A 144,179-nucleotide genomic window follows, 5' to 3' on the forward strand; every position below is an offset into this window, starting at 1 on the left:
ATGGGTTGTGCCTCCACTGAAATAGTTGTCAGCTTGGCTCAATTGGCACTTTCCCATTTGGGTCAGAAGTTTGTGTGTTCAAGCCTCACATTGGATTGTGGGTTCAACAACAACAAAATTAAATTTATAGAGCGCCTTTCATGTTGGGAGGACGTCCCAAAGCACTGAACAGTCAGGTATCGGGGGCCGAGCATGGGGGAAGGGTGGTGTAGGGGTGAGGGAAGGCAGAGAGGTGGGAGGGAGACCAAAGGCATGATCGAAGAGAAGGATCTTGAGAACGACCTTGAAGGAGGCAAGGGAGGAAGCGAGGGGAAGTGTCCGTGGGATGGAGTTCCAGAGTGTGGGGGCAGAGAGGCTAAAAGCCCTACATTGAGACATTAGTACAGAATCGGGTATAAAACTCCAATACAGTACTAGGGGACTGTTGCATTATCAGAGGAGACATTCTTTGGATGAAATATTAATCTGATGTCCTGCATGCTATTTTTCAAGTAGATGTTTAAGATCACAGGCCACTTTTTGAGAAGTGTGTCCTGGCCAACAATCCTCCAGATAAATTCATTATTTGTCATGTAGCTGTTTATAGGACAATGGTGCTATGTTTATCTGCATGAAACTACTATAATAATAATTAACCTACAGGGCTCTTAGATCTTTCAATATAAGGTGCTATAAAAATGTTCATTTCATACTATTTTTGGCGAGCTTTCATTTCCTATATTTTTGACTTAGAGCTCAATAAATAAAAATAAGAACAACTTGCATGTATGTGATGCCCTTTACTGACAGTAGCTCTCAGAGATGCTATCCATGTTGTTACATAGGATAACTTCTGGGAATGCTTCACAAGGATAGGGTTGGATGTTGTGCAAGGATAAGAGGGCTGTGGCTGTAAGTGATTGAAGAGTTAGATTTTTAGTTTGGATTTAAAGACCGATGGAGAGAACGTGAGACAGAGGGTTAGAGCAGTGGTGGCCAACCCATGACCCACAGGCCGGAAGTGGCCTGACGAACATTCGCACTAGTCTAAGTGAGTCTATTTTGTTTCCAGTAGTTACTGAGTGGCAAAGTTTATGGTGGGGCCAAAATTCAAGAATTATTTAATCACGAATAATTATTTGGTTCGTCACCGCTGGGTTAGAGGGAGGGAGTTCCAGACCTTAGGGGTATAGAGGCTCACGAAGTCTCAAACACCAATGGTGACACAAAGGGCATCGAAAATCAGATAAATCCAAATTCTTCCAAACGTCACATTTACAAGATTCGAAATGTAGACTGTGTTTCTCTTGGTCCATTCAAGTGTCTCAGATGAAATTTGAGTAACCTCTTCAACTGTATTATTTAAACAGTTCAGCTGCTGTGACTCATAGGTGTTCAGCTGTGTTACCATAGCGCTGATAATAAGCGCGTACTAAGTCACCTATGCAAATGTTCATTTATTTATAGTAACACTTAATATTATGCCATCCCTGCTGTACTCCTTACACCAGTTCAGCTTTGTACCAGCAGCATTCAATTTAGCCTCAGGAGCACTCATTGTAATTGAAGTGTCATTAAGCCACCCTGGTAAGTGAAAGCTACACCTCATAAAAAGCCCCTGAAATAACCAGCTAAGTACATGCCGAACTATTTCAGGAAGTTTTGAACATTTGTCCTGATTCAGCTGTTTAGTTGATTCCAGAGGGAGGTTAGAAATGTATCCAAATGATCAATTTAGCACCTGTTTTATAATACTCTATTGATTGCACTATGATAGGTTTTCGAGCGGTGGTGGTGACAGTTGGATATCTCAGTGTTTTTACATGAAAAATCCAATGTTTCCACTGTTTAATTCCTTAGCACTGTTTAATTCCTTAGTGGAGTCCTGCAGCTCAGTGGTTAGAGCACTCGCTTTGCAAGCGAGAGACCTGAGTTCAATTCCAGGCAGGGCGAAACCTTGGGCAAGTTTCCTTACTCCACACAGAGCCTAATAATAATCCCTCCAAAAAAAACAAAAAACAATAATAAATTGGTCATTTTCAATCTACGACTGTTTGTGGGACATTGCTGTGCGCAATTGGCTGCCGCGTTCGCCCACAAATATACAGTCAATTCACTTTACAGTGTGTTCTGTGAAGCGCTTTGGGACGTTCTCCCGACGTGAAAAGCGCTATATCAAATGCAAGGAATATTATTAATATTATTTAGCAAGTGCAGGACCTTTGGAACAATCTTTTCCTCAATTGGCATTGAGAGATAATAACATAGCATTTCTTGCATTTGATATAGCGCCTTATCACGTCATCAAAATTTCTCAATTCACAGTGTGAAGTGTAGTGACTATATACGTACAGGTGAATGTGCCAGCCAATTTGCACACAGCAATATCCCATAAACAGCCATGAAGTGACTGCCCAGTATTATTTGGGGGATTGTTGGCTAGTATACCAGGAGAAACTCCCTTTACTTTCCAAATAGTGCCATGGGGTCTTTAATGTCCACCTGAGCAGACAAATAGGACTTCAGTTTAATATATTATGCAAAAGATGCCACCTCGCACAATGCATTATACCCCCAGCACCACGTTGGAGCATCAGCCTAGACTGAGATACGTCGGAATATCAGGTCGCTTTTCTCTTTGCTTTTTTCTCTAGTTCCTCTATCATTATTTAAGCAATGGTGATCAGAGAGAGAAAAGAATATTTCCAAGGTTCCGTACAATTGAGATTAACATGTCACGTCACATTCCTACCACCACTGAATGATGATCCCACCAGTTGGAAGTGCAGAGCTTCAGCAACAGCTGATCACCTTCTGCAAACCAATCAATGTAGATATCAATCAATGTAAATATCAATCAAGGTAGGTATCACTCGCTGGATGTACAAATGTGCATCATAGCATGTTGAGATGCCACTGATAAACATTTGGTGCCTGGCTCCCATGGTTGAAGACACAGTCTCAACTGCTTTGCAACACACAGCAAGTGGTGTGTTACCTAATACCTTTTCAGTTTTCATTGTAATATTATCTTCACTATATCCAGTTTCATTCAGCATAAGATTAGGTGGTCAATCTTAACTCATGAACAGTGTGTAAAATACTCACAATTCAACTCAGTCCATCACATAGGGAACACTAACAGTCTCCTCTGAATTATCTTGCTGTTTCTGCTGCCACTGATCCTATCGTTTGCTCTAGTTTAAAACATCACTAAGCTCCTAGCTGCTAAAAGAGAAACTATTTTCAGCAAATTTTCTCCTTACAATTATAATATTATTGCCTTATTTTTTTAAAAGGCAGATCCTAATAAACCTGCCCATAATCTGAGTTCGAGATCTGCTTTGGCAGTCACATCACCTCATGAAAATCGATGGTACTGTAAAACCTGGATACTGTACAATCATGTATTTGTGGTTACTATTGTCTGATCATATTTTACACGGCTGCTCAAGGTGAAATTTAAGTCATTTGTCTTTAAGGAAGCGTTGGTTATAGTTCCTCTATAGTAGTTCCTTTGGTTTTAGTATCTGCTGGGGGTTTCAGTAATGAGATTAGAATAATAATCCTCACATTTGAAGAGGCGCCTATAATATCAAAATATCTCAAAATGTTTCACAGCTTTCAAAGTTTACTGATTGTGTTTGTTGGCAGACGCAGCAGTCAATTTGTGTACAGGATTGCCCCACTGAAAATTCCATTGAAATTTGATTCTATGAAAAGTTCCAGAGGGTGGGGGGCAGAGAAGCTGAAGGCACGACTGCTGATGGTGGGGCTGGCCAGGTGGGGGAAGTGGAGCAGACCGGAGCCTATCGAGTGGAGGGAGAGGACAGGTTGATAGGGAGTTAGCAGGTCACAGAGGTAGGAAGAGCAAGACTATGGAGGAACGCTGCACAAGATGTTGCAGGGGCTTGAGGAGACGCTGTTTGTGGAGACAAAGTCAAGACGATGCGAAAGGTATGATTTGAACCGGTCAAGGACCAGTCAAAGGCAGACAATGGATATCATCAGGCAATGTGCTAGTGCTGAGCATGACACCCAAGCCTGAACTTGTCTTTTGCTGTTGTCTACATACATGTACTGTCTAGCAGAAGTCACAGCATAGCAATCAGGGTGTGCTGTGAGCCCTCCCTAGGCCTAATGATTTGAAACACTTGTAATGCTCCAACTATGGCCTTAGCAGAGATCTCTGGTCAAGCTGTCCCTAGAGAACCATGTACAGTTCTACTCACCATGGCATAAGGGGATTGCTGTAGGGATAGTGCAGAGGAGAATAATGAGGATGATCCCCAGCGTTAAAGGAATAACCCATGAACAGTAATTAGACAAGGGAGGGCTCTTCAGTCTTGCAAAGAGATATCTCGAGAGTACGTTCTAGAGGTATATATTATTTGAAATGGGATTGAAAAAGTGACCTAGATCAGGACTCATTCTAGAAAAAACAGCTTGGTGCTGAAATGAGAAAACAGTAGGGTGGATATTCCACCCAATATTCCACTCCAAAAAACAAAACAATACTAAATTTGTCACTTTCAATCCACGACTGTTTGTGGGACACTGCTGTGTGCAATTGGCTGCCGCGTTTCGCCCACAAATATACAGTCAATTCACTTTACAGTATATTCTGTGAAGCACTTTGAGACATCCAGAAGACGTGAAAAGCGCTATACCAAATGCAAGGATTATTATTATTATGGTAGGATGAGCTCAATGGGCCGAAGCACCATTTCCAGCTGAACCATTCTTGTGATTGTGAAGTCCTGTAGTGTATTGGTTAGAACTTGCGTCACAAGCGAAGGGACCCGGGTTTGATTCTCGGCCAGGACAAAATCTTAGGCAAGTTCCCTTTCCCCACACCCCTCTGTTTATCTAGCAGTAAGCAGGAATCCGGTTGTTCCACGATTGGTGGATCGCTTTCCAAGGGGTAATAATACCTTCAAAAAATAAAATAAATAAAAATAATAATTTGGTCACTCAATTCATGACTGTTTGTGCGCATTTGGCTTCTGCGGTTCACGAAAAAAAATACAGTAAATTCACTTTACAGTGGATTCTGTGACGTGCTTTGAGACATGAAAGCCTTCACCAATGCTATATCAAATGCAAGGATTATTATTATTGGGTGATCAGTTACCTGCGCAAACAAGGGATTGAATCTAGGACCTTCCTGACTCGCCTGGTTCAGTTCCACATTGGATCATGCTTTTACCAACTCAGTATTGTAGCAGTGAATGATTCATGAAGCACCTTTTCCTCACTCCAGCAAACAGTGCAAACATTGTTAATCTTTGTTTGGGTTGAAAATGCACCACTTCGCAAAGCCATATGCACTCAAATTAACATTTTAATTTCACTTTGTACAGTTACTGTTTTTATTCTGGAAAACTTAATGCACTTTTGTGGCAAATTTTTCACTTCATAAAATTCGACAGTGTTACTAAGTGACTGAGAACATTGCCAAAAAACCTCCTGAAGTATTTCACAAAATGTACAATTTTAAATTGTTTTTTAATACCAGGTTAATCAGTAATTTAGCAACACAGTGACCATTGAACTTTTTTTACTCTAATCTGACCATCAGTATGGATAATAAGTGAAGCTTTGCAGAGGGAGCCAATGTGTGAGGTATTTTTGGGAACTGTGTTAAGGCCAAGGTCAGAACCAATTAGAAACAAACAAAAACGTGAATAGAGATACGAGGGCGATGGGGACATGATATCCAATACATTAGGGTCATCAACTCTCAGCCCTCAGCTCTTCTTAAAAGAACATTTTTTATAGCAACTTATAATGCCTCCATGTCTCAAGGTGCTTTGGAGTAATTACTCTCAAGCGTGGCGATTGCTTTTGTAAGCAAACACAACAGCCGTTTTGCACAGAGCAAGGTCCCACTGACAGCCATGAGGTGAATGACCAATTTATCTAGGTAATTGTTGGCTAGGACACCAGGCGAAACTCCATTTTCTTTTCTATGGAATAGTTCCAAGGGACATTTAATATTTATCTGCAGAACAGGCATTCACGACCTTGGTTTGATATCTTATGGATGGTTTGGATCTTCATAAATGCACTCTACACTTCACTGAGCCAATACAGAACCTTGGCGTCCTGTTCGACCTTCAACTATCCTTTATCCCCCACATCCGTGCCATGACCTGCTCCACCTTTCTCTACCTCCGCAACATTGCCCGACTCCACCACTGAAACACTGCAGGCCACCGAGATCCTCATCCACGTGTTCATTACATTCAGGCTCGACTATGCAAACTCACTGCTTGTCGGCCTCCTCAACTCCTCCCTCCACAGGCTGCAAATCATCCAGAATTCTGCAGCCCTGTCCTCTCCAGCACCAGGCTCCGTGACCCTATCACCCCCATCCTCAGCCAGCTCCAATGACTCCCCATCACTCAGAGGATACAATTCAAGAACCTGGTCCTCACCTTCAAAGCCCTCCACGACCTTGCTCTTCCCTACCTCTGTGACTTCCTAACCCCCTACCAACCTGCCTGCTCTTTAAGCTCAGCAGGCTCTGGGCTGTTTCACGTCCCTCGCCCTGCCTGCCCCACCATCGGTCAATGGCCCTTCAGCCTCTCTGTCCACGCCCTCTGGAATTCCATCCCACAGCTCCACCCCACCCTTGCCATCTTCAAAACCCATCTCAAGGACCTCCTCTTCGACCGTGCTTTCGGTCACCCTCCTACCCATACCCTCCCCGCCCTCCACCCTCCTGATCCCAATCACCAGCTCGGGTGCGGATCCCTGACTGTCCAGCGCCTTGGGACGTCCGCATGACGTGAAAGGTGCTATTCAAATGTAATTTGTTGTTGTTGTTGTTGAACCTACAACCTTATAAGCCAGTGGTGAGTGTGCAACTAACAAACTGTCGATCCCAACTGTAATGAAAATGCTCGAAGTTACTTGACAATGGATGCAAAGGATACAATTATTTATATTACCACCCATAGGGACAATGCTAACAGCAAATACAGAATACGGATTTTCAGGTAAAATCCCAATTGGTGTTATGCATAGAGACTGGAGATGTGTGATTATAATGGGGGAAACTCCATTAATGGCTAACCTTGTCAATGATGCTATGCATATTGCTGACTGGAATTTCAGTCTGCGTATCCATAACATTTCTGCTACTGGGGAAAAATCTTATCGCCTCTATTAGTGTGAAAAGTTTCCACTTGCACCACTGCTTGATTGACACCTACCTATTACCACTGAGTCACCACATCTGACATTCAATCCTGAGCAAATTGTCATAGCCGCAAGATCATGAGAGAATTACAGAGAATCTAGAGCACAGAAACAAGCCATTTGGCCCAGCTAAACCGTGCCAGTGTTTATCCTCCCCTATCCTAGCTTCCCACTTCTCCATAAACTCTGTTCCTTTCTCCCTCATTTATGCATTGTTTTTTCTTAAAGCATTAATGCTTTCTGATTCAACCACAGCTTCTGACAGTGAGTTCCACAGTATCTGTGTAAAGTTGTTCCTCTTAAATTATCTGTGATATCTGCTGTTGACTACCTTATATTTATTCCCCCTTGTTATGGACTCACCAACAAGTGGAAACAGTCTATTTATGTTCTATAATTGACCCTCTTCAGAATTTTAAACACCTCTGTCAGCTTCCCTCGCAATTGTCTCATTGCCAGGGAAACATTATCACCTGGAGTGATGATGCTAACAGTAAATATAGCATTGAACTTTAGAGGTGAAATTCCAGTTAGTTTTATGTGTAGCAGCTTTGGAGATGTGTGATTATACACACATATAAACGCTTGTATGTATGTGTAAATAGATATAATATTTGTGGTTCATCTGGTAGTACTCTCGCCTCTGAGTCAGAAGGTTGCGGGTTTAAGCCCCACATCATCAGTTTGAATTCACAGTTTAGGCTGACACTCCAGGGCAGTGCTGGGAGGGTGCTGCATTTCTGGCAATTCTGGATCGCTTTTTCAGGGGTAATAATCACTTCAAAATAAATAAATAAAATAGTAATAATTTGGTCTCTCAAATCACGACTGTTTGCTGTGCACAAGTGGCTGTCACATTTCGCCGACAAAATATACAGTCAATTACTATATTTTGTGAAGCATTTTGAGATGCTTTGAAAACGTGATAAGGTACTATCCAATGCAAAAATTATTATTATTATTACTTTCAGAAGTACTGTCCTTTGGATGAAATGTTAGCCTAAGTCTCGATTGCTTGTTCAAGAGAATATTAAAGGTTCCATGGTACTACTCGAAAAGTGAAGAGAGTTTTTCCTGGTGTCATGTCGAACAACCCCTCAAATAAAATTAATCATTCACTTCACGGTGGATTGTGTGACATTGCTGCATGCAAATTGGCTGCCACTTTCACTTACAAAGTACACAGTCACAACACTTAACAGTTAATCCCATGAAGCACTTTGAGATGTCCTCCCAATGTGAAAGCGCTATATCAAATTCAAGGATTATTAAAAAGTCCTAACCTGTACAATCTTTCTTGATAGTTCTATCCCCTCATCCCTGTTAACATCCTAGCAAATCTATATTGTATTCTCTCCATTGCCACAATATCCTTTGTGTAGAATGGTGACCAGAATTGTATACAGTACAGTACATACAGTTCTCCAAATGTGGTCTAACCAAGGCTATTAAACAAATTTAACATTACTTCCCTACTTTTGTATTTTATTCCCCTGGATGTAAAACACAAGACTCCATTTACATTCTTTACAGGCTTATCCACATGAAAGGTTCAGAACATTTGGGATGAAATAAAGTGAGGCCAGCAGGTTCCTCTCTTATCAGATGGTCAGTGCTTAAAAAAAACATGCAAATGATAGTCAGAAGCCCTTGTGGGGGTTATACACCAGACAGCTTGCAGGGAAATTTCACACATACAGGAGACTAATATGAAAATGAACCCTAACCATACAAGGTGGATTCAAGTAGAAGGAAACAAACAACATTTATTATTGATAAGAATGTTTGCTAGAAAACTAATTTTATCGGCCAGAGATTGCAATTATTTGGAGAGAACTTCCACCTGGGTTCAGATTTACTTTATTTATGTGGCATTTTAGAGCACCCAGAATTCGGCAAATTGTTGAATTTAGTCTTAACTTTGTAATCTGTTTGCTGTAGTTCTTAAAAGAAAAACGGCTTGAAAATTAAGGCTGAATTTAAGAATCTGCCAAATTCTTGACACTCTGAAATGTTACAGTAAACTCCTCATAACTCGACCCTATCAATAAAGTCTCAAGCTGTCAATTTCTCAGCCACATTTATTTATGTATTTATACATATTCCTAACTTGCCACTCCGGATAACTCATTATTGAACCCTTTTCCTTTAGAGTGATGAGTTTTAGGAGTTTACTGTATATATACCTAGAGTAAATCTAGATTCAAATTGGGGAATTTCTCCCCAATAATGTATTTCCTGCTGGATATCAGTATCCTTTGGGTTTGTCCTGCATTCTCTCAAATATCTTCGCAAGGTTTTCTCATTGTTCCATTTCTGGACTCCACAGCTCCAGCTTCTTCACTACAGACAGCGTAACTGTCTGGATTGAATTTTTCCGATCTGGATATAAATCTCACCACATATACATGAGCGAGGAGCAAACCTTGAACTCTCAACCTAGGAGCCACTCTGTGAGCTGTTGACTGTCAAACCGCCTCATTTATAAGTTTATTTTATGAATCGCTGTTAAAAAAATGTAATCAGGGAAATTAACCCTTGAAAGGTTATTACTCAGGTTTCTTTAGATGTAGCTATCTGAATGATAACCCACCAATGTTAAGAGTTCTTTCTAATGAAAAATACGTTAAAGTGATTAGACCTGATGTACAGCTATCTTGCAGAACTTTGACAGCTTAATTAAAACAGCATTATCGCTATCTCAACCGTTGTTACTTTATATTCTGTTATGCTGAGATTTGTATCCTTACTAACCACTCCTCAAAGATGAAATATAATTATAATCTTGTCGGACTGTTCCTGATGACAGCAGACTTGTCAGTAAATACTATTAGTAAATACAGCAGATATCCCATTATAATGTGGTGGTTGGAAAGTGGGTGGATGGAGGGTCCATAAAATCCTAAGCAGCCGTGTAAAAGGGCTTAATTGCTGGTCAACACTTCTGTGTTGCCATGTCACTGACCACTTGTCCGCTGACATCAAAGAAAGCTGACTGGCTTCTCATACTGAAAAATGTCCAATATTTGGGTTATCAGGTCACTATCAATGTCACTTTCTGTACACAGCGCTTGTGTAGCAAGCATGCTGGAAGTGACATCGGCGGTAACCTGAGGCCTGGAAGTCAGATATTTTGTCAGCCCATGGGAAGCTGTCTGCAAGTCCATTGGTCACATCTTATAAGCAAATCTGCATTATAACAGGGTTTTACTTTCACCATTGCCCCTATTGCCAGTCTCCCTAGCTCCACCATTCACAAAGTCCCATTGATTCAGAACTCTGCCACTTGTACCTTCACCTTACCAAACTCTGCAACCCATCATCCCAGTGCTTGCCAGGCTCCACTGTCACAGAGCTAATCAAACTAATCAAACTAAGCCATTGTTCAGCGCTCCAAGACAAATATGCAGTCAATTCACTTTACAGTGTGTTCTGTGAATCGCTTTGGGACGTCCTCCCGACGTGAAAAGCGCTATATCAAATGCAAGGATTATTATTATTATTATTATTACCTCACATGAAGGGTATTATGTAAATGCAAGTTGTTCTTTTGTTTACCATACTACTTCTAGTATTTACCAGTCTGGTTCAATTGGCAGCACTCTTGTTCCTGAAGGGTTTTAGACCAACATCTGGAGTTGTCATGGATTTATCCTCATAATCTTCTTCTCTGTAACTCCCTTCAACAGCAGCTCTGAGTTCGGCAATTTGCTTTGCTCATTGGTGTCAGCCTCCCTCAGTTAGTAATGCTTTCACCTTTTAGTGGGTTCATGCTCCCTGTTGTCAATTTGAGTTCAGAGTCCAGGCTGACATGCTTCTGGGGAGCTTTGCATTATCCTTGCTTCAGATGATGGAGATCTTGGTTCATCAGGTACACCATTCTTCCCATCCAAGGAGATCTTTGCAGTGGATGTTTTCAATTGTTTTAAAATGTGGAGTCCTGTAGCTCAGTGGTTAGAGCACTCGCTTTGCAAGCAAGAGACCTGAGTTCAATTCCAGACAGGGCGAAACCTTGGGAAAGTTTCCTTACTCCACATGCCTAATAATAATCCCTCCAAAAACAATAATGAATTGGACATTTTCAATCTACGACTGTTTGTGGGACATTGCTGTGCGCAATTGGCTGCCGCGTTTGCCCACAAATATACAGTCAATTCACTTTACAGTGTGTTCTGTGAAGCGCTTTGGGACGTCCTCCCGACGTGAAAAGCGCTATATCAAAATGCAAGGATTATTATTATTATTATTAAAATTGTTATTTCCCTCTTAACTATTCAGGCTAATATTGGGTATGTCAATTGTTGTAAATTATAAACACAAAATTCCAGTACTTTAATTTCCCTTCCCTTCCAAGACACTCAGTTCCAGACTAAATCAATCAATCATTCATTGATGACAGGGAAAACTCCACCTTTCCTTAATATACAGTATCTCAATATTAAAGGTGAGCTATGCATTTAATAATAATCCTTGCATTCGTTAATTTGGTAAAAATCCTTAAATTTCATATCGGGAGACCATATCAAATCCCTTCACAGGATTTACTCTAAAATGTTGTGACTAAAATGTAGGTGAACTCAGCAGTCAATTTGCACACAGAAACGACCGACAAACAGCCATATATATTAACATTTCTATCTAAAACTTTTTTTGCTATTGACTTTAAGGCACGTTGCCGAATAAATCAGGGAACTTTTTCTCAAAAGTCCTTGTGGTTATGGTTTTTCAAGGCTGCTTATGGCTTCCAATTTTGCAAACCACTCATGTGGAGTTTTTGTTTCAGCAAAGGACTTCTGAGTTGTGACCAATATCTTTCAAAGGCCTTTTGGGGAAATAGGAATGTTTTTTTACCCACAAGTCATGGGATGTTTCAATTCTAAGTCAGTTTTGCTCTTTGTGTTGTGTCATTTAGGAATGAATTAATCAGCAGATCACAGGCTTCTTTCAGTTCCTTCTAAACAGATCGACAAGTGGTGTACAAAAACACAAATGAGAGCGTTTCTACCCAGCTACCAAGGTTTAAGATACATATAAGAGGGGAAAAGGAAGAGACAACAGAGAGAATATAATGAAATTGGAAATATAATCCTTGCATTTGATGTAGTGCAGTTATAGGGGAGGATATCTCAAAGCACTTCACATAATATACTATAGAGTGTAGCGCTTCTGTATTTTGTAGACGAACGCGGCAGCCAATTAGCGCACAACAATGTCCCACAAACAGCTACGAAGTGAGTAACCAATTTTATTTAATATATCATGTTAGGGTGTTGTGCCAGACCAAGGCACAGGGCTTGAAACGGATGTTCTCTTGACAGAGACAAGAGGTGACCTCTGCAAATAGCTGCAAGGGAAACTGGAGAGTTCCACAGCCAGGAGCCACACACTATCTGTAGTAGTCAATCTGCCCTCACATTCTGGCACCCCTCAGATTCCAACTGATGACGCATCTGGAATATATCAGTCTGTATTGGCAGGAGAGCAGCTCATTACATCCGCTTCATCATGTCTCAGGCACAGAAACAGCAGGTCAAAAAAGGTTTTGGGTGTTGGCCAGATTCCCAGTGTCCTGGGAGCCATAGAATAGTCACAGATACATGTTGAAGCAACATCTGAAAACAAGGATTTGGGTTTTTATTTATTTTTATTTATCCAGAGAAGTTGTTTCCTCCTCTACCCTCAACTCCACGACCACCAATGTCCTGACAGCCTGCCTGTCCGACATCGAGTCCTGGATGAGAGACAACTTTCCTCAGCTCAACGTGCGTAAAACTGAGGCCCTCCTGATTGGCTCACGTCAGCGCCTCCGCACCTCAGGCGCTGACACCATCAGCATCCAAGGCTGCACTCTCCACCTCAAAGACAGTCAGGAACCTCGAGGTTCTGTTCGACCCTGAGCTGTCCTTTCTCCCTCATATCTGCGCCACAACTGGCACCGCCTTCCATCACCTCCGGAATATTGCCAGACTACGGCACTACCTCACCCCTCACGCGGCTGAAACTCTGGTCCACGCCTTTATCACCTCAAGGCTGGACTATGGGAACTCTCTCCTCGCCGGCCTTCCCGGCACCTCCCTCCACAAGCTGCAGGTCATTCAGAACTCTGCAGCTCGTGTACTGTCCCGCACCAGACTTCGGGACCACATCACTCCCACCCTCGCTCACCTCCAATGGCTCCCCATCCCCCAGAGGATTGAATTCAAGATCCTCATCCTCACCTACAAGGCCATTCACGGCCTTGCTCCCTCCTACCTCTATGACCTACTATCCCCCTACCTACCTTCCCGTACCCTCCGTTCCTCTGGCTCCGGTCTGCTCCACATCCCCCGCCTCAACCGCCCTACCATCGGCGGCCAGGCCTTCAGCCTCTCAGCCCCGAGGCTCTGGAACTCTATCCCCCAGTGCCTTCGCCGCCTCCTGCCTTTCCTCCTTCAAGGCCGGTCTCAAGACCTTTCTCTTCAACCGTGCCTTCAGCTCCACTCTCGACTCTCTACACCTTCCTCGCCCCCTCCCTTCCCTCCCCTCACCCTGACCATTTCCCCCCTGCTCGGGTCCCGACCCAACTGTCCAGCGCCTTGGGACGTCCTCCCGACGTGAAAGGTGCTCCATAAATGCAATCTTGTTGTTGTTGTTGTTTACAATTTTCAGCCATGTGATGATTATCGCTGATCAAATTTTTACCTCATTGTCAAACCTTCTACATTTTAGTAAATATTGACCCAGGAACATCTTTTTCAGGGAGGACAACAGAAAAAGAAAATTAGCATAGATCAAATACAACACAATATACAGGATTACAGAATATATATTTGAGGACCTATTTTCCAATATACGGACATTAAGACACTTTTGACCGAACATGTCATCGACCTGAAACTTTAACTCACTTTCCTCTCTCCATAGATGCTGCCTTACCTGCTGAGTGTTTCCAGAAACTTCAGTTTTTATTACATTATATACATGTTTGATGAGCCATTTTCTACATTCCTATGCAGGTGATTTGATGGTGATGGTAAGTTACCTTCTCCTCCTGCCATTTGGTTCAGAGGTTGGGGCTTGAGCTCACAAACTAAGCTGAAGGCTGATGTTTCTACCAGTCGATTTAGGGAGTGCTTTATTTCCAGAAGTTCCATACCTTGGATAAAACGCTAAACTGAGGACCCATCTGCTTAATCAGGTGGATGTTAAAGATCACATTGCACTATTCAGAAAGAGATGGGAGTTTCTCCCAGTGCGCTGGCCAACAAGCCTCCAGATAAATTGGTCAAACTGAGTTTCCTCCTTTAGGCACAACAATTTTTTTCTCTCTCAAAGGCTCTTAACTCTGTATAGATCTAAGATCTGAATTCTGATCCCATATCTGAGGAGGTTGAGGACCCTAGTACAGCAGACAAGTAAAGGCTGATGAGCGATCCTTCTCTCACATCTAATCTGCATTCTCTCTATTTCTCTCTCTCGCTGTCTTTCTCTTCTGATCTTCTGAATAGAGTGCTCTGACACATGTTATATTTTCTAGACCACTGGGTTCTCACTTCCTTAAGACTTGTCCATGCTGAGTTTTCCCACTGAGGCATGGTCTCACTGTCAAGGCCACAACACACAACTTATTAAGTTGAAGCAGGTTTGTGTTTGACGTGAGAAAAATGCATCGCAGATTGCCTTGGTTTCATCTTGGAACCTGTTTTCAATCAATGAGAAGTCAATGTTTTAGATTTGTAACTCTGTTCAAAATGAATGTTGGGAACCGAGCAAGTAGAACAAATCAAGCCAGTAATATGTGGTACATTGCCTTTTTAATAAAACCAATATTTAAAAGATATATTGAATTGTATTAGATAGAGGTGAAGTCAAATTCAAGTGAAAATTATAAAAATAGAATAGAAAGAGAAAATAAGGAAGGAAAGAGAATAGGATAAGATAAAGAAAGGGACAAGATAGGAACAGGAGTAGGCCATTCAGCCCTTGAAGTCTGTTCCGCCATTTCATGAGATCATGGCTGATCTGTACCTCAACTAATCCTTTCAATTCCAATTTCCTGCTTTCTTCCCATATCCCTTAATTCCCTGACCTACCAAAAATCTATCAACCTCACTCTTGAAGGTGTGGATGGATCCAGATTCCACAGCCTTTTGGGGGAGAGAATTCCAGATTTCTACCACCCTTTGAGTGAAAAAATGCTTCCTGATTTCACTGTTAAATGGCCTAGTTTTTGTTTACATTTTTTTCTTTACAAGTTTTTGTTTACATTTTTTAATTATTTATTTTATTGTGTGGCATACATGTGGTTAATATTTTCACAGCAGCTACTCATGATATTCACGTGTCTTTTGTTCACATAACGTTAGTATTTGTTTGAGCATCATGGCATGTGAGCTCAGAACATAACGAATCTTAGGAGCTTGGAATTTCCTGGATCAGCCTATCGTCTGAAGATTAAGGCATGATGTAGAAATGAGATTCCTTTGGGTCAAGTGATTGATGAAAACAGAGCATAAGTTTCACTGGTGTCTCACTTGATACCGTTCCTTTAAGATGTTTTTCATACACTCTACGTTGCTCCAAGATCTTAAAACCATATTTAATAATGCATTCATGACTTATAGCAGATTCGTACCAATAATTTGTAAAATTACTGGAGTTAGTCAAACAAATCTCTGTAACAAAACATTGTTACATACTTAAATGTCAATTATAATACCCTGGTTTAGACTCTGGTATATTATCATGGTTTAATATCCTGGTTGTATTATTTTTCTTCCTCAATTTTTATTTTACTCATTGATTGTTGAGCATTGCTGGGCAACTTGGCTGTCACTTTTGCCTACGTTTCTATATTCTATAAAATTGTATTGCTTATTTGCAGATCATTATCCCATTCTTTCATTGTGCTATTTATTTTCGATTCAGTCTACATGGTGATTCAAGTGAACATAAACGGATCAAAGAAATTGCTTGCATTCCTTGCCTCATTATGAAATATACACCAAATTCAAATTAATGGCTACTCTTCTCTGTTAGTTTATGGAAAGTTCTTGGCATAGATTAGCTGCTTTACATAGCAATATCCATTGCTTTGAGATGATTTATTTTTTGCAACAAAGGTGCTGTATAATGCAAGTTGTTGTTGTGCAATGGGTTGCAAATGTAAGGAAAACAGAGGTCTTACAAATTTGACCCAGGTGGTTCTTGGAGAAAGTTTACTGAGCAAGTGCAAATATAGTAATAGTAAAAAATTTCAGGGCAGATCGAACCATTGGTCCTTCCATTGAAACTAGACCATTGGTTTATCCAGCAGGATTCGTCCATCCAGCCTATCTTCAATTTCTTTTGATGCGTCTATCTCTAAATATTTCTGAATCCTTTTAGTTGCCAGGAACATGTGTTCCTTTCTGAAATCCTTTGCGGTTTCTTGTCTCACCATCTGTTCTTGTAGTCTGTTCCAAACGCCTGTGACCCTTTTATTAAAAACGTCTCCCGGCCAGAAAGTTTCTATACTTTAATGCATGATTGCAACCCTGGTTTGTGAACTTAACTTTGCGTGGACAGAGTTCCATTCAAAGTAAAGAATGTTCTGGTAATGACACAATCTGACATGTTCAATGGATCCATTGTCAGCCCAGTTCAGGAATCCTGGACAACAATGGATTGAGGAGGTGTTGGTTAATTGATATGTAGTGTGTAAGTATGGGATTGGAAAGGAAAAACACAGGCAGAGAGTTCTGAATGTTAACCAAAAATTGTGTTTCAGTTTGAGATACCTGGGACTCCACTAGTTGTTGTCCCTGTTGATCATGGTTGAAAATCACCATTAAGAATGAATTTAAGAATTTTCCCAAATTGTGCACAATATTGAGCTTTAATTCTTAAGGTGAAATTTCTTAGCTAGATTCTGGTTCTGCAACTCAGTAACACATTCTGCTCCAAGATTTAATATTCCTCCTCAAATAGTGAGTATGAATGGAAATGAAGTTTTCTCTGATGTGAATTTACTGACAAAGCCAAGAATGAGATAGGCCTCATCTAGCATGGCTCGGACTCAAGTCATATGTACAGAATATTCTCCACAAAATGTAGTGGTTTAAGAGGTAGTTTGGATAACATACCCTTGTTTTCCTGTAGTGACACATACAGAGCAGGTTAAGGCCAGCATTTTGAAGACATTCTAAATCGTGCCGAGCAAACTTGCAAATTCATTGACTTTTTTGGTGCGTGTAAGGTTGATAAAACCCATACGATTACATTTTATGAAGTGTTCTTATTCAGTGATTGTGCCATTCCTCACTATCACAGCATGTGTATATAAGATCTGTAACATCCATCAACAAGACTTCAGTTTTACCAGGCTCTGGTATAATGTATTTTCCTCCTGGAGGGGTAAAAATGGAATATATTACAGTAAAATGGAATGCATTTGTGATCAGGATTCCCGATTTATAATATCAGGCTTTATTACCCAAGGGTTATACTTGATCCCCTGCAGTGTAGATGATTCATGTTGCTGGGTCTATAGATGACAGTGTGGAAGTTTGAAGATAATGAATATTTCCAAGGAACAGACCTGTGTGTTGTTTGGTGATTCTTCACTGACACAGAAAAGATGTTTCCTAGATATTCAGAGAGTCAGTGGAACTCATTCATTCTGATTGACATGATGGTGTGATGTTGTCTAAGATAAGGTGCAGGATTATGAATAATTTCACACCTGGCATCCCTTCTCATGAGCATCAGTTATAACCAATACTTTCTACTTTCTCATTAATTCTTTGCTTGACGTGATGACCAAGAGAAATACACCAAATCCATCATGTAAGAAATGGGTTATTATTTTTCTCTAAGATACATTACAAAAAAAGTTTATATATTTAAATTTTTTTGTTCCACTAAAGCTCCAAATATTTTGTCCTATGCCATTTCTTCCTCCTCACTGTTTCTTACATTCTTTCTCAGGACATCAAAACAATAGGACTACTTTGCTCCCTCGGTTTTAGGTAGTTGAACTCCAGCATTGCCCCATTGCACACTCCAGTGTACCCAAGCCTTGGCTCTTGCTAATCTACACCTTATACTCTTTGGGGAGAGAGGGTGCATTCCATTCCAATACACAGAAATGTGCCTGTATAGATGAGATGCGTGGAATTCTTAGTTTGGTTTGGGTACTTTTAAGCATGGTGATGGGTTTCCGCATTGTGTTAGATACCTGGCAAAATCCCCTCTAAAAAAAATCCCTAGGTATTCTCTTCCTCTCATAATCTATATGATTTTACAATCCAAGCTTGACATAATCTATTCACTACTTGATATATCTCATCTTCTTTTCTGCTTTTTTCATCCCTTGTGTGTCAGCCTTGCTCAGTGGGTAGCAATCTCGACACTGAGTCACAAAGTCGTGAGTTTAAGCCCCACATTGGGACTTAGAACTCAAATTGTCTAAATTGACATTCCATAAAATTGTTCTTTTCTTCTAATTTGACACTGCAGTATTGGTGTGCTGCATTATTGGGAGGTGCCGTCCTTTGGATGAAATGTTCAACCCAGACCTTCAGGTCTGTTCAGGTGGAAGTCAAAGATTCCTTGGTACTATTCGGAAAAGAAAAGAAAATTTCTCGCAGTGCCTTGGCCATCAAAGATAATTAATTTCATGGCTGTTTGTGGGACATTGCTTTCCACAAATTGTCTGCAGCATTTGCCTACAAAACGCAGTCACTCCAGGTTACAGTTTATCCTGTGAAGTGCTTTGAGATGTCCTCCTGACGTGAAAAGCACTATATGAAATTTAATGATTCTTCTTGTATGGTATCCTGCACTCCTGGCTTAGCCCTGCATCTTGGTTTCCCAATTTAAGAAAATGTTATACTGTGTTGATCAGAATAGTTAGCTTAGCTCAGTTGGTAGCATTCTCACCTCTGATTCAGAAGGTTGTGGATTCAAGCTTCAGATTGGGACTGACATTCCAATGAAGTTCTAGGGGAGCCCCTCACAGTATCCTGGCCAGCAATGCCCAAGAATAAAGATAGGTCATTCATGTCATGGCTGTTTGTTGGACATTGCTGTGTGTAAGTTGGCTGCAGCATTCACCTACAAATATACAATTGCAAGAGGTTTGGATGAAGAAGGCCCTTCAGCCATCCTTCCAGTTACTACACTTTACAGAAAAACTCTATCACGCACTTTGACACGTTTCGAAGTGTTAAAGGTTACAACGAATGCAATGATTATAAGAATGATTATTTTTAATATTATGTATAAAAGAGATGCATGTAACCAAACATTTATGTAACCAGAATATCCATTTCAACTCTCCTCAAGTGCCTTTTCAATATTAACTGGGCATTTTTAAAAAAATTGTTGATCTATTTTCCAAGAATAAATAGTGGCCAGGGAAGAGTTATCTAAATCCTGTACCAGGTCATATGGATTTCATTTCCTTCTGATTGGATTTCAGATCCAAGATGATAAGGTACCAACCACATGGGTAATTCTAAGTACTTTATCGGTATTGTGATGGTTTGTACGTGCCTTAAATACACACATCACCCTCAAGGTAAGTAAGATATGAGACCTTATATTGGCTAGATATTTGTGGTAAACGTTCACTGAGTAGAAACTACTGCAATAACCAAAATATATGCTGTGCCACACCCTGTGCCCTGTGCTTAATCATTGATATATTTTTGTTGTGACTATACTATTAAATGCCACCACAGCAGTCCATTGGCTTCATTATTCTGCAAACTTACATGGCGGTTAATCAGTCACTGACTGCTGATCCCAGTAACAACAACAACAAAAATGACTTGCATTATATAGTGCCTCCCACACAGCGTCCCAGAGCAGATAGCTGAATAAAAACGTCTCACTAATGCTAATGAGATACTTATCAGTTTCTCAGGTGGTCAACATTTCTAAAATGTAGCTGAGAGCATTATTACATGTATTAAAATATATCTTGTGCTCTGCTTACTAATGTACATTTGTCTATATTTCTCCAGATTGAATGCTGGGAGAGTCTGGATGGCAATATTTACCACACAAACCAGTCTTTTGAACTCCATACATATTCCTTTATTCTTTGCTAAAAGAATAATAACGGCTTATATATCTAGTGTGATAAGTTTCCAGGTTTGTCATTGGAGATCCACAAATAGCATCCTCCAAACTGTATTGATACCAACACATTTGTTGGCTCAACATGTTTGAATCCAAACATTGTACCATTGGAACATCATGAAGTGGGCTCATAGCTGCCTCTCCAACACACTGAGATCTTGATCTCAACTATGCCAATGTCGAGAGATACCAAATGGAGGTTAGACTCTTTACCACAGGGAAACCAGTCAAGTTCGACCATGCTTCTGCTTCCGAGTGGTCAGTTTCAGGATGATACCAAATGACCTGGGGAGCAGATGCAGCATATCACATATGGTGCACGAAGCAAGGCTGCCAAGAAAGAGAACAAGGGAGCAAAAAAAAGAGACAGATTAATGGTGATTTTGAAAGGTCCGTGCGCAGGGGAGACAGCATCTGGTGCAGCTTGAACTTTTCCACAAACATGGCAGAAATTCAGCAGAAGTTTTGGAGCAGGCCATTCCTGGCTGTTCCAAGAACATAGCCTTCCCTGAAAACATCCAACAGCAAGAAAATTAAGGGCTCTTTACTCAAAGAATTACACTGTTGTGCATTTGTATTTTGATTATTTTTCATTAAGTTGTTGGAAGTTCACACACAAAACAACTGCTTATTTGAAATAGAAAAGAATTAGATATTTTGATTGTTATAATGGCAACAGCCATTGTGTTTTGCAAAATGATCTCAGTGTATGGTTTCTTTCTCATATGTCTGCCAAACATTAACAAAATTGTGAAATATCTAATCATAAGTGTTCATTTACACAGTGTACTTGCACTCTGGACCCGGCATTTCCCAATTTTGGGCTTACATCATTGCATTGTAGGACGAAGTATGGTTGGTTTCCCAAGATCTCGCCACAATCGTGGTTATTGTTTAGAAAGGCGGCCTTTATAACTCAGTCATTTTATCTTTATTGGTGTGTCTGCCCCATAATCTGTGTTTTCTTCTGTTGGCCATGAGACAATGCAACAAAAAAAAATGTCACAAAGATAATGTCAAAATTTAGATGTTCCAAGAATAAGAATCAAATCTATCTCCACCGCACAAAAAGGTTATGCAGGAAAAGAATTGGAAAATGTGTACAAGACAAAGGAAACTTTAGGTATTTTTTTGTAGCACCACTTATTAAAGGTTAAACTTTACACAGCAAGCTCATAAATTCCTTGTAAGCATTGGATAAAAATTCGAGATCAAACTATAATTCTGAGATTTACTTAAGGATATAGATTGTTCCACCCACACACTGAGTGTATGCTGTGTATTTCAGTCTGAGTTTAAATTACTGGCGATTCCACTTGAGTGCTGCTCAGTTGAATTTAAACATTTCTGGGAAACTGCACAATTGTATAAACTTGTAAGATTCGCTTTGAACTTAGATCATGTTATGAAGATTTTTCAGTCCTGCATTCCTAAAAATGCTGAAAAAATAAAGGCAAATATGTTATAAAGTGGGGGTGTAACATGCACTCTTTTTTCTCCTTGTTTGTAAGGAAGCTGCTGGTTTCTCTGCAATGGCACAACTGAGTTTGGAAGCTCAACTTATGAGGCATTTTTACCGTGAATCCATCTCCCTGACACTGCACATTGTATCAAGACAGTGCACTGCCCTGGGATATTGATTAAACTCAACAAAACAAATGAGAGGCTTTCGGCCCAACCATAGAAGAGAAGGTAGGAAGTAGAGGAGGGGAGGGAAGGAGGGAGGAGTCACATCTGTGGACCATTTAAATTAAGACTGACTGGCCACGTTTTTCAAAAATGTGTTGTCTAACCCTTGATGTTAATTGACACATCACTGATTACAACTTGCATCCTGTTCGGATGTTTTTGACTTTGAATTAATGCATCTACAAACTTATGTATGATGTAAACAAACACAGTTTTATATATTGTACTGTCTACACCTTCCTCAACCACTGTAAGCTCAAATTACTGGCATATGGCATCTGCAACTGAATATGGACTAGACAGAAGCCATACTCCTTGGCTCCCTTCAACATCTTCACTCCTGTGGATCTAAACTCCTCAACCTCCCTGGGCTCGCCCTCAGACTCACCAAACCAGCGTGCAATCTAGGCGTCTGGTTCGATCCCCAGCTGTCCTTCCTCCCCCACATCGGGTCCCTGACCAGGACCTCCTTCTTCCACGTCCGCCACATTGCCCGCCTCTGACCGTACCTTACCCCCCAAATGCAACCGAAACCCTCGTGCATGAGTTTGTCACCTCCCGCTTGGATTATTCAAACACACTCCTCACCGGTCTCCCCAGCTTCACCATTCACAAGTTCCAGCTCATTCAAAGCTCTGCTGCCCACATACTGACCTGGACCAAACTCCGTACCCACATCTCACCAGTTCTGGCCAAGCTCCACTGGCTCCCCATCTCCGAACGGATCAACTTCAAGATCCTCACTCTTGTGTTCAAATCAATTCAATCCCTGCCACGTCCCTACCCCTCCATCCTCCTCACTCCCAAATCCATCACCCAGAGCCTCTGCTCGACTGGCACTGGCCGCCTGCTTATCCCTCGCACCCTACACCCCACCATCGGAGGTTGCGCTTTCAGCCACTACGCCCCGAAACTCTGGAACACTCTCCCTCAATCCTTCTGCCTTGCCCCCTCTCTCCCCTTTTTCAAGTCCCACCTGAAAACCTTCCTCCTCGACCGTGCGTACGGCCACCTCCCCACCTCTCACCCACGCTACTGTTAAACACTCTGAAATGCTATCCTGCATAGAGAGCGCTACATAAGTGCAAGTTGTTGTTGTTGTTGTATCTTTAACAGCTCTTGGGTAAACAGGTAAATGGGCTTCTTGCAGTGTTTGTGCCCCTTACTTAATGAACCTGGTTGAGTTGGGTGCATTCTCACTTCTGTGTTAGAAGGATTGAAGCCCCACACCAGGACTTTGAGCTCATAGTCTAGCCAGGGTGGTCCAGTGTTTTGGTTGCTGAAGGCCAGGTGCCCTATTTGAGAAATGTCCGTGGGCCGCAAAGGCAATATTTTGGGTTTCCCTTCCAGAAACACAACATAATGTTTACAGGGAATGGATGAGGCAGATGAAATGGAAGTAGAGGGGCCAGATTAAATCGCATCAGGCCCGTGGGCCGCCAGTTGGACCACCCTAGTCTAGGCTGACATTCCAGTGCGCTGCTAGAGCAGTGCCCTACAATATAAGAGTGTCATCCATTTGGTGGGATATTGAACCAATGTGTCATTTCAGAGCATCCAGAATAGTTAATTACAGCCTCAATTTTGTAGAAAGTTTTCTGTAAATTCTTTTATGATTTACACAAAAGTGACTTCAATATTTAGACTGAATTCAACAATTTATCAAATTCTGGACTCTCTAAAATGTTACATCAATGAAGTCAATCTAGACCCAGGCAAAATTCCTCCCCATAAATTAGCTGAACGGTCATCTGAAATCCAAGCTCTAGAATGGAAAGTTCCACTGAAGCTTGTCAGCCCTATCAGCCAAATCAAGGCCAACGAAAGAAAGTTAACATCTCTTTTAAAAGAAAAGCATCTCTTTCTTTTGATTCCAGAAATACTGGTTTCTCAGATAGAAATTTAAGGCCCAGGAAAGGTAACTTCAAGCCATCTGGCCAGTCCTAAACTTTTAACAAAAATGTTAAGTAATTCCACACTTCTCTGTCTATCTCATTCCCCTCAATTGAATTCTTTGCTAAATAGTTATCTACAACTTCAAAAACAATTTACATTTATAGATCATCTTTCTCATCACTTCACACAGCTGAAAGGGTAACCAAGACCATTAACACAGAGGGAAGAGGAACTTAGATTATCCACAGCCTACTTGAAGAACAAACTGTTTTGGTTGTCCATCTACTTCAACTGCCCCTGACAATAATAATAATAATCCTTGAATTTGATATAGCGCTTTTCAAGTCTTTGAGACGTATCAAAGTGCTTCACAGAATATACTGTAAAGTGAATTGACTGCATTTTTGTGGGCGAAACTGGTGTGATCCATCTCACGTACCACAGTAATGACTCAATAAAGGATTGAAGTCCAATCCTGTAAACTGGTATGTTTACTGCTGCACCATTTCAACTGCTGGCCTGTAATTTGGTTGCCAATATGAATTTGGAGCGAAAGATATTATAGCATTTGCGAACATATAGCATAGATTTAAAAGAATGTTATCATGGATGAGTGGATACATCTCTCAAGAAAGATTGTAGGTGTAGATTTTCTCTGGAGTTAAGATGACTGAGAGGAGATCTGGTACAAATGTTTAAGAGTATGAAAGGATTTGATATTGATAGGCTGTTTCCACTTGTTAGTGAGTTCAAAATTAGTGGGCATAAATATAAGATAGCTAGTAGTATATCTAATAATATCTAGTAGCACCTTTCACATTGGGAAGGATGTTACAAAGAGCTTGACAATGACAGCTGGACACCTGAGCTGGGAGGTCTTGGGGAGTTTAAGAAGAGCTTCTTAATGCAATGGATGGTGAGAATGTGAAAGTCACTGCTAGAAAGTGTAGTTGAAGCAAATAGCATCAATGTTTTTAAGAGAAAGGTTGCGAACATATAGGGGAGGAGAATAGGTGGGGCGGGGGTTGTGTGGAGTTTTAAACTGGCACTGACTAATTGGGCTGAATTGCCTGTTTCTGGGTTGTACTATTATGTAACCATATATCTTGCTCTATTATGAGATTGGCCTTTTTTGGTGTATTTAGTGAGTTGTACAATTGGATTTGTGACTTCCTCAAAGGAAGTAAACACTGGTCCATGATTAATACATGTTTGTTTTCTTATCTCAACAACTACATGGCCCATTCTCTTCCTTACCTTTATCAGAGATGTAGCAGTGGTTCCCATCAAAAGTTCTATTTTCCTTCTGATACATGCCACTGGTTAATAGAAACAGCAATCAAAACTGCAGTTGTTAGGATCAATTTAGTGAGGTATGGCCAGCGCCAGTAGAAAATTGTGGAAATATTTGCCAAAAATTGCAGGATAATTTGACAAATTTTGTGGAAAGTGGTGGTGGGGGGAGGGGGAATATTAATGCTTTCCTTAACAAAAACTGTGTGGTTCACTCGTTGAGTGGTGGGGTGGGGGGACCCCTGTGCAGGCCTGAAGGGCTGAATGGCCCATTCCCGTTCTCAGTATTGCTCGCCAAGTTCACCACTGTCCTGATTGGTCACCAGATCCTGCCTCTTGGGACCCACCACCGCACATAGACACAGAAATCCAGAGAGAGACACGCACACATACACTCACACACACATAGAAGCATACATACACTCACACACACATACTCACGCACATACTCACGCACACAGACACACATAAACTCACACACAGAGACACACTCACACACACACACACAGAAACACATACACTCACACACACATACACAAATATACTCACATATAGAGAGAGACACACACATACTCACAGATACAGAGAAAGAGAGAAGCACACTCACAGAGAGAGAAAGAGAGAGAGAGTTGGGTTCAGGAGGGGTGGAGGGCAGGGGGAGTTGGGAGACTGGCTGAAGGCATGGTCAAAGAGAAAGGTCTTTAGATGGGACTTGAAGGAGGCAAGAGAGGAGGTGAAGCAGAGGCATTGCGGGATAGAGTTCCAGAGTGTGGGGTCAGTGATGCTGAATGCCCGACCCCCAATGGTGGGGCAGGAAGTGTGAGGGACATGAAGCAGGCTGGGGTCCGCCGAGCAGAGGGAGTGGACAGGCTGATATGGGGTTAGGAGGTAGGAGCTGTAGACAGTTGTAGGTGGTAGCGAGGCAGTGGAGGGCTTTGAAGGTGAAAATGAGGGTTTAATACTCGATTCCCTAAAGGATGGGGAGCCAGTAAAGCTGGGCAAAAATGGGAGTGATTGGTTTGTGCAGCCTGGTGTGGGAGAGAGCATGAACTGCAGAGCTCTGAATAATCTGCAGCTTGTGGAGGGAAGATTTAGGAAATCCAGTGAGCGGGCAGTTGGTGTAGTCAAGCCGGGACGTGATGAAAGAATGGATCAGGGTCTCGGCGGTCTGTGGTGAGAGGCAGTGGCGGAGGCGGGCAATGTTGCGGAGGTGGGGATAGGTGAATGTGGGGTGTAAAGGATAGCACAGACAGTGACACACACACTCACAAACACAAACAGACACATTCATACAGAGACACTAATAAACACACACAAACACACACAGATAGAGGAGAGACACAGACACACACACACACATGCATACAGAGGAGAGAGACATACAGACAATCTCAACAGCGGGTCCTTGGGGTGAGCGAAGCCCATTTCACAATCAACGCACGATGCATATGAATCCAGAGCCACTCTGCTCACAGTAGCAACGTCGAGTAAACAACCGAGACCTGGCCAAGCACACTGGGTTTTTACAGGTTTATAGTGGAGGGAGTTGTTTATAGGGCAGGGAGTTGTTTACAGTGGATTTCGAGGAAAAATTGTGGTGGCAGTTTTTTTGTTGGCCCAGGGTGTAGATCATCATTACATTAACACTTGTCTCTTTCTGCATTTATCTCTTTCTATTATTGCACAACTTGCTGTGCAAAAATAATTCTCACGGTTCTCAGACACAGTACAACATAAATCAGCATTAATTAGAAACATGAAATGTTTCATCGATATCATTCAAAAATGTGAGGAAATTTCGATCATCAACTATAACAACAACAACAAAATTACATTTATAGAGCGCCTTTCACGTCGGGAGGACGTCCCAAAGCACTGAACAGTCAGATGTCGGGGCCTGAGCATGGGGGAGGGGTGGTGTAGGGGTGAGGAAAGGCAGAGAGGTGGGAGGGAGACCAAAGGCACGGTCGAAGAGAAGGGTCTTGAGACCGGCCTTGAAGGATGCAAGGGAGGAAGCGAGGCAAAGGGACCATGGGATGGAGTTCCAGAGTTCACCATTGTAACCCAAATCTGTGCCCTCCTGCTATCTCAGTGCATCTGAAAGTGTTGTCCTGGGGTTACGCTCTCATTCCAATTAATGTTTTACCTACCTCTCTCAGTAAGGTCCTATCTGCGGCATCTCTTTTCGAGACTGAAGAGCTCTAGTGTGTCTAATCATCATACATAACTCATCCCTCTAATACTGGGGATCATCCTTGTTGCTCTCCATTGCAGTGCCTCTCGGACCCGAGAGCAGTGGTACACAGTACTCTAGGTGAAGCCTGACCAGAGACTTTACAGCTTCAGTAATGACTTCTGAGGATCTGAACACAATTGATTTGGCATTATAGCCCAGCAACCTGTTTGTCTTATTTATTGCTGCCTCACACTGTTTTGACATGATGACTGATGAGTTAACTAACACCTCGAGATCTCTTTCAGCTTTGCTTTTGGCAAGTTGGCAGATCGATGTCTCTCATTTCTCTTGGAGTCTGTCACTTCAATAATCGTTCCTGGTCACTAAACTGACGGTTTTCCTTTTTAAAAGAACATTTACTGCCCTCTTTATTAGGCAAATATCTGTTCTGTTGAATGGCAGTTAATGCTACAATTCAAAGATTTAGCATGTTTGACTGCATCTGTGGAGATGCCATCTCAAGTAGACAAGTGAGTTCTGCTATTCATTAGTGTCAAATCTCTTCTCTTTTAATCTGCTCAGATGTATCCATATCCATATGTCACCAATTATTATTGAGGTTGTTTATCTCAGTGGTAGCACTCTTGCCTCTGGGTCAGAAAGGTTGTGTGTTCAAGTCCCATTTCGGGACTTTGAACTCATAGTCCAGCTGACATTCCAGTGTAAGACTGGGGAGGTCCTTCAGGTAATATGTTGAAGCCAAGGTCCTTTCTACCTGTTCGGGCAGATATTAAAGACCCCGTGTTAATATTTGAAGAGAGAAGGGAGTTTTTTGCCGTGTACTGGCTAACAATCTTCCAGATAAAATTGGTCATTCACATCATGGCTGTTTGTAAGACATTGCTCTGGGCAAATCTGCTGCTATGTTGGCCTTAATATACACAGGATCACAACATTTTAGAGTAATTTTGTTTGAAGAGCTTTGAGACAATTTAACAGGATAGGTTCTACAGCAAATTCAGAGATTATTATTATTACAAGTATTTCATTAGGATTTTATGGTCAGCCAGGTGTTTGACACGTTTGGAAACCCATCACCACACTTAAGAGTTTGAAACCCAAACTGAGAGACAGACTGTTGGAATGGAATGCACACTCTCTCTGCTTACCTAATTCCAGAAAGTATTAGGCCCAGGCTTGGGTACCCCAGAGTGTGCATTGTGGTATTGTTGGAGTCTAACCAGCTAAAATCGCATAGCTTGCCCTTGATAATTGTCTGGCAAGCTTTCCTGCTGCTTGCCAGCTAGGACGACCTTACGCATAAGGGTTTTGCAGGGTTAACAGGAGTTGAGAGGGATGATTCCCTGCTCCCAGTAACTGGTCTGACCTTCCAAGTCCTGCCAATGAGACAGGCTGGCTGTGCTGTTATCAACAGTGCCTTGGAGTTATGTTAGGTATCATTGTTCTGAATTTTGTTGTGTGTGCTGCAGGCACGTGCATATCTATGTATATATAATATATATATATATATACACACACACACATATACAGAGATGTATACATATTGTGGAGTCCTGTAGCTCAGTGGTTAGAGCACTCGCTTTGCAAGCGAGAGACCTGAGTTCAGTTCCAGGCAGGGCGAAACCTTGGGCAAGTTTCCTTACTCCACACGCCTAATAATAATCCCTCCAAAAAACAAAAACAATAATAAAAATTGGTCATTTTTAATCTACGACTGTTTGTGGGACATTGCTGTGCTCAATTGGCTGCCGCGTTCGCCCAAAAATATACAGTTAATTCACTTTACAGTGTGTTCTGTGAAGCGCTTTGGGTCGTCCTCCGGACATGAAAAGTGCTATATCAAATGCAAGGATAATTATTATTATTATATTTGTTTATATTGGCAAATCAGGTGAAATGCCAAGCCTCACACTGAAGGATAGTGCCTAGCATAAAGAGAATTAGGAGAGGGTGATATGAATAAAGAAGTATGGTTCTGTGATGCAAGCTTGAGTCTTGCATTCCTTGTGCAGTAACGCAAAGTAAAGTACATTTTCTCTATAACAGGATGTAATTATTTTCCCTTGATTTGATTTTTGGAACAAATTCCAAGATCTTCTAGTGTAGTGCTTCAGTGTCCTGCCTGACCTAACATGCTCCCTTAACGCTTACTAGACTGTGGACCATGTTTGTCAAATCTAACCCTTTGCTATTATGCCTGTGTGTAACGTGATGGTTGGGGATTTCAGATATACTAAAGGAGGATCTGATAATTGCTCAGTGGTAAAGTAGAACTGTGTGAGTTTTTGCTCCGAGAACAGAATTCAGTAATAATCATTCAGAGTACTAGTAAATCCATTATATAACTGTCCATCTGTGAATCAAAATCACCCGTATGTCTGGTCTGGAAGCAGATTACAGGCTGATCTAATCTGAGGCCAATTCACCCAAAAAATTATGTCAAAGATAAATTGTGGCCACGCATTATCTGCAAAATTCCAGCTTGGTTTTAGTGGAGCACCAGGAAACGTGGTACGTCCAAGATTCAGTCTTCTACCCATTAAAATGGGTTTTGTGTCAACTTTATTGTAATTGATTTAGGAAAACAAAAGACTCCTTGCCAGCCAGAGAGCGATATAGAATGTGCCAAAATTCAATCTTATTGCAAATGACAGATGATTTAAAAACTGGAAAGCAACATTCAAGAATGTTTTATCTTTATTTTGCTTTATATTATGATCTTTGTAGTCTTCCACACAATGTAGAAGCTCTGAGATTATGAATTAAATGAGAGTCATACAATGGCGTCCCATCTATTTCACTATTCATTTTTATAATAAAGGATCAGAGCTTTAATTAATTTTTAATGCTTCTCAAGATTATACCCTAGAACAATAACAAATTTACAACATAGTAGGAAGGCTATTTTTGTTTGGTCAGCTGCGGTGTCTGATACATGTGGAAAACCATTGCTATCCAGACCAGACTCTTAGTTTAAAATATGCAAAATATCCAATATTTTTTCTATTTAAAATATGGAAATTTCAATGCATGGAAATTTCCTTGTATCTAAAATGGAATGTGCATTCTCCCCTAGATTACCTAATACCAGAAAGTAATAAAAATCGTTGCATTTGATATAGCACTTTTTCATGTCTTTGAGACATCTCAAAGTGCTTCACAGCATATACTGTAAAGTGAATTGACCGTATATTTTGTGGGCGAAATGTGGTAGTCCCACAATCAGCCATAGATTGAGCGACCAATTTATTATTTTTTTTCCCCCCCAAGGGGTTATTACCCACAGAACAGTGATCTGCCCAATGATTTACAACGGGATTCCTACTTACTGTTAGGTAAACAGAGGCACATGGAATAAGGAGTGCTTATGAGGTGAGTGCTCTAACCACTAAGCTACAGAACTCCATGAGGCACAGGTTAGCAAGGATCATCATTTGTGGACCCAGAGTGTGCATTGGGGTACTGCTGGAGGTTAACCAGCTGAAAACACATCGAGAGTACCATCTGCCAAGCTTCCTGCTGCTTGTCCTATTAAGTTTATCAAAACTGTTAGAGCTTTGGCTGGCAGGTTAATAGGAGCAAAGTGGGAAGAATCTATGTTCCTAGTGACTGATCTGCATTTCCAAGTCTTGTTGAAGAGCCAGACTGTCTGATCTATAATCAACAGTGCCTTGGAGTACCGTGACCTTGCTTGGCTCAGGAACCAGACTACTGAGACTGTTACAGAGGGTGATTCAATTTTGACCTTCTATTACTGATCACATCACCTTGGAGCATGTTCAGCTCCTAGGAGACTCAACTTACCTATTGTCTACAACCCCCACCTCCTGGGGGATAGCCACTATTTAGCCATTTAACAGTTGAGAAGTATAGGTTAGAACCTTCAATAGGCAGATAGCTGAACTTTCCTGGTGAACAGCATAACTCAGCACGAGATGCATGAATTCATTGCAAACATCCTTCTGCCCACAATTTGGACCGACATCCCCACCCATTGAGCAATGGATCCACCGTTGAATGTATGGAGCTTCAGCAGCACCTGATTAACTCTCTGTATATCAATTAAGGCGGATTCCAAGTCCTGAGTATAAGTGTGGTCAATAACGTAACCTTCATGTGATACCTGTCAGCAGCTCATCACAAGCCTCAGAGTTTCCTGATCAGCTATTCAACGGACATCTGCCTTCAACATGATGAGAGGATCTGTGCTGGACTACTTGTAGAATCATAGAATTATACAGCACAGAAGGAGGCCATTTGGCCCATCGTATCTTTGCTGGCTCTTCGAAAAGAGCTTTCCAATTCAATCCCACTCACCTGCGCTCTCCCCATAGCTCTGCAAACTTGTCCTCCCCAAATAATTATCTACTTCTTTCTTAAAAGTTGTTATCGAATTGGCTTCCACCATCCTTTCAGGCAATACATTCCAGATCTGAACAACTCGCTGTGTGAAAACATTTCTCCTCACCTCCCCTCTGTTTCTTTTAACAACTATTTTAAATTGGTGTCCTCGGGTTACCGACCCACTCGCCAGTAGAAATAGTTTCTCCTTTTTCACCCTATCAAATCCCCTCATAGTTTTGAAAACTCCTATGAAGTCTCCTCTTAACCTTCTCTGCTCCAAGGAGAATAATCCTAGCTTCTCTAGCCTCTCCTTCCTGGTACGATCCTGGTAAATCTCCTTTGCACTGTCTCCAATGCCTTGACATCCTTCCTAAAGTGTGGTCCTCAGAACTGAACACAGTACTCTAGCTGAGGCCTAACCAGTGTATTATAAAGGTTCATCATAACTTCCTGACTTTTGTATTTTATTCCCCCATTTATAAGCTTAGTATCCCATATGCTTTTTAACAGCTTTATCTACCTGTCCTGCCACCTTCAAAAATGTATTTATATTAACCCCCAAGTCTCTCTGTTCCTTCATCCCCTTTAAGATTGTATCATCAGCTTATATTTTCTCATTCTTCTTTGCAAAATGCATAATTTTTAACCTTATCTGCCACGTGTCTGCCCATTTTACCAGTCTGTCTATGTCTATTTGCAGTCTGCTACTATCCTCCTCACTGTTTACTACTTTTCCTAGCTTAGTATCATCTATATATTTGGAAATTGTGCTCCCTATACCCAAGTCCAGGTCATTTATATAGATCAAAAATAGCAATGGGCCAATATTGACACCACTGCACACATGATGAGTTAGACACGATTTCCCTCTGGGTCCACCCTGGTGTCTTTTGTGAAGACAGATGTAGAGTACTAATTCAATACATCAGCCATGCCATCTGCCTCTTTAGTCCCTAATTGAACCCACCCTATCTTTGACTAACCTTTATTCTTTATATGCTTATAAAATACTTTGTTTCCCTTTTATGTTACCCGCTCTCTTTGCCCCTCTTATTTCCTTTTTCAGCTCTCCTCCTTGTACGTGCCAATTCCAGAGGTCCAAGTCCATTGTCGTGCACCAGGCTTAACAAGCAGCACCAACTGCTTAATCCAGGTCATGCTTTGGCGAATAGATGTGTCTGCCGAGAAGCCAACTCTACCTCCAGGGTGCTGAGCAATAGGTCAGCGATAGGCCAGAGCCCTTCCTCCCTGTAGCTACTTACCCTTTCTACCACAAATCCACCTGATTGATTGGACCTGGACTTTGCAAATGGGCTAAAGGAATCCGGCTTCTCAACGTAGTCCTGAAGGACCTTGTCCAAGAAACATTTGGTATTCACCACAATCCCCAGATCCTGATACAAATCATTCCTCCCAAATGCCCATTAAATATACAAATAAAAAATAACGCACGTATTTCCTTTACACATCCTGGAGTAACATTTGTGAGCTTCCAAATGGAAAGATAGCAAACTAAGAGGTACACCAGGTCAATTATAATAAAATAATAAGAAGAATCCTTGTATGTGATATAGTGCTCAAAGCGCTTCACATAATATATTGTAAAGTGAATTGACCGTATATTTTGTGAGCGAAACGCAGCAGCCAATTGCACACAGCAGTGTCCCACAAACAGTTGTGGGACTAATTATCCTACATATGCTTTTAAAAATAGAATAAAGCACCTTTTTTAAGTTCATTATCCGATTTTTAGCTGTGCAAGAAAATGATTACATCAAACCACAAAACTTCAGCTTTCATTTGCTCCTGGCTAAATTTTATAAACTTAATAATAATAAATTATGCCCCAAATAGTCTGTAGATTATATCTATCAATCAAAATTTGGCAAGATTCAGAACTATTAATGCCATATAGCACAAACCTAGCACTGCAAAAATCCATTCAAATTTTCCATTATCACTGAAAATACAGTTTAAGAACGTTAAGATAAAAGCAATAGTGCAGAGCTTACATCACACTGCTATTTGTGTCACTCACTCGTCTTAACATTGAGTCATCGCAATGCTTTTTTTTTTGCATTTTCCGAAGACACTTGCGGTGATAATTTGATAGTGGACACAATGTCGTCAAACCTCATTTTCTTGTTCTATACAAGATAACAACAATAAAGCTTTTCTGCTGTTAAATGCAGCCAGTGATTACTACACCCTCAGCTTTCTAAAGCTTACCACATGATGGGGGCCAATTTTCCATTAATATGTCTTGTGTGTGTTGTAAATTGTAACATAACTAGAGTTTGAAAATTGCATGACCACATAAATGATGTACAATGGGACACTTAGATTGAAAAATGTATTCTGCCCTTACTCTAGAGTGAAACTGAACCATACGTACCAGGAAAGTCTTGGATTTGATGTTTGGTCTGTGTTGAATAAACTGATCTCAGCTGTGATAATAATGAAAATGATACAATGGGCATTAGCAACTCTGGACTAGAGAGTTCAAATAATCAGTTGGGGTTTCTCACTTCAGAACGTTGTAATTTCAAGTTCCACGTCAGGATTTTTAGTTCAAAGTCTTCTACTCTGAATGTCAATGGTGGCTGGGGGAGCACCACATTGTCGGATGTGCCATCCTTTGGATGAGATGCTACACAGGAGTCCCACATTTAACTGTTCAGCTGAATCCCATTGAAGATCCCGTTGCACTAATTGAAAAGAGGAAAATTTCTCTGGTGTCCTCACCAACAATTCTCCAGAGAAAAAAAAGGCTGTTCACTTGATAACTGTCTACCCACCCACCCCAACATTGGCAAGCAAGTTTTGAACCTTTCTGCCAGGAACGCTATTCTGGAGTTTGACTTACTCCATTTCTAATACAGTGTATTCTGTGAAGCGCTTTGAGATGTCTCGACGTGAAAAGTGCTATATCAAAATGCAATGATTATTATTATTATATCTCAAACTGGTAAAGGGATCCAGTTGAATTTTAAATTGAGAAATTCTATAATATCTGAATTATCTTAATGTGCTGGACATTAAAATGCTCAAATCCCTGGAATACACCTAATCAACATCCTGTAGGAAGAACTAGAGAATGATGTTTCTGTGTTAAGAATATAGGAAATCTGAATTGTTAAAAGTATTATATTCAAACCAGTCAGTGAATATGGGGTAGAGTTTCTAAAAGGGCCCGAAGATTAACATCGTTCCAAACAGTTTTGTCAGTTAACTATTGAGTTTCACAAGATTGTTGTTACCTGATTAATGGTTTTGAACCATTGTTTACTAATAATTATGTGTAGAAATAATATTTTTCTGCAAATATAGCACTGATACCAAGTGCTTAAACCAGCAAATTAGCACTGCATGTAGAGTCTCTTTATTTCCACTGACAGTTCCATTTCTTGCACTTGAAAACTGGGGGATCAAGGCCTCAGCACTCAGAACATTACATGAACTGGAGGTTTGCAGATGTACTCACCATAAATACAGCCACTCGCATCTGTCTGGGACAACTTTTTTCATATTCAGTTTAATAAAATGTTGAAATTGGTATCAGTTAGAACCTGTCCAAACACTTATCTTAAAAGGAGATTGTGATTTCATTTTTTGTTTTAGTTCCCAGACTGTTTTTAGTTTTAATAGTTTCAAGTGTGTGGATTTAGCAAATTGTTGCACCGACTGACCTCATTAGAGTACACATCTTCTGTAAAATAACCTTGTCCTTAATTATGAACGTCTGCAGGAATTATGGTGTATGATTGCATGAAAATGAAACCCAAAATGTCCTGAACTTAACTGCACTACTTCATATCTCAGCCTATTCCTAAATTCCACACACTATTTTTTTTCCAAACAAAAACTTTATTCCTTATGATAGCCAAATACATGAATTATAGCAACTTGAAACAATACAACTTTATCAAACCTAAAGCTTAAGCATAGAGTTTTATGAGGTTGCACTTGACAGTGATGGTGTTGCCTTCAGACAAGCCAGTCCCACTATCCTCCCGATATTTTAAAATAAACCAAAGTAAGCGATAGGCTTTTTAAACAAAGCAATTTTGGCTACTTTACAAACATCATTCAACAAGTGGAGTTCTTGAAATTTCTAAAGATTGAAAAAAATAGCAGCATTTTGGGCAGCAACTGCAGTCTCACGGTGACAAATCACACAATATGAATGACTATCGGTCATTTACATAGCAGGGTGAATTTGTTTAGTTGCATCCAGCATATTGTGGAAAGTAACCTGTCAAATAAAAATGTAAAACTGTAAAAGGACAACTGAATTTTGTCGCATATGAGAAGAACGGGACAAGGAGTAGGAGGAAAGAGGTCTTTAAAACGCCCAACTTCAGCATAATTTCTGCAACTACAATTTATTACTTCAAGAAATGATATGGCTCATTATTAATTACAAATTAACATCCTTTCAGATCAGTCTTGCTAAGTTCTGCATCTCCATATGAAAATGGATCTTTTAGAGATGCAACATTGAACAAAAATGGCACACAATGCATTTTTTTTAAAAAAAGCACACAAAGCACCACAGCAGTAGTACCATTAAAACAAAGAAGCATGACACATTTTAAAGGAGCAAAGCTTCTTCAAGATACAGCTATAGCAATGCAAAATACAGAAGAAACACCATAGACAGACAGAAACAAACGAGTTTCAATACAGAGGGAAAATCTGTGCGCATAACCGGTTTGAACACTAAAACACTGAATAGTTTTTAATTACATCTGTAAAGCCCACTACACATGGTACCTTTGGAAGAGCTTAAATAATGATGCATGCTCGTGGAACCATAATTACTCTGTTGCAGTTTTCTGCATCTAGATTGTTTCACACTACCAACTGCATAAAACATTCTGAAAGTTACAAATATACGGCAAAAAGAGCAACAGGGTTAGTGGTACACACAACAGGAAAATGATACTAAAGCTTCTAAACCCAACTCTAGCTGAAACTTAGTGGAAAGCTCAATACTGTGAATTCAATAACTCCATCCTTATACCGTTGCTAAATTAAGTGACCAGTACCATTTCCCATACCATGCTGATGAAGCCTAAAATTCTTTACTTTTTGGACCATCAAGAAGTTTGTGTATTGTACTTATTTATAAGTGAAAACAACAACTTGCACATATATAGCGCCTTCCACAGAGGGTAGAGTCTGAGCGCTTAACAGTGACGGAGCCTGACTCTGAGGCAGGGGTGGAGGGGAGGTGACTGTAAGCACGGCCGAAAAGGAAGGTTTTCAGTCGGGACTTGAAAAATGGGAGGGTGTTCCACAGTTTTGTGGCTTAGTGGCTGAAAGCGCGACCTCCAATGGTGGAGCGGAGGGTGCAACGGATAAGCAGGAGGCCGATGCCAGTTGAGCGGAGGCGATGGGGGGGGGGGGGAGTGAAGGGGTCAGAGTTAGGGAGGTGCCAGGGAGTGAAGGGATTTGAACACGTGAGGATCTTGAAGTCGATCCATTTGGTGATGGGGAGCCAGTGAAGTCTGGCCAGAACTGGTGAGATGTGGGCATGGAGTTTGGTCCGGGTTAGTATGCCGGCAGCAGAGAATGAGCTGGAATTTTTGAATGGTGGAGCTGGGGAGACCGGCGAGGAGTGCATTTTGAGTAATCCAGGCGAGAGATGTCAAATGCATGCACGAGGGTTTCGGCTGCATTTGAGGTAAGGTATGGTTGGAGGCAGGCAATGTGGTGGAGGTCCAGGAAAGATCCGCAGGAGTGAAAACATTGACGGGAGCCAAAGAGTATGGCTAACGTCTTGTCCACATTCAGCTGCAGGAAGTTTACACTCATCCAGGCCCTGATGTCTACCAGACAAGCTAATAGAACATCGGTGGACCTGGAGTCAATGCTGGAGGAGGCTAAGTAGATTTGTGTGTCATTCGCATACATGTGGACGTTTTCCCGTGTCTGTGGATGACATCCACAAGAAGGAGCATATGGATGAGGAAAAGAATGGAGGATGGATCCAAGGATGGAGCCCTGGGGTACCCTGCAGGTGACTGGGCGGGGCCAGGGGGAGAAACCATTTACCAAGATGAAGTGCAGGCGGTTGGTTAAGTAGGACTCGAACCATGCAAGTGCGATCCCACTAAGGTGGATGAGGGAGGAGAGGCGGTGGAGGAGGATGGCGCGGTCGACTGTGTTGAATGCGGCAGAGAGATCCAGGAGGACGAGAGGGCAGAGGACGAGGAGGAAAAATCCACATTAATGGTGAACAAATCCTCACGATTCTTAAGTTTACTAACAGGACCTTCTTTTTGAAAGTAAGCTATCACTATACTGTACTTTGCAGTTCTGGAGAACCAATAAAGCAATATTACATTTTCACTTGATTGTCCTTTAGCAGGATTCAGACTTGGTCTCTGATGAAGACAACTGAAGTTGCATAGTTTATGAATACTGGTTAGGAAATATACCAATATTGTGAAGATTTCTCAAAAATGATATTTCAAAGTTTACCATGATTATTTACCCCTGTAAATGTTAGCTAGATTTTTTTTACCTTAAAAAAAGTATCAATTAGTTAATTGCCATTCACTATCTCCTACCTTTCTAAATTTTCTACGGAAGTTTCTGCTTTTCATGCAGGCTCCTTTAGTAGAACAATAAGGTTTGGAAGACCCAACTCTATGACTACAGTGAATGCAGCCGTTGTAGCCTCCAGAAGTAGACTTGTAGGTGACAAACCAATTATTTTACAATTTTTACTTCCTCAAAGACGAAGTAAACAACAATATTCGTCTTGCTCCCCAGCCGAATACTTACAAAACTCACTTATAGGTATTGCTGGGTGTACTTGAGCACTGCCAGACCTCAGACGTGAACCTATACCCATCTTTTTTGAGAGGCTGGCATTCCCTTGTGTTAGGAGGTGGCCTCAAGCAGTTCAAACTTAATAAGATAACAAATATAGATATTTTGGCTTTAGTTCAGGAGTTGCAAAATGTGCACGATTTTGGTGTTTATATCACAAAATACCATTTTTTGTTGTTAGTGTGAAACAATGAAGTATATTAAAACAGTGCAATGAGCTCAGTATGTTAAAGAACTATGACTCTGATATCAAGACATGACATTTTCCACTAACACGCGCCAGGCCATTAGGTACTCTTGTTCAACTAAAACCAATCCAGGCCTGAAGTTACACACAGAAAAAAATTACTCCTGAAAAGGTTAAGGCCTGGCATGACTTTTTGATTTTTTTTGTTGTTGACATTTTAGTGTCTTACACATACAAAGCATGGTTGCCTGCTAGTAGAAGGTGGCAATATGGAAATGTTTGAGACATTTAAAAAAGCACCATCAAAGATAGTAATGGGAAGCATGTTGGATGCTTTTTTTTAAAAAAGTTACTTGGCTGACATAACTAAGTGAGCTAATCCAACTGTTAACAAAATTATACAGAATTAACTGTTTCTCATTAACTTTAGAAGCTGCGATCACAGGCACCTTTTGTGTTTTGAAAATACCCAAACTGAACAGCGTTACAATAATATGACAAAACTTATAGGCAACAACAAAAGCTTATATTGTGAGTACTTTTTGAAAATATGCAATATGTAGCCTTGCATAGCCATGTCTGAAAAACATTCTGCATTAAAATAGGAACAAAAAATGCAAAATATGATGTGGTTAGATTGATACCATTTTACTTGATCTAACTCTCCCAGACCGACGTAGCCTATACACATTATGTACAATGATTTTATATACTGTGTGCCACTTTTTTTTTTGAAGTCATCTTCTTCAGGTCTTTAACAGTTTATAAAGCAGGCGTAAAAGGCCTGAATATACAAATCTGGCACTTGGTTTTGAGCGTTCTGTTCCTCCTCCTCTTCCCCCCTCTCCAGAAATATTCCCTTTAGGTTTCTCATCTTGAAACCAGTATAGATTTCCAAAGTGCTTGTTACACATCACAACGTCCTTATTTGTTTTTTTAAACAAGTCATTTATATTTGAACCATTGTCCAGTCTGGATAAAATGGATACACCACCACTGGATAATTCATTTCTTATTTTTTCCTCCAATGTTCTTGCTTCAAATTCTTTTAACATCTCCCTGGATTTGCAGTGTCCGAAGTTCCAGCTGGTAAATTTTCTTGAAGAATGTAAACAAGCACCAATAAAAAAGGCCTCAACATCCCCAAAAGGAGATCATTTTGCAGTCCTCCATTCATTTGTGCTTCCTTAAAAGCACTTTAGGAATTTACATTCACAGCTCCACATGGTTCTCTCCCAGTTAAATCTGTAGAAAGCTCGATTCAGCAATGCACATGAAACTGGTTTGTCACTTCAACAGCAGTCAAGCTGAATCAGAGCAAAGGAGTAGGAGCTGATTTGAAGACCATAGTCCAGCAATCAAAAGCCAGAGTGTTCAGTGTTCATCTTCTCTGATTAGCGTATACTGGATGGGCTAGTGTGACATTGAGGGAGTCATTGTGCTGTACAAGTGACGTATGCTGATAATGCAGCACAAGTTCTCTGAGTGAGTTGTACAAGTTATATGGCTCTGCAAACCCATATCCTGTGGGGGTTTTATTTATAACACAGTGCTTCACATCACCATCGACCCTATAAAAAGACAAAAACTATATTGTTAGAACCAAACCATTAAAAATTGTTAGTAAATTACCTAGAGTTTAACTTTAATTACATCTGATATCATCACTATGCTTTTCAACATGAGCAGCACAGAAGACCATCAGAGGTTCATAGTTTCAAGATGAGAAAAACATTTACAAAGAGTGAAATTATATTACTAATACCACAATGGTAGTGTTATCTGCAAAGGCCAGGCACTTATTTTCGAAAAAAAGCAGAAATGAATAAGGCATATAATAGAAAGCTAATGACAAGAAATTAAGGTTGTTAAATAAAGAAATGGGCTTGGCTAGAGTTTGGCTCAACTGTGACAACCCCCACACAGTTATAGTGCCCAAAAGGTAAAGTAATGCAGATGCTGCAAATCTGGTACAAACACAAATGTCGCTGGGAACATGCAGCATGCCAGGCAGCATCTATGGAGAGGAAAATGAGTTAATGTTTCAGGTCAATGATCTTTTGGTCCTGATTGAGTTCAGACAAAAGATCATCGACCTGAAAAGTTAACTCATTTTCCTGTCTCCATAGATGCTGCCTGATCTGCTGGTGTTCCCAGCGACTTCTGTGTTTATACCTGTTATATTGCGTTAGCTCTCATTGTTTGGGCTCACAGTTGGGTAAATCACCAGTTGTATAGCATTTGTGGAAACATATCCTAAGCATGAATCGCCACTTTCAGGAGAAGAGGCAATAAAGAATTAGACAGCAAGAGCATTCACAGAAATGGTTATGAGGAATTGGAGTAACTGACATTTTGCATAACTAGTATAAAGAAGAAAAATGTACATACACCACTGAACAAGCATAACAGCCCTGCTTGCTGCTCTCTCGAACCAGGAATGTTCCGTCCCGCTTTCCTCTTAGCAGGTTCTCTGCCTGACTCCTGTTAATATTCCCTACATTCCATGTTCGTTCATCCTGATGGGGTAGGTCTTCATCATCATCCACCATGGAGTATTGGCTAAAGGAAATTAACACGTCTTATTGTAAAAACAACAAATTCTAGTATAATTTCTTCTATTTTTGAAAAAAAATTAAACTTACTCTTCAACATTCTCATTCTTGATACCCAACCACTCGTTGATCTTTTTCTGTCGAACACCTTTCTGTGTCAACCACCTTGAAAAATATAAAAGTATGAAAATTAATTGTAGCAAATCTTTTTTTTAAAAAAAGATATAAACCTCTTTTTCACCTCTATGCTTTTCCTCTTTGGCTAAGCTTGTCCAAGGGGACAAACTTCCCATTTGCCAAGTACATTCCAACTAGTTCCGCGTTGGCCAAAAGGGGCTGGTTTAACATGGGAGAGAGGTGGGGGAGAAATTAAACCTCCTGCTTTTTACTTCCTCACCCCTAACCATATAATGCATTCAATTCTGCAATCTAGCTGGAAGTAATTTGTACATAACTAGAATTTTAGTTAGAATTGCAAGATGCCCAAATTTCTCATGTTTGCAGCCTGAAGACCACACATACATAGACAGGAAAAAGTATCAAATCTGCTCCTAGGAAAATTCTCCCCACTCCATCTATACTTTTCATAGTACTGGCCACTCAATCTCCTCTTAGAGGAGGCAAAAAACAGAATATAATAATCCTTGTGTTTGATATAGCACCTTATCATGTCGTTGAGACAGCTAAAAGTGCTTCACAGTGTAGTGACTGTGTATTTTGTGGGCAAAACGAACAGCAACAAAAATGGCCTACTCGGGGAAATAATGGGATACCTGGAAAAATCCTCTCCAACACTTGAAAGCAAGTTCTACAGGAGTGCTGAGCTACTGCCAACATAAGAGCATTGCTCAATATCCCCTTATACCTCATTCCCTGCTATCGATGTCACATGAAAGTTTAGGCTCTCAATTTGCAGTTGCTGATCCCTCTCTTCGTTAACAAAATCTGCCTAGGATGCTTTGAACAAGTGGATGCTATTTGCACAAACAGTATCACACGTGAGCCTGTTCCAGATGTCTACCACACTTCCTCATGTCCAGCCTAAAGTGACGTTTTAAAACCAATCTCTTACAATGCAAGGCCAAGCAGAATTTTGGAACATTTAGTTTCAGTTTACAAGTGTGAAGTCAACTGTAACAAAAATTAAGTTTCCAACCTTCTACAAGACCTTACACTGTAAGACAATGTTCTTTAAAACCACTTTAAATTATTTTTGGGGGATGGAGTATTCCAGCTACAGATTCAAAAGTGTTAAATACTCTACTTACATAAGGTACTGGTCTCTTGTCTTTCTTAATTGAATAAGATCGGGTTTGATGCTGTTCATCCTCTTATCAATTTCCCGATAATCTGCTGCTTGTTTCTTCAAATCTTCTTCTAATCTGCGTTTGCTGTCAACAATTTCACTAATGCGAGATTTCAGCTTCTCATAATTTACCATAATTCTGGAAGGAAGAATTAAAATATTAGTAAGACTATTAAAAAAACACTAGATAACAACATCAATTTGCATTTATATTACGCCCCTCACACAGGGGAACGTCCTAAATAAAAATAAAGGTGTCGATAGCTTTTTGTGATTGGAAAATAATCCTTCCACGACACTTTCTAAAATAAAAATAAAACAAATGCTAGATATTAAAATTTAAAAATTACAGAAACGTGTGAAACATCTAAATAAAAAAAATCAACATTACAACTTTGTCATCAAAATAATGCCCCCTTTCCTAGAACCCGAGGTGTCTACCATTGTTAAATTCATTGAGTGAATGAAAAAAGCTGAATGGCAAACCTCTGGATTTCCTTTTCATTTCCTTCTCGCCTGAATTTTTCAATATACTCCTTGCTGTACCTTTCCTGTGTTTGACACTGTTCTTCAAATATTTTGATTGTTTCATTAAATGCTTCAATAGCTGTCCTTTTCATTTGGATTTCCTAATTTAAAAAGCAAACAACATTTTTAGTACAACCAACAATGCATTAAACACAAAACACTACCTTGTTTTACCACTAGTAATTGTTATTGAATACAGTATTCCCAATACAATGAAATTAGGCCAATCAAACAATCTTTTCAATTCTAGATGAAAGGTACCCTTATGTCTGCAGAATTCTCAATGCAGCACTGACAGAAATGTCTTCTAACTGTATGCCAATGCTGCAATATTCACCTGAGACGTTCTTGTATATTCTTCATAAAGTCGATCATATTCTCGACTTTTTTCCTGGTATTGAGTGTGATATTCGTGCAGTTTCTTCCCTACTGCCTCAATACTGTCTTCTTTTACCACCTGATCCTGTCAAAAATAGAAGACAATATGAAGCAAAACTCTTGTGCAACAAATACAGCTGAATATTGATTAATTTAGATCATAACCTCAAATTAATTAAACTTTCTCCTATTTCTATTAATTTAATGTTACTACTTATTTTAATAAATGTTCTCCTTTAAAACTGTGCCAAGAGCAACAATTTAATTTTATTCAGGCCCTTCACACAGAGATAACATTTTGGATGGAGCCGATTTACAGAGCCGGTGTTGGACGCTGAGCAAGGGAGGAGGTGAACAGTTAACTAAATTCTATGCAGTACTCAGTCTTGGAGCATGAAACTATTTGCAATTAGATTTGCCGAGTTGCCTAATGGAACACAAGCATATTACCTTTCACCTGCTGAAGGAACTGCTTACTAATTCAAATGTAGTGTTGATTCATATTTACAATGCTAGCATATTCTACCTAAATTATCTAGTCTTCATCCATACCTGTTGGAACTTGGAGACTGGGTACAACAGTTTAACATCTAGTTTTGGATTGTACTGTGCCAACGATTCATGCCGATAGTGATTTATGAGCTCCACCACTGAACTGAAGGTTAATGGGTCTGAGAAGCCATATTTGCCATCTCGATGAAAGATTTTGATCAATTTATTGTTGCCACCTTTCCTGCAAAAGTGTCATATATAAAGCAGTATGAGTAGACAAAATTATTTAAGGTTACATTTAATTATAAATATCTTTTCAAAGAATAAACACCTCATGACAAATGTTAGAGGGTTACCTTAGAGTAAGGGTGTAGTCTCCATGCATTTTTGTAGAGGCATCACGTACAAGGAAAGTACCATCAGTGGTGTCTCGCAGCTTTTCATTAACTTCCTCTCTGTGGTGAAGAAATTAAAATTCAATTAGCCTACTGTTCTGATCAGGTCTCTAATATGTATAAAAGTACACTGCCAAACACAGGTAAGAAATTCTAACTAAAGTAATCTAGCAGCGATTATGAAACCCTCCATTGGAAACATCATTGAAATAAAAACATTTGCTAATTTAGGTGTTGGCTAATTTGGGTATCAGATCTTCTCCTCTCCCTCAAGAATAAGTTCAACATATAGTTTATTTGCCAATGGAATTTCTGTATGTGTAGTACCTGTAAACCACACAGCTAATGATTTTGCCAGGTGTATATCAGTCTTGTTCTGCTTTAACATGCTTCCAATAACCATGAAAGAAACCCATTCATCAAGGTAAACCTTGACTTGGTAAACATTTCCCTTTAGGGCAAGTTTAGGACAGAAGGCATTTCTTTATACAGATTAACAGGAAGAATATGTTAGCAAGAAGGATGGTTGATGAAACAGCTCAATACAGTAATAAGAAGACAATAGGGCGAGTATTCTGAAAGAACAAGATCAAATGGACAAAAAGGGTCTTTGCCACCTGAGCCTCCCTTGCAAGCTTGACTTCTAAATCGAGATGAAACTGACTTACCTTGAAATATCTCCCCAGTACCATTCAGCATCCTGTAGAGACATGTTGCTGTTTATTCCGTTATTTATTACAGGTGTTGGTTTTGGCGGTTTTGGTGGCAAGGCTGCATATAAAAAAAAAGGCGAATTCACAATGCTGAACCTTTCAGTGCATTCCACCCAACCACTCCCCCACACACACTAATACAGTATACAGTATTAAGCCTTCTTTATAATGTTTTCTATGGGAGGCATGTGTTGTCGTGATGCATGATTTTACAAAGGGGGTTTTGTATAGTTTCATCATCAATTGAGAAGTCAGAAACAATATAAATTACTTTTATTCTGCAGTTATACTGCGCAGATACAAATCGCATTGCACCTGAAACCATTTCCTCCCAGCGGTGTTAGGAGTGCGGCTCTAGCACAATTTGTGTTGTCTAAAGGCCTTTGTACTGTGCATTCGCCTTTTGCTGCCAAACATTTCAGCACTGACACAACATTAACATATAATCAGCTAGAATGTGTTACAATTGGTAAGCAAACCAAAACAAGTTCTCAGAAAGTAATGCAGTTGAATTAGGCCATGGACTTTGATCAATCAGGTTCATTTTACACCACATCACTGAGAAACATTTTGTGGCTATAGTACATACCACATGTTGTTCGATTCTCAACTACTTTAGCTGGAGGAGAGCTAGTTTAGATTGGTTGAGTTAAACTATTCTAAAATTCAAGCAATTTGTTACTGGACTTATCCTCTTTCAGTCAAGTCTTGCATTTTCAGAAAAAGGTTCTCATATAAGATGAAGAAAATAAACCATCTAGAATCAGGTTCATCATAACCTCTGGCCTTGCTTTAATTTTTGATCGGCCTGGAGAACGTTTCTGCTTTCTAGAAACTGACACACTCCAAAGAGGAAATACAGAGACTGTATCCCCAGAGGTAAATGCATTCATCACCACATACGTATACATTTAGTATGTGCATAATGCTGTCAACAATCACTTCACTAAACACCTGCACATATCTATCCCAAAGTGGTCGTTTCTAGATACCGCAGGATGGAGTTGGGTTCCAAGGGCTAGTCTGAATGCACATCTGCGCGCCAGAGTACAACACCGCAATATTTTGGACTAACTCAGTAGAATAGGAATTTTAAAGTCCTGCCAATACACCAAACCGCTCAAGTACAATCAAAATGTAAAGATTCCGATCTCGCCACCAACGTCTCTTTCCTTTCGTTTATTAAAAAAAAAGTCGAGAACATTTGAGAAAATTAAAGACGCCTCTATTTAAATATCTTTGTCCTAAGGGAAACAAAAATCATTTCAAGACTAGTGGCCAGAAGAGTGTCACCTTTTGAGTTTTGGTCTTTTGAACCACAGCAAGGGACGATTCAAATTTTTGAGAATTCTACAGTGAAATCTCTTCAAACACGGGAATCAAGCATTACAATTCTTCAATGAAATACAAGCACAGTAAATCAACTCAGAGAAAACAGGACATTCAAACAATCTGCTCAGCATCCATTTGAATATTTCTCCAAGAGTTCAAAAGCTTTGGAGGCCATTTCCCCGATCATGTTTATATTTACAAAGATAATTCTGAAATATTATTTTCAAATATTTGATAAAATTCATGCAAGTGGTAGTTGTGATCAAATGTGAACATTTTATAAATATGACAATTTTATGGTTAAATTACTATTCTAAAATCATGTCTTAAAAAGCTTTTTAAATGGAGCATACAAAAACAGATTCTATAGCCAATAAAAACAATACTGCATTTTTTTTTAGCTTCAGTGGCCATTAAACTGTCTAAGAGGTTAGTCATTAACACAGAGACAGTACTAAGCTAGACCTGCTCTTTATGTTTTATTAGCTGAATCTTAAATATGGTCACTGGAAAGTAACTACAGTTGTATGGAGTACCAGTTAATTGCTTTGTATACTGCTTGGTATTCATTTAAATTGCATAATGATGTGTGTTGAACAGATTGTCAAAACATACGCTTTTGAAGAAAAATAAACTTGCGAGCTTTCAGAAGCGAGCTTTCACTGCATCACCTATTTCAGTTCTTATAGAAACCACTTTGGACAAAAGTCTGATATGCATCACAAGATAATGTCCTGAAGTCTCCATCGGAAGGCTAACTCCATAACAGTATTTATTTGTACCATTGGGATTGTTAAAAATCAAAATGAATAGGATTTTTAACGTACATTAAAGTTCCTTATTAAAGGCCTTGTAACATGCATCATATAAAACATCTAACTTTATAGTAAAAATATCAAATATTAAAAGAATCTTACCACAGTACAAGTGAATGGTGAATCTTAAACTGAGGCAACATTTCATCAATTTGGCTAGAAAAATATATTATTGCAATAGTGTTTTGTTTTTACTTGAAAAAAATCTAGCTAGGTAAACCCTTCTGTTCTGTCCGTCTTTCTGAACACACGTAAATGCAAAGTTAAGATATCTTTCTAATAGCGGCAATGAAATCCTGCACCTTGCTCACTAGTTCTTTTCTCATGCTTTCTCCAACACAAGCACAATTTATCGTACAGACATGGTTTCAGTTAAAACCAGTGTGATACTATTCCAGTTGATTCATATAATACGAAGCGTTGGTAACTTTGTAGCCTAGATTTCAGTAGAATGATGCACTTCCCTTACATACAGCTTGTGCTGCCACCTTGCTAGCTTTCTGCAGTCCTTGCAGCAAGGTGGTAAATGAAGAAAATAATTTACAGAAATATTCATTTTAATACTCAAGTTATAGATTACGTTTTTAATTTTGTTGCAGACTTTAAGAAGTCAACATTTCCGATAAGTATGAACAAAGCTTGTGGTATTTGTTTCTTCATTGAGATTACCAGCAACAACTTGAAAAAAGCCCCTGTAGCTCTGTAGCAGTTTCTTTTAATTCTTAATATCTCTAGGGTAGAGGAGAAAAATAAACTATATATTCCTGATAATCAATGTGTTCAGCCCGATTCTCAAAAGGCAAATATAATACATTTGACAACTTTCTGACCAGCTACAATTAACAAACACCCACAGCTGTCTGAACACACACACACACACACACACACACCATACACAGAGCAAAACCAGGGTTTGGATTTTATTGCAGCATTACCTGGTGGATCCATTTCTATGTAAAACATCAAATCTGTAGCACAGTAAGTTTCTGTTTTAGAATAGTCTAGTTCTACTTCTTCCATATTCCAAACTGTCTTGCACATTAAAACCAGGTATCACTGCTCGGGGTCAGTCAAAAGAAGAAATGCAGTCTTTCTATAATGGTGTCTTGGAATTCATTTTAAAACCTATGAAGGGCTGCACTGTAACCTCTTACATCATACTCCACAGCCAATCCAATCAGGATAATGTCACCAGACCACTCCTGTTTCATTTCCTATATTCAGTGGCGTTTCAGTACCACTTTATTTTTATGTATCAATTCCAAACTTCAGTAGATTGACCATAAAATAAAATCACACACAAAAGCACAAATGCACAGCAGATTCAAACACCGCAAACATGAAAGCTCAAGAATTTCCTATTTCATGTCTAATGCTTACAGCTTGGTACGTCCCACTTTGGCAAGCTGACAAAATCTGAACTGCAGCACGTAGGCTATCAATGCATCTGGCATTACAGGCAGCTAGCTCATTCCAAGAAGTGTTAACATTTAGAAGGATTTGCACTGTATTTTAAGTCTATTTAAATCCTAGATAGCAAGCCTAATATCATTAGCAAAAGTAGAACACATTTTAAAAGTGCATCAAGACCACTGTACCAGTGCACTGAAATTTATGATTTCTAAATGTAGATCACTAATATTTCTTGCCGTTTCTTGTATGAAAATGAAACCAAATACATAATTGTCATAATTTACAAAAATTAAATCAAAGATAGGTGGACTTTTTAAAATGACTTTTGATAAATTTCCACAGATTAATTTTAACTTTGCCAAATTTCTAGTCACCACGCTTACAAAAAAAGGAAAAATCAGAACACAAAATTACAAATACATATGGAGGAAACTGAAATCTATGGGGGGGAGAGAAGAGAGAAAGCACTATTTTTTTTAACTAAACGAAAAAATAACTGATACACTTGTTGCTTTCTGAAGAAGCAGCAAATAAACAAGAGGATTCGCATCCATTATACCAATGCATATGACATTTTAAATAGTTAACTGCTAATTTTTTTATTTAATAAAAGCACTGGTAAAATTCAATCAAACGTTCTGGTTTCTGCACAGCATTCTGTTAATCACCACATAGAAAAATTCTTATAGGCTTCTTATTTTGATTTTAAAGTAAATAAACTTTACAGTGTTTGACTACAAATAAAAATCTGGAGTTCTGCAACTAGGGCAGGAAATATTTAATCCCTTCAGGGCTTTACCAAAACAGTCAAACCATGGATGCCTATACTTGTACAATTAGGTTAATGCTCAACTCAAACCAGTCTAGCTTGCTGCGACACCATATGCTAAGCCAGCATAGACAGGACAACTGACGGACAGGTGATTTTCCACTGCCTATGTGTGACGCGCTCGGGTGCCAGCTATTAAAGGGAGGAAGAAAATTAACACTTTATCTTGCATTGCTAAATGAAATAATTTACAGTTATAAAAGTCATACTTGGAATCAAACTTACTTTTTATATTATGCATCTTCAATGTGGCTTTCCTGTTTCGATAGAGCTTTGCTCAACTATTCTAATGCCGTTTTCCTCATCACTTCGTCTACAATAGCATATATAGCTCAGGACAACTGGAAACGAAACAATTGTAAACCGAAGTCTTTTGTCTTTTCCAAGTAATTTCAGAGTACATTTAATGCTGGAGAGGGTAACTTCAGTTTAAACAGACCAGTCGCTGCATCTGAATGCAGGGTTCTTATGATAAGCCAGTCCAAAAACTCATGTGATTAATAAATGAACTCTTTGCAATGAGTGTGCAGATGCCTTTGCAGAGCAAAAAGTTAATGATTAAAAAATGAACTTAAGTTCAGTACTTACAGCACAGTCAGTGGTCTGGAATTAACTAATGATAAAGATCTTTTTTTAAACATTAACCCAGGCAGGCTAAAATATTTGCTGAGTTAGAGATTTCTGCTGGTGGGGAGGGAAGTGAGAGCTGTGCATAAAGAGACCTGGGAAAGCTGTCATGAGAGTACTTTTGATGCAAAACATATTGAGGGACAGGCTTGGTTTACAGGCACCAACGTTCCTAAAATAGTCACTACAACTGAACATTAAAATCACTGAAAGCAAACTACTTCATCTCAAGCAGCCACATGCAGGAAGCAGCTAAGCTGGTTCAACGGAAATAGAAATCAAAGCCTTCCTTATGAGCTGCTTTCCTTTGCTAGTAGTCCAGCTCAGAATCTGACTCCCATCTATCCCCTCAGGTCAGACTACAGGTGCAGAACAAAGACAACTCTGCATTACTTTAAAGGGCTCATATTTCAGTCCCCAAAGTGCATTTCAATAATAAAAATGCCCACGTGGTGAGTTACCCAGAGGTAAAGTTCAACGAGATTGTAAAGCACTTTCCATTCAATAAATAAAACAGATAAACATTTTAAACCTGCAAAACCAATGTGCACTTTTATGTTCTATAAAATTAAAAGCAAGACTAAATTGGACCTGATACCATAAGTGGTTCAGCATTTGATTCTCAACCAAAAAATCATGTGTCTAAGGGCCCTCTGATACTCAAACTCTTTAGTTAGTTCTCTGCCAAGACACTAGATGGAGACAGATTTATGTTCATATTTACCAAGCTCACCAACAATAGTAATAGGATAATGAAAAAGGTGTTGAGAATTAGTTTTAAATCATTTTTAAAAATTAGAATCCACTGGTTTGCTTCAAAATCATTGATACTGTACTGACAGTGATTACTTGTGAAGCACGCAGATATGCTGATGTCACAAGCCATTCATTAAAAGGACATACCTTATCGAGTGAAAAGCACCATAAAAGTGTATGATTCTCTTAATTACTGCACCTCCCACCAGTTTGGGATTGCACCCGACACTAGGTGCTGCGTCAGCCTGGCTCAGTTGATAGTGCTCTCACCTCTGACTCTGAACATTGTGGGTTCAGATCTCCATGTAGCAATTTGAGCTCGCATTTTAGGCTGGGGAAGTGCTGTATTAGTCAGGGTGCTGTCCTTTGGATAAGATGTCAAATCAACATCTCGTTCTGCCTGATGGGTGGACATTATAGATGCCATAACACTATTCGAAAAGGGAAGGCGGTTTCTCCCAATGGCCTGGCCAACAATTCCCAGATAAATTGGGTCATTCATCTCATGACTGTTTGAGGGCCAAATTGGCTACCACGGTCACTTACCAATACACAGTCACTAAACTTTATAGAAAACTCTGTGAAGCACTTTAACGCTTCAATGTGATAAGGCATTATACCAAAACTGCAACAATTAACATATTTCTCTATTAAAACCCTCAATGACTGCAAATATACTGTAGAAAGTACTGAACTGAAAGAGTATGATCCTTCTCTCGGTTTCACACACCACCACAGCTGAGTAGCTTTCCCAAGGCTGAGGACTGCAGCAGTATTTCCATACAGGTCAAAAATAAACTTCCTCCTTTTTCTCCCCTTATCTTCCTTTCCTGAAGGTGGTGATTCAGACTGTGGTGGGGTGACTCATTCCATGATGTGGTTCTACGACTCCCGCCAGCCCTTAGATACCCTAAACAAGTGGCTATCCTTCATTTGCCTAGACATACACCTGATGCTGGGGGGAGAGAAACAACAACGAAAAAAAGGCATCACAACAAGCTTGATGCTGTTTTCATCCAAAGTCCACACATGCATACTTTCCTTTAGTGGTTACTGGGTTGAAATCATAGTGGGCAATTTGTCTGATTTTTAAAAGTATTACTATAAATGAGCCTACTGCTACAGGGTCGTGGACCTGAAACGTTGACTCACTTTCTTTTCTCCATAGATGCTGCCTGACCTGCTGAGTTTTCCCAGCTCGCTGTTTTTGCTACTGCTACATATATGTTTGGCCATCGTATTTTACAATCAGCTGAACAAAACCACATTGACATTAGTGACTTATAGCAAAAGACACTTTATAGAGGTGTAATAATGTGAAAATTAATTAAAAACATGTGTGTGTGTGTGGGGAGGGGGAGAGGGAGGTAGGGTAGAGAGGAAGGAAGTGGAAAAAAGGGGTGAGGCAAAGAATCATCTACAAGGTAAAAAGGTTAATCTTGAAACCCAACATAAACTATTCGCAAACAGTTGATGTTTCCAGCAATTCACTTTACAGTATATACTGTGAAGCTCTTTTGAGACGTCTCGCAGATAGGATAAGGCACTATATCGAATACAAGAATTATTATTTTTTCCACTTAATATTGGGAGCCCTCTTCAGGATAAATACAAAACTGCAGTGTTTTGGGCCCAAAAATTAGACACTGCTCTACAATGGTTCCACAAAATAAAACAATCCTCTACAATGGGTCCACAAAAGAAATGGCAACAAAGGAAATGGTCCAGTTTCTGGGGTTTTAGGTCACAGCTGACATGACTCCACCAGTTTACTGTGGCCCGGCTGGGAAGCACACAGTAAACTGGCAGATCAGCTACGTCTGCTCTTGTGAACACTAATAGCACTGGTAGCTGACCTAGCAAGTTGGAAAGCTACTGTACTTCTGGTAACTGCAGGTCCACAGGAGCAAACTCACACTCTAATGAGGCATCTTATAACAGATACTCATTTTCCAGTTTAGGCAGGTGGTTTAGCTTAAATGCAAAGTGTCCTGATGTTATGTTTTCCAAAACCACATTTGCCAACAAATAAAGTCAATACACTTTACAGTAAATCCTGTGAAGCACTTTGAGATGTCCTCTTGATGTGAAAGGCACTATATCAAATGCGAGGATTATTATTTTATTATTAAGTTATCTATAAAGCTGTATCTACAAAAGTGATTCAGTTTACACATTCCAAAGTACCATCTTCCCACTTCATTACTTACTGATTTTTCCAAATGCTAGGCATTTTAGAATGGGGATGGGGGGAGAGAAGAAAGCGAAAGAAATATTGATCAGGTGATAACAACAATAAAAACAACAAAATTACATTTGTATAGCGCCTTTCACATCGAGAGGACGGCCCAAGGCACTGGACAGACAGAGTTACGGATCCGAGCTGAGGGTCGGGGTGGGGGAGGGCAGGGGGGAGAAGCAGGGAGATCGAAAGCACGGTCGAAGGGAGGGTCTTGAGGTGGTCTTGAAGTTGGCAAGGGAGGGAGCAAGACGGAGGGAGGGAGCAAGACGGAGGGACTGTGGGATGGAGTTCCAGAGGGCGGGGGCAGAGTGGCAGAAAGCCCACCTGTCAATAGTGGGGCAAGCAAGGCGGGGTAAGTGAAGCAGGCTGGAGCCCGCTGAGTGGAGGGAGCAAACAGCATGGCAGGTGGTTAGGAGGTCGGAGAGGTAGGGGGTAGCAAGACCATGGAGGGCTTTGAAGGTAAGGACCAGGATCTTGAACTCTATCCTCTGTGTGATGGGAAGCCAGTGGAGTTAGGCAAGGAAGGGGATGATAGGGTTGTGGCTGTGAGAGAGGACAGAGGCTGCAGAGTTCTGGATGATCTACAGTCTGTGGAGGGAGGAATTGGGGAGGCCGACAAGCACGGAGTTTGCATGGTCAAGCCTCAATATAATGTATGAGAGTTACGGCAGCCTGTGGTGTGAGACAGTTAAGTTAACTGATAAGAGACCCAGGGTCATCACACTGTCTTTACAGGTTCGTAGAGGATGTTTGTAGGAGATGTTTATAGCGGATTCCACGGAAAAATTGCAACCGCATTTTTCTATTGGCCCAGACTATGAGCAACAATTAGACAAGCTACAGCTCTTCAGACTTGAAAGAAGACAATTCAAAGAAAAAGTAAACTTAAGTTTAAGTAACTTAAATAATATCAGTACTTCAAGATGCACAATTTCATTTTACAGTAATCAGTATTTACCCATCATCTTGGGAGAAATCAATGGTCGCTGAGTCGGTAACTTGAGAGTATTAATTTAAGATTAACAGTAGGAGCAGTGATTGAGGCAGAAACCAGATTAGCTTTCAAGACTAGATATATTTAATAGGAGTAATTTGCAGAGGAATGGGGAAAAGGGAAGCAAATGGAAGTGAATGGATTTCTCTTTCAAAAGGCCAGCACATACATGATGGGCTGAATGGTCCTCATCTGTGCTGGAAAGTTCCACACATACAGCATTTAAATAAGGTTCTGTATTTCAGTTTAACTAGGCGATTCTTATAAAATTATTGCTACTTAAAATACATTTGTTCTTCGCCGAGGGTGACTTGTATGGCGAGAGTATCAAAATGGGCCATGGGATACAGATTATGTTTCACAAGTGAAGGCCGGATAACCCTTTGTGACAAGTCATCTTGCAAGTAGAAGTTATACTGAGAAGTAAAAAATGTACATTTCACAGACACCCTTGAAATATCCTCTACTTCAGCTAAAGTGTGATTTTCAGTGATATTTTATGTTTTATAAAATGTCTCTCAATCACTAATAATTGTAGTTGAAGAGGCAGGCACCCTGCTCTCAGGTGCAATTCTAAGTCAGTCACTGGAGACATGCAAAGGTGTGAGGCACCCAATACTCTCTGACACATTCCTACAGCAACATAACAGTCAATGTCTGAGAATTAATCGCCAAAGGGATCAAATCCTAGTTCTTTACTGCTATGACAGTGTGGTGCAAACCCAACACACCGCTTTGCCTTTGAAATCTAAAGTTTGATTCTTAATTTAGTCCATTATCAAAGGCTATAAGGTCATGTGAACTATGTTTCATGAATATTCACAGGTCAGTAGCCACCATATTCACAACATATTGACAGGGCAGACATAAAATATATAAATTTATATTACATGTCAGGATCCAACATGCATTCAATTCCTTATAACTACTGAGGGTGTTTAGAGATAGTGGTCAGAGTTATTTGGGGTTAGCAGAAGCCGTTGTTTGATTACATGAACATCATAAAACAACTATTGCAGGGACATGACTAAATAAATTAGTTGATTAGTCAGTTAATTCTGTGAATTCTGCTTTGCATTATGATATTAAAGTTTACGAAAAGTCAAAAGTCAAAGCACCAAATATGTCCACATACTATATTTCGTAATGACGAAGCATAAAAGCTTACACAAGTCATCTGTAGTGACCTGTACTGAATCCTGAAGTATTGAATTAAAAAAAACTTCTACACAGACTGTACACATTATGAAGCCTGTACTCCACCCAGGAATATGTAATGTAGTATAACCCCCTCATACCACTGTTATACAGAGATAAACTGATCAACTCAGTTACAACAGTTACCCCGAAGTACGCTGGATAATCATGATCCCTGTAAATGCATCTCTACACTAACGGAGATACCAGCATGGCAACTTGATATCACTACCATTGTCCTTGCTTTATGCATGGATTTAAGGAGGGTATAATACCCCTGTCAAAGTAAGCTATGCTGAAGTCACTCCAATTAATGATGTCAAATTAGTGGAGTCCTGTAGCTCAGTGGATAGAGCACTCGCTTTGCAAGCGAGAGACCTGAGTTCAATTCCAGGCAGCGCGAAACCTTGGGCAAGTTTCCTTACTCCACACAGAGCCTAATAATAATCCCTCCAAAAAAACAAAATAATAATAAATTGGTCATTTTCAACCTACGACTGTTTGTGGGACATTGCTGTGCGCAATTGGCTGCTGCGTTCGCCCACAAATATACAGTCAATTCACTTTACAGTGTGTTCTGTGAAGCGCTTTGGGACGTCCTCCCGACGTGAAAAGCGCTATATCAAATGCAAGGATTATTATTATTATTATTATTGTTGGTTTCAATATTTATTATTTGTTTACTATTAAGATCTAGAGCCATAATCTGGATTCAGTGTTAAACACTCTTGCCTCCTGGATTACAAAAATGCATATCCTGCAAAGCATCTCGATCAATCAGGAGGCAAGAAACAAATGCCTGCACATGCAACTAGATTTTTCAACATAGAATGGCGTCACTCTCTCATTTTCCACTGTATTTATACCAAAATAGAAAAAGAAATGAAGCACCAGAAACAACATTTCTGTACACTCAACAAGCATGTATAAGTGCGGATTTTTAATTTTTTTAAAAAAAAGTACAATTTAATTTCACCAAACTCCTGGTATCAGAAAAATAAGGAGGAGAATGAAACACTGGTGGGCAGAGGAGTGGGGATTGTGCAGGAGGTCCACTCAGGACTTTATACTGATGGATTAAATATGCTTGTAAAGAAAGTGAAAAAAAAACTGGATTGCTCAGAAGCCAGAAACTAACATCCATCCAAGGCATGTAACTTAAACCGATCTTACCTGGTGCTGCTGTGGGTACTGGTGCCGTTTGTGTTTCATGCCATTCGCTGGCTATCAGAACCTCTATGATTTTTATATGGTATTCAGGATTTGTGTCCGAGCTAAATAATCACAAAGAAAGAATTCAAATCAAACCATCTTTAGCGGAACTCAATTGAAGCCATGATAGTACCTTAATATATACACTTGTTTTCTTGTTAATACCACAGTGGTACATCTACTTTTAAAATTATTATCACGGAAGTACATTTGAACTATATCATAAAGCAAATTAAGGATTTAGTTAAACAATAATCATCTCATGAGTAAAATATACATACCTTGCTGCCTGTTGTCGAAAAAGCAAGGGACTAAAAATTTCTGCCAATGTTCTCGGACTCAGATTGTTTTTCCCGGAGTTCTGACAAAGCTTACAGAAATGCTTGATCAAATACTGAAGCGTCTGCAAATACTGGTGAGGCACGTTGTGTGACCTAATGGCTCTTCTCAGCAACTGTGCACACTCCTCAGTGTTCAGTACCTCTGTGTTCAAAGAAATAAACTATCAATGCTGGATTCAGTGAAGGCAGAAGACTAATTAATATTTACTAAATTTGATCAAAAACTAAGTCAACAAAAAGTTAAAATATTCAGATCATTGACAGGCTGCACTTAGTATGTAGCAGTGGTAGAAAGAAAAGAAAACCACTCAAGTACTATAGAGAGTGGAAAAGAGCACTTGCGTGACTACACATATTGAAAATATCATACTATAAGGTCTGTGTTCAACTGATACTGCAGTTGATTGGGTAATTTGTAGATGCGGCAGATAAAACTAAGCTGCCTTGTGCTAGTAAAAACGGAATTGTGAGATGAACCACAAATATCTGCAGTGCAATCGTTTGATAGGCTCGCTGCCAAAATTCTTTGCAGAGTAAAAAAAATGTTTTCAAACTTTTGCCTAGCATACACTGGAACAAAGCACTAAGAATTTATAACCGCAAGAATATGTCCTTCAGTACTTGAGCGCCATATCAAAATTGCGTCATAACCTTTTACTGCTACATCACACAGGAAAATTATAACACTTTTACATATACTCACAACTCTTAATGATTACTTAAAGGAGGTAATTCAGAAGGAATAACATTACCAATATGCTAAATAAATCTAGTGACATCAATAGGTTAGATGAATCGCACTTACGGAAATATATGCTTCTTGGATAATCACTTTGAATTTTTACCATTGCTATGCTTACTCTTCTAGTGCATAGCTCAAAATGCATTCTCTAGAGTCACAATCCGAGTTTGGATAGACAAAACTTCTGATGTCACTCCTTTGTTTCATTCACAACTGAAGTGAGTACCGCACACAGCACCATTCTAATGTCAAAAGTCTGCAATAATGTTCTTCCTAATTTCAAACATTTTCTAACTAAAGTGGTTTTGTAGGTTTTGATGGTTTTGTTTGGAGAATTGGTCTCAGTATCAAGGAAACTACCACTCCAAACACAAATAATATCAATCCCCCACCTTCTTACCTTGAGCTGTATAAACCATATCACTGTAAACAGACACTGGAATTACAGGATTTGGCAGGTCTTGAAGGTACCGCTTTAATCCATCAGTCAATGACTGTAGATCAAACTGCTCAATGTCCACTGAAGCAGCATCTAAAAACAATACATATAATACAAAAAATATTTTCAACAAGCTGTATGTCATATGACATCTTCCTGCTTTGAACTCTGGTATATATAGGAAAGTTACACGGTTATAAACATACAGCAATGTTTACAAAAAACATTAGTATTGTTATGGGATGCATCTATAGACAACTTGTCTGACTTTCAGCACAACTGAAATCCATAAATAGAATCCACCAGAGCTCACTTGATGACTTGATCAATATAAATGATGTGGGTGTGAAGCACTAAACAGACAGGAACAATTTGAGGTTGAATCTCTTGTTTGTGCAGTTATATGACTACAGCCAGTCAGGTAGAACGCTACCATTTCTTTAGTGGCCTCCCTTACAAGATTGGTACTCCTAAATAGTGATAATTGCTAATTGGACACAAGTGGATGTTAGGTGAAGTCAGGATTGGGGTTGATTGAATTTGCTGCTGTCATGAAGATTATAGTGCAGCAACCCGATGTATGTTTCTTGTCCTGTGGAAATTCCATTCTATCATAACCTACTTCTGGAGCACATTTCCTGCAGGCCAATGGGAATTCTAATAGGATTCCTTATTAAGGAATGCCATTGTTAAAAAAAATGCAAATTACATCCCACTGATTAGACCATAAGATGAAGGAGCAGGAGTAGGCCATTCGGCCTCTCGAGCCTGCCCCGCTATTTAAAAAGATCATGGTTGATCTTCTTACCTAATTCCATTTACCTGCCCTATCCCCATATCCCTTAATTCCTCTCTCCTTTAGAAATCTATCAACCTCAGTCTTGAATATGTTTAAGGACTGAACATCCACAGCCTTCTGGGGTAGAGAATTCCACAAATTCACTACCCTCGGAGTGAAGAAATGTTTTGTCAACTCAGTTCGAAAAGGCTGACCCATAATCTTGAGACTGTGACACCCTAGTTTTAGATTTTCCAACCAGGGGAAACAGTCTCAATGCATCTACCCTGTCAAGACCCTTAAGAATCTTATAGGTGTATTTGTAACGTATTGTAACCAATACGTTACAAATACACTATAATTACATGCAATGTTTTTAGTTCTCTCAAGCTAGGGTACAAACAGGATTCCATTGCACTTCACTCAAAAGTATTCACAATGTTGTGTGCACAATAGATTTGTTGCAACCAACATTTTTTTGGCTTCTGATATTAAAACGCGTACACACATGTGCATGCGTTAATAAAGCCAGATTATCAGTCGTCTCAATTTTTCCCATTTGAGAATGGAAGGTGGATTTTAGTCTATTGGAGCTGGATAACACTTTCCAAATTCAGACCAACATTTTTCACTAGGCAACTGCTGCTAGTACAATCAGACTCCTGACATCAACATATCAAAGTGCATGAGCTGCTGGAACCTGCCGTTCTAATAGCGTCCTTGCACAAAACAGGTGCTCATCAACCTCTGAAACAATTCGAGAATTACTGGTTTTATATCAGATTTCCAAGATTTGTGCTTTCCTTTTTTAAAAAAAATCCCTTAGTTTGTACAGGTTTTCTTTGATGAATTTTCTTTTGGTTATTATTCAGACAGTTTGCCAAGTCTCAGAAATATGGGCATGTACAATTTCAATTGCTAATTCAAGACTGCCTTGGTTCATCATTATTTTAATATGATATATAATGCAATCCATCAGATTTACCTACATTTGGATGTGAATAAAAAGTTTGGACCATTTGTATTGCAAGTAAAACAAATGTTAAGTAAAGATGGTTTTGAACCATTTTGAAAGTTGGTTACACCAGAATGAATAAAATGAGGGGCACTTCGTAGTGCTCAATTACATTATAGGTCAATAAGTATCACCTTCCCTAACTAGTGAAATTCAGAGCAGTAAGTTTCACTTCCAAAGTATTAAGCACATAAAGATAATTAAGAAGGGAATGAGCACAAGAAATTCTGATACTGATTATTAATGGGACATTGTTCTAGCCAAATCAGATGCCTTTTGGCCTCTTGCCAAACCACTATTTACATTTATAATGGTATGTGCAGACAGTTAAGTTAATTCAACACTGCACACCTTTAGGCAGCCACCTGGTGGCAATCCGATAACCGTGCAGATGAAACAGTACCACAGAAAACCATTTCAAAAATGAAATGCTGAAGTGGTGTGAATTTAAAACCTCAGATAAAAAGCTGCTGTGCAATTTTGAATATAGTTGATAACATTCCCTTCCCTCCCCCTATTGCAAAAACCTATTGAGAGAAAGAAATATAATCAGTTAAATGGAGGACGTACACAGCAAAGGAGAAGTGGCACTTACACAGCAAGTAGCAAGGACACCAGCACATTTTTAGAATGCTTTTTGTGTACGGAGCATAATATTTTCACGTAGGAACACATTCAAGTATGCTTACCATAATCAAACAACTGTCTCAATTCAGCACCGCCACTTGATCCAGTAGTCCGGTATAAATTGGCACACTCTAGACCTATGAAATATAAATCAAAATGCTAGTACCAAGCCAATTAGTTCACAATAATACACTTCGTCACATACAGAGGGGGGAAAGAGGTTAAAGTCGTCATTGAAAACATCATGTTTTGCAACACTAATAGGAAAGTGTAATTTTTTTTTCTGCACTGCTTCAAATGTCACAGCACAGACATGATGGTCTCCTTCCGTGTTGCAATTTTCTATGGCTTTACATCTCCTCAAATTCATGCTATCCCAGTCATAAAACCAACAATGAAGGCAATTCAGTAGTTGTTAAAAATATTTCTATATTGTTAAACAATGGAATTGCTGAGTTTAGACAACTTTGATATTCAAAAGTTAGCCCCATGTATCACAGAGAATTACTCTAAGAGAATTACTCTTACAAAAGCAACTTGCATTTACCCAGGATAGTGTCTTGGAGAGCTGATTACAAACATCCTTGAAAACATTACATTTTTGGGTTGTTGATGTCTGACTCGGATCTCCAACAGGATTGGAGAGAGCAAATTTAAAACTACAGTAGTTTTATTTTTAATGCAACCAATAGTTAACCACAGTTACTGGGAGTATCCATTAAACTTACTTTCAATCCTACTCTGAGGATACCTACTATATAATCAATTGGAAATCCCCTAAGCACAAGCTCAATAAGTATTAATATCAGTTAACTGTTTTTAGTCTGGTTCCACATAAATCAATGTAGCCTAAACAAAATTACACACCCTTGTAAAACAAAGCAATTTTGCTCATCCTTTGAAGAGACAACAGCTTTATACAAACGTACAAAACTACATTTGTATAGCGGCTTTCACATCAGGGCACAAAGGGACATCCCAAGGCACTGGAAGTTATGAATTCAGTTGATCAGTCCTACCTGTTTTTTCAATAGCCGCCACTAACTTCACCAAGATAGCTGGGGCAACTTCAGGCGATGTGAACTGCTCTGTCAAATCTAGGAGGATCGAGCCTGGAGAAGTAAAACATTAGGTTTTAGTTAATGTTTCAAAGAACTAAACATAATAAACCTGCAACATGAGCTTTTAAATTTTAAACCTTAAATAAATGTGCATTATTGACTTACAGCTCTGTGTCAATATTGCAAACGCATCTCCTCTATCAAACTCGCAACAACGTACGGACTGAATTCACGAAGCACTTTATTCTTGTTACCACGTATATCACGAGAAAAACTTTTTGGCACAATGTTTAAATTTTACTTCCAATAGATAAGGGACTTTGAGCGATTTATCACCAGATCAGATGAAGACCTTCAAAGTCCATTCTGATTCGCTGAGCTGGTTACTCCTCCAAAAATTCAACTTTATATACAGTGAACTTCTGATAATAAGACCCTGGCTTTTATCATCATGCTGTCAACATCCCAGCTGCTTCCCATGCAAAATGTGAATAAGGGACTCCTCCCTTTATTTCATCACTTGCTTTTAAAGTTACATTCCATACATCCCAGTAAGTAAAATATTGGATACATCATCAGATAGAACTAACCGACACTGCTCAGCCAGGCGTACCCCAAGCCAGGGCCCCTCAGGGAACTCTTGCGATTTTAAAACGTCGACTATCTGACTCTGACTATCACAGACTATTTTCCCCAAGTAGATTGAAATCATGACAGCATTTTGTGAGCTACTTTATTAATTTCTGATTTGCAGTTGCTTAGTGGCTTTAAGTTGTATTACTCTAATTATAATGCTAGAATGACCGAGTGGCAAAGTGACTAAACTCACCCGGTGAACCTGTGCTCTTGTGTGAATTACAGAACCTTGCAAGTTAGGGAGGGAAAGTACATTTGTAGGGATGACTGTTTGCCATCTTTTGTAATGTTGAAAATAAAATATGGTGTATTTTGTTGTTTGCAAATTGTTTATTACATAAAAATGTTTGGTGTTCACATTTAATCTGGAAAATGTCTTTGTTCTTTAATACACTATAGTACATCTCCTGAGAAGTGAATAATTTCCAATTCAAAAACAGAAATAAGTGATAGGAAACAAAAAAATAAGCACATTTATAGACACACAATGCGGGCACAACGTGTGTTGCTCTAGGTCCTCCAGACCACAGCACCTCCTCGTGCTCCTTGAGGATTCATGCCTATATCGTTACCTTGGATCCAGAGTCACTGAGCCCTTTTCCTTTGGAGTGAACAATATTTCAGGAGTTTACTGTAACTCACCTTATAATTTGAATCTAAATATTACCAAATTATCACCTTTATGAATTAGGAAACTTAATTAGCGGTAAAATTATACATTTTTAGGATTACAAATAATGATTTGGATATTCATGGTCTGGTCGCACATAGCTGAGTGAGCTAAATGTGCTAACTGGCTCATACAAAATTTCTGCATGCTTAAAGCAAGATGATAGGTCTCAATAGGCCCCCGAGAAGCAGTTTGAAGTTGAACTATTTTTCCCTCCAAAAAGTATGGCATTTATGAATAATAATAATAAACTGTATATTTATAAACTGTCATTTATAAACTGCGAAGGTTAAAAAAAAAACACAGCACAAAGTGATGGTAAATACATATCACCAACACCCCTAAATTATTTCTGTTGAAAAGAAATGCAAGGTTTGGTCAGCACGATCGTATTAAGTTGAATGTTGACAAGACAGAGGCTCTCCTGCTTTGCATGTCCTTCCAACATGAAAGGCACTCTATGAATGTAAATTTGTTGCTGGAAGTTGAGCACTTTAGTAAAATGCAACAAGCACAGTTTATGCATTTGCAGGTACGATCTGAAGGTCTAGCTGCAGAATATATATTGGTATATAACATCTAACAAATAGCTTTCTTTAAAATTAATGTACATGTGTACATCAACACAAGAGGGCACTCCATTGCAATCAAATGTAGTAATCTTGATTGCACAAAGAGGAGTTAACAATGTCAATCAACCAGGGTCTACCTTTGGATCACTATTGAACAATACTCTGCTGGATTGGGCACTTACATGGATTCCATCGACATCTTGTCATGACAAAAATTGGGGTCAGCTATAATGCCCTCTCCCACAGTCAAACAGCCTGCTGATACATAGTCTAGGCTCACCTGGATGCAGTATGTGAAGAAAATTGTGTCCAGAAACTAGTCAAAAAGGGCTAAAAATAGAGTTCACATGTAGAAGAGGTATTGGTTTTCAAAATATGAAAGTGTTATTTTAAAAAAAAGCGGTGTATCAGAAATATTTTAATTTTGCTCCCAATTAATTTGCAGTGAATTTGCTAAACAAGTTGTATTAAAATAAACTTTTAATATTAAGAACTCACTACAACACACAGACATCTTTCTCCCCCCAAATAATTCCATTACATTGTTTCAAATCTGGAAATTACATTTAAATTAAGAATTTATTTCCCCAACCTGGAAAAATAAGTGTACATACATAAACATCTCCTTGCTCCATTCTTCCTTTGGATTTGAATCCAAGCAATTTAGTACATTTCCATGCCTATATTATTATACTGTTATATAGTAAACATGTACAAGTCTGATCTGTATAAATTGTATAATCGCCCAAGTCCCATTCAAGAGTTATATTCTATGCAGGTTTGACGTAACTCATACTTTGCACATGATACGACTAATGTGAGGTTTACTATACAGTAGTTACCGTGCTTACCAGATGAGGGCACTGCTACTGCATCTCATCTCTTTTGCAACTAAATGTAGGGCTATATTAAGTGCAGCAGGAGGAACAGTTCATAAACTAACTGGAGTCTTATTGATGTTTAAACAGAAACTGTAACAGGAAACTGAACTGAGGTGGAACTGGAACTTACTGGAATAGCATAAATCACGGTACTGCCCTTTCGGAATACTGTTTTATTGTAAACAGTAGAACAGCTATGGTTGCATAGCACATTCTTTACCACATGCACCTTTTCTATGTACATTACTTTGTACATGGGTCCTTTTTCTAAAGAGTAAAAACATTTAAAGGAGTTTGTGTTTTGATAGAATTTCACTTAGTATTGCCTGTTAGTTTGTTCATTGATTCTTTTACCCTCACGTCTTTAGAAGTTTTAAAGCTGAAAGAACTGCATTCTCCTTTTTCACCCTCCAAAACTGCATTCACTAACTTTAGATGTAAACGTTTTATTACAACTTTTGAATGTTTGATAGTAAAAATAAATTCTGAATCATTAGACATAATTTGTTTATTAATTTGATCTGTAATTAGCTTTTCATAACAATCAAGTAATTCATACCAGCAAATTACAATGCTTTGTAAAATTAGTAAGTGAATGCAGAATCCATCACTAAACAGATATTCAACTAGTAGTTAATGTACTTCTACAGACAAATACAGCCCATTTGTAACACGAGAGGTGAGGTGGATGGAGACAGATAAAAGACTGGGTCTTACATATTTTCCAAAGTAGTATTTCCTTTTAGGAAATGCAACATTTGCTGCTTCAATTTTGAACTTTCATAGAGCTCCATGCTGCCAAGAAGCTTGCTATAAAGCTCTAGTCACTGTAAGTAAGCTTTTCTTTGGAAGCACTGATTGATGCAAGACTTTTATACCGACAAACATTCATTTAAACAGCAATTTTGTAACCAAAAATCATATTTTAAATATCTCAATGTATACTTCCTGAAAGTGACATTTACTTGTCTTTGCCATTAAATGTAACTTTGTGTAGATTAATTATTTAACTTTAGATTTTAATACGACAAAAGTTTGCACGGCAAAGGTACAGTGTACAAACTTCAAACGGTTGTATTCAAATAAGCTGAACTTATTTGGGCATTAAACATCCATATATGACTATCTGCCTTCTTAAAAGGAAATAATATTTCAGATTTGAACCTGCTTTGCATTATTTAAATTTGAACCTGAAGGCAACAGACATATTGGCAGTAATAACACATGCACAGTCACAAGATGCAAGTGTGCAAGAAAGACGATTTAGGTCAATAAATAAATACAATGAAACCTTGATTATCCACAGGCCCTTCATTGAAAAGCAAAATTAATGATGTGTGAAATGCTTGGTGTAATGTAACATGCAAAAGAAAGTAATTTTTGCACCATTTCAAATTAAAAGTGGAAAATACAGTGTAAATTCTCATGAAAAGTCAAAATGAATTATTAAAGACAGATCAAGGTTACACTGTATCTTAGAATTAAATTGCTTAAAACAATTCCATATTTTACCTATAGTTCCTGAACAAAATTGTAAGCAAAGCTAAAAGTTTTAAATCACAATATGTAAGCAATCAAACTGAAATAATTATTTAACCTGCTGCATGCAGGAATAGGTCAAACCAGGATTGAAAACAAATCTACTTTTTCTTTCAAATTTACGCTTTGCGACCATGTGGGTTTCTTTTACTGGGAAGTTATATACGTGAAGAATAAAAGTTATAGTTCTCTCTGTTTCATGGAAAACTATTTCAATGAAGGTTCAAATCTGAAATATTACTGTTCTAGCTAACACTCATAAAATGCGAAAGAACTCAGATTATTCCAATGTCAATATTTCAGGCGTGGATGTACGAATGCGTGTACATGAACTTGGACTCCTAGCAGCTGTCGCAACAGGTATCTGGCAGACATCTGCCTTCAGCAAGCTGGGAGGACCTTTACAGGACAGGCAGCTTGTGATGTGCCAGCCACCTTGGTATTCGGGGTCCAAGTCCAATCTCATGTGCCAGGCTTACTCAGCACCAGCTGCTTAATTGTTTGCATACAATTCTTGTATGCCGCAAGCTTGACCTGCAGTGAGACCTTGCTGTCTCTAAAGAGGGACGAGCATGATCAGAGTGTCTTTTGCACCTTCTCAGTCCTTCAGGACAATGTCCAGGCAAGCGTTAGTGTCTACCACGACCCTGGTACCAATAAGGAATCAACAAGTGGGATTGATCATCTGATTGAGAGAAAGCTTGCAGAAAGGTAAACAGTTGCCGTTTAAACTCCACACCTCCAATTGGTGGAACCATCACTCAATGGAAAGTGGTGTTCCCAAGCGATGGCCAGGAAGATGGTGGAAACGCACTCACACAATTCATGCTGAGCTGTGTGGTCACCACGGAGTTCCTGGTACCTGCCATCCACCTAGTGAAGGCTCAAACCCGCGCTTATTGGATGACAGGTGGGTCCGCAGTATAAGGCATTCCCACTGACAGCATAGCCAGCCTGGGTCATCTGCAGGACTTGGAAGGGCAAAACAATCAGTGGGGGCAGGGTTTCAAGCCAAAGCCCTAATGGGTAGGGTGGTCCTAGCTGGACAAGCAGTGGGAAAACTTGTCAGGCAGTTCTCTCAATGACAAGTTATGTGGTTTTAGCTGGTTAGACTCCAGCAGTGCCCCACCTCACACTCTGGTGTCCCCAAGTCTTGGCTCTTGCCAACCTGCACCTAATACTTTCCAGAATTAGGTAAGCAGGATGTGTCCCTCCAGGGAGAGAGCGTGCATTCCATTCCAACAATTTATCTCTGGAATTTCCATATGTAGGTGGGATGTATGGAATTCTCAGTTTGGGTTGGATTCTCTTAAGCATGTTGACGGGTGTCCGCATATGTCAAAACATCCGGCTGATCAAAAAAAGTCGATATTTACTTTGGTTAGGATACAGAATTTAATTCCTTACGTCCCACCAGGAAGATTTGGGTTAAGGTTTTTTTCAATAAACGGCATTAAGCCCAGATATACTTGAACACAACCAGGACAATTTTTTCCTCATTCGACTGAGCTGATGCTCAGCATGCAACTTTTGCATAATTGCTTATATGATTAAAATTTATAATGGCCCATATAATTTATAAAATATTTGCCTACAAAGTACAGTTACTACCCATTACAGAAAAGTATTAAGACTTTGTCATGATAAGGTGCTATGTTAAATGCAACAATTATAAGTGAACAAGAAACCCAAATCAGTCATACTCAGACAATTACTGCACAAGGTATGTAGCAGGAATAAAATCATTTCCATGGAGACAGACTATATAGCAGGTGCTATTTAGCTACTGTAACAATGTGAGGATATCCTATTTCTGCTTTTTTGCCGTACATTGCTCAATACTTCCGCCTTTTCCGTCTGCAGTATTCCGGACAACTTCCTTCTACATGTGAAGAGTATAAATGCGTAATCGGTTTATTGTTTTACCGTGCATGACACATAAACACATACAACTATGTAGAGAAAAAGACAAACCTTTCCAATACAACAGGACATCTCATTTTCAAGTTTCAATTAACAAAGGTCTCAATAATTGCTCTGGTAATCTCTCTAAAGCCCAAATCAATTACTGCTTCCACTGCAGAAAGTTACTGTAAACACACTTGTCTTAAATGGGTCTAAAACAGTTAAAAATAATGTATAGTGGCCACTAACTAGATTCCTTCAATCTACTTAGCAGTGATCCAATCACAGTAGTTAATCACACGATGCATTCTGGTAATCTAGGTGTGCTAATCCTACAGAATGGAAGTCTTTGTGCATCATCAGAGTGGATTCTTAACTGTCCAAAGAAGCTAATGATAATCATTCCTGACTACTTGCACTCACTCGCACAAGCAGNAAAAAAACACACTGGTGGGAAGCAGGTGCACATACTAAAAATACAATAGAATAAAAATCAAAACTACTTTGCTACTTTGCTTTCCTCACACTAAGGTGTCTAGTACTAACTTCCTCAATCAGTTTATTTGCAATTATTCCAATATGAGGGCGGACAGACACAATATTAAATCTTCATAATTAATCGGAAAACCACCAACAGTTCAATTATTAATTAAATCTATTCTATGAATGACAGTAAACATTAACATTTTGAATTTGTATTGTACAGTATGATGCTTTTTAGCAAGATAAGTTTATGACAAATTGAAATAACTCACATTTTTGAAGCCTGGTTTGTACACTTCAATAAAGGTTATCCTGAACAGAAATTACAGTAATTGTTATTTGGTTGTATTTCTGTGTCGAGTTTGGATTTGCATTGTTGTGTACTGTAACTATGTCGCGGTGCATTGTACTACTATCCCATGGATAATGCTAGAAGTGTACAGAAAACAGCTTAAATCAAATTGTATGAGAAATTTTAGATGATGCCATTCAAGCCTCCCTCTGACAATGGCCTACTTGGTAAATGCAATATCCAGTATAGCACTAAGCCACGTAGACCAGAAGGTTGCATGTTCAATTCCAATCTGTGCTGAGTTAACAGATGTCAGTCGAGGCAGCAGTTTGCTGACAGATCTGTATTACCCTGCATTTAAAATACCAGCGGAGATTTCTGCTTTCATACAATAGATTAATTAGAGCCCAAAAGATAGACATGATTTTACTTAAATATGATAAAGACTCAAATAAATACATCTAGTGGCTCACTTATACTTTAAAATTAATGGCAGTGTTCTGAAAACATGATAATGGTCAGATTTCTATCTTACAAAGAGTAATGTATCTGTACTACAGAAAACTGGCAAACAACGATATAACCCTTGAATTTGATACAGTGCCTTATCACGTCGTTGATTATTATGTATTAAAAAATATCTTTAGACAATGAGGGCTTTTAGAATTATTTCAACAGTGTCAATAATAAGTGGGGAGACAGAGCTGTTGCAATGATGATTGAGCCTTGGGACACCCTCCTGACATGAAAGAAGCTACATACATGTGAATTTGTATTGTATGATGCTTTTCAGCAAGAAATATTTTTTATAACAAATGAATTGAATTAACTCACATTTTTGAAGACCTTATTAAGCTACCACATGAACATTCACAATCGTTTTTCTGTACCAGACATAATACTACTTTGAGACCAGTTTCTCTCCTTATTTGATGGGTCATTCACTTCATGGCTGTTTGTCACATTCACCTACAAAATTACAGTATAACCTGTGAAGTGTTATGAGACAATCCTCCCGACAGGAAAGGCACTGTATGAAATGCAACGGTTATTATTATTATCCAATTTCTGTCAATAGTTCATCCCTTCAGAAACACAACTTGTAAATCAATTAAACAGCAAAAGTTAGCTGATTTAAATTTAAATTATGATTAAATTTACTACCATAACCCAAAAACTGATTCAGCTAGAATTGGAATGGACTTGCACTCAGGTTTTAGAAAGTAAACCAAACTAAATTATTTAGAATTTAGGTAGCTCAAAGATACTTATGTTACACATTTTAAAAGAGTCAATTTCAGACTACATGCAATACCTGGCTTGAAAAGAAGATTCTGTGATTTTGTATGTAGCAGCAAAGTACATGAAAACGATATCAGCTTGTTCTTTACAATTCTTGAAACTTTGTAGATCCCTTTACTGCTGTTTTCAATCAATTTCTCGCTTAGAGGCAACATGGTTATATAAATGCAGACTGCTTACTCTAGGTCACAGCACTGTGCCTATAAAGGAATCATTAGTCTAACTGGATACTGCAATTGCATTGCAGGAACATTCAAGCTGTCTATACTCTCAATCATCATGAAGTCTGCAATGGATCTGATGCCAGCCAGGTTAGTGCTAGACTTGTGATGACACATCACAACTGCCAGATTCCATATGCTCTATTTTTTAACCGGTCTAAGCAACAGCCAATCGTACAAATCTCTCTCAAGCAATCTTCCTATCCATGCTATGGTACTTGGCAACCAACCCAAAGTTAAGCAGAACCAGGCAACACTGCCTTGCGTGACAGTACACCCTTAGGTTTGCTAATGCTCTCCAAATCATCTACAGTTTCAAGGGATATTCTCAGATGACAACAGCTTTTAGTGGTGTGGAGTTTTTGCAATAAAAACAGCAATAAAAAAGCCTACACTAAAATAGGAGCACGCAATAGCAATGCACGACTGATGATACCAATACTGAACTGGTAGTGGAAGACTTATTTTTCTACAAATTGATGGATAATCATTACAGGATTACTCATACCGCAACTGCTATTTTTCCATTTATACTATATGCATAGTCTCGCCCAGTTATAACGCAATACTTGGGATCCATAAAATTAGACTGCATTATTAACAGGACTTGCTATAGCTAAGCCCCTCACACTCACTTCCATAATTCCCACTTATGTCATTGCATCAGTGTTCAGGAAGCCTTATAGTCAGCAGCAACACCTCTTACAATAATTCCCCAGGCTTGCTGCTGGAGGCATGGAAGCCCACTGCGTGTGTACAATAGGTGCAGGAAGCCGGCTATTTAACAATAAAAATAATAATCCTTGCATTTGATATAGCGCCTCATCACATCTTCGAGATGTCTCAAAGCACATCATAAAATATACTGTAAAGTGAATTGACTATATATTCTGTGGACTGTATATTTAGCAGTGGCTCCCCCTCATGATCGTTTCCAGGATAGTCAATATACTGTGGTCCACTGTTACCATTATATCTGAATCTGGTTGGTAAACAAAACTTATTTATTTAGTTATAATAATAATTGCATTTGATATAGCGCCTTATCAAGTCTTTGAGATGTCTCAAAGTGCTTCACAGAATATACTGTAAAGTGAATTGACTGCATATTTTGTGGGCTAAATACGGCAGCTAATTGTGGACAGCAGTGTCCGTCCCGCAAACAGTTGTGGATTGAATGACCAATTTATTATTATTATTTTTGAAGGAATTATTACCCCTGGAAAAGCGATCCACCAATTGACTAACAATCATGTTGGTAAATAGAGGCATGTGGAATAAGGAAACTTGCCCAACCTTTCGGTCTGCCCGGAATTGAACCCAATTCCTTTCACAAACAAAATCTCAGGGCTTCACAAAATGAGAATAACAACAACAACAACATTACCTTTGTAAAGCGCCTTTCACGTCGGGAGGACATCCCAAGGCGCTGGACAGTGTACAGCATTTCAGACCCGAGCTGAAAAAACTATTTTAAATGAAGTGAATACTTCAAGCAAAAGGGATAAGACAATTGATGTCCTTTTACTAGATTAATTGAAGATAAGCATTTGGAGTAATACTCAACAGGCTAAGTAGTTCATGTGTGCAGTTACTGGGAGGGAATAGTATCTCCAAACAATCCTTGCACCACATTTTGTATTGTTACTTTTCTTTTAATGTTAGGGATAGGATATAATCAGTACCATATGTGTGAGGCTTATTCAAAATTCTTGGCCTCTTTCATAACTAACAGTGTTTCACGAAGCTGCTTTTCATTTTCAGAACAAAAAGTGTGCAAAGTGCCCTGCTCAGATTTCGGGATCATGCACTTTAACAGATATACTTTGTGCTTGCGGATTTGTGTACTGATACAAAGTCCTCATTAGAAGGAACTATTTAAAGGATCAGAAATTGCAATACTGCCCCAAAGCTTGTAACGTTTGGGACAAACTCACATGGGAATCTGGCAGATCTTGTAATCCCACTTCACTGCTTTCTCTCCATATCCCTTGATAACCTTACTTCAAAACCATTGACCTTTCTTTTACACATCCCAAACAATTCTGCATTTGTATCTTACTGGGATAACAAATTCCATATTCTCACTATTTTCTGCTTGAGAAATCGTTTCTGATCTCGCTTTAACCTGATCTCCTAACCTTTAAGGCCATCCATGGCCTTTCCCCCTCCTACCTCTCTGACCTGCTGACTCCCTACTAACCTGCCCGCTCCCTCCGTTCATCAGGCTCCGGCCTGTTCCATGTCTCCCACTCGACTCGCCCTACCATCGGTGGCCGGGGTTTCAGCATCTGTGCCCCACACTCTGGAACTCCATCCCACGGTCCCTTCGCCTCGCTTCCTCCCTTGCATCCTTCAAGACCCTTCTCTTCGACTATGCCTTTGGTCTCCCTCCCACCTCTCTGCCTTCCCTCATCTCTACACCACCCCTCCCCCATGCTCGGGCCCCGACATCTGACTGTTCAGCGCTTTGGGACGTCCTCCCGACGTGAAAGGTGCTCTATAAATGTAATTTTGTTGTTGTTGTTGACCACCTGAACGCTACAATAACAACAACTTGCATTTATATAGCACCCTCCACGCGGAATGATTTACAGTGGCGGAGTCTGACAACGAGCCAGGAAGAGAGGGAGGTGATCATAAGCACAATCAAAAAGGAAGGTCTTTAGGCGGGATTTGAAGGTAGGAGGGAGGGGCAAGGTGGAGGGATTGAGGGAGTGAGTTTCTGTGCAACAATCTTGTTATAATGCATTGGTTAGGGGTCCATAAAATGAAAGAGTACAAAGGGTCGAACCATAGTGTTCATCATGTTGCTCCTGATGTTGCCTAACTGTGTTCCACATGTGTGCTGTGCACAGATAAACAGCTGGTCAGTAGCCTTGTTATGAAATCCAACAACCTAACGGCCTTATTAATTGCATTCTGCACTTGCAAACTAGATGTTAGCGTTTTATGAACTTGGACACCGACATCCCTTTGTTGATTTTCCCTGCTTAATCAATGTATGCCAATTGATTGCAAAGTGTAATACCTCGTATTAAGTGCTCCGAGATACTCCCAGTGTTAAGGGCACTATATAAATGCAAGTTGTTGTTGTAGTTTACACTTTGCTTTGTTAAACTCAATCTGCCATAATTCTATACATTCAGTATTGCTATTTTCTTCTTCACAATTTACCACACCTCCTAACTTTTCATCAGCAAGCTGGGACATACTCTCATTCTATTCTTAAATCCAGGCCATTTATATAGTGTGGAAAAACTGTGCTCCTTGTAATTTGGGGACATTATGTGCCGTTGGCCACCAATCAGAAAAGGTTTCTTTTATTCCAACTCTGTCTCCCAATCAATTTTGTATCCATGTCACCGCATTTCGTCAATTCCACATGCTTTAACTTAAGATTAGTATTCTTTTATGTAGCATTTTATCAAATGCCTTCTAAAAATCCAGACAAAATTACATTCATCAATTCTCCTTTACGACTTCAGTTATTCTTTCAATAGAACTTTATGCATCAGCCGAACTAAGATTCAAGCAAATTCATACCAGGTTGAGTGGTTTAGCATTTCTCTGAGAGGAATTAGATAAACACAGTTATATACATATGATAATCTCAGTAATTTTAACTGTCTTGCCCAGACCATAGAGTGACAGCAACGAGTAGGTCAATTTGTCTGCATTGTGGATAATTTTATTCTGGTGACTCATGTCTACCGGGAACTGGGCTGAGACATTCATCATACATGTACAAAAAAAATTGTGTGAGAAAAAGAGAATGAATTCCATCAGTTTTTGCTGAATTTCATCTGTCCCAAATGTGAAAGTTCAGCATTCTAACACAACTGTACCAATCAATGCCCAGCAAAGTGGTAGATTCGAAGGAGTGCAATTTTCCATTCAGCAGTTGAGACAACACGCTAGTTCAAATACATTTGAGATGTTTGTTTTCCTCCCCATTTAACCTGTCCTTTGGCCACATGGCAGCTCGCTTCAGAAAAAAATCTCTCATGTTTCAATTTTCTGCAGAATGCCAACTGATCTTTTTTTCAATCTACTGCTTAGATTTAAAAAGGCTGTGAACAAGCAAGAAAGAGAATCGTAAGATTGATTTTTTCTAAAAATGCAGTTATAGATGATCTCAAATTATTTTAATATAATGAATCAATTTCCCCTTCCAAAAAATGTGGTCACTCAATCCACGACTATTTGTGGGACACTGCTGCATGCAATTGGCTTCCATGTTTCGCCCACAAAATATATAGTCAATTCACTTCGCAGTATATTCTGTGAAGCACTTTGAGATGTCTTGAAGACGTGATAAGGAGCTATTTCAATTGCAAGGATTATTATTATAAGAAAACACAAATGGGTTGACTGATAATGCCATTTGTAGGCTAGTATATGGATAGTCTATAATTGTATCCTAATTCTACGACATAACAAAGCAAAAATAAATGTTCGCATTCTCATCCTCCTACTCTCTGCTCTCAGTATCATATCAAAGATGTAGGTGATCCACGAGTTAAAAAAAACAGCCTGCTGTGACATTCAGCTCCCATTAATCTCTGCAATTCCTGCAGAATACATTCTGAGAAAAGTATACTATAAATAATGACACAGATGGCTTTGAGGTCTAGCGGTAATTACAGCTCCCTCTTGCAGGCCAAAAGTTTGTCAGTGTATAAGAATTAGGTTTCTACAATCCCACTTTTCAGTTTCTGATGCTGTATGAGAAGATACAACACAAATTTTACAAATGACCTTGGACGTTTTACACTGAATTCAGTATGGTTTATGTGTCACGAGGGCAGAGTAAGTTGAAATGAAAAAATAACCTTTCATTTCAGCTAGATTAAGGGTATTCAGCAAGTAACCTTGCAGATATATTGTGTCTACGCGTACCCGATTTGAGGAATTCAGACCTGGTAGATATTCATTTTGTCTGGGTATCCTCAATCTATTCTGCTCATGCTCCCAACTTGTCGCCAAACTAGTCACATTCACATTCCAGATTTGAATAATTTTGCCTCACATATGAAAGGCCATTTTATTTGTCAGTCAGTCCATGATAGTACGGTTAGATGTCTGAGATAATTTGAATGGCTCCAATCTGAAATTTGGCCCTAGTCTTCATATGTAAAGATTGATGTGAAGAATTCATTTTGTGCATGAATCATATCCTATTTTCTTTATATTTTTAACTTGTGAGTTTTCAATGAGAGGGAGAGGAGGGAGGCAAAGAGAAAACATGGGTTAACAAAGCACTGTAATCTCACCTCTGGGTCCCAGGTTAAAAAAATGCAGGCAGACGGATGGGGTGCAGGTTTCTGTTACCTATATAAACCAAGTCAATATTAATTACACAATCTTGCTGCGCTAAACTGCCCTAAATTCAGAATTAATTTTGTAGTCTTCTGGGGGTGGGGGCGAAGAGAGGGAGAGAGTTGTGGGTGTTCCAGTGAGATGGAAAATGGGCATACATTGTGGGTCAGAATAGATCTTTCTACAGATCTAACAATGCTATAGTTAAGCGGAAAACTATTGCCCACAATAGGGAAGCCATTCATAGTTCAGGACTAGCACCATTTATCTTTGATGATTTCTAATTTCACCTCATTTCAAGCATTTAGAAACACCAAACATTTTTTTTTCTGGATCACTTGCTACAACCTAGGTAATCTGCCTTTATTTTGGTGTCACTTATTAATAATTTTAGCTACTCTTTTATTCCATTTCTAGTTCTAAAAACTTTATTTTCTTTTATCTTTCTTAGTCTTTTGGTTATTCAGCCACTAGATCTTCGGATTTCTTTTAACATAACTATAAAATCCTACATTAGAGATCAATTCTAGTTTGCAGGCTTCATATTTGCTCTGTGTAGCACATTAGTTTCATAGTATAAATCGCTTGCTGTTTTCTGATTCTAAATCAGTAAAATTGGTATTTGTCAGATTTTTCAATTTTCTCCAAATCAAGGAATCATAATTCCCATCTTTTTAAAAAAAGTTGATAATTTTTTAAACTATAAAATGGCCAATTTGTGGGTTGCAAGGTATTGTGGACATCACTTCCTGCACACTGAGCTTGGCAGGAACCTTGTAATGAATAAATACTTGAGATGTGGAAAGTGCAGATGACTAGAGTGAGGGAGCCATCAGGACAAACATAATAGGCTGAACAGTCTTATTCAGTACTATTATAAGCTGTCCAAGAACAAATCTTCCAGGGGAATCATTACAAAACAAAGTGGAGTCCCGTAGCGTGGTGGTTAACACACTTGCCTTGCAAGCGAGGGGATCTGGATTCGATTCCCAGGCGGAAAAAAACCTGATGCAAGTTTCTGCACTCCCCGGTTTACCTAGCAGTAAGTAGGAATCTGGTTACTAGTTGATTGGCAGATTGCTTTCCGGTGGTATAATCTCTTNAAAAAAATTGGTCACTCAATCCATGACTGTGTGTGGGACATTGCAATGCTATGCATAATTGGGAGCTGTGTTTTGCACACAAAATACATACTCAATCCATTTTAGAATATATTCTGTGAAACGCTTTGAGATGTGATAAGGTGCAATAGCAAATGCAAGGATTATTTAGCACAAAAATACAACTTCTTCTCAAACCCCCCACCCCAAATAGATTAGTTTTCTACTCTTTAAACTTGAAAGTAAATTATTTTTGAGGTTATTTTGAAGTCATCATTAAAAACTTGTTGTATTACTCGATTCCATCACACAATCTCTTGTAGAGCACATTAATCCAAACCAATTATGTTAGTCTCCAGCTCGGATACTACATTTGCTTAGAATTCATCATACAGCACAAATGTAAAGGTTAAGGTTTGGCTTAAAGTCAACAAAATGTCTTATCAGAGAAAATACTTGCAAAGATCATTAGCACCAATCACATTTCAGTTAAAACCACCACTGAATCAACAGCGTTCTCGTGGGATATGTTCAAAAGTCTAACCATTCAAAGGAGTGACAATGACATAGTCTACCTATTAAATGTGGCAGGTTGCAAGACTCCAAAGGATCAGTGGCAATGAAGTTACTATGAAGAAACAGAAGGGACTGTAGTTGATCTAATTTGAAGTGGACTTGGTTCTGCGATAGCAACAAGTTAAAAATAGTTCAAAACGCGATGCCAAGTCTGTTGTGCAATTAAGTTGTAACCAAAACTCAAGATTTCCACTTAAAACCATTCAAGAAACCATTTTCTTATGGACACCATTTATACAAATAGCCACATTGCATGTTTTTCTACAAAAGAATATTACATGGAGATATATCCAAACCCAAATAAAATCAGATTTGTCATGCCCCAACAGAGCAACCTGAAGACACAAATTTGTGAACATGTGATCCTTCCCAAGATGCATTAAGTGAAACAGATTAAGAGTTTGGGTTGATAAGTGAAAATAAATGCTTTGACCAACGTACATACACAAATTAAATTTAGATTAAATTACAAACATTAATAAGGGAAACCTCAAACCTCAAGAATAACTGTGTGTGTGTCAGGGTGTGGAGGGGAGGGATGAGGGTTGGAAGGAATAAAATAGAAAAAGCAGGAACCCATTCAAAATTTTGAATTAAATACCCATCATAAAAATCTAGTCTAATAAAGGCTAAAAAAAAGATTGGGAGTCTTATCAAAATCCCCTTATAAACTTGCTGAGTGCATTAATTTTATCTATGGCCAGTTGGCTCACAAAAGGATGCTCCCGAGTAGTCCTTCCTGTTCTGATTCTCAGGAGTAATGATGCAGGATGACATGGGACTGTTGGAGGCTGAGACCAACACTTCTCTGAAGAACACGATGAAAGTGGAAAAATATAGAACATGGCTCTCTCGGCAGCACTATGAAATAACATTCAATTGTACTTGGCTTACTACTAAAATCAAGGGAGCGTTGGGCTCAGCTGTCTTCACTCTCACATCATCCCATATCATTTCAGAGCATCACTGCAGTCAATAATAAAAGGATGGGAAACATCAATTAACCACAAACTACCTAACACATGGGGCAGTCATTTATGTAAAGAAATGTATGATTTTGTGCAGTTATTTGCCATTTTAAAGAAACTGAAGAGATACCAAAGGGAAGGCTCACAAACATAGGTAACTGTTTTTGGAGAGTTTATACTCCAGCAGACAAAAACAGCTTTGCACTATTTTGTAGGTATTACCCACCATTTACTTTTACAAAGTGATAAACGTTAAATACCTTTTGATGGAGAAGATTTTCTTCCATGCACATTGAGATTTCTGTTGTGAGCCTGTTCACTTCATGAAGTACATACCCTCTCTAAATCTAAATACTTTTCAGGCACTGCATGCTAAGTTAAATCTTATGACATGACATGTTCTGCGCTATTTTTAATAGCATCTGTTGCTATCATGGAACTAAGTGAACATAACGTTAGAGCAACCTGAAGCCCCACGTGCTTTGTCATATTGACTTAGTGCCTTGTCCTTTTTTGGGGGAAGGTGGGGGAGGAGTGGGGGAAGAAGGTAAACAGATAGAACCAAACACCACTTCTCACTGTGAGCTCCAAGGTAATTCATTACCTACTTCTTCACTGAGGACTAAACTGTGTGACTGTGTTGTGTTGAGCATTAAATAAACCTTTAGTTTCTATGATTTTTTAAAAAAAAACAAATCTTTGGGGGCATTCTCATCCTTGTCCACATTCCCATCTACCATCTCACATTCAGGCCTCATCTAAGTCTCTACAAACCAAGAATGTTGGACTTGCGCAGCCTAGGACTGTTCTCCCTCCAATTTTCCTTACTGCTTCTGGGCAACTGCTTGTTGTGACGTTTATACAGCTTGTTCTGTTTAGACAGTTATGTGGGAGTTTTGAAATAAAGTTCTACCACTTGTTTATCCCCCCGACATTCAGCAGGGGCTATTTTCTCCCAATTGTGGCTGAACAATAGGATATTACTTATTTACTTAACACAATGGATGTTACTGACAATTGATTGAACAAAAGCACTTGTGTATTTGCTATATTTTGACAGATCATCAATTATAACTGGATACAAAGAAAATCAATGAATAGATGCTCAAAATTAAAATTCTAAATGAACTCTAATTTTATTTCACAGGTATTCTCAAAACAAAATCCTAGTTGATTCCAGATAGGCACCCAAACATTTCCTATTCACTCACTGTTTAGAATTACTGATCTAAGCACAGCGCTTCCATACAAATTTGTGAACCAAGCATGAACTCTTTTATCTTCACATTGAATCTGGTCAATCCTCAGCCAAATGTCACAGAGGTTCAGCAGCATTTGTAATGCATTCACTTATAATCTTTTGTGAATTTTTAAAACAGAATTAATGGTGACCCAAAATACAAAAATGAGAACTAGTTAGTTTTATAGCAGCAAGTTATAAAATTCCAACTATGTTGTTTACGAGAGGGTAATTCTCCTATTCAAATCATTGGGAAAATAACCCCCTAGAAAGTGGTTCAAAATTCTAATTACTTGCTATTTACATTGAACACTACTGTACATTATTTGTGGCCAATGCAATTTAATTTTCAGCTCTTCACTGCACTAGCCAAGGCTAAATATTATCTTCATATAGTGTATAGTTATATATTGAGTTTACTTAACTAAATCAAGTTTCGATTTCCTAGATTATTATGATCTTCCTCCATTAGTCTCAGTGAGAAGCATGAAAACAACTTGCCCCCAAGACATCTGCCTGCATTGCTTTTAAGCATCTGATTTAAAGCAGATCAGGATTTTTTTTGCCATGGATTTATCCTTCCACGTGAGAAGAATTGGAGCCTCCTTCCATGAATTCAGGAACTGGCTTGTTAGTTGGGATCAGCTTGGCTCAGTTGGTAGAGTCAAGTAGAATATAAACACTGGCACAGACTGGTTGTGATGAGTGGCCTGTTTCTATGCTGTACCTTCTTTGTAAATCTTTGTAAACTGATTTGTAAAAACTATTCTTATTAAATTTACAAGTCTGAATCTCGGAGCATTGTCATGGAGGCTACACTAGTCTGTGTGAGGCTCTTACTCCGAAGTGCAGAAATATCAGTATCAATGTAACCTGACTCGAGACCACAGTTAAACTTTGAAGCTTGACATTTGTACTGGTTTTATTTGTTTCAATTTCTTCATATAAAACACCGTTACACTTGGGCAGAATTCTTGAAGGAAAGTGGTGAGGTTTTTTTCTCCCCAAAATTTCTCTTTTAATTTACCTTCATTTAATTCCATAGTTGTGACCCCCCCTCTCTCCCACACTAAGTAAAACAAGAGAAAGGAATGATATATACCTTAACAACTTTGTCACTTCCAGTTTCCAGAACTTTTGAGATTGATAAAATGTTTTCTTCTAGGCTTTCGCTATAAGTGTCCAAAGGGTACAGAACATCAGAAACATTTAACTTTTGGAGCACACAATAAAAGCTGTACAGATCAGGACGTTGCATTCCAGGCAGAACGTCAGCCTGTCTCCCAGTGTTAAAACATCTATTAAACATCCAATAGACAGCTGCAATCAATTGTAAAAATGAGCTATTTCTAACCTGACTGAGCCCAGCATGAAGTACAATGCTTCACAAAAAACTGGAGCCATCAAGTCAGGCATGGGGACAGACAGTGCCCTTGATGAGACATTGAGATATTAGTTACAAGGTTGATTCAAAAGAAGACCTTTCAGTTTATTTAACCTTATCCTTCAAGAATGCAAAATAAAAGAAGCTGATAACTGTAAATGAGAAGCCTTGGAATATTTCTCAAATAAATTGTTTCCTTTTATCAAATGCATTAGGAATTAGGGTGATGGGATGGGTTAGGAATACAATACCATTCAGCAACCTATGTTAAAATGGGCATGGTGTAAATGCTTAAAATTAGTAGATAAAACTGAACAAAAGCAATGGCTTCTGTAATGTTCAGCCTTGAGGGAAGATCAGGTGTAAGTCATGGAGATGCTGGTCAGACCAATATTCTGAAATCTTTAACCATGCTTAAAAGTATCCAAACATGACAGAGGTTCACATATGGACATTAACTACCCATGGAAATTTCCATTCATTTGTAAAGGAATGCACACTCTCTTTCCAGATGGATGCATCCTTCTGACCTAACAAGAAAACACAGGTTAGCAGGAACCAAGGCTTGGGGACCGGCAATGGGAGATATTTATACAGTACGCTTCATGTAACGACTCAGGGTGCACTCCCACTTGACCAGCATGGATCATCGTACCTATTAGGGCTTTTGTTGCAGGGATAACAGTGGGAAGAACCTTGCCCTTGAAGACTAGTCTATCGTCTCCCTTCCCCTACCCCCACATGTTGTGTCAATTAACCAGATTGGTGCTCTGTCAGACTATCTTGACAGCCACAAGGGATCAACTCCAAGGCATGTCATCTTGGGAGGAAGCTCAGCTATAAGCAGACCCTGCTTATCCCCCCACCCCCACAGGAGAATAGTCACTAATAGATCATTAGACATGCGACAAACACAGGTTTGTGCCTTCACTTGGTACATAGGAAGTTGGATGTACTTCCCTAAGTGTAGAGCTTCAGCAGCGGCCATTTACCTCTCTGCATAGTAATGAAGATAGCAAACAAGCTATGGATATACAAGTATGCATTCATGAATCCAGATTCTAGGTAGTGTTTTCCAGCTGTTGTCTCTCGGTTCAGAGTTTCCTCGTCAGCTTTTCAACAGAAATCTACCTTTGGCGTGGTGGAAGTACCTATATGGGAGAGCTAGTGACGTGCCAATCACCTCGATGTTTTAAATCAGATATTGAGCCACACACTGTCCATCTCCAAACAGCACTCAACAACTAAATACATTTGTATAGCGCCTTTCACGTTGGGAGGACGTCCCAAGGCACTGGACAGTCAGGGATATGGACCAGAGCAGGGGTTTGGGATCAGGGTGGTGGTGGAGGGCAGGGAGGGTAGGTGGTGGCCGAAGAGGAGGGTTTTGAGACGTGCCTTGAAGGAGGCAAGGTAGAGTGCAAGGCGAAGGGAATGTGGGGGAAATTCCAAAGGGTGGGGGCAGAGAGGCTGAAGGCCCAACTGCCACTCAAATTCTATAAAGCAAATATTTATACAGAAATGGGCAAAATTGCATTGATGGCCTAAGAAAGTGCAAACCTCGGTGCAAAACAACAACAACAACAAGATTCCATTTATAAAGCGCCTTTCACGTCAGGAGGACGTCCCAAGGCGCTGGTGACTATATTATAACTATATACAGTTGCCACTGACTCCCCTATCAGTGAACAACTGATTAAAAAGCAGAATGAATAACAATACAGGGCCTATTTAAATTGTCTATTATGCAGGATACATGGCTGTAACAATTTATTTTACATTAAGAACTGGTTGCTGGAAATTGGGTCAATTTTCTCACCTGGTTCATTACCATTAGAACGGCTATAAATCGACAAAGCTGCATAAATAATATCTGAGTTCCAGATTACAGTATCAGCAACTACAGACAATACTTCAGCTCAAGACAAAGATCTCTGTAGAATTTAAAATGCTGACAACTTTATTCAGAGCTTTTCAGTGCGCCAGGAAGTAATCCTATAAAATTGAAGCTGCAAAATAAATTCTGCACATCCTGCTTAAAAATGGGCATATTTGGCAGTTCTTTGCCACATTCAGTGACAATCAAATCAAGTCTGAGGTTGCTTTTATCCTTATGATAGTTTTTGTAACAAAAGAAATAACCACTGAAATGTTAAGTTTTACACACATGGCCTCCAACCTCCACCCCCCCCACCCCACATTCCACTAATCCTGCCAGCAGACATACTTTTGTTCCATTAAGCAGCTTTGCCAATTTAAACAGAAGGCTCCTCGGGCAATCAAATAATGAAACACATGCACGCACAGAGAATTACAGCTTAAAAGTTTCCAAATTAAGAAATGTTAAGTTCTTATAATTAAGAAAAAAAAATCATCGGCTTCATAACCAGTCTCTGCAAAGATTTTCAAGCCTTTAGAATCTTAGCACACTGTACAATTTACTAACATAGAATAAATAATATATTACTTTACAGGATTTACTGAATAGTGGCTGCATTTATAAAAAGCATTTTTTATGTCAACCTCAAAAGATCGCATTTATCAACTACAAACTTAAAACTATCAAGACACCAGTCTACTATTATAAGCAGATTAAAATAATGCAATACTTTTTAAACAACAACAACAACAAGATTCCATTTATAGAGCGCCTTTCACGTCGGGAGGACATCCCAACGTGCTGAAACAGTTATGCTACACTATAATAATCTATACTCAAGACTGCTAGAATCTGATAGCTCTGTGTTCTCATTTTCCAAGGAATAATAAATTGCAGAAATATACCCACTAGCATGATCTTTGTTCAACACTGAAAAGATGGTTGTACAGAAATCTCTGCAATTGAACCCAGGATTTCCTCTTTGCCGGTGCTTCTACAATTTCCAGTGATTGAGTTCTGCGCAAAAATGAAATTACTTGAGCAATCTGAAAACTTTTATAACTGCTGCAGACAGTGTGCTTCAACCGGCCTTTATATGTGAGATGTGTATTCTTTCTCCTCACAAGTCTGGACAAATCTTACAAGCAACTGGAAATCTAGCAGCCAAACTCAAAATGGGCAAGATTCTTCAACTAGTTTTTTTAATAACCTAACATAGCACAAGTTATCCAACCCTCTTCCAGATTGACTAGACTGTACTGTAAGTTATTAACTGATTATAAAAGATAATGTGGTCTGAGGAAGAATATTAATCCCCACGATGGTGTTAAAAAATCAGACTCATTAGAAATCCAAGAATTTCAAAGGTTACCAGGCTACACCTCCCAAGAAACCATGTGGGCCCCAAAACAGCTCTACTTATTTTAATGGGCGTGACTATTTTCAGAGTCAATCTGGAGCAGTCTGAACCCCTGGGGAGCACAGTGTGGGTATGCCATAATAGAAAACAATCCCCCCTGTATATTCTTCCCCATTTAATCCATAGTTGTAATCATGTTCAACTCTATTACAGCTTGCTTTTTTTTCAAAAAGGTAGTTCTAGAACTGCATGGCTGATAAACAGTGGTATAATAAGATTGTGTGCTTTAGGCAGTCAAACTCAGTGCATGTAAACGGTATAAAAGGAGACAATGTGACCAAGGTTCAAAACAGAGCAATCTAGAGCAGAAAATCCAATTAATATTCCCCATTTCAAATCCTCTACAATGTGCAATTGAATACACTTGCATTGCAGAACTTTGCTATCCAGCGTCAAACACTACTTTTTGATCTTTTTATGTTGTTAAAGAACTGGAAATGCAATCAACTCTTAACATTAAAAACCTTCAGGATGGCCAAGGAAATTCATTTCCTAAATTGAAAAGTTGGTTTAGAATTGGATGTAGTAAAATCAGACATAAACTGCATTTGAAGACATCAATTCCATTCCGAAATCAACACTTGGAGAGCGTTCCAGGAGCAAGGTTCAAAAACAAAACAATATTGCCAAAACTCACCATCTGGATTCACTTTACACTTAGTTAATTCAATATCAAAAATGCATCAAATCAATATTAATGGTTTATAATACAAAATAATAATCTTAAAAAAAATTGGTTAAAAAAATGGTCATTCACTTCATAGCTGTTTGTGGGACTTTGCTGTGTGCAAATTGGCTGCTGTGTTTGCCCCCAAAACACAAGTCACTCCTCTCCAGGACAGCTTCCCAACACGAAAAGCACTGTATCAAATGCAAGGATAATTATTATTATTATATCACCCAAATGGTAGGTTATGCATCCAAACTATTTTGTCCTTGGCTCTCAGTTGCCTTTCTAAGATATATACATTTATTTCTCTAAAAGCGGTTTTGATTTTTTTCTAACTAACTGATATTTCACATTGCAATTTTTATTTTCTTTGCCCTTCCTTGGTAAACAAAGTTATCACTAGAATATGTTTACAAAAGTGCAAAGTTAAGTTAAAGAAAATGAAAAAAAAAACATCAGTCTGAATCGGTTCCAACTGCATTCTATACAGAAAGAGCTTGGTACAAAAGGTCAAGAGGCCATGTTTCAAAAGCTTGCAAAAGCCCATTTGATCCTTAGAACCGGGCGTACTGTACTGTGAATATGGAGTTCAAATCCTTGGCATTAGCTAAATTCTCATTAGTGTGTTTACAAAAATATTTTGAGGATAACAAAAGGAAGTATTTAAGTCACAAACAAAAGGGGAGAAAAAAAATTGCAGAACACCACTGTAAATTAAATTTCTGACTTTCAGGCTCAACTGCAAAGCGCATATCAAAAATTCCTTTTAAAGATAGCAGGGGATAGGACATAACATTATATTTAATGCATGCGCATACATTTATTTTGCTTTCTTTCAAAAGCTCCAATTATTTCTCCTTTTTTTTGCTAAATATCTCACTTTTTCAAATCAAGTATTCAAAATGAATAACTTCAAACCTGTAAACCAAGAAACCAAATATGGTTAAAATGCTCAGGAGCTTTTACTTATCTCAAAAAGCTTTTACTGATCAGCGAAAAAGGTGGGGTGGGGGGGTGGAGTGAGAGGGGACTGGAGAGAAAGGGAAAGGGAAGGATGATAAAGTCAGCAGTAAAATGTAGTTTGATGATTTCAAAAAGTGACGTCACGTGGCAGACATTGGCAGCTGGTTCAGGCGGGAGAGTTTGAAGTCCCTGGACCAACCGAAAGCGACGACTCCCACACGGTCCCACTCGTTGACGGTGCGTGGCGTGTAGTGTCTCAGTTCTTCGATCGTAGCATCCACAACACACCGCTGGGCTGAGCCATCTCAAACTATTCTCATATTATTGAACCTTTGGTTTAATATTTGCATTTAGGAATTATGGTAGTAAATACCAGTTTGCTGGTGGACATGAATTGAAGGTGTCTATTTTATTAGTGTAGAAGAACAGGTTTAAAGTTTTTTAAAAAAAAGTGGGGCTGTTTTTGAGGTGGGATACTTGTCTTTCGCAATACAGCCGTTTGTCAACTCTCTACCAAGAACAGAATTCCCTGAATTTTCCATTGAAATTCAACAGTGTTCAAGCTAAGAAATATGAGCTAGCCTGGAAGGACATCAAGTATTACCCTTTCCATCAATCTACCCTTGGACCTCAAGTCCATCTCACACATCAAATCAAACCTTAGGGAAAAATAGTCAAACAAAATGAGGAAAGCAGCTCAATACTGTATTTATTTCAGTTAAATTACATGAACTAATTAGGGAGTTCAAGTTACGATACCTTATTCAATCAGACAAAATTTATACTAGTTCTTATACTTAAAACAGTATCACTAAGTACCTTGGATTAATTAGCTCAATGTAAAAATCAAGCTTAGTAAATTTAAAGCAGCAAAAAAATGATATTTAGAAAGTGAACTTAAGCACCATTTGACAGTCTAAGATGCAATCTCCACAGAAAGCACCAGCACAGTAGCCAAAGTATGGAGTTACAAGCAGTCTGGAATTTTCCACTCTATTCCTTCTAATAGAAAATGCTATCAGTAGACATCATCTCTGAAAAGGCCAATAAAGTAATTACTATTATACACATTCAAATTATAATCCAATCAAATCATTGCCAAGGTCAAATCTAGAATAGGCTTTTGGATTCTGATTATATAAATGTAAAACGTATTGTACATTCAATTGTGTTGGTGACTAACGGTGGCTTGGTTTAGTTGGCAGCGATCTCGCCTCTGGATCAGATGATTGCGGGTTTAAGCCCATGTCTGGACTTTAAATTCACACGCTCATGAAGATAAATGGGAATCTTCCTAGGTTTATAAATATATAAAAGTGGGAAAGTCATGTTGAAAAATTTAAACCTGGCTCGGTTGGAAGCACTTTTGTCTCTGGTTTAGAAAATCATTGGGTTAAAGCCCAAACTTAAGAGTCCAGGCAGTGATGGATGTGATAGCCTTCAAATGAAACATTAAATTGAGGTAATGTTTGCCTGTTCAGGTGGATGTTAAAGATCGCATGACCTGAGTTGAAAAGAGGAGAGAGTTTCTTCCAGATAAAGCTGGTCATTCACTTCATAGATATTTGTGGGAAATTGCTGTGTGCTAATTGATTGCCACCAATGCCAATAAAATAGTCACTACACTTTACAGTAAATCCTGTAAAGCACTTTGAGATATTTGGGGATATTTATCAGTAAACCATCAGTCTGTCTTGTATATCCAATGTGAAATGTTCTGAGGTTATTGCTTTTGAGTTGTATTTATTACCTAGGCAAGATGTAATATATATGTGAGGACTTTAGGAATATACAGCACCAGAAAAGACACTGCAATCCACCTAACTTGTCCAAACGACTGGTGCCAGTATAACAAAAAAAATCTACACTGTACCTCACATTTCCTTAACTCAATTTTTAGCCAAACAGTTATCCAATTTCCTCTTGGATTTGCTGAAACAAATGTAATGTAATGCTTGCATATTTTTTCCAGAAATATGTACGTTAGCAAGAGACTGGTGAATTCTGTACTGTAGATGGATTGAGTAATCAAGAATTTATTTTAAGGTGAGTAGCCTTGATAAAGCACTAAGACCCATAGTTCATGCACTATGAAGTTGAAAAGACTAGGGCGTAGAGAGAGATAAGCTCAGGAGCAATGATTAGACAAATCCAGACTTTGACTGCATAGGTTCATTTGCCAGTTGTGTACTTTATAAGTTGACAACAAAGCATTAAACAATTCAGGTGGTCAATTATCAGTTACCACACTGTACCAGCGACTGCTAGGCACATTGCGGCCTTCTACACCTGTACCCTTTACACAAAAAAAGTCCATCAACACCAGAAATGTATTTCCTGTCTACCGTACAGTGTGTGAATGTAATCCACTCTTGATTAAAATACTTATTTTACACAAAAATGTCATACCACATTATAACCTGCTTCAGTGCATATACCTGTGAGTAGAAAAAAACACTTATGGTTCTGAGGGGTCTGTTGCAATGTGCGGTCTGATTTTATAGACCTAAACTACTGTGCTATAACAAGAGTCCAATTGCATGTAGTGAAAGAGCTGAACACTGAAGGCTTAAGAAATGCTTATGAAACTGTATGTTCTATTGCTGCTTGAATTCTCACCCGACTCCATTGGCTCTCTATCCTTCAGAGGATTCAATTCAAGATCCTGGTCCTCACCTACAAAGCCCTCCATGGCCTCGCCCCACCCTACCTCTGCGACCTCCTAACCCCCTACCAACCCGCCTGTTCCCTCCACTCAGCCGGCTCCGGCCTGCTCCACGTCCCCCAACCCACTATTGGTGGGAGAGCCTTCAGCCACTCTGCCCCCAACCTCTGAAATTCCATCCCCCAATCACTCCGCCTCGCCCCCTCCTTAGCCTCCTTCAAGTCCTGCCTCAAGACCCTCATTTTCGAGCATTATCGGCCACCCCCCTTTCCCCCCACTCCAGGTCTGAAATGCTGTACACTGTCCAGCGCCTTGGGACGCCTTTACAACGTGAAAGGTACTATACAAATGTAATCTTGTTGAATTATGAAAATATCATACATGGAAAGATGTAGAATATTAGAACAATAATCTTCAAATTTTGCTCAACTATTGATCCCAACACTCCCCGCACCACACATGCGTGACCGGAGCTGACTCCGTCCACAGCAGCAGCGCTTTGGGACATCCTCCCGACATGAAAGGCGCTCTCTAAATGTAATTTTGTTGTTGTTGAGGAAACAGCGCCAGAAGCCTGAGGCCTAGCGCACCGTGTACTGTACAGTTTAGTAGCGGAGGGGGATGTTTGTACCACATTTGAAGTGGAGGAGGGCTGCAATCAATGACCATCACGCTGAATAGTGAGGTGCCGGTTTACTGAAACAGGGAGCCTATCTTTTAACACTGACAATGAAAGAGACTGTGAAAATGTGCCTGCAACTGTGAGGTGGCTGGATTACTGAGGTGACCGCAAACCGGGTTTCTACTGTATATAGTAACCATAAAAATAACCTTCCATCTTAGTCAACTAATCTTTAGTTTGTTCTCGAACAACAGAGACCAGAATTGTTGGTGTCAATTCCCTTTCTGCAGGGTTCGGTTTGGTAGAAATGATCACAAATAGATATGGCATCTATAATTGTTCCACCCGCCTACCTCTCAGGGCCCGGCCCCAAAAATAGAGAGAAATACACACACACACACACACACAGACAGAGAGAGTCACACACACTCACAGATTCAGAGAGACACACATTCTCAAAGAAAGACACAATCAAGGACACAGATAGACATACAAACACACCACACACACATATATTCACAGATACTCATAAACACACACATAGAAGAGAGACACAGACACACTCAAACACAATACTACATAGGAAAGATACACACGCACTCAAACAGAGATACTTACAGACAAGCATACAGAGACACACTCACAAACACAGAGACACACACACACACACACATACAGAAACACAAAGAGAGAGAGAGAGAGAGACATACACTCACATAGAGACACTTACAAACACAGAGAGAGACATACAGACGATCACAACAGCTGGGCCTCCGAGTAGAGCAAAGCGCCGCACTGCGCATCCGGAGCTGCTCTGCCCACAGTGATGTCAAGTAAACACCGGGAGGCCTGGGGACAGAAACTACACTTTTTGTGGGTTTGTAGTGGAAGGCCGCTTGCAGCAGATTCTGGGAAAAGTGCAGCCGCACATTTCAATTGGCTCACGTCATGTCTCGCTCATCTACAGGAATTTCGAAAAAGTATCTCATTTGGAAGTTGGCTGTTTAGGTGATATAATTTGCTTGGATTGTCAGAAAACCTCTGATAAAAACTCTGTATACAAGATTTCAACAGATGCAAGATATATGAAATTAATGCCAATAAACTAGTTGGATTGAGAATAAATTGGGCAAAAGAAAGCAGAAAGTGATAAACGGACAATGTTCTTTGAGAAGCTGCGACTAAAGGAATTCCATGGTTGTGCCATGCCTCAAAAACTCTTCATAAAAGTTACAAAGCGAAGGATTCCAAGTAACATTAGATTTGAGCAGTCAAGTGATTAGTACAAGGGAGATTGATCATGTAATGTGCTTGAGGTTTTAACCCACACAATGAGCCCTATTTGAGTCCAAACAAGCTTGCTGATGTTAGTGGGGAGGCTCTGGAAAAAGACTGGTCAAAGAGGCTTAGTAGGGAGTGCAGAGCTCTTGGTGGGAGACATACAAGATTGGCTATTCCTTTTCCAACAGAGCCAGCTAAAGCAGCAGAGAAATTGCTGAGAAAACACCCTGTTTAGATAGCGAGGTCCGAGGACGTCTGCAGTCAACAACAATTTGCACTTATAAAGCACTTTTGATGACACTCAGTTGGAGATAGTTATGGCAGTCAGTCAGAACAGCAGTTGTGCTAGAGTAAAACGCAGCAGTCAGCCAACAGGGAAGTGCGCTATTATTACTAGTTCAGTTAAAAAACAAACAGAGGAACCATCGACTTTGCTGACTGTACTCCAGAACACAGGATATTTTTGGAAACAAATGTTAAAAGAAAAAAAACTGTGACATCTGGCTGTTAGACTCTGAGATCCCTGCTCTGAGATACTCCAAGCAACGATCATGCGTGAAAAGAACCATATAAATGCAAGTTGTTGTAATGGAAGTAGGATACAGCACTGCAACACCATTATTCAAAGAATCTAGATTGAATGGACTGATTAAGGAATGAGCGACTGAATTTAATCTGGATTAAGGTAAAATACAAAGCAACAAAAAGAATGAAATTTGCACACATTCTCTTTCTGAATAGTGCCATGGGAATCTTTATCGTGCACCTGAACAGGCAGATGGGACCTTGGTACAACGTGTCATCTGAAGGAGATCATGGCTGCTTGTTCTTGGAGAAGATCATTTGTGAATATAATCTATGTCTTTGATGATTCTGTGTGGAGCTGGATCAGCTGGTAGCAATCGTGCTTCGGAGGCAGAAGCCCTATGTCGAGACTTTGAGCTCCTAGTCTAGGCTAATATTCAGATGCAGTGCTGAGGAACACTGCAAATTCCATTATTGGACGTACCACCTTTTAGATGAGATATCAAATTGTCTGTCTGCTTATCCACCTGGGTAATAAAAGTTCTAATGACGCTATTCAAAAAGAGTATCGCTTAGTGTTCTTGCCAACAACTCAGTTAAATTTGGTCATTTACTTCAGGACTCTTTGTGAGGCATTGTTAGTTAGCTGCTGCACTTGCATACAAAGCCAATAAACTTTACAGGAAACCTTGGAGTGCTTTGAGACAGTTCACTATAATAGTCAACATATCAAATGCAAGGATTATTATTTTTATCCTTAAATAGAATGATAATTTAGAAACAATGAAGTACAGTCAAGCCTGTCATCAACAACCGCTCAGAGGACTGCGCCAAGTTAAAACTGAACACTCAACTACATAACTATAAAATTAAGAACATTTAAAGCTAAATTAAAGATTAAAAAATGTATTTGCCTATAATAAATTAGAGATGTGGAAAAGTCAGTCATCTAATAGTAAATTAATTCCAATAACTTTAAAAACAATATCGGGTTAAGAAAAGGATTGAAGATTGGAATCATAAGAACATAAGATTATCAAATGCTCCATGGACCTGTGCTCCTGGGACTATAATAATATCAGACGTGGAATGCAGCTGGCTAGAACTGAACAGATTGAAATTATAAATTTATAGTTTTGTTCAAATCTCTGTGACCCCATGAGGTAAATGTCAAGTTAAACAGGTAAATGGAAGTTTTTCCTGTGGTTATTCACCTTTTGCAGAAGATTTAAACAGACAGGGCCATTTTAAATTGTATGCTGTATGCTCTTATTAGTAGATTTATTTTTAAACTGTTAGTGTGAATAACTGCTTTGACAAGAGCTAGACTTAATAGAGCCACAAAGCAAACAATAATGGATCAATGTAGTTTAGTTCAACTTCACTGAATTTGGGAAAATATCTACATATTATAGTTTAGCAAAAGGGAGTGGGGGGGAAGAGAGTACTACACTACTAGACACTACCAAAAGCAGTCACTGAAAATCTGTTGTAATATCTGGCACCAATACATGCCCCCTTCCTTTAGGGGGTCTCTCTCTCCCCTCTGTGCCTTCAACTACGACCATGCTCCTTCACCTTCGACCATGCTCTTTCCTCTTCGACCATGCTCCTTCCTCTTCGCTACCTCCCCCCCCGCCCCACCCCAAGCTCGGAGTAAACCTCTACCACTGTTAAATGTTCTGAGACGCTATCCTGCATGGAGGATGCTATATAACTGCAAGTTGTTGTTGTAGATCCAGACACCTAGCGGACCAAAAAACTAAATTCAGCAGATTGTCCAAGTATATCTGACAAATTTAACTCTTCCTATTTCTCAGTCTCATTTTTAACACAATGTACATCAAATTATATAGATGTAAAAAAGTTAGCTCCAGCTCTCAAAGAGATACCATATTCTCAAAGAATATTGAAAAAAAATCAGACTATGCAATACGAATTAGAATTTAAGTGCCTATACAGCAACATTATGTTTCGGCTGTTCTGACAATGATGTTGAAAGCATTTTAAAATGCTAATGTTGCAGATAACACCAGTTCCCAGTAGTTCAGTATTTCTTAGTATATGGAACAACTTAAATAAATCTCTTTATTTAGAATTAATGAGACAGAACAACTATGGCAAGATTGAAAATGGAACAGCTGCCCAACTTGATAGCTGCACATAGCAAATACTACTAAAAGCTGTCACTGAAAATCGTTTGGCAAATGGCATTCCACTATTACAGCTAACATCATTATACAGGAGTATTGGCAGATGTTGTGCACAGCACACGTGGAGCTGAAAAACAGTATAATATTATCTCAAACTATAAATATGCACAATGGAACACAACAGCAGGGCCCATGTTTATCAGGTTAAGTGAACTCACACCTGACCCACACAAGAGACACCCACCAGGACTGGCAAATCTCCACATGCTGAAAATCAATTCTAGCAATCTTGTGAGGTTCACATAAACGCAAAAAAAAACTTTTTTTTGAGGGTGTGGGGGATGGAAGTGGGGAAGTGCTATTTAGTTTGTTGATGTCTCCTTGTCAAATATTTTCATTATATTTCTGAAATGCTGAAGATTCATAACTTCCAGCTTTGCCATAAATATCTGTCGCACGTCAGGTAAAGGCAAGATTAAGCTAAGAAGACAAGATCAGGTTCAACGTGCTTTTGGGTGAGATACCAAAATGTGGCTGGCACCCAAGACGCTGCAACTCACCATGAGGCAGAGGAATGGGAAGGAGATAAATTGTCAGAGAACTAATAATTGTACTTTTAAATCCATAATTGGATTGGAACATCCTCCCTCCATGAAATATAGCAAGTTACAAAACAAAGTTACTGAAAGCTAGATACACCTTGGTACAACAGAATTAAGTAAATGCTTCTCCTACATTAAAACATACACGCTTGAATTTGATTTAATTTTTTCCTAGTTTGGGGGAGGAGAGGAAACTATGGTATTTTAGAAAATCATCTTCTGTGCATGTCTATGTTAAGACCGAGTAGAAGCAAAGCTCTGTTTTATCATTCAAAACATTTTTCACCAATAATTCACCTTCCTCGGGAGTAAAAAATAAGTATGGTAGGAGACCATGGCAATGTTATTAGATGGATCCGGCTCTTCTCATTAAAAGTTAATAGATATGAATTAGAAGCTAATTAATAGCGACAATTAATAGTAATCACAATTAAATATGTGTTTTTTTTACTCTTTCCAGCCATTCCCTTCTGCCAAGCGTCTTTGCAAGTGAAAGTCCCCTCACCACACAGGGGTATTACAATTCACACAGGCTGCAAAATGATTTCCACGCTGATTGTATTTTAACTGCTGCAGCTGCGCAATTAAGCTCCTCTTCTATACACAGAACCCAAATATACTGTTACTTTTTTTCAAGTTCTGAACTCCACTATTCAATTAACATTTTTCAAATCAAATACATTTCTGAGCAATAGCTATGGTTTTAAAGCACTTTAAAGGGGAAAACAAAAATCTGGGGAGACTGCTTTCTTTTCAAAGAACTTTTTCCTCTTCCATCTGTTTTATAGTATTTGATACAAAATAGTCAAATCCGCTGATGTGCAGATTTGACATATTCAGTCCCATTTAATCTTAAAAGAGGGATTACTGTAGCCCGAGTGCTTCATTCTGTGCAATGAAGGCTTGATTTGAATCTGGTTTGGTAGACTAAATAGAGCTGCTCAACCCTGGAAAGACCTTAACAGCTGAGTATGCAGCAGTACCCACCAGCAGTGTGTTTTTCTAGGGTTGGATAGCTTTGGTTTGGCTCCCAGGCCACTCTGACCTGCCAATCCCCATTGAAGTGAATGGAGCCATTCTGGTACAGACATAATTCCCTATAACTTATATCGCTAGGCACAAAAACAGAAATGGTATGGCCTCTTGTGGCAGTACATATACATTTATAAATACTGTACCTATCTGAACTTTTATTTTAAAAAAATGAGGAAACACACTTTGAATGAAAATGACTATCCCTAGATTTACCCCCTTAAAATTTTTAACAAAGGGTAATCATAAATTTGACAACTGCAGGGAAATTACTCACAAATTAAAGGTGCCATGCTTACAAATCCACCATTTATTTTGCTTAAAATTCCAAATGTATTGAAATGCTCTGTTTTCATGTGAACAAATCCATGAACAAATCCACAAAATCTGTAAGAAGTTGGTTGATGTATACAAGAGACAGACAGAATTGCACAGTTTTTACTTTGGGAATGGCCTCCATGGACTTTTCAATTCTGCAATTCTACATGTCTATCAGATTAAAATTTCTGAAACCGTTGGGTTCTGATAATTTGGGCACACAGGAAGATGGAAAGACCTAGCTTCATAATGCTGTACAGAAATTAATCCAAAATCAGATCTATGTCTTAAAATAATACCACTGTTCAAAAATATATCAATACATATGGATGACAAGATTGTGAAATGAAACAATTTATCATTTATTCACATAGGCTTTCTACAGTTCCTTGCCAATCTCCCCAGTTTCACTATTAACAAGATTCAAATGATTCAAAACTCTGCCGTCAGTGTCCTCACCTGTACCAGATTCCATACTCCCATAACTTCAGTTCTTGCCAGGTACTGACTCCATGTTGCAGAAAGGATCGATTTCAAGATCCTTACTCTCACTTTCAAATCTCTTCATGTCCTGGCACCTCATAGCTCTCCAATCTGCTCACACTTCACTCTTCTACCCGAACCTTTACTCAGCTGGCTCGAATCTGCTGCATGTCCTTCGTCCCCTCCTCTCCACAATGCTCCACGCAATGCCTCCCTCCTCTCAAACACTTCACAAGATCCGCCTGCACATACGAAGGACAGACAGAGAGCGGCGCATGCACAGTTGGCATACCAGGAGGCCACAGAGAGCAAGTGAGAGAGAAAACCTCACGTCAGACAGTTATTTTTCGGTTTACTGGATTAACACTTGTTTTTGTATCGGGGTGTTTAATCGAGGTTTATCGGTTAAAACGGAAAAGCGCTAATTATTGTACAATTTGTGCCCTCTGACTTGTGTAATCTACTGTACCTTCATTCAAGGATTGAACCTTCAACATTCCAGCCCTTATTTGGTTTAATAAGAAATAACCATAGCACAGGTAAGCTAACAACTTGGACAGAATACTTTTTAAATGCAAGTCTGTGGAAGCAAGCCTACAGATTTGACAGTCAGGTAGCCTGCAGTTCCATATAATTGCACTATAAACTAAAAGACACTTCATTAGAAAACATTCATGCCATCGCACGCTGCCCCCACCCCACCCCAAAGCTGATTAACCTAAACCATGTCTGATCATGCGACCCATCAAAGTACTGTAGGGCTTCAATGTATTTATATAAAAAAAACTATTGGTTTAGCCACATAGTGTATGCTGTAAGTTTAGTTTGAAAAAGTATAATACAAGTCACAGGACAGAACATGCATTCCATTTAGTCTAATATGACATTTTAGTTAGATGAATGGTTATATTTGGCACAAATGTGATTTTGAGAATGTTAAGTGAAATAGATAAAGCTTAATGTAGATTAATGTACACATTAGAATATGTAGGGTAAACAAGAAGATTGATTTAACTTAAAAGTAAAACCAGTTCTAGCAATTCTTGCAGTATGTTTGTTTACAGAATGATTACACCAGTTCCCTGCAGATAAATTAAGTTTGAAGCCCACTGACCTGGTGTATTTAAACTGCAGGTAGATGGAAAACAGATACAAAACTTTCTTTATTTCATCCTCAGTTTTGGCCAAGGCATGAAAAACCTCTTGTGGCTAGACATGCAGGGGCCCGATTATTGTGTTCCTTTGCTATGATCCAATAGACATTACCAAAGCACAATAATAATAAAAGCACAAGAGAAAGAATGTAAATGTCAACTCCTTCAACAAGAGGACAATAAATAATAAATACCACAAGGCAAATAAATTTAGCTCACCTCCCCATGGAGCAAACAAAGAACCATTTTTTCCAGACTCTGCCACTACGCTTTAAGTTACAAATCTAAACAAGAGTCGATTAGAATATAGTAGATCACCATTTAGCCATACACTATTTATTGCACAGGTTCCAATGCAGAAGTTGGATGCAAGTCTGTGAGAGAGATTCTAGTACAAGAAACCCTATTGTTTGTGAAGTTGTTCACAAGGTTTATAAGGGATGCTCTCACTCCAGCTATATTGTAATTCTATGACGTTCGTCTGCATGCACACAACTTTCATATCATAATATATATTAATATAATATTAATAATAATATTATTTCCACTTTATGTACCAACAAGGATTTTTTGCCTTTTAGCAACGATATGTCTATACACTTTTACACGATACAGTTTAAGCTGTAGAGATGGGGAAAAGATGCAGTAACCTCCAGATAACGTGTCTAGAATTATCTGGAGGGAAAAGGGCCAAGTGACAAATTACCCAATACGATGAGTTACCCATAGGTCCTCATAACATATTGAAAATGAAAGTGGTACAGCACTGGCAATCTTGGGGAGGACACGTTTGCAGGGCTATGGGGAGAGCGCGGAGGAGTGGGATTGATTTGGGTAGCTCTTTTCAAAGAGCAGGCACGATGGGGCAAATGGCCTCCTTCTGTGCTGTATAATTCTATGATTTTATGAACTTCCGATTCTCGGTAGATTAGCAACACAGTGTCAATATTGTGACACTCTCTGAGTCTTTGTCTGCCCTCCTCATGGAGTTATCAGATAAAAATAAGAGATGTTTTACATAACATAGGTACCTATATTAAGCAAATGTCAGTCATGATAATTCCTATTCAGTATGTATTGCCACAACAACAACAAGATTCCATTTATAGAGCGCCTTTCACGTCGGGAGGACGTCCCAAGGCGCTGGACAGTTGGGTTGGGACCCGAGCAGGGGGGAAATGGTCAGGGAGAGGGAGGGAAGGGAGGGAGCGAGGAGGGGTAGAGAGGATATTGCAGGATATCACTTGGGCCACTTTCTCTCGCTCAACCAGCACCTGCTTGCTGGACACCGCATCTGAGCATACATGACCAACCTCTGCCAAACCCCCAAACCAGTCACAGGATAGGGCTGGGGGCTAATTTGCACCCAGCAATGTCTCTCAATCAGACACTGAGTGGATGCCAATTTTTTTTTCTGATTGTTGCCAGGACACCAGGACAAATTCCCTTCTCTTTTGAATTGGTGCCAAGGGATCTTAACAATCACCTGAATAGGCAGATGGAAAGCTTAGATTGTGTCGACCTAGACTATGAGCTCAAAGTCTGAACACAGTGTTTGAATGCATAACCTTCTTACTGAGAGGCAAGAGTGGTACTGACTGAGCCTGGCTGACACTTGATAAATGTTAATGATCAATATTCCTCTTCAGTAAAGTATCAAAATTTGAAATCCAATTATTGGCACAGTTTACCTGCAAGGGCCACTCCCAATTTGCACAGATAATACCAACTATTTTCAACACACATTAATCAAGATGTCTTCAGAGATGAACACATTTGATGTCAACTTTTAAAATGTAGATCAACTTAGTTTCCCTGTGAGGCTTTCCCTAAATTCTCAGGACTGGCAATCTTGGGCTTCTCTAGAATCATCGCTCAAATATAGTAGTTCAGACGCTAAATACAGCACATGTCAAACTCCCGCAAACAAGCATAAAAAACATCAGCTGGGGTTAGGTTTCAGGTTGACCTTTAACAACAGAAATCTACTTACATATAATGTCATGGTGTACTTAACCCCCATATGTCACCGAATGTGCATTTATGCAGGAATAAACCAAGAAAAAAAAACAGGATTTTTGAAAATAAAAGCGGAGGCTGCACAATTAGGCAGTGCTCAAGCATCAGAATTCTTTGTGCAGCATTAGCCTAAACTCAGCTTCTAACAGCAGCTTTACTCATTTGCGATTTTAAAATATTTGCATGCATCAGTTTAGAAACAACTGAACAAAACATCTCCACCTTTGTTCCATGAAAGATTGTAGTAGAGATTTGACAGTAAAATATGGAGCAAACAGTCAGGCTCTACCATGCTTTTAACCCCTCAAAATGCCCTTTGCAGTACTGGATAATGAAAACGATGAACCAATAGAGTATAAAGTAGATACACAATTTGGGCTCAGAATGACCTCAGAGGTATTCAGAGGCACCACTTTCAATTGATGAAAACACTCCATTTACATTCAAAGACTGGCCAACACCAGCTCTCACCTTACTCCCTTGACTTTTCAGCCCTCTCTTGAAGTAAGTTAATGGATTTGCCTTCAATCAAGATCCAGGCTTCAAAAAAAGAATGAAATGTAGCTGAAAACATTCACAATTAAATCAAGCTTTTTAAGCTTCTACTTAGTCTCCCAAAGTTCACCAGTGTTTTGCCTGCAAAATATACTTTGCAGTGTATTCTGTGAAGCACTTGGAGATGTCTCAAAGTCGTGATAAGGCGCTATATAAAATGCAAGGATAATTATTATTATTCAGCCAGTATGTAGGAAACTGTTTTCCAAACGGGCTAAACGTATTACACTGATAGTGGCCTCCTTCCCCGTTGATTCTCTATTGTAGTACAGCATCACTTTTGTAAGATTTATTGCTGGTTCATGTCAAGAGCAGCCATTCAACGATTATTTTGATAAACTTAATTATCTTTATTCTGGTATTTCCGTTAATCCTAAGAGTTTACAAACTATTGTAATTTGTGTCACTCGCATCTGAATCAGAAGGTTGTGGGATCAAGCCCCACATTGGGACATGGAACCACATAGTCTAAACTGACACTCCAATGCAGTGCTGGGGGGCGGGGGGTGGTTGCATTGTTGAGTTCCTGTCCTTGGGATGAGATGTTAAACTGAGCTCCCATTTGCGTGGTGGAGCACCTATGCCATGTGTAATTAAAGGCACAAGATTTGGGTTTTGCAATGCTTAAAGTGGGTAGTTCAGTAATCGTTCAACCTAATCAATATCTTCCCTGATTCAGTTAAGAGCTGCTCAAAATATTCTTTAGTTGCAAGAGCCATGTAATACTTCTATGTTTAATACCAATCTGGACTCTGTAGGACATGATGTAACACTACCACATTTTCTACTTTTTCACTGGGCTAGGGAAAAACTATCTTTCTCAATCTAGGCCCTGAGAGTTCCTTCACAACAAATTTGCTTTCTGCATTTCAACTAATTTTTCAAATGAAGCTTTCAAGCTTGTTCACAAGTTACTTCCAGCACAAATTCACATTTCTCCTTCCAACAACTTGTTGTATACTTCTCTACTTCTGCAGTCTCTCCATGACCTTTCCTAAAAAAATTCCTTTGCATCTTTTAACCACATCCTATATTTTCCATTTTTGCTCCTACTTTATACTGAGTCAGACTCCAAACTTGGCTAGCACAACATTATAAAGTACTTAGAATAAAAAAAAGCTCAATATTTATAAAGTGAGTCAATGTAATGATATGATGCAATCTACTCTGACCACCTCAAGGAGTGAAGTTGTCGTTCCTCAATTTTCTCTTCGGGACAATATTTCCATACCTTTCAACATGTACAAATTCAAACCCTGTTCCAAAATCCATTATTTTGCCATTTATTTTAATCTAAAGTTTTAAACATTCTGGATTTGTTTTATTATTTTTTCAAAACAATTTAATAAAATGATAATCTTGTGAACCTTAACAGCAAAAGTAAATGGAAACTTTTTTTAAAAAAAATTAACAAATTGACTGCTTAAAATGATTTATTCGATGCTGTTGAGATGTTTCTTTTTCTATGTGATTTGTAAGTTGCTGATAATTCTCAGCTAAATAAATAAAAAAAGTCCTGACATTGGACATTTCCCCCCTTCTCAAGGCATCAATTTATACTCGGGGATTGTCCCATGGGTGCCAAGAAACCCACTGATACTTCACCCGAGTGCCTTAGTCTTGAACTGAAAAATGTGAGTGTTGGCAGTTGTTCTACCCTAGGGAACAATACAGCAGAGTCCAATCCTGTCTAACAGACTTCCACATCATTCCAGCAGTGTTCAAGAACAGGAACTCAAGACAGTTTTCTCTTCCCTAGCTATTTCATTTCCATCAGAATCCCCCAAACAGAGGCCATTTGTAATGACTACCCCTTTCCACACCCCCACCCCTCCCATCATCCCAATCTGGCATTTTCCTGACCCACTGGCTATTTCTGTCATTTTAAATACTTTATTTTGTTTAATAATCTCAGTGGAGAGCCCAAGTCCTTTTCAGTCAGAAACAGATTTGGTGAAATATTTAGGGAAGAGAAGGCCAAAACGGCAATCAAAGATGGATCTTTAGAAAGCACAGGAGGGGGAAAAGCAAGGGATTTCCGAAGAATTTCTGAGGGTGGGAAAAAGTGGCTGAAAACTCAACTACCAATGGTGGAGCCAGAGCTGGTGGAGAACAAGGAATAGTCAGGGGAGTCAGGATCACAGCAGAACACAGAGCTGGTGGGAAAAGGCAGTGACGGTATTTAAAAATAAGGACAAGGATATTAAAATTGATCCGTTGGAGGAGAGGAAGCCGGGCAAAGACGCGGATGATGAGGTCACAAATCCTAGTACAGGATACGATGTTCTGGATGGTCCGAATCGTGAAGGGGTAGAGCCAGTGTTGGAAACGTCAAGTCTGGAGTTGACAAAAGCACAGATGAGGGTTCTGGTTGAGTTGCTTTGGAATATTGCAGGCCAAGATAGCTCAGGTATTGGATTACCAAAGCCACCATAGAGATTTGTTTAATTACATTCTCCCTTCACCAGGAGCATCACAAAGCCACCAAGACTGTTTACCCCTCTTCAAGGGGGATTGTCTGATGAATATACAAAATTACTGTTCATATGATTCTTCAATTATAGAATATATATATATATTACCAGAGAGATGCAATTGTATTGAAAAGATTTGGGTGAACACGTCTTTTGTATCAACTGCAGACATTAATCATTCAATGTTTTGTATCCCTACATTTAAAACAAACCATATCTACAAAGACAAAAAACTTATTTGTTTAAAAGGGCAACACACTTCAATTTCAATTCCAATTAAGACCTTTCTCTTATCTTCCTAAAATCCATTCAGTATTTTAAAAAGTAAACAAGTATACACTATCGTTCATGCTACACAAGCCATTTGGTGGAAAGGTTGGAGCAGCACAGCACGAAGAAATGAATCGCGATTAATCAAATGACCAATCACTTTGGACCACTTGCCTCCCCTCCTAGTGGTTGCCTATGGAACATTACACATAAATGCTGGGAGCCTGGCTTTCATCTTAAAAGTGTGCTTCAGGAGAGAAGACAAAGAGGAGAACCTTTACTTCGGAAAGGGGTGGGGCTGGATTTCAGTCCCCTTTTAAAATCTGTTTTCTTGACCCTCCTTTCTTTGTCCCCATGTTCTTTGCTTCGTTGTCTCAGTTTCTCTTCTCTCTCCCCACCCCCCCCCCTTCTTGTTCACACCCCACTTGCCCAGTTTTCCCCCTCTTCTTTTATAGGTAGAAAGTAAGAAATGCGGTTGGCATCATATTTGTAATACTATACTTGGATAACCTTCAATATTAAGAGTTCCAACTGACAAGGCTTTAAGGTGCAAGGAACTGAATGAACTGCATTAAAACTATCACTTGAGCTAACGATAGTCCCGCCTCCAAAATGCCATTCTCTCACTGGAGGGCAAGAGAAGTGAAAAGCATTAAATACCAGTTCTGAAAACATCCCACAGCTGAGCAATGTGGGAACAATGACAGAAAATTGTACACAAGGATCATGTTGCATCATTTACCATAAAAGAGTTTGGAATTCTCACCAATATCACAATAAATTGCATTTATATAACGCCTTTCACATTTGGATGACAACAACAACAACAAAATTACATTTACAGAGCACCTTTCACGTCGGGAGGACTTCGACCCAAGAAAAACTGCAATGTATGGATTTACACCAAATTCAAATGACAGGCATTAATTAAAATGCTTCCCAAGTAATAATCATTTGCACTCATTCCTATGCACGTTTAGTTATGCTGTTTTAGCTGGTTAACTTCAGAAGTACCCCCAATGCCTGTTGTCCAAACCTCAGTTCATGCCAACCTGTGCCTAATACTTTCTGGCATTTATTCAGGGAGAAAGTATGCACTCCATTCCAGACAACTGGGAAATTTCCATGCTTATGTTGAATTCTAGTTTGGATCCTCTATACGTCTACTTACATTTTAGGTTCTTCTAAGGTTCCCCCTTTCCAATGAATTTCGTCACAAGATCCCACGTTTATATTAGTTAGACAGTATTACAGTCCTTTATGGCCTGAGCTCTGAAGGGTCACCCACAGATTGAGAGACTAATTAATTTCTCATCCACTTTAAAGGAATGGTCACAGGTAGTCATTGTAGAACCCCACCCCACCACCCCCAATATTATTCAAAATTTCAGCTTTTGCAAGTGCAATACTAATCTTTTGTTCATATAATATATTAAAAAAAAGAACAGTACAATATTGTAACCCCTTGCATTGCCCAATGCAAAATAGCAGAACTAAACAGCAGATAACTGACCTGGGATCCAATCTATTCCCACCACATTGAGATACTGCTTGTAATGCAGTATTTGTCTAAACTGATAGGGACAAATAACTTGCTTGGTAATCATGGGCCACAGCCTAAATTAATTCTACCCATTACAAGGTGAGATAGATTAGCTGTATGGCGTAATGGCATTTTCAGTTTACTTTCTACATAAAGAACTACAATACAATATGAAAAAGTCAACTTACACAAGTATGAACATTTACTTGGTACTTCCAAAAAACCGCAATAAATTTTCCAGGCACCATTGACTGTTAGTTAAAGGCTTCTTTCCACTATCAACTCACAAGTTAGTTTCCACACGGACGCTGGCAAAACCCAAATCTACCCATCTACTTCTGCTCTCAATTCCAAGTCCACTTATGTTCTGACGGCCTGCCTGCCAGATATCAAGGCCCGACGAACCTTAAATTCCTTCAGTTTAACATGGACACCACAGAAGTAATTTTCTTCAGCTCCAGCCAACACTTTCTTTCTTCCAGCTCAACTTCCTGAATCTTCCTGGTCTCTCTCGCTCTCAAACTCACAGTAGCCTTTCTCTCAAGCACATAACCAGTGTGGAAACTTAGTGGTCAACTCGCTCCTTTGCTCTCTTTTCTTCTTCACACTTAATACCTGACCAAGATTGCTTTTCACCATTTTCACCTCTTCGTCTAACTGAGGCTCCATCGCCATGCCCAGTGCTGCCGTAGCCCCTCCCCACACTTGGCAGCCACGTCCCCTCCCCATCTGCTTGCCCCCCTCATCAAAATCTTATTAAAACCCTACCTCTTCGTCCAAGCATGGTTGTACTCCTTAGGTGCAGCACATTGAGTACACTCCCTGGAGAACCATATACCCACCCCCCCCCACTTTGTGGAGGAAACAAAAGAAAAGTCAATTTGGAGAAAACAATCATCCTGGAAAATCCCTCCCGAACTCTCAGGGGCATCAAATATCTCCACCTATTCAAAGACTTCAATATAGAAAGCCACCACTGATCCCAGACATCGTTAATATAGAAAAATATAAAAAAAACAAATCTGATCGTTTTTTTAAAAAGCTGGAATTTGCTGAAAAATTCACTAGAATATTGCAGCTGAGTGCACCACAATTCAGTGTCAATTCTGATAGTTTTTAAACGGGATTTCTTTGCTTCATGGTCAGAGATCTTTTATCCCCCTTTTTGTTCACTTACAATGAAGTCACTGATTTCCAAATTTTACTCAGGGTAACAGCAACCAGATTGGAGTTAGTGAGTCAGTGAATTAAAGAGCTGTCTTGTGAGTATTGAATGTTTGAAATAATAAAGCAACAAACCAGCCTTGGGAAAGGGTTCCCATTAAATATAACCATCACCTTTTTTAAAACAATCAAGCTAAAGAGCTCTTTGGAATGGTAGTCATCTGGCAAGATATTAAGTTATCATCTCTTTTATGATGAGCTACCTTTCCTGAAATTATTGACATTGAAATTTGCAGACAGCTTTATTGATTTACCAATTCAAAAATCACATACACACTAACACCATGGGTTTGTGCAGTTTTAAATCTACATTCAGGTTTCAATGTAAACATTACCTCAGAAACTATGCAGGCAGTCAGAACACAAGTGTACTTGGAATTGAGAGCAGAAGTAGATGGGTAGATTTGGGTTTTGCCAACATACATGTGGAAACTAACTTGTGAGTTGATAGTGGAAAGAAGCCTTTAACCAATGCAATAAATTTAAGCAATACATTTCCCCATTTAATTTTGAACCAGAAAACATAACAAATGTAAAGAAAAAAAATGCTAGGTATATCAGCTCTGCTGTCAAAAAGCAATACAACTACTTAATACATTAATGAATGTATTAAAACTGAGTGTTGTAACTGGAAAACAGGGTTGTAAAACCACAAGTGGGATCAATACCCATTAGTTTTAATTGCTTTTCATAAAAGTAAAAAGTACCATCTCACCTTATCCCAAACGGTTACTGTAAATAAGTTAAAGATATTTAATGAGCATCCTTAGCTTGAACTTCATATTGAACTTCAACTTGAATTCATATTGCAAACTGTATTTTACTTAAAGGAATACAACACCAAGTCCAATTTAACTGCCCTTTCCCCATACCCCTGTAATGTATTCCTTTGACATTGCATCTTATCACATTATGCAAACATCTCAAAGCACTTCACAGGATTTTATATTAAGTGTAGTGACTGTATTAGTAGGCAGATTTTGCAATCCTCCAACATGTTTTTATTGGCACTCAGTACTGAAGTGGGCAAGGGCCAAATATGATGTCAGGCAACAGTTAAATTGCAGCAATGTAAATAAAAACAATGTGTTAACCAGAAAACATTTTCAGCCATTGAATTGGCAAAATATAAAAAAAATTACAAGATACAGCAACAGAAGTGCACATTATTCTTAAAGTAATGTTTTTAAGAAGTTTTTCTGGAGTATTCCTTTTGATACCACCACATTCTGGACAGTATTTTTTAGAAAATCTGCAGGAACATCATGATATTATAACAACATTTTACTTCTCAAACTAGTTTTTACCATTTTGAATAGGATACTACCAGAGTTTGTAACCTCACAATTTCTTTTATTCTAGAAAACTAAATGAAGTGCACTTCATTTTTATTCACTAAATGAAACTTAATGTAAAAGATAATCAGAGTTTAATATCTTTTAAAGATAGATGTAATGACTACTAAGTCAAATACATAGGTGCAATAGAGATCATAGGCTGCGGTCGTGGAAAAAAATCATTTTGTACATTATTAATTAGCAGCCTTAGTACAGTGGATAAAGTAGGTGAATTTACTCATAAGTCACAGTTCATACCTGGACGGAGAAAAAGCATCAAAGGTTACGCTGGTTTGTGGCTATGCCACAACAATATTAACCTTGAGATCTTTTTCCAAGCTGTTGCCAGGTGTCCAAAAAGAATAGTGGGTGCAATTAGGTAGAAGACAAAAGATAACCCATTTCAAACTTCAAAAATGTAGTTTTTTCATGGACATTCTATCAGATGAAAGGAAAGAGTAAAACTTAAGTTAAATTAAGAAAAATGCTTAGATCAACAGGAACATGATGGATGAGCATAGGGAAAGAGCAAAGGACACAGATTAGAGTAGTTAGCTCCTGTGGAATACAGATAAGAAATCTTGTAGCACATCACCAATATTAAAATGGAATTACTATACCCTACATCAAATCTTCAAATGATGTCAGGAAGAACCTACTCAGACTTCTTTAAAACAACCAATCTGAGTCTAATCTAAAAAAGTTGAAACAGTAAACATGATAGTCTTAAAATGAACAGAAACACGATATATATGATGCAAATACTATGAGCAAGTATGTCAAACTCAAAACAGCGCGCAAAGAACTCCAAACTAATTTAAACAAAATTATATCTACAGCATTTAAATTGCACTATTTCTACCACATCTAGACAAAGCAAGACTTGCCCATGCCTGGAGTGCAAACAGAGGAATGTTGCTTCCAGGCATAGACTCTGCAGAACTACTAGATCTAAACTAGCAATTGAAAAATAAATATTTCAAGATTTCAAGATGTTAATACATGAACAACTTACTTCCTTAAAACAAAAAAAACACTTTGATACATCAGATTCCTAATGTGGAATTCATTTGGGCAGTTTACATCAAAGTTGAGTCAAAAGTAAGAAACTATTGAGAATTTTGCATTTGATCATCTCATTTAATGAAATTACAAGGATGCTTGATGTGTGAAATTTGGACAGAAAGTGGGAGGCCCACAGGGGAAAAGAAAAAAAAACAAACTAGAATAGCAGAAACTTGTTTTCTGTTATTGGAAATTAAGAACACTTAGAACAGGGTAATGGAATCAATTCTCCATCCAACCCAAACCATGTATGACCAGGGATAATTAATGCTGGTACTGGAGGATAATTTGGAACATACTCAAAAGCATTTGTAAATAGCAGTTTCTACAGCTGCCTGAATTTATGATTCTCAGGCAATCCTCAAACTCTGCAGAGTTCACCTGCCCACTGGCAGAAGTCTCCTTTGACTGCAATCCGCTTCTCTGAAGTTGAAATCGGTGCCTGAGCAGAGATGGATGAGTACTTGAATTATGTGTCATTTACAAGTTACACAAATCAAACCCCACATATAGGAAAAGAGTTAACTTTCATAGGTCCATCAACTAGACCAATCAAAAGTGTAGCACCCTAAAGAGATCGCATACCAGCTGATACTGAGAGTTTGAGGAGCAAGAATGCTCATCATTGTTATAGAGATCGTCGGTAGATCCAGGCTAATGTAATGACAAGTTAGAAGTATTTTAAATTAAAAGTAACCTCTGCCACTATTTTATATTTACTGCAATGTGTTACATAGAACTATCAAATGAAGTTATAGAATAATGTTAAGTTTATTGATATAAAAGTGGACTTAATAATAATGAGCAGTAACTACTTCCGCTCTCAAGAATCCATTAGGATATATAGTATACTTAGTACTGCAGTGTTAAACTGACAGAATGGATTTATAGAATTACACCTGCATCACATTTTTCCCCACAACTTTGGTAAGTAGTTATTTACAAATTATTTCTGTGATATCCATTTAACAAATCTCCTGAGAACGTGGTTTATAGAACTCAGAAAATCGATTCTTGTTTATTTTAACATGTTCAAACCGCACAATTTCTATACAGCTCAGCATTGCTTGCATTAATACTCAAGTCACGTGAGTTTCTCATCAAGGAACAGTGCCAGCAAATAAACTACACCCCACTTGGCAGAGTGAAGCTGGAGGGAACAATATCAACTCATCTGGCACTAGCTGTACCCTTGGCAGCTATGCTTGCAACCAAAGGATCCAATATGGAACGTACATTTCAGTGATACCACTTGCAAACCATTTAACATGCCATAAACACCATGTGTACACCTTAAGCAAAACTGCCATACATGTGTGATGAGCTTGTTTAGATCATAGCTCATCAATGGTAGGAGATTCCCCCCACAAAAAATATGACCATGACACCCCCCCACCCGATGCAAGATCTATCCAATGATACATAAATCATGTATCTAAGTCAATCTGTTATTGCAGTATTGGTGGACAAACAGAGAGACACACAGACATTTTGTCTATTAGTACAGATAAGTTAATGTCCATTGGACATTAACATGGATCAGACCAATGTCCATTCCTCTCCCTTCCAGTTTTATTATCTTTCAAGGATGTTTTCAGATCAATTTTCTCTTCAGTCAAGATAGCTGACTGTGAAATTCTCAAAGGCAATCCTCAATCCATATAATAGAGGTGTCCTGCCTTTGAATAGAACCAGTCTAGTCCCCTCCTCCCCTTCAGTGTTTGCAACATCTCAAAGGATGAACAGAGAATGGATGAAACTCTGAACTCACACTTTCATATCTTTCATTATGATAAAAAAAGAAAAAAAATGCACATCAATATACAAATCTATCGCAGTTGACCGATAGGATTATGATAACAGGGACACTCACTCTGCCAGTACTTGTTCAGAGACTAAGTTACGGAAACTGAGTAATGCACAGCACAAATATTCTATTCTGTAAAGCACTTTGAGATGTCTAGAAGATGTGAAAAACGCTATATCAAATGCAAGGATTATTATTTATTATTAAACTAGGTTTGTGTAATTGAACTAAAATTCAGCTACACAATAACCTGTTTTAGTTTCAGTCTTCAGTATCAGTTTTAAAAATAAAATGACACCATCAAAGCTGCAAATTATTCTTCAAATGCATCCTTTTATGTTTCAAGCATGAGAGATAAGCATTTGGGTTATTCATACTGTAAGCATAAAATGTTTTAACGGAGCACCACAGCTTTAGAAATCCCTCCCGTCTTGAGCCCTCACCCAAGGTAAGGTTATAATAAGTAATAATATGTATAAGCTCCTCACCAAGGGAAGATTTATCCTATGGAGTTTTAGAGCTAACCAAAAATATTTTAAACTTTATTTTCTACTAGTTTTTCTTCCCTCTTGACAATGTGCTTATTCAAACTTTTTTTCTACTGTTCCATGGCAAACAGTGCTCTGTAGTACCTCACATTCATTATTATATGCAATGATGCCCTGTAGTGAGTTTAGGGGGTAGAAGATAGGCAGAGCAATCATAAAGAAGCCCAATATTACCTTCATCTAATGCATGCATACATGCAACTTTTAGCCAAAGCCTGGAAAACAATCAGGAGCAGAAATCACAGCTGATTTTTCCCCTACCTAAACCAAATGGGCTAAGGCCAATTCTGGTGCATAAACTACTAACTTACCATGATCATGAGTCAATTCTGGAAATGATTCTTGTCTGTATGGGCTAATGCTGCTACTTTATCCGCAGGCCATAAGAAGAGCCGAAAGATTCCAATTTTTATCTCAACAATTTTAGTTAGGAAATGCCCTGAAATTAACAAAAAAATTATATTGCTGCAACAAAACTCTTTCGGGTTACTAAATAATATCAGTGCTATTTGGGATATTCTAATCTTTAGCTGGATGAGCTTTAGATAAATGTATGAAGAGTTCAGGCATGTTGTGATACGGCAAATAACAGATTTCCACTGGTCAGCAAGTAACAAGAAGAGGTTAGGGGGAAAAAAAAGTTTCACATAGAGTAGTTGGAATGTGGAACTCTGCCACAAACCGTTGTTGTAGCAGAGTCCATAGATTATTTTAAAAGGAAATTAGATAGATGTTTGAAGATGATGGAATGATATGAGCAGCAAGCAACAGAGCAGGATTAAATTACATTGCTCATGTGGGGGGGAAAATAAACACTTGATTGACCAAATGACCTGTTTCCGTGTTGCAACATGTAACACACGTTGGAACACAGAAACAGGTAATTCGTGTAAGTTCTTGTTACAGCCTTAAAATGTATGCAAATAATGATTTCAAAACATAATAAAATTGAATATTTGAAGAAGTAAGCTCACTAATTAGGTGAACTTCAACAGGAGACATTGTAACGTCCCTTATTATCCACAGAGTACTGAAATAAATACTGAAACATTGAAAACATTTTTCATTAAAACTGCAGCAGCATCTTTGGAATTTCACAGATACACTACACCTTCATTATAAATCTCAGTCCTCAGGAGCCAAGCATTTTTCATGTTGTAACAAGATGTGAGCTATATTGAACACCCTTAAATGAAACATTAAAACTTCATAGGTAAGATTCAATACCTCACATCAGAAAGAGCACAGCAACTGAGAACTTTCTACCACAAGCTTGCAGATATGTCTCTTTCCAACAGATTTAATAAAACTCCGGCATCAAAAAGAAAACAACTTTGCTAAATATTCTAGGTTGTCTGCATGTGTGTGATGTAAAATATCAAACGCACTAAGAATGCCGTTATAAAGCTATTGCAAACCAGTAGACCCATCTCAAGACCCTCCTCTTCGGCCGTGCTTTCAATCATCCTGCCTCCCCAATCCCAACCCCCAATTCGGGTCCGAAACACTGCCCAGCGCCTTGGGACGTCCTCCTGACATGAAAGATGCTATACAAATGTAATTTTGTCATTGCTTCTGTATTCAGAAGTTAGACCTTTCAGTATGTATACATTCAGTATACTAAACGCCATTAATACAACATGAAAAACGTTTAGCTCCTCAAGGTCCACAGACCATAGAAGTGTACAGCAGTGAAGCAGGCCCTTAAGCCCACCATGTCTGTGCTGGCTCTTGAAAGAGTGTCCCATTCAAACCATGTTTCTGCCTTTTCACCCTACCCGCGTAATTTATTCCTTGTTAGATATCCATTTACAAAATACAGAGTCACTGCATTTTACAGTGAATCCTGGGAACTGCTTTGTGATGCTTCAACAAAAGTGCAATATCAAATGCAAAGATTATCATTATCTAGTTCCATCTTGAAAACTAATATTTTAATCAAAACAATGTAATTAACCCTTCAAATACCCACATCGCTGGAAAAGTTTCTGCTCCCTGGGTCAGCCTTCAATGTTTAATGATATTTTAGCATTGGAGAATATTCAGCACCCATATTCCGATGCTGAAAGTTAATCAAATAGTTGTCCAGTTGACTCACAAAAGAGATTGCCTGCCAATTCGAGCTTTAAAATGAAGTGTTGGGATTGGCTGTGAAACTAGTTCCAAGAATTTTTCTTCTTACTCCCAACAAATAAACACACCTATATTCAAAGCAACTCTTGGGCTGCAACTTCTGTGGGGAGCAGTACACAATTAAACATGGCAGGGGATTCTGTAAGGCTTTGTGAGAGATTCAATATTTAGTGTATTGGTTATTAATTTCCAGACTAAGATGCACACAAGTAAAAAAAATTATCAGCCAGTGATTTATTGGACATGGGGTGGGGGGAGGTGGGGGGGAAGAGAGCCATTTGAATAAATTCTCATTGCAGGACAGCAAGGATTTAGACTGGCATTTTAAAGGTGGATGGCCATGCAAATCTCAAATGCTGTAGCAATGACATTCATTAACCATTATGAGAATATAGATTGGGGACTTTTTCTTCTTTGCTGGAGAATTGACATTTTAATGTTAGGTCTCATCAAGCCCAAACTTAACTATATTCATGAGAAAGAGGAACAACCAAAAGACAATGTTCTAAGATTACACCAGAATCAATTGTTGCAATAATAAAGGAGAGGAAATGAAAGTATTAATCTAAAATACTTATGTCAGTATAGCTTGAAATTTACTAAACCTTTAAAAAAAATTATAAAAATCACCAGGAAATATAGACAAATCCCAAACCAATTTATAACAATGAAAATAGCATCTAAAATTGTCATCTCTCCTTCCCCATTAAGCTGCCAATTGAGGTTCAATGCCTGAGCTTGTACTTGAATGGTAGTGGTACTAGACACAAGAGGCTGTCTGAACCCATGGAACCCGTTCCCAGCAAAAGACCTCAAATCCATAAGAGATTTGAAGCCAGTTATATGGGAGGACAATTTTCTAGAGTTCAGTGTTTCTCCAAACCAAATCTCAGTGTAAATTATAACCTATTCATTCCTCAGTCATCTACAGATCAAACTGTGTGAATATGTTGCAGTATAAATACCGTATATAAAAAAATGAATTTGTCCCCATATTATAGCCACTAAATGTGAACACCATTCAGTTTGTCACTGACATCCATTGAGCCAGCCAATTTCATTAGGGATGCAAAGAAAACACTACAGCTTCATACAATAGTGGCACAGGATTTGTACATTACAAATGTGGTGGTGGCAGGAGAGAGAGAGAGAGGCAACTAAAAGTTCTAAGCATTAATAAGTTGTCAATTTTGTAAGAAACTTTTTTTCTATAAAATCAGAGTAGTTGGACTCCAGTCCAGTCTCCTACTCTATGTTCCCAAGCTTGTGGGGAGATGCCAAATGGAGGCCTTGCAGCTTCCTGCAACAGAGGGGAGTAAATACTGAATGGGAAATCTTCACCATGCTGCTCTTGTACACCTCCTAGAAGGTAGCAATACTAGCAATGGCCAGAAAGCGGAATATTTTCTGAGCCCCAGAGATAGATAGTTTAAGCAAAAATGATAAAGGAAAAGTGATATGTAAATCAATGGAAACCGTGGCAACAATGAAACCTTTGATCAGAAAATATATTTACATGATAATACCGCCTGCAACCATTAATCTCAAGCTACCAACAAAATAAATTAATCAGTAAACTATAAAATAAACTACTCAAATTCACAGTAAATAAAAAAAATTAACTGACACTACAAACTGCCCTTCTAGTCAGCCATAGATACAGATATGAAATGCACAAAGTTTAACCCACATTTCCTTCCTTTCCTTCAAGGTGAACTCTTCCAAGTGATTGATTTGGATCACTCAATTTGATTTCTCAATTCGGTGGGCACAAGTCCCCAAAACAAATTTACTGTTAATCTCCCAGTAAATTGACCATCTGCGGCTACTTTAATAGCTAATATAAAAGAAAAGGAAATGTTACACTAATGCAGCAGAGGGTGCTCTTCAGAGGTTTAGGTAAGGAACACAACTGAAGCAGTGTACAGGAAAACTTACTGTATCTAACCCAAAAACATTAGTGCTAAATCTGTGTGAAAGTAGGAAACATATGTTTCCCCAGCACAGTCATACCTCATCTTTACAAATATGCAAAAAAAATTCAATCTGAAGGACAGAACACAGCTGGAACTAGATTTATTCCATTATGTAGCTTTTTAGAATGTCCAGAATTTGGCAAATTCAGCCTTATCTTTGCAGTTGGTTTTCTGTGCAGTTCTGTAATTAAACATTTGTCAAATCCCGGACAATCTCAAACACTGTATAAATAGAGTAAATCCATACTCTGGAACTGCTTCCCAAGAATCATCAAAAATGTGATCAAGTTTTAAAAATGTGCTGATGTCGCTGTGTAACATCTGGCAGCGCATTACAATTAATGTGCCCAACATTATTACAGTTGGTGTTAGCTGACCAGAATAAACGGTACAATGCAATTATGGATCTTCTTGTATGCACTTGAAAGTCCACCACACTTAGGTACAACAAGTGTAAATTAAAGCAGATTATTCTATTGCTAGTTTCAAGTGCTTAAATCAACTAATTGTGGATGAGAATGGTGACTAAGAATTACATATATAAAAAAATCAGGCCAGGCAATTCCAACAACTGAAAATGTGTACAAACTGTACATTTTCCTTTCAAGATGATCATCCTATTAAGCATCTCATACTACATTGCCACTTTTTAAACATACATATTCCCAGATCCCCACCCAAGAAAAAGTGAAAACACTGACCTTGCTGGTCAGCATCTTCTGATTTCAATGGATTTGGAGCCACGGGCAATGGCCTGGGAGGCCTCGGCTTGGGTGTTGGAGGTGAATTTTCCTGTAGCCATAGAATTGTACATATGTTCCTGGGAAATCCCCTCTTTCCTGTGTTGTTTCGTTTATCCCATTGAGCCAGCCAATTTCATCTGGTCTAGCTTCGTCTCCTTCGCCAAAACCCAGAGCAAATAAGGAACTTTTTGTGACCACCAATATATCACCAGAGTGTAAATCTATATCTTCTTCTCGTTCCTTTCTGTATTCATATAGAGCTTGATACTGATATCCATCAGCAGTCATTTTCACCTTTTTTTCACCCTGTGGACAAGGTATGAAGATAGTGGAAGAGTATACCAGTCTTTTTGTCTCTTAGATACCCAGAGGTAACATTCAAGAATCACAGGGCATATCACTTTGAAGAAGAATTATCTAACAGTTGTTTTCATCCAAAATGTGATGTAAAGCACTTGATGGCTCAACCACTTCCACCACTGCTATGCAGCATGTCTCTTTAAAAATAAGTGCGCTTCTTTTTTTCCTTTAGTTGCACTTCAGTTAACATCAACCCGTCGGTCTTTTTAAAAAACGTACCAAGTTGCAAAGCTGAATTGTTTAACGCACCGCTGTGGTACTTCACATGCAAAATGTCCATTGGATTAAAAGCAAACTACTATTTGCTGCAGCAAGCAGTTTTAACCTAGGAGGAAGAAAATGCAGATTTTTTTTTAGAAACGTAAAGCAACATTTCATCTAGAAATGTGACTTGACATAATTGTAAATCACCAATGTGACTGATCTCCAAATGACCAGTCTAAGATCCATATTTATGGACAACTGTAAAATTGGATTTGTTCCACAGCTGACAAATATAGACACTGCAACTCAAACTGAATCCTGTGAATAACAACACTAACTGAGAGGAGACAAATCTGAATTCTGTTTGAGTTGTTTCTGAGATCAAACCAGTTATTAGAAAATGTTCCTTAGCATTCACATATGACATTTATGAGATGAAACACTGCAAAGGATCACTTGCAAGCATTCTAGTTTTTAAACCAATGAACAATGACTGAGACATTGCCAAAAACATCATGACTAAATTTCTGGGATATGATTTTGAAATGCCTGTACCAAAGTACTGAATAATTGGAGGTAGTTCTCAAATTTCAAACTGAAGCTAGGCTCTTACCCCTTAAAATTCTGTTTAACATCACAAGAGAGTTAGTTTTTCCCCCCCAAAAGGCTTTATACCATTTGGCAGTTTGAGGATTTAAATTCTGTACTACTCTGGATTTAGGCATTGTCAGACATTAATCTTATACTGCCCAGACTCAGAATATTCAAGAGAAATTAAATTTTACGACTAGCAGAATTGGATCTCTTATACAAAGAGTTAGAAGGAACTAACAATGTGAGCAAGGTCATTGGACTCACTGACAACTTACAAATTGAACTAAAAAAGTGATATTGTACAAGAAATGCGGTCAATCCAAAGCAATGTTTTCTACACAATAACATGTGGCAAAGAACTGGTGCTTCAAGTGATCCCTTCATTATAAATAGTTTATCAAAACCAGGTCCCTGAAATGAATTCAGAATGAACTAATTACTATTTGCCTCAGCAAAATTTGCACGCAAGACTTATGCAAGTATCAGTATTTGAACAGCTTAAAATTTAATAGAAATATTTTTCACCTCTGATAAATATAATCAAAAACTGGAAATGGCAACTTAAAAGTTTGGGAGTTACTAAGAAAACCAAATAACCCCCAGAATCAGCAGCATGTGGATTTGATTATTGATATTGCAGCTTGAAAATTCAGTGTACTGTGTATTTCTAAAGCAAACGCCTCATAATACAATAACTACTGTGTCAAATAAAATATCAACACAGGTGTTGATATCACAATTACTGTTTTAAATTCCAAATGTTCATAAAATTGCAGGGGTCACCAAATGTTTTTTGTTCACATATTATGTGAATAAATCCAGCAAATTCGCATAAAAGGCATTATAGAGTAAATTGTGGATTGAGCAAAGGGCTACTTTTGCACCGGCATTTCATTTTAATTCAATTCTTCATCCACATCAGACGAGGCACAAAGCCATTAATATTCTTCAGTACAACACATCCAATTCTAGATTTAGATCGCGAGAGCAAATCTACAGTCCATTGCATCCATTCTTCATTTTGCTTATCCAAAAGGGAAAGGCTCTAATGCACAATGTGTACAGTAACTCGAGGCACAGCAGTCCAGCCATATGGGTTGGGTTGTATTATATATATATATATATGTATATAGCTACGTGTTTAGTATGCTCGACACGCTGACAGAAATTCAAATGCTAAACCCAGCAAAAAAAACATTTAAATTAAACTGAACCAAACCCAATACAGATTGCAATACAGCACTTTTGTGTGTGTGTATATATATATTTTTTTAAAAAACCACCCAATGGTCTAAAGAAATGCTGAGACAAAACCCGTTTCACTTCCACGATCCAATATGCAACTCAGACAAACGCTATGTTTTATGGTGTGTGTGTGTGTGGGGGGGGTTTCTCCCTTTTTTGTAATACAGGATAACCACCGGCGTCAGAATTTCACTTCAATAAAAGTGCTCAACGGCAGCGGGTGCGCTTCGCTTTCAACCATTACGTTAAAAATAATAACCACCACAAAAAAAGTTTCATTCGCCTCGCGATCGGCCAACCGCGCGGGGGTGCGAGCGGCTTCTCTCCCTCCCGCAGACGGTGTTCGAGCCCCGCGGACACGGGAGGACGGCGACGACCTACCTCGCTGCTCGCCGTCTCCCTCCGTCTGTCTGGCCGACCCGACTGGCCGTCGGCCTCCCGCAGCAGAGGATGGAGCCCAGCCCGGTGCCTGTCTGCTCTGTGTCGCCCGTCCACACCACCTCCTCCTCCTCCTCCCACATCCACCAGCGGGGTCGGGAATGAATTAAATCTCCTCAACCGCCACCGCCCTCTCGGGACCCAGACGGTGGCTCGCGAGCGTTGTGATTTTTAACGGTCGAGCACGAACCTGTCGTGTCTGACGTGACGTGAGGGGAAGGTGACGCTCGCGCTCCAGCTCGCGGTGCCTCTGCCACCACAACCGCCGCCTCCCAAAGGCTCCGGGACCCGCGGAACAAAGCCACACGTCAATCCGCGCAGCGCAACGCAGCGCAGCTCACCGCCCCGCCCCGCCGCTGTCTGATTGGTCGCTCGCCCGCCAGCCTGCCCCGCCCCGCCCCGCCCATTCCCCTCGCGGCCTGTCAATCTCGGCGCTCTTCCTTCACGAGACGGAAATTCCCCACCACTCACTGAGAGGTGGGGAATTTCCTTGTTAAAGTCACTGGTCACTCTCTCTCCCCCCCTCCCCCTTCCTCTCATTACCAACACCGCTGGGCATTGCACAGTGCAGTACTGAGACAATCTAGATTTTCATCTTCTTCAAACTGCACTCAGACTGAACCTAAAAAACTGCAATTGACTGCCGTGTTTCGCCCCCAAAATACACAGTTAATTCACTTTTCAATATATTCTGTGAAGCCCTTTCAGACGTCTCAATGACTTGATAAGCTGCTGTATCAAATGCAAGGATTTTTATTATCGTCCCNTTTTTTTCTATTCCTGAAGCTTATGCAATGCCCAAATTGCATGTTTTGTGTCTTAACGTTTTTAACGTAAAAAAAATTGAATTGAAGCATTAATATTATAATTTTAAAACATCTATTTTGCAGTCCTTGCACTTAGTTATTATGGAGTCCTGCAGCATAGTGGTAGAGCACTCGCCTCTCAAGCGAGAGTATCCGGGATCGATTCCCGGTCAGGGCAAAACCTTAAGGAAAATTTCCTTATTCCACACGCCTCTGTTTACCTAGCAGTAAATGGGAACCTGGTTGTTAGTTAATTGGCGGATCGCTATCTGGGCTAATAATCCCTCCCAAGAAAATTTGGTCACTCAGTCCATGATTATTTGTGGGACACTGCTGTGTGTAATTGGTTGCCATGTTTTGCCAACAAATTACACGATCAACCCACTTTACAATATATTCTGTGAAGTGCTTTGAGACGTCCCAATGATGTGCTAAGGAGCTATGTCGAATGCAAAGATTAATATTATTTAAGGTTTTTTCACTATTAGGGCTCTCCAAGTACCATTGATTCAATAACTAATTTTAAAAACGCGGTGGACGAGTATTTGAGGAGGACGGGTTTTCAGGGTTATGGGGAAAGGGCTGGGGAGTGGGATTGACATTAATTGCTCTATTCAAAGAGCCGGAACAAATTCGATGGACCGAATGGCCTCTTTTTGTGCTGTACGATTCTATGATTCTATGATTCATTTCAGGAGTTGGGGGAGAGATCAGGTTAGTTAATCAACCATGCTCAATTCCAGCCCTCTAGTCCAATGCTTAGAAGACAGCTTGTAGCCATCAGTCTTAGCCAGGCTGTTTGGGTGTCTCACATTCCATTTAATTTTCCTTTCTGCTATGTCTTCTTCTGTGTCAGCTTGCTCATTGGGTAGCACTCCTCTCTGAGACAGATGTTTGTGGGTTCAAGCCCCATGTTGGGTCTTAGAACTCATATCATCAAAGTTTACTCAGTGTAGTGCAGAGGTGTGTGAAGTATTGTTGGAGGTGCCATCCTTCAGGTAGGATATTAAACTAAAATTCCATCTGCTTGTTCAGGTGGATGTTACAGATCTCATGGCACTTTTCGAAAAGAGAAGTTTCTCCTGATGTCCTGGCCAAATTTAGATCTGAAATAGGCATCTTTTGTAGATAGAATGTAAGATTGTAGTTTGTTTGTCAGAGATCAAGGATAGATGAAACCAATATTTGCATATGACTAGTGACCATCAAACTTGGGGAGGGAGAAATCAGCAGAGTCTCCTTGGGCTGAGTTTGCCCCAAGGTGATGTGCTTGGCAATGGAATGTTGGGATCGTCACCCCTCTACGGTGGTTAGTTCCTGAGCCAAATAGTCCACAGTACTCCACGGCACTACTGATGATGAACTAACCAATCAGTTGGACCTGGAGGGGCAGACTGGTCACTGGGGACAGGAATTCTTCCTACTCATTACCTCTTAATCCTGCAAGCCAAAGCAATAACTGGTCCTTGCTGGACAAGCAGCAGGAAGCTTGCCAATAACAACAAATTGCATTGATATAGCTCCTTTCACATCAGGAGGATGCCAAATGTGGTTCTCAATTGCAAGTTACACGGTTTACTTGGTAAAATTCTAACAATTACCCAACGCATACTCCGGGTCCCCAAGCCTTGGTTTTTGCCAACCTTTGCCTTATACTTTCCATCATTCACATGTTGCATTCCTCCAGGGAGAGAATGCACCATGAGAATGCATTCCATTCTAGACACCGGGAAATTTCCATTTGTAGGTGGCATACATATGTGGAATTCTCAGCTTGATTCGGATACGCTTAAAAAGATGAAGGGTTGTTGCTTATATTACATACCTAACCGGCCAACACACACCCAAACCAGTTACTCTTGCACAAATGTCCTATACTTGCTTAAATAACAAAGTGTCAAGTAAGGACGGTTGTTTATAATTTATTGTCTCTTGATTTCTCTCCCCACCCAGCACAGTGCTAACCTTTCTCTCTTTCCACAATGCCAACCTCCCTCTCTCTCTCTCTCTCTCCTCAACCTAGTGGTAAGCCTTCTTTCTCCCCCACAGTGGCAGCCCTTCTCACTCTCTCCTCTCTTCCCCCTTTGGTAACTGCCTTTTTTCACAGCTGTTTTCACAGCATACTTTCCTGTATTCTAATTGCCTGTGGCCCTTAACCATTCAGAAGGTCTTTCTCCAGATTGGTCTGACTTGTTGCCCAGGAAACAATTGAATTTCCTGTCACTTCTACAAAGCTTTTTTTTAAAAAATCGCCTTCTTTACTTATGGTGGAAGTTTGAACCAGCAACTAGCTGGCTCACGAAATAATCAACTGTACTGATAAAAAAAAATCCTCAATGTGGTAACCGTAAGCCATGGTTTACTTGACCTCGGAATGCTTGATTCTGATAGTAGATACCAAAAATGGGAACGTTATCTATATCCTAGCACTAAAATCTCTCATTTTGATAAGCACTAAAAAAAAATGTAGACGCTTATCTTTATGTGCTGTCTGGTATATCATGTTTCTCCTTTTATATCCCCTTTTAGTTTCAGCTATCTCATTATTTTTTATTCAGTGACTTGGAACTTGACTGATGCCTACCGCAGTTGAAACCCTTATCCATGCATTTGTCACCTTCCACCTCAATTTTTCCAATGCTCTCCTCACCCAGCTGCACCCTTCTTGACTCCAATCCCAAGTTCGGGTGTAAGGCCTCGACTGTCCAGCATGTTGGGAAAGTTTTGTAATACTATGCAGAACTCTGTAGCCGGTTCTCTCCAGCAGTAGGCTCCTGGAACCTTGCTCAATTCCATTGCGCCCCATCCCCCAATGGATCAACTTCAAGATCCTTGTTCTCCCATTTACATCCCTCCACGATCTCGTCCCATCCTACCTCTATGATCTCCGTCACGCCTAATAATAATCCCTCCAAAACAAAACAATAATAAATTGGTCATTTTCAGTCCATGACTGTTTGTGGGACACTACTGTGCACAATTGGCTGCCGCGTTTCGCCCACAAATGTACAGTCGGTTCACTTTACAGCATATTCTGTGAAGCGCTTTGAGACGTCTAGAAGACGTGAAAAGCGCTATATCAAATGCAAGATTATTATTATTATTCAACCTTGGTCGCTCCCTCTAGTCTGCTTCATATTCCCCACATCATCCGCGCCACCATTGGCTTTCAGTGTACCTGCCTCCTTCAACTCATCCCTTCCCTTTCTCCTTCAAGATCCATCTCAAAACCTTCCTTTTTAACCACCTATAGTGATGTGAAAGGCATTATATAATGTAAATTTGTATTGTCCTGTAAATTAGATCAATTCTCATCAAATCACATTGTATTTATTAAACAGAATTTTTCTTGAATAAATTGCTGAACATGCAGAATGAGCAATGTACCAAGTTGTTTTACTAATTCACTATTTAATCTAATTGAGAAATAGTTGCCCTTCAATACTTTGAGCACTATGAATAAATGACGAATGTTACAGTATGAAATTCATCTTCTTTCGACATTTGTAATGTCACTAATTACAGTCCGAAGGCTGAAATCGATTCAATTAATTTTGTAATGCTCATCATAATAATAATAATCTGTGCATTTGATATAGCGTCTTTCATATGAGGAGGATGTCTAAGAGCTTCACAGGATTTACTGCAAAGTGAATTCACTGTGTATTTTGTAGCAAAACAAGGCAGCCAGTTTCGAATATAACAATGTTCCACAAACAATCCACAAATTACCAATTTTTTTTTATCTAGCCTGCTTCACATTCCCCACGTCATCGCCCTACTATCAGCTTTCAGTGTACCTGCCTCCTTCAACTCATCCCTTCCCCTTCTCCTTCAAGATCCATCTCAAAATCTTCCTCTTTGACCACCTATAGTGACATGAAATCCACAAATTACCAATTATTTTTTATCTGGGGGTTGTTCACCAGGACATTGGGAGAAACTCCCTTCTCTTTTCGAACAATGTCATGGGATCTGTAACGGCTAAATAGGAGGACGGAACCAGTTAAATGTCTCATCTGAAGGACAGCACCTTCAACGATGCAAAGCACCCCTTAGCACCAAACTGGATTGTCAGCCTAGACAATAAGAGAAAAAATGGCAACACATCTATAATAATAATAACCCTTGCATTTTGATGTAATAATAATCTTTGCATTTGATATAGCACCTTATCACATTTTCGAGACGTCTCAAAGTGCTTCACAGGATATACTGTAAAGTGAATTGACTATATTTTTTGTGCAAAATGAAGCAGCCAGCTCCACACAGCAGTGTCCCACAAACACTGTGGAGTACTGTAGCTCAGTGGTTAGAGCACTCGCTTTGCAAGCGAAAGACCTGAGTTCAATTCCAGGCAGGGCGAAACCTTGGGCAAGTTTCCTTACTCCACACGCCTAATAATAATCCCTCCAAAACCAAAAACAATAATAAATTGGTCATTTTCAATCTACGACTGTTTGTGGGACATTGCTGTGCACAATTGGCTGCCGGGTTCGCCCAAAAATATACAGTCAATTCACTTTACAGTGTGTTCTGTGAAGCGCTTTGGGATGTCCTCCCGACGTGAAAAGCACTATATCAAAAGCAAGGATTATTATTATTATCATTAAACAGTTGTGGATTAAATGACCATTTTTGTTTAATTTTGAAGGGATTATTATCCCTGAAAAAATGATCCACCTATCGACTAACAACTATATATCAACTTCTGTCTTCTATAGTTTTTTCCAATTGCATAGAAACAGGCCATTTGGCCCAACTCATCTGTGCTAGTTAAATAGGACAAGGTGAGCAAAAATAATAATTTATTCCTTTACCACAGACTTTATTGAATGAACAGGCAGACATTAAATGTCAGTTTAGTGTTCCATACAAAGGACAGCATCTGCAACAATGCAGTGCTCCCCCAATACTGCATTGCAGAGTCAGATTATGAAATCCTGACATGAAGCTTGAACCCACAACCTTCCGACTCAGAGGCAAGAGTGCAGCCAACTGGACCAGGCTGATACCTTAGCAGTAAGTATTAGTACCAAGAAATTGTAATCCAAACAAAAACAACAACAACAAGATTCCATTTATAAAGCGCCTTTCACGTCAGGAGGACGTCCCAAGGCGCTGCACAGTTGGGTCATGACCCGAGCAGGGGGGAAATGGTCAGGGTGAGGGGAGGGAAGGGAGGGAGCGAGGAGGGGGGAAATGGTCAGGGTGAGGGGAGGGAAGGGAGGGAGCGAGGAGGGGGGAAATGGTCAGGGTGAGGGAAGGGAAGGGAGGGAGCGAGGAGGGGGAAGAGAGTCGACAAAAACCCTTTGTCTGTAAGGTTCCATACATTAAGGGCTTGTTTTCTTTAAAACTTTCCTCAGGAACATAATCCTAAAGTTTTTTGGTTCATGAATGATTATCACTCATCTGAGATAATATGATTCCAATTTATTGAAGAATTTCTGGAGGGAGTCCGTTTAACCTCGTAACATCATTAGGAAGTAGGAGAGGATTACGTTTCCTAGATTATTAGTAACTACAACTAACTATTAGTAGTAATTAGGAATACCTGGATTACTATTGCAACAACCCATTATCAGTAGGGTAAAATTAATCTGTCTCATGATAGTCTAAACCCCGCTCACGTTCCCTATTAATGAATGAACAATCCAACACTTGGTGAATTGTGCCAGCCTGAGAGCCATGATTTGAACTCGGTCCAGGCCCATGAGCAGGTAGCAATGTAATTACATCACGGCCAGTCTTTACAGTGCTTCTCTTTTGCATCATTTCTTCTTCTCATTTTGGTATCCTTATGGTTATGTCCGGAATGAACACCAGGAATTGGCTTGCCTCTGTCTCCAACATATTTAGTCATAATTCCCCTCTAATTATTATATCATATCGACCTGATATCAGTTAAGGCAGATGTTTTTTTCCTTGTCCTTACATATTTATACAACATAAAATTACATTTGTAAAGCACCTCTTACGTCGAGAGGACGTTCCAAGGCGCTGAACAGTCAGGGATTAGGACCCGAGCGGAAGGGTATTGGGATCAGGGAGGTTGGAGGGCATGGAGAGTGGGGGTAGGAGGATGGCCGAAGGCACGGTTGAAAAGGAGTGTCTTGAGGCGTGCCTTGAAGGAGGTAAGGGAGGGAGCAAGGCAAAGGGAATGTGGGAGTTCCAGAGAGTAAAGGCTGAAGGCCTGACCACGGATGGTGTGGTGGGCCGGGTGCGGGGCTTGGAGCAGGCTGGAGCCTGCTGAGTGGAGTGAGCGGACAGGTTGATAAGGGGTAAGCAGGTCAGAGAGGTAGGATGGACCAAGTCCATGGAGGGGCTTGAAGGTGAGGATGAGTATGGTTGTAATTAAGGCATATATGAGGGTTATGAGGATAATGTGCAATACAATCAATCTACCATTCAGTAATTCTTCCTGAAATCAAATTGTTCCTTTCTAAAGAAACTGAAATCTTTAGCCAAATTTTCATCTGTCCCTAAACTACATAGAAATTACATTCACCAAATCTAAAGTCTCTTGTTACCATTATACCATTGTATAGTTTCTATCCTCCAGAAATCTATCTTGACATTAAAACAAAGACATTTGGCAATATTAAATTTGATCAAGAAATACTTTGTTCATAAACTTAGCCCAAAGTTATCTTCTTTAGGAGCCTTGTTGGCTACTGTTTCTTCGAACTTCTACACACTCATCTGTTTTTTCTTTTCCATATGTATAGCAATATTTCATAATTCCTCTCACGTGTACCGTGTTTAAAACTGGCATTTCTAACCATCATTACTTTCTCTTAGTTTTTGTACATCACAGCAATTTCATCCTTCACCCCCATCAAGCCATTTTGTTTGGTTCCTGTCAGCACTTACAGACCTCTGGCTCTGATTCCATCAACTTTCCTGGCTGCTCACTCAGGCTGAACCAGACATGCAACTTGATGTTCTGCTTGACACTAAGCTATGTTTCAATACCCACTTTCAGTCCCAAAACAGCCTTCTTCCATCTCTGTAATATATTGCTTTCTTAGAACCTTAACTCACCCTCACTGCTGCTCAAACCCTTAAGAATGTCTTTGTCATTTGAGGATAAATTTTTCTAATGCTCTCCTCTTCGACCTCTCTAGCTCCACCTCACAGTTCACTTAATCCAAAACTCTGGAGTCTGAGTTCTTGTTTACACAAGGCTCCGCACTCCCATCCTTTCCAAAGTCTGTTGGCTTCTAGTACCTCAGAGGATCAAGTTTACCATCCCCGCCCTAGTCTTCAAATGTCCCAATGGTCTATTGATTGCAAACACAAAGATAACATTCACCAATTGTGCTGCCTGTCATTCAAATATGTGCCAGGCTAAAAATACTTCCAGAGCAAAAGTTCAATGATTATTTTCCAATCTTTTGAATACCTGCTGTACAACCAAACTATGCAGTTTTAACTGATTAAACTCCAGCAGTACCCTAACACACACTCTGGGGTCCCCAAACCTTTGGTCTTGCCAATGTGTGTCTAGTACCCTCTGGAATTTGGTAAGCAGGGTGCATCCCTCCAGGGAGAGAGTGTGCATTCCATTCTACAACAACAACTTGGATTTATATAGCGCCCTCCATGTCCGACAGCATCTCTAGATACAGTGAAGTGTTCTTGTGTAAGTGGCAAGGAACTCTTAGTTTAGTTGGGATACTCTTAAGCATGTTGATGGATTTTCAGATCTGACAGACAATATTGTAAAACTGTCAGTGGAACAGACTATCTCACCGACTGATGGGCTTTACCATTCTGTATCAATGCTGCTGCTATAATACTTCTGTTTGTGCACTCTGCCCACACCAGATGTGGATTTAAGTCCTTTTATTTTCTGTTGTGTCTCCTGCTCCTTTTCCTCTTCCATCCAATCTACAGGCGATTAATCATTCTGGGACACTACCCTGCATGAGGGGTGCTATATAAATGCAAGTTGTTATTGTATTACATTGGCACCAGAAAGACCAATGTTGCACCTTGGACTCTGGGCTATTTCATAGTACTGCATTGTATCAAATATTCCCCAATACACTTAGTTGGCGAATAAAAAGGAAGAAAACAAGGCAATATATTTTAACTGTAACTTTCAGGTCCCTTAACAAACTTATCCAACAGCATGTTTCAATACTTTTTTCTTTTTTTTACTCTTTTTACTTTTTTCTGACCTGCTGACTCCCTACCAACCTGCCCGTTCCCTCCACTCATCAGGCTCCGGTCTGCTCCATGTCTCCCGCCCGACCCGCCCTACTATCGGTGGCCGGGCTTTCAGCCTCTCTGCCCCCACACTCTGGAACTCCATCCCATGGTCCCTTCGCCTCGCCTCCTCCCTTGCATTCTTCAAGGCCGGCCTCAAGACCCCTCTCTTCGACCGTGCCTTTGGTCTCCCTCCCACCTCTCTGCCTTCCCTCACCCCTACACCACCCCTCCCCCATGGTTCGGCACAACATCTGACTGTTCAGCGCTTTGGGACGTCCTGCTGAAGTGAAAGGCGCTCTATAAATGTAATTTTGGTGCTGTTGGACTTGATGTTGGACAGACAGTTGGTCAGAACCTCAGTAGTCCTGGAGTTCAGGGTGGAGGCAGAGAGGTAGAGTTGGGTGTCATCCACATACATGTGGAAATTTACCCCATGTCCGCGGATGACGTCACCAAGGGAGAGCATGTAGAGGGTGAAGAGGAAGGGACCGAGGACAGAGCCCTGCGGAACACCGCACGAGACAGTGCGGGGGCTGGAGGAGAAACCGTTTGCTCCGATGAAGTGGAGGAAATTTGAAATGTGGTGGAGAACAAGAATATGGGATTGCCTTTCGCCTCCAGGATTAACCTGGAATAGAAGAATGATTTGGCTGAGGCGATAGCATAGCGGTAGTTCTTGATGAGGTCCAGCCAGATGTGGTGGTGGACCGTTAGGCCGGATTTGAGCCAAGTGCGTTCAGCAGATCGCACCTGGGCCTTAAGCAAGCGGAGGTGGCTGGTGAACCAGGGTGAGGATTGGGAGTAGGAGGCAGTTCGGGAGGTGAGGGCGGCAAGGGTGTCGAGTGTGGTGGAGAGGGTGCTGTGGAGAAGAGTGAGTGGATTGTTGCAAGAAGTGGGCCAGAGGGGGAGGAGATCAGAGGACTCCAGGGCAGCATAGAAGGATTGTGGGGAGATCTTCTTCCATGGGAGGTAGAAGATGGTGGTAGGTTTGGAGGCAGCGGGGAGAGGGATATGGGAGTTGAGGGAGATGAAATGGGGATCAGAGATGGTCTTGTCAGTGATGGTGACATTCGAGATTCTGAAGCACCGGGTGATCACCAGGTCAAGCGGGTGATCGTGGGTATGGATAGCAGAGTGGATGTGGAGGGAGAGGTTGAGAGAGGCGAGGAGAGAGGAGAAGTCTGAGGAGATGGAGCAGGAGGGGGTGAAATGGAGGTTGAAGTCGCGTAGGATGATGAGGCGGTCAGAAGCAAAGAGAGTGGCGATGTCGGAGATGAAGGTGGGAGAGGATTTTGGGGGAGGTAGAGTAAGAGATTTTTCAGAGAGAGGTGGAAGGGATGGCAGAGGGTAAGGTGTTCGAAGGAGGGGAATGAGCCGGTGGAGTAGGGGGATAGGGCAAGTGATGCCCTGGATAAGAGGGCCACAACAATGCAGCTTATTCCCAGCACTCCATTAGAGTGCTTACTTAGCCTACATGAGTTTCAAGTCCCAACATGTGGATTGAACCCACAATCTTGTGACTCAGAGTCGAGTGTAAGGCCAACTGAGCCAGGCTGATGCAGTATGAAATGTACAATATGCTGTTTATTGCATGAGTGAATCTTAACAAAGATCATTCACCACATATCAGCCCTGGTTCAACACGTATCTACTACTTTTTAAGCCAATCTGAAGTATCAAATATAATAATTATAGAAAATGTTGTATTTTACTTTAATTCAGTGTTGATAACTGACCCTTGTTGAAAACTAAGAGATTCTCAGTAATTTAATACTTAATATCTTACATGTTATGATTGTTTCACAAGACCCACGCCCCTCCACTTCCCTCCATTTTCACACATACACATACTCACAGACTTGGCCAGTTCCTAAATGGTGATTATTTTTATTGTCAGTAAGATCTACTACACTGGGAAAAGAAAGGAGCAAAGAGGGTCATGGAGGTTCTGCAAATGATTTGAAAATTCCTTCCATTGGTACCATTTAAACAAAACCATTTCAAACCATTTGTGGAGTCCTGTAGCTCAGTGGTTAGAGCACTCGCTTTGCAAGTGAGAGACCTGAGTTCAATTCCAGGCAGAGGGCGAAACCTTGGGCAAGTTTCCTTACTCCACACGCCTAATAATAATAATAATCCTTGCAAATGATATAGCGCTTTTCACGTCGAGAGGACGTCCCAAAGCGCTTCACAGAACACACTGTAAAGTGAATTGACTGTATATTTGTGGGCGAACGCGGCAGTCAATTGCGCACAGCAATTTCCCACAAACAGTCGTAGATTGAAAATGACCAATTTATTATTGTTTTTGGTTTTGGAGGGATTATTATTAGGCTCTGTAAGGAAACTTGCCCAAGGTTTCACCCTGCCTGGAATTGAACTCAGGTCTCTTGCTTGCAAAGCGAGTGCTCTAACCACTGAGCTACAGGACTCCACAAATCCCTCCAAAAACCCAAAACAATAATTAAATTGGTCATTTTCAATCCACGACTGTTTGTGGGACATTGCTGTGCGCAATTGGCTGCCGCGTTCGCCCACAAATATACAGTCAATTCACTTTACAGTGTGTTCTGTGAAACGCTTTGGGACGTCCTCCCGACGTGAAAAGCGCTATATCAAATGCAAGGATTATTATTATTTCAGAAGGAAATAAAAAAGCAATGGATGGATGTCACTTGATGCATTATCTTTAATGTGAAGCTGTGTTCCTGGAATTTGAACATCTATTTATTTATGAAGCAGATTTCTCTTCATCTGATTCCAATTTATTTTTCTGGGAATATATCTATGTTTTCTGTGTATTTTGGTCATGCTCAGAATCAAAGCAGCTCCAACCTCTTATTTCTCCCCAGCGCAAAACAATTGACAAAAAAAAGTCAATTTGACACATCTATTTATACTTATGGTTGCCAAAAAAAGATTAATTGATAACACACTTGCCTCATTGTCCTTAGTTCTTATGGACATAGGCACGAAAACAAGAGTTAGCTATTTAGTCCATTAGCTAGTTTCCTATTTTATAGATCATGGCAAATCTTTTAATCCCATTTCTTCGCTTTCCTCCATATTGCTAGTATCCTTAATTCATACGTATCTCATCTATAATAATAATAATCCTTGCATTTGATATAGCGCTTTTCACGTCTTCTATACGTCTCAAAGCGCTTCACAGAATATACTGTAAAGTGAATTGACTGTATATTTGTGGGCGAACGCGGCAGCCAATTGTGCACAGCAAAGTCCCACAAACAGTCATGGATTGAAAATGACCAATTTATTATTGTTTTTTGGTTTTTTGGAGGGATGATTATTATTTCCAGTTTAAAGATCTTAGTCTGCACCAGCTACCTGAATCATAATCCTAATTACAATACAACAACAACAACAAGATTGCATTTATAGAGCGCCTTTCACGTCGGGAGGATGTCCCAAAGCACTGGAGAGTTGGGTCGGGACCCGAGCGGGAGGAAATGGTCATGGTGAGGGGAGGGAAGGGAGGGAGCCAGGAGGAGGTAGAGAGTCGAGAGGGGGGCTGAAGGCACGGTTGAAGAGAATACAATACAATTTACATGCTTCAAAGTGCTTCAAAGTGTTGGGTGGCACCTGAGCTAGAGGTGGGTGCTGAAGGGGATAAGAAGGAGAGGGATGATGGAAAGCACGGTCAGAGAGGTACATTTTTAGATGTGAGTTGAAAGAGGGTAGGGTGGGAATAAGTCAGAGGGACTCCAGGATGGAAAGTGAGAGCCAGAGAGTGGGGGCAGAAAGGCTGAAAGCCCATCCACCGATGGGGGACAGATGGGGTACATGAAGCAGGTTTATGCTTATGGAGCAAAGAGAACGGCCAGTTTGGTAGGGTTGATGGAGGTCGAAGGGGTAGTTTGGGATGAGACCGTGGAGGGATTGATTTAAAGGAGAAAACAAGGATCTTAAACTCGATCTGCTAGAAGATGGGGAGTCAATGGAGCCAAGTGAGGATGGGGGTGGGGCGTTAAGCTCACCGAGCCTGCTGCGGAAGAGGAAACGGGCTACAGAGCTCTGGACAGAATTAAACATGATATACAAAAATATATTTAAAAGTAATTCTACACAGAAGGATTCCAATGCATTGCAGTTTCAATGTACACTGCCACAATATGGCAAACCATAAATTTTCATCCATGGTTTTTCACTGTGAATTCAAGTACATACCCACACAAAATCTCTGCATTCATTTCTAAGCACACACATGAATGGCTGTTTGGTCAAATGACTAGAAGTCTGCTATTGCTTACAAAAGTATATCACACTATGAGTTACTGTCATCAAGGGAGAAGGAAATAAGTTGTATGTGGATGGTGGCCAATGCTAGAGTCGCAAAACTCTGAATAAACTGGAAGAGTTAGGGAGCTTGTTTTTTAAGCAAGCTGCAGCACAGACAGGGGACAGAGTGGGAGCGGAGAGACAGCAAGAGAAGGAGTTCGTCGTACAGAGAAAATGGGTGACAGATAGAGGGAAGGGAGTCAAGAGGCAGGGGAGATAGAGAGAAAAGCAAAGAATAAAGGGAGAGATAAAGAGAGGGTGCAGACAAGCAGAGAGAAAGAGAGGAGACAGAGATTGGACAGAAAGAGAAATGGAGATAGAGGGATGACAACAACAGCAACAAATGACATTTATATAGCGCCTTTCATGTCAGGAGGAGGACGGAGAGAAAGAGAAGACAGAGAGAGGGAGACAAATGGAAGGGGAATAACCAAAGAGCACAGGAGAGGGGATGTGGAAATAGAGGGAGAGAGAGGACTCTCCCCTCCCCCCATCTCTTTCTGTGTCTTTTAATGTTTTCTTCATTTAAAAAAAATCATTCTATGTCTACCTTCAGAATTAAGGTATAAAACCTAATTCCATACATCTCCTAGTTTAAAATTGCTTATATTCTAATGTGTCTTTATAGAAATAGGTAACTCAGGATATTTAAAGGCCTCCTTCTACTCACCCACATGCAAAAGCAATAATAGGATGCAGAGCTCAATTTTTTATGTTCGCTGTTGATTCTCATCGTGTTGGGTATGCAAAGGAAACGTTTTTGAACTTTGTTGACTTTGTGCTGATATCGACAATTGGACTTCAGCAATAGAGCAAAAGCTGAAGACTTGAAAGTCTACTAAACAGGAGTTGTGATGTAGGGTCATATCCAGACCATTAATCTGTCGTTCTCTTTCACGTACTGATTGTCCTGTTGTGTAAGTCTGTCATTTTTGTTTTTAACCTTGAACTTTAAGGTTTGTCATTTCTATCGTGTAAGAATTTTAACTATGCTAGAAGTTATATAAAAAAGGAAAAATGTGGTTTAATTGGAAATCTTGTGCTGGAGGCACCCCCTTTATTCTAGTATCTATTTTGGGTTCACACTATTTCACAACAATGTTTTGCATTATTTTTTGAACAGATAAAATCAAGACTTCAGCACAATGTGGGCTGCCCTGGGTATTAGTTCAGCTGTGGAGGTGAAAGTCCTTTTGGCACTCATGCAAGAACTAAGCCTAGTCTACTCCAGTGATAAAACCAAACTCAGTCCAAATTAATACATTCAACATTTAGACTGCAGCAGCAAGCTAAAAATTCAATGTTATTAGGGAGTAATTGAACAACAACTTGTATTTATATTGTGTCCTTCCTGCTGGATAGCATCTTGGAGCACTGTACAGTGGGGCGTTGTATGCCTAGCAAGGAAGGAGGTGACCATAGGCTCAGTTGAAGATGTAGGTCTTAAGGTTGGATTGAGGTGTGGCGCTCCAGTGGTTAGGCAGTTTAATACATTTTAGTGCAGTTATCATGTATTTCCGAAGAAGAAAATTGTAAAACCTTTAGTTACGCAAAAAAGTGCATTTGATATTTACTTCATTGAAACCTTTTCAAAGTATTGCATAGGAATTATTCTAGAGAATGTGTATGTTGCAGGCAAATGCTATAGCCAATTTTTACACAGCAATGCCTCTCGGACAGCTATGAATTGAATGAACAATCTTATCTGGGGAGTTGTTGGTAATGACACCAGAAAACACTCCTCTACATTGATTAACAAAAAATAATTGGATAAGTCTTTGGTTGGAAAGAATATTGCTGGATGTAGGAACAAAAAGGTATGGAAGTAAGTAAGGAGTAGCTGAAAACTCATTTGAAGGATAAACGCTGGCAGAGACTGCTTGGGCCAAATGGCCCGTTTGTGTGCTGTACAGTCTATGTATGTAAATCTATGTATGCAAGGTGAATAAATACTCTGTGGGACACAATGAGTTAGGTTTCGGTGAGTTCGGGAAGGGAGAAGAAGGGGAAATGTTACCAAGAACAGGTATTTAACCTCAATCGTTCCTTCACATGACATCTACACGGATGACTTGCAGCAGGAATCACTGGATAGGGAATCCTCCCTAACGCATGAGGGGTTAGATTCCCTAACCTGTAACATGCTGTTATGGCTAAGATTTGATAACTCAACACAGACCAAAGATCAGAGATGAAATCTTCTAAGTGTGTGTAGCTCAGTTCCACACTGGACACAGCTTTACTAACTGAAACATCAGTGGACTATTTTTTAACTAACTATAGGAATATGGCAGAGGCAAAACAAACACCAATAGATGAAAATAATATTGCACCCATTTCATTGATTGGTGTGGTCGGAAGGAATGCGATGCCATGTTCAGCAGCACAGAGAAGAATAAAGTCAGACTTAAGGGATACATAGTACATAGGTAGTTTGGGAAATATGTGCATGCGACTGCCAGTAAGGTGGAAGGTGAACTAGATGGACCTTGGTCTTTTTTTGTCTAGCATTTCTTATGTTATGATAGAATTTAATGTGTGGGTCAATGAAGTAACAGGCATTTCCAATAAAAATGGGATTTCGTCCAATTTATTGGTAAAAGGAGCCTCATACCAAACATGAATTATTTGTGCTGCCCTTAATTGGAAATGTTGCTGTTGAATTAATCATTTACCAGACCACACTTCAGTTTAATACTGTCACTGCAATATCCTCTTTTACATGTATATACTAGTCATAGATTTTCTTGGTAGTCAACTGCTTATTATTTCTTGTTAACACAGAAGTAACAATATCACGTGTGAATGTTCCCCAGTCTTTGAAGACACAGAGCACAAGATCGCTGTTATAAGCGCTGAAAACCAACACTGACCTCAGGATGTGCCTGAAACTGAATCGACTCCCAATTTTATTATAAAATAAACAAGCAAATCCTTAGGAGTGATTTTTCAGGGTGTCATTCAATCTCTGTGTTCAGACAACAGTTATAAATCGTTTTGCTTTTATTCCTGCACTCGATACTCTCATGAGGACTGCTTGATTGGATTACAGCCTTTATTCTTTGTTATGTGGGTGTTCATCAATCACTGCCAAGCCTTCCAGTCATTCACTGCAATAAACTTAAAAATGTACTACAGTAAATTCTCAAGTATCAGTTTGATCCACGAGTCACATTTCAGAATTAGTGTAGAAGCTGAGAAGATGCAGCGATTGAATGCATGGGGTAAAACACAGTCTCATTGTTGCAAGACTGCACTCTCAACCCACGATGGTGAAGCTCAAGGACTTTAATAACATCACATCAACCCCAAGATGTGTTATTGACTTGGAAACATGCCACAGAAATATGACTCCATAGAAATGTGTAGCTCTGTAGATTTTGTATGCAGTCTTCATTTGAGAAAACTTTTTAAAAGCATCCACTGTCACCACATTTTCTGTTTTAATTCAGTATTAATTTTACCTCAATTAAAACTGAATTTAAGAATTTTTCAAAATACTGTGGAAAATTTTAACCCCATGGGCCTTAAGCACACGGACATGAGCAATTTCAGGCCTGTGATCGTCTACCTCTTTGAAGCTTTCCTGAATGCCTCACATATGGCAAAGCCTTGATGTCTCTGATGTTGATGGAGGTCACTGTAATGGTTGTTAGAAATATATCACAGAAATGTACAACAACAACTTGCACTATACAGTGGCCTTCACATGGGGTAGCTTCTCAGAGTGCTTATCAATGGCGTAATTTGATGACTACCTGGGGAAAAAAGTAAGGTGATTCGTTCGAAGAGGAAAGTCTTCAGGTGCAATTTGAAGCTGGGCAAAGAGGGGCAAGTTTGAGGGATTAAGGCAGGGAGTTCCTGAGGTTCGGGGGTAGGACCTGAAAGCACTTCCCCTCATTTGGGTTCTCATGCTTGCGCTGGCTCTCTTAAAAATCAATCCCTTTAGTGCCAATCTCCTGCCTTTTCCTATGCCCTTTTTCTGTATCAGCTTTTCATGCACAGGTATTTGTTTAATTCCCTCTTTAAAGCTTATATGGATTCGGCCTTGAACAAAGTTCAAGATAAAATATTCCACATTCTAACAACCCCCTTTGTCAGCACATTTCTGTTACCTATTCTAAACAACAGCAACAACAAGACTCTACCCCTTCATGCGGGATAGCGTCTTAGAGCACTAAACGGATTCCTTCATAATCAGGTCAGACCCCAAAGAATTACATTGTACCTATAAAGATACTATGACCATGGAAAAGTGGTTTATAAGATACTACTTTTACTTAAGAAACAATCCACCAACATCATATTTGGAGTCTCAAAGAAACATTTAGAAAGCTGAGATGTGCTTTGGGAGACGAGTAGATAGGCTTTGTTGCTTGACAATATTTGTCACACTCTGATATTTGGCTCCTACCCCCAGCTCAGGTGTCAGCCAGTACTCTTAAGTGCTTAGGAATATCCACCTAACGTGAAAGACACAATATAAATGTAAATTTGTATTATATTTGTATTGCATTTTATAATAATACTTGTGTTTGAAATAGCATCTATCATGTCATCGAAACAGCTCAAAACATTTCACAGAATTTACTGCAAAGTGCAGTGACTGAGTATTTTTATACACAAACATGGCAATCAATATGCACACAGCATTGGCCCACAAACAGCCATGCCTACCTGAACAGCAGACAGCACCTCAATTTATTGTCTCAGTTGAAGGTCAGCTCCTCTGACAATGCAACACTTCTCCCCAGTACTGCACTGGAGAGTCATCCTATGATATGAGTTCAAGATCACAATGTGGGGCTTGGGCCTGCTCTTATTTTGCTATCCAATTTATTGATTCGCACAGAGATAAGCAGATGCTGCTCAAGCTTCACATCTAAAACCAGTGGAGCCATCGCTCAATGGGTAAGGTTGTGTGTCTGAACTGTGGACAGGAAGATGGTGGCAATGCTTTCACACATTTAATGACTCCTCACCAAAAGCTTGCAGGCAGTTCCTGGTACCTATCAAAGCTCAAACCTGTTCTTGTTGGATGCCAAATGATCAAGTAATTCTTGGGGGGAGGTAAGCAGGGTCTCATTGGAGCTGAGCTGGCTTTGCATTGACATGCTTGGCAATGGAAGGTTGGAATTGAGTCAATCCTCAGAGGCAGTTCCTAAACGAGGCGGATCCACAGTACTCCAAGCACTGCTAGTAACAGAGCAGCCAGCCTGGTTGATCATCAGGTTAAAACTTAATCTGCGAGCCAAAGCCCTAACAGGTAGGATGGTCCCAGCTAGACAGGCAGTGGGAAGCTTGCCAGACAGTGAATGGTTTCAATGGCAAACTCTGCACATAGGGAAATTTCCATGTGTAGCAGAGTATATACCCTTGTTCTCACCCTTGTTTTCAAATCCCTCCACTCCCCTGCACCCCCTACCTCTCTGACCTCCTCTCTCCTCAAAACAGTGCCTGTTGCCTTCGTTCCACCAGGTCTGGCCTCCTCTTTGTCCCCCGAGTCCTCCGCTCTACCCTCGGCAGCTGTGTCTTCAGCCACTATGCCCCAAGGCTCTGGAACTCCCTTCCTCACTCCCTTCGCCTTGCTCCCTCTCTTCCTATTTTCAGGTCTTGGCTGAAGACCTTTCTTTTCGACTGCACCTTTGGTCACCTTCTTCCCTCTCCCCCTGGCTCGGCCCCGGGATCCGTTACTGTGAAGCGCTCTGAGATGCCGTCTGGCGTGGAGAGTGCTATATAAATCCAAGTTGTTGTTGTTATACATTATGCAAACTGTCTGATGTGAATGCTGTTAAGCATGGTGATGGATTTCTGGGTGTGTCAGACACCCAGCTGACCAAAAACAACCCCACAACCTCCTGACTCAGTGGCAAGAGTGCTATCAACTGCGTCAGGCCAACACTTAAGTATAAAGAACTGCCCCAAAGATAAAGCTTCATAGAGCAGTGACATTAAAGTATAGGTCTGGAAGTTGAAATTCAACCTGAGATTGGAAGGAGCCTGAAGGAAACATCAGTTCAATTTGAACAATGTTGGGAATCCAGTGAGTCTGGGAGGGCTCTGTACCTCTACCTGATATTGGCTGTCAAGGGCTGAAAAAAGGTGAGATTTCACTGTGCACAGGTGCTACTTGTTGACTTAAATCATCATTATATTTTAATTATTCAGACACAGAGATAAACAAGCTCACAGAGACAGGATGTTCCATTTAAGAAACCTTTATCTAGCATTGTGCATGATATAGAAAGGTACACAGTAAACCTCACATAAGTCATATCAGTTGGGAACATACATTTAATAATAATAATAATAATCCTTGCATTTGATATAGCGCTTTTCACGTCGGGAGGATGTCCCAAAGCGCTTCACAGAACACACTGTAAAGTGAATTGACTGTATATTTGCGGGCAAACACGGCAGCCAATTGCGCACAGAAATGTCCCACAAACAGTCATAGATTGAAAATGACCAATTTATTATTGTTTTTGGTTTTTGGAGGGATTATTATTAGGCGTGTGGAGTAAGGAAACTTGCCCAAGGTTTCGCCCTGCCTGGAATTGAACTCAGGTCTCTCGCTTGCAAAGCGAGTGCTCTAACCACTGAGCTACAGGACTCCACTATTTAATATGACTTATGCTAAGTATGAGCTATGTCAAACAGATATATGACTTAGGTGATTATATGATTTATAGAGATCAGACTTATGCAAGTTTTACTGTAATTACCAATTCGGAGAACAGAAATAGTCACAGGAGTTTCTTCTACTTTATCTTTTCTTCTTTGTCTTTGTTTCTTTTCTTCTTGTATTCTTTATTTCTAAGCTTTTTCTTCTTCTTTCCTAGGTCTATTCTGAAGAGCATCAGCTACAACAACTACATTTATAACCACTTGGTTGTTTGATCCTTCCTTCAACTCTAGCCATCTACAATAACATCAACAACAACTTGCATTTATAAAATGCCCTTCATGTAGGGTAGTGTCATGGAGCATCTAGCTTATCTCACAGATATCATTTCCTTAATTTCACTCTTTCAATTTCCTTCAATTTATGACCCAAGGCCATCCTAATACCGTTCCTTTGTTATACCTCTCATTCGAGACATGAACTATTTGGTGACATCACTTCTCCTCATTAACTTATCCAACTAAGAAAGGAAAGGACACAAACCTATAAATACTTAACAAATACAATCCACTTAAAACTTGCTTATAATGCTTCATGCTGAAAGGTTTGGAACGTTTCAGTCATGAAGTTTGCAGAATTTTACGATAAGAACAACCCAATGGCTGATATCAAAGCCAACATGAATCTGATTGAACTTAACTTTTTCACACCACCTTTGCAAGTGCCGAATTCTTCAATGCACCTTAACAGTCACATAGCCATGGCTACATAATCCCCCCCAATCCCCCCCACTCTCCAATTGGTCATTCGCTTCACGGCTGTTTGTGGAACACTGCTTCAGGCATTCAGAATATTGGTAGGACTGGGATCTTAACTGGAGGAGAAAAAATAGATTTGAGTGCCATCTGCATACATGTAGAAGTTAACCTCATGTCTGCAGATGATAACACCAAGAGGTAGAATGTACAGTAAATGAGAAAAAGGAGGGGGGCTGAAAATAAAGCCTTGGAGTACACCACAGGTGTCCTTGCAGGGACGGGAATAGAAACTATAAGACGAGACAAAATGGTAGTAGTGGGTAAAGTAGGACTTGAAGGCAGTCCAACTGAGGTGGATGAGGGAGGAGAGGCAGTCAATGAGGTTGGCAAGGAGGATGGCATGGACCACTGTGTCAAAAGCAGCAGAGAGGTCCAGGAGGGCAACAACAACTTGCATTTATATAGAGTCTTTCACTCAGGTAGTGTGTCAGAGTACTTGATAAAGAGGAAGAGGGAACCTGGTCAAAGAATCATTTGTAATCTTAACAAGGACTGACTCAATAGTGTGAGTAGGGCAGGATGGACTGGTGGAGCTTACGAAGGGAGTAGAAGGAAAGGTGTGAGCAAAGTTGGGTGGCAACAAAACATTCGAGGATTCTAGAAAGGGTCAGTTTGAGATGAACCAGTAGTTTAAAAAGTTTGACGGATCAAGGATGAGTTTTTTGAGTAAGGCAATATTGACAGCGGCTTTGGTGGGTCACAGGGAGAGAAAGTACTGGAGGAGAGGAACAGGTTGACTACATCTACCATTAGGGGGGATAAGGAATGATTGTTTAATGGTCAGCAATTGGGTGGGGAGAGAATCGAAAGAGTTGGTGGTGGGTTTCATCTGATTTATGAGTGATGAGGTAGAAATGGGGGCAAAGGAGTGCAGGGAGGGAGTAGTGGTTGTGGCAGTAGAAGAAGAAATAGGAGATCTAAAGGACATGGGTGGAGACGTGGAGGGCGGGGTTCCTCCTAGGAAGAGGAAACAGCCAAGCAGCTGATATCTATTTTGAAAGTGAAGAAGTCTATGATCTCTTCGCATTTGGCATCTGAGTTGCGGATGGAGGTTCCTTCCTTCCAATGATACCAAAGTAAAGGCATCTTCTGGGCCCTTTAGTGACAGCTACATGTTACTCTGACCAATATATAGGCTGAAATTTCAATTAGGGTTATGTCTAGCGCCTTTGGTGATGATCGTTTGCTAATGGAATCACACATAATGTTGACCAAAATTTCAGCCCATTAAATTGATAACGAGTCCTTCCCCCAACCACATTATTCCAGCTGCAATTTTTTTAACACCAGCTTTTTAGATGCTTGGTCTAAATTGCATTTGTTCCACTTAATGCTGTCCAAATGTGGTTTAGTGCCAGTGCAAATAATAGCAGGCTAGACACTTAGTGTTTCTTTACTTTAGTAATAATGCATTTCATCCTGTAGTTTTCCACCAGGGAATATCACGTTTTCACAGAGTAGAGCTAGGAAGGATTAGTCACATCCAGGTTGTAGGTGTCAGGGTCACTTGATAAATTCCATCAAGCTATTGAGCTAGTGCATGAAGAACTGGTCTGACTAGGTAGGTTGCTTTACACAGATTGAGAGGGTTGTGAAGATGTAGAATTCTCTGTCCCAGAAAGCTGTAGAGACAGAATCAATAAGGATGTTTAAAAGAGAGATCGACAAATACTTGGGCAATAATAATAATAATCCTTGCATTTGATATAGTGCTTATCAAGTCTTTGCGATGTCTCAAGGCTCTTCACAGAATATACTGTAAAGTAAATTGACTGTATATTTTGTGGGCGAAACGCAGAAGCCAATTGTGCACAACATTTGGATAACACCCAAAACTATTTTTCCTGCTCTAGTCAAAACTCCAGTTCTACCAATATTCTGAAAGCCAATTACAAACTAGTTCCTGTTTTGCTGTGTTCCTAGGTATTTATTTGAGATTCAGAAACCAAGAAAGCAAAAGTAATTAGGGTTGTGTCAAATGACTCCTTTAAGAAAGAACTCAATCAGTATCTGGTTGAAAACAGTTTTGAAGGTTATGGGGTGAACAACTCATTTAGAGAGCACAGTGATTGGGAAGGAAGGAGAAATGTTGACTCTGGATGGAAGTAGGCAGGGATGTAACCAGGATCTTTAAAGTAACACTGAAAAAAAATGGATTCAGTTAACTCAAACATTGATGTTTGATGTCAGGACACAAATTCTGAGCAGGAGCAGGCTGAGCCTAAGCAGGAGGGAGCCATGTAAGCAAGGTAGAGCAGAAATCATAGGAGGCAGTCCTAACAATAATAATACTGAAATAATAATCCTGTAAGAATTTGTACATTTGATTTAATGACTATAATGTCAAATGTCCTAAAATCTTGCACAAGTAATTGTAACGTATAGTAACTGTGCATTTGTAGGCCAACATTGCAGCCAATTTGTGCCCAGCAATGTCCCGCAAACAGCCATGAGGTGGATCAATTTATCTGGAGATCTCTTTTTGAATAGGGTCTAACTGAATAGACAGACAAGACCATGGTTTAACATCTCGTCTGAAAGGCAGGCAACCTTGTTGCATTGAAAGTTGCTCCTCAAGAAAACAATAAAAGCTTCATCTAAAGCCCTCGAGCCATCCTTTGGATCAGTTGAGAGGTTTTGAGAGAAGATTGGAAAGAGGAAACAGTCTCATTTTACTGGATTTACACTGTAGTGATTATGCTGCCAAAACCACCTCCAGGCGGTGATCTCACCAGCAAATTGCAGCGCAATTTATTCCCAGATCATGTTGCCTAATCGATATTTATATAGTGCTTTTCATATTGAATTATTGAACATTGAAAATAGTAGCTACTACATTTGCTACAAAATATATTCTAATGTTGACTATTAGCAAGGCAAGCATAAGAAGGATTCTAATCAATACCCACAAATTTGAAGACTGTGGAGAAATTAGGAGCAAACAGAGTGGGGCGTTGATCAAGCACAACCAGGCAATTAACACAGGAGGGATTCAAACTACATGAATGAAATGCAAATAAAAGCATCCAAACACTGGCTACAGTAGATAATAATAATCTTTGCATTTGATATAATGGCATATCACATCATTGAGATGTCTCAAAATGCTTCACAGAATATACTGTAAAGTGGATTGACTGTATTTTGGGGGCAAAAAGTGATGAATTGTACAAAAGGAGAAGTACAGGCTGAATGCACAATGATAGTTTTGCTTATAAACAAAGTGAAAAAAGACCCAATTCTTGGCCACTTAATATTACCCACAACATAGCAATATTTTGTATAGAAAATCAAACCATTAAAAAGATCATAAATCAATATTAATTTTGTATTGAAAACTGAGAATAGTTTGCTACAAAATAAAATGGCAGTATTATCATTATAATAAAGTGGTAGTATTAATTATTAATACTATTAAATCACATTTTAAATGAATTGATGTTGACTTGCAAACAATATGATTAATAATAATATCTTTGAGACTTCTCTCAGTTTCCTCTTTTGATTCATCAATTTCTAGGGAAGAACAATCTTGAGTCTATTGTATTATTTTAAAGTAGCTGAAAAATGTCTTGTCTAACATGCAGAAAAAAGACAAGATGTAGTTATGCATCCAGCCTGCATTTCTCCTTTTGTGCAATTCATGTATTGCAACCAGTCTTTATTTGCAGTGTCATGTAGGTTTCAATCCCTCCTATATTAATTGCCTGTTTGTGCTTGCTCAATGCCTCACTTTGCTTGCTCCTAATTTCATTACAGTTTTCAAATAGTGTGGGTATTGATTAGCAACATTATGGTTTATTTCTAATAGTCAACTGATAATTTCACATTTGGTGTTTTTCTTAGACATTCCAAAACACATTTGTGCTGGTAAAGACGGATAGTAAGTTGAAAGTTCATGTGCTTTCATGGTCCTCTCATTACAATCTTGGTTCATTCCAAGTAATTCAGCTCTTTATGGCACACTGCCAATAAAATACAAGCCTTTGTTAACTAACTACAACTATCAATGAACATACAATTAAATGTGACTGGCTATTATTTTGTTTTATTTCATGATAGTTCAAAGTTACTTTTTTGCTAATAATTTTTTCCCGTTACTAAGACTAATTTCACAGCAGGAATAATTTAGTCAGGCCTATATATATTTTTGCAGAACCTCATGTCAAAGCAATTACATAGAGAGAACATAGAATTACCAGATAGCTCAGTGTAAATGGACCAAAAGCTGGAATCCTTCATGGTTTCAAAGTGCTTCACAGAATATACTGTAAATTAAATTGAATGGAGAAATGTGGATATATTACAATGGGGGCGGTTGGGAAGTTTCGGCAACCAAGGTGGAATGTGGGAAATACCTCAAAACACTAGTTGGTAAAAGTAAGACTTCAAATGAATGCTCAGAGAGCAATGAACCTAATGACTAAGGTTTTCCTATGGCTTAACTCCTGTTTCTTCATGTTTTGTTTCCCCTCTTTGACCAGGACGGATAAGGTCACTTAAAGCTTCCTGCTGCATAGAGTTAATTCGACTGCACTTACATCAAAATATTCAGGAGAGGTATTTAAATAAGGCTACTAGCTCCCCTTTCTCCTAAGTTCACACTTTATTTGTGAGTTATGCAATGATTAATGTGGCTATTATTTTTTTGTGGTGTGACATTGTATTGTCCAATTGCACCGTTCAACTAGTGTCAATTTTCTCTTTGTTTTTACTGGTGTTGTTAACAAATACAGCTCAATTCCTTATCTATAATTGTCATAATTAGGTCCCTTGTGCAATTTTTCACAGCAGTTGTGGCCAGCATTGTTTGGTATTAATAAGCATCTGTTATTAATGTAATTTTTCTCTTGCTAAATGGGCACATAGTCATTGCATAACTCACAAATAAAGAGGAAGAGGAGCTAGTGCCACTATCTTGAAATGTTAGGCCCCATGGTAACTGCCTGGCTTCATCACAGACCAGTTTGTAATGGAAAGGTTAGACCTTCAGCAGAAGGTTACACTCAGCAGAGAAGAACTGATTTGAAGGAAAGAGCTCTGTTGTATTTGGAGCATTGGCTGCTCTAAGGAACGGATTGCAAGACTTGTTTTGTCTGGTGTCGTTCAAGCTCCGTCGAGGAATTTCACAAGACTCACTCAATCAGCTATGTATAGGAATATTCGGCCAGCACATTATAGCTGCATCTGTAAAGGCAGCAGACAAAGAGATCTGTTTCCCTTCAAGTCAGCAGCAGGAAGAACAAACATGGTGTCCGTACTATGACATTGCTGGATTTTTCAGGCCTGCTAACTGCTATCAATTGCAAACATAAGGAACCACATGTACTTTCACAGAACTAGGTTTCTTATCACAACCAAAAATGGCATAATTCTATGAATAAGCAGATAGTGGGAGATGCCAAAAATATCATCACACATCTATTAGTAAAATTCCAAGGATGCGACCATCAATCATTTGTTTTGTCTCAACCCAGCCTTTCCAGGAAGTCTGGCAGCGAAAGCAAACTACAAGGCTGGTGACTGGGTGCATGAGAGCATAAGTCAGGGCCGGTCATGCCCTCCCTAATCTTTATCACCAGACTCTTAGAGATACAGTGTAGCCCAATGCATTAACCAACTTGACAAATTGTACAAAGGATAATTTGAACATTCAAAGTCTGCTTCAGGTATATTGATATCATGCTGGTGTGTGACATTGTTACCCTTTGAAGATCTGACATATGTCAATTGGAGATCATGTGGTTCTAACCATTGTGATTTGATGTGGATGTAAAATGGATCTACATGCAGATAGTTGAGCTATGGGAATTGAAACAGCAAGAAGCTGAATGTCTAGAAAGAACAATAATGTTGAGGGAACCATGTTACCACAGTCAAAGCTCATCTAGTATAGTACATCACCTATAAATTTTTTCACGCTCAAACACCTCCCTATCTCTGAGATCTTCTCCAACCCCACTCCTCTGCTTGTGCGGTCCGCTTGGACCACAAGCAGTAACTGTGTTTTGCGAGACAGATATGCTCCTAACCTCTGGAACTCTCTCCCTCTACCCCTTCACTTCGCCTCCTTTCTATTTCCCTTTAAATCCTGTTTTAAATCTTTGAGCCCTTCAAACCTACCCCTTCATGCCTACGGTTAGATTCCTCTTCCCCTCTCCCATGATTGGCATCTGACCCAATCTTTGTAAAGCACTCCAAGGCATTATCCTAGATGAAGGGTGCTATATAAATATATAAATACTAGTTGAGTAGGAATTGGGATCTGAACGATGCATCTGAGTCCTCATACATCTGCACTGAAGACATGAAATAAATACAGTAAAGAACAGTTACATTGGTCATTCACCTCTGGGCTGTTTGTGGGACATTTTGGTGCACATAATGGCTGCTATGTTTGCTTATAAATGCAACTCTTATTATAACATCAGAAAAATTGTCAAAAGATTGATAGGATCTTATCTTCCCATCAGTTTATACACATTTTTTGTTG

At 39.5% G+C, this 144,179-nt stretch overlaps 1 protein-coding gene across 1 annotated transcript; it reads right to left on the bottom strand.

The window, feature by feature from the left end:
* Nucleotides 1–39,368: 39,368 nt before the first annotated feature.
* LOC103177781 (phosphoinositide-3-kinase, regulatory subunit 1 (alpha)) lies at nt 39,369–117,207 on the bottom strand. Its single transcript, XM_007892102.2, is given in 17 exon segments — nt 39,369–40,312; nt 41,133–41,303; nt 41,387–41,461; nt 42,565–42,741; nt 43,089–43,231; nt 43,468–43,593; nt 44,061–44,241; nt 44,357–44,455; nt 45,064–45,166; nt 56,487–56,587; nt 56,807–57,008; nt 58,009–58,140; nt 60,530–60,604; nt 61,487–61,579; nt 114,039–114,125; nt 114,128–114,765; nt 116,865–117,207. Coding segments are annotated over 16 exon segments (2,196 nt in total). The 5' UTR covers nt 114,369–114,765; nt 116,865–117,207; the 3' UTR covers nt 39,369–40,122.
* Between the last annotated feature and the right edge of the window lie 26,972 nt (nt 117,208–144,179).

This window comes from Callorhinchus milii, unplaced genomic scaffold, assembly GCF_018977255.1.
Source record: "Callorhinchus milii isolate IMCB2004 unplaced genomic scaffold, IMCB_Cmil_1.0 Scaffold1, whole genome shotgun sequence".
NCBI classification, from domain to species: domain Eukaryota; kingdom Metazoa; phylum Chordata; class Chondrichthyes; order Chimaeriformes; family Callorhinchidae; genus Callorhinchus; species Callorhinchus milii.